This window comes from Xiphias gladius, chromosome 4, assembly GCF_016859285.1.
Source record: "Xiphias gladius isolate SHS-SW01 ecotype Sanya breed wild chromosome 4, ASM1685928v1, whole genome shotgun sequence".
NCBI classification, from domain to species: domain Eukaryota; kingdom Metazoa; phylum Chordata; class Actinopteri; order Istiophoriformes; family Xiphiidae; genus Xiphias; species Xiphias gladius.
The window spans coordinates 14,465,142-14,609,320 of NC_053403.1; the positions used below are offsets into that span (position 1 = coordinate 14,465,142).

The 144,179-nt window shown below is 40.6% G+C and overlaps 5 protein-coding genes across 9 annotated transcripts; 4 read left to right on the top strand and 1 right to left on the bottom strand.

Moving 5' to 3' along the window:
- Positions 1-1,177: 1,177 nt before the first annotated feature.
- Positions 1,178-21,428, bottom strand: ppp1r14c (protein phosphatase 1, regulatory (inhibitor) subunit 14C). Its single transcript, XM_040124490.1, has 4 exons — positions 21,108-21,428; positions 4,623-4,706; positions 3,581-3,613; positions 1,178-2,164 (listed from the first exon to the last, which is right to left on the bottom strand). The coding sequence occupies exons 1-4, from the start codon at positions 21,339-21,341 to the stop codon at positions 2,090-2,092; spliced, it is 426 nt and encodes a 141-aa protein (XP_039980424.1). The 5' UTR covers positions 21,342-21,428; the 3' UTR covers positions 1,178-2,089.
- A 1,398-nt stretch (positions 21,429-22,826) lies between these two features.
- Positions 22,827-25,442, top strand: iyd (iodotyrosine deiodinase). The gene is made up of 5 exons (XM_040125636.1): positions 22,827-23,124; positions 24,200-24,397; positions 24,544-24,703; positions 24,920-25,076; positions 25,228-25,442. The coding sequence occupies exons 1-5, from the start codon at positions 22,941-22,943 to the stop codon at positions 25,408-25,410; spliced, it is 882 nt and encodes a 293-aa protein (XP_039981570.1). The 5' UTR covers positions 22,827-22,940; the 3' UTR covers positions 25,411-25,442.
- Positions 25,443-26,592: 1,150 nt separating this feature from the next.
- Positions 26,593-38,614, top strand: sec63 (SEC63 homolog, protein translocation regulator). Its single transcript, XM_040124932.1, has 20 exons — positions 26,593-26,905; positions 27,622-27,721; positions 29,230-29,344; positions 29,531-29,643; positions 29,785-29,846; positions 30,370-30,428; positions 30,654-30,704; positions 30,842-30,950; positions 31,288-31,382; positions 31,542-31,674; positions 32,539-32,631; positions 32,897-33,042; positions 33,128-33,275; positions 33,777-33,859; positions 34,040-34,108; positions 34,278-34,433; positions 34,534-34,722; positions 34,958-35,158; positions 36,236-36,340; positions 37,293-38,614. The coding sequence occupies exons 1-20, from the start codon at positions 26,782-26,784 to the stop codon at positions 37,428-37,430; spliced, it is 2,289 nt and encodes a 762-aa protein (XP_039980866.1). The 5' UTR covers positions 26,593-26,781; the 3' UTR covers positions 37,431-38,614.
- Positions 38,615-40,049: 1,435 nt separating this feature from the next.
- scml4 (Scm polycomb group protein like 4) lies at positions 40,050-59,290 on the top strand. Of its 5 annotated transcripts, none has more exons than XM_040124935.1 (7): positions 40,050-40,440; positions 46,487-46,760; positions 50,970-51,172; positions 52,524-52,653; positions 54,409-54,621; positions 57,044-57,189; positions 57,324-59,290. In XM_040124935.1, exons 1-7 carry the CDS (start codon positions 40,327-40,329, stop codon positions 57,447-57,449), a joined length of 1,206 nt encoding a protein of 401 aa, XP_039980869.1. In that variant the 5' UTR covers positions 40,050-40,326; the 3' UTR covers positions 57,450-59,290. The 5 variants fall into 5 exon arrangements, with proteins under 5 accessions (XP_039980869.1, XP_039980868.1, XP_039980871.1 ...); XM_040124933.1 differs by lacking the exon at positions 40,050-40,440 and adding an exon at positions 40,738-41,184; XM_040124938.1 differs by lacking the exon at positions 40,050-40,440 and adding an exon at positions 41,095-41,180.
- A 138-nt stretch (positions 59,291-59,428) lies between these two features.
- LOC120789131 (mitoregulin-like) lies at positions 59,429-60,367 on the top strand. Its single transcript, XM_040125646.1, has 2 exons — positions 59,429-59,707; positions 60,017-60,367. Exon 1 carries the CDS (start codon positions 59,534-59,536, stop codon positions 59,702-59,704), a length of 171 nt encoding a protein of 56 aa, XP_039981580.1. The 5' UTR covers positions 59,429-59,533; the 3' UTR covers positions 59,705-59,707; positions 60,017-60,367.
- Positions 60,368-144,179: the final 83,812 nt, after the last annotated feature.

Genomic DNA, 144,179 nt, shown 5'->3' on the forward strand with positions numbered 1-144,179 from the left:
TCCTCTTCCACTTTTCCTTCCTATTCACTGATCCAGAAAACACATGATCTTTTTAAACAAACCAACCGTTGCTAGCTGAGTGCGGTGACACCGACCCAGCCCCGTTCAGACCGAGGAGAGGAAATCCAAAGAGGACGCCACTTTAGACCGTATGCACTCCATCAATAAAGACATACTTACTTCTTTCAGACACATCTCTCTGGCATCAGTCGACAGTGAAAACACCTTCTATACAACCAAATCTGGGAAGAACATCAAAAACAGCACCATTTAAAAAATTTCCTGGATTCTCTCCAACGTGACAGTCACGTTGTTTCAACACAAAAAGTTCTACAAAGTCGAATATGGCAGCTAAGTCAAAAAATTTTTTTTTTGCTTGATTATAAGTTCATAATATCTATATTCTTTTACTCTTTATCAATTTTTTCTCTGTTGTTAGCATGCAAGACGGGTGCTTTGCAAGTGTTATGTTGAAATCAAACATTGCCCTGCTTTTATCTTTGGCAGCTGAGGGTATATGTGTGTATAATATCACATGGCAGGTTTAGCTCTGCTCCATTCCAGTTGGTTCACGATTGACTGCTCGGAAATGAAACTGGGCCCAACCCCATAGCAGAGTCATGATTGTACCAGAGCTTACAGGTTTTGAGTGAGTTGGCGCACATAAGGTCATTAACAACATTAAATAAATATATCTACCTCCTAAGCCTGGGATTATGCAATTACTACTTATTTTCTGCAACCTGGAAAAGTTTTAAACATCCTAAAATCCTGCGCCCACTCAAAGATGTTTCACAAACTTAACAAACAATCTCTATGGAAATGCTGTGTCACACTAATGCCTCCATGACGTATAACACTTAGGATGTAATACTCCCGGTTTTGGCACACCTTCCCTTGCAGGACCTGACAGGCTTAAGTGTCAAAGTTTCAAGTTGTCTTCAGGTTCTGACTCAACCGTATTTGCCTTTAGTTTGTCAGTAGTTAAGGTTCAGTGCTGAGTAAAAGGTGAACTGATCCTGAATGTCTTTAAAGGCAACATCAACCACTATTAGAGAGGCTAGTTAGCAGAGCTAAGTGAAGCCGGGTGGGAAGAAAAAAACTGAAATGTTTGAGCTTTGTGCTTAAACCTAAAGAAAACCAACTGATATGTATTCTAATGAGGGACAGCAATGAACAACACCGCATAACTTGATAAGTGAAAGGCTGCCAATCATACAGGCGTTGTAGTGTCATACAGAGAACTGCAACACCCATCAGGCCTTGCTGTGGTGAAAAATGTATAAGAACAGTGGGTAAAAAGCAAAACTCTTCACACTATTTTAGCCTTGTTTACTAAAATGTCCCCGCTCTTTCCAGAATTTGCACATCACAAAAGGACAGAATCGATGTATTGACGCCTTGTGCTTGAAAATTAAACTACAGATCTCGCTTACATTTGTAAGCACTGGCAGAGTAAGAATAAGGAGGTTGACTTTAAAAGTAGGACAAAAACAAAAACTGTTGAAGACCACATTTCAATCACGTGAACAATAAATGGCAACACACAGTACATCTTTAAAAAGAAGTAACAGCAAAACACCTCAGTAAAAAAGACAAAATCGTGAAGCACTTTGTTTACATAGTGCTACAGCTAATTTCACACCTACTGCAGTACAAACATTTTTTTTTTTTTAAACCACCACCCTTTTTGAGATTTATTGGTGTTTTAGTCTGTATGGCTGTTGGGATTACAGCATTGGTTTGAAAAGTTCTAACATGGCTCTTAAATGTGGAATCAGGCGGTATTCATGTTAAAGCACAGTTGCAGTTCTGGCACGTTGCCGGGTTTTGACATTTTCTTGCGGCTGTTTGCGATTATACCATGTTGGCTCTGTTTTTTCTCACGTACCTTTCAACAGTCAAATATTATAATACATCTTGTTGTGCTATATGCATGGGCTTTATGGTGCATGTTTGCAGGTTGCAGAAGAGTTACTAATGTTTTGATTGAAGTTATTCTATGTGATGACGGTCCATGTTGAGTGGGTTAAGCAGGTGGAGCTGAGATGATGTAGTTTATGTTCGATTGATGTTGACATGACAGCCATTATAGGCCCTTCTTGGTCGGCGCGCTGAGTTTTCTCATTCCCCTTATCCTGCCCAGCAACTCGCGGACAAAGTCCTGCAGGGGGGAAAGAAAAAACAAGTTAGACAGACAGCAGCACTTGCACACATGCATACACAGGCACACATACAGGTAAAACCTACGTCTTTCTTTAACGATGTAATATAAAATTAAGGTATCAGAGCAGATTATTAAATACTCTCAGTAAAGAAGAAGACCAAAATTAAAATCTTAAGATGTTTCAAATCTTAGATGTTTCAAATTTTTTATATTATTGTCTTGGCATTGGTATTGAGGAGGATAAAGACATTCCTCATCTTGAGTTTAAGCAAGAGATTGTGTAGTTGTCCATGATAGTGTGAGTGTGGTGGAGGACATGCTGGGATATAATCCCCCTCATTATACCAGGGTGACACTGCTCGTGACCTAATTACTTATGCCTCCCCCTCCCACTCACTCCCTCTGTACCTCTACTCCTTCTCTTTCCCCTATACTCGGGTCCATCTTTCTCCCTCCAGCTGTCTTTTCATATTGCATATCCCTCTGCATCCCTTTCTTCCCATCTCTACGAGGGCTTCAATCCTGTACATCCCTCCCCTCGTCCCCTCGTGTACTGTACATTTTTCTAACAGTGTTTTCATTCTTTCTTTCATTTTCCCTCCATCGCTGTCTGCTTTTGTCACATTCACCTTTTCCTCTCCATGTGTGTGAGTGTGGGCGTATAGGTGTGACATGTATCAGTGGCAGTCAACCTGGACGGACACTGCTGTAGCTTTGGATACCAGTGACCTTGTAGTGGTTGTCACAGGTTGACCCTAATGCCACACACACACACACACACACACACACACACACACACACACACACACACACACACACACACACACACACACACACACACGCACACGCACGCACGCAGAGACACACACAGATGACAGATGGGGAGTCCAGGCTGGACGACATTGCCGTATGTAGAGGTATTGTGATTGGTCTGTACAACCTATAATCACCAAAATAGCTTAACCCCACCTCACCCTAACACTTAACACCTTTACACATGCACCCATTCACACAGTCACAAACACGTACTAAACATAGTCAAGTCCCTTAGCAAGTAAACAGAGACAGTATGTGTATATGTCAAACATAGCACACCGTCAAACAGTGTCCTTTGTTTGTACGTGTGTGTAGAGTTTTAGGTCCTTTTAACCCTTTGTCATATTTGGGTCAGGGTGACAGTGGAAACAGAGAATGATTTGTGTGTGTGTGTGTGTGTGTGTGTGTGTGCGTGTGTGTGTGTATGTCATCAGACATTAAATAATCACACACTTACATCTGGGACATGATGGTTCAACTTACAGCACTCGATACAATGCAAATTGAATCGTGCATGAGAGCATCAATAATGTCTAGGTCACTGATATTGACCGTTTTATTGTTTGTATGGATGACAGACACGCTGATCATACTAACCTCTGTTGGTTTGTAGCAGTCTATTAGTGATTCCTGTCCAGAGAGGGAAAAACAGAGAGAGTTGTTGAGGGATTAGACATTTTCCAGCATTGTCTCCAATTCACTGCAGCTCCGGGACTTTTTTTTTTTTTTTGACAAGTAGTCAATGTAAAAATCTTTTGGGTCTGTTTTGTTGGTGGTTAGTGTATGGCTTTTGTATATGTCAAATGTAGATGGGAGATTGTCACTTTCCAGTATAGTTAGAATGGAAGAAAGTGCTTTGGTTGTCTAAAACTCGATTGCTACATTTCAGGCTTTGGTATCCTTCTGCCAGAATCAAACAACAAGACTCTCTTTGGATATATGATTGTTAGGAATTACACAGGGAAAAATCCAACATACAGTTTTAAAAAGGCAGCGATACCAATTTCTCCACTGGCGGGAGACCCAATCGACCAGCAATCAAGACTTTTGCTGGAAAACCTGCTGTCTAGCTTTTACGCTTCGTTTAGACAGAACAAGAAGCAAAATCTAGATACAGCAGCACTGCATACAAAATCAGTAAGAAGACGGGAGTTTGATAATATCTGTGCAGACTGTACATTGGATGTTTGGAGCGGATAAACACAAACTGCCAAAAAAGTCCAGCAGTCAAACTCGTGAGTAACACAACTTGATAATTTGCCTCACGTTCTGTCTGAACAAACTTTTAGTCTATTATTATTGTTTTCTCTACCAGTGGGTATAATCCACAGCTGAGGGGAACAACTGTTGTCTACAGGTTGTCAAAAGTCATTCTGGAAATAATGGAAATCATTGATCATAGTATGTACACTGGAAGAAATTGGGTACAACTAAAGGAAAGATCTGCTCAGTCATGAAATCCCATGGGTCTTGGTAGCACAGAATATTACAGCTTGATGATTTACAGTGCAACTCTTTCTTCTCACCTGTAAATCCCCTATACATTCACACTTATAATGGTGTTTGCAAAAAAATAGGTACAAAGACAGACAGACACACACACACACACACACACACACACACAGTCACAGGGGTATACCTGCAGTTTGCTGGCTCTCTCGTCATCACTGGTGACCTCCAACAGGTCATCGATGTCTATCTCCACCTCTGGCATCTCCTCCTCCTGGAACATAGAGAAACTCTTGGTTAGTGAGCTGCTGAATCAGAGGCACGTCAGGATGACAAGTACATGCAAAAGGAGAGGAGATAAACAGGAAATTAAAATGGAAAACTAAACAAAAACAGTGATACATACTATTTATTGTCATTTTGTAACACCCCTTTTTCTTTTTATGACACCAACCCCTCACCAAAACTAACCCCAATTACACACACTCTCTCACTTTCACTTTTCCACCTCTCAGCACGAATCCAAGTCTTCATTCAGAACACTGTTTCCACGTCTCTGCACCCCAAGCTCCAAACAGGCCAAACATATATTTGCCTCTTAGGAACAGACATCATATGGAAATGTCACTGTGTCGGGGCAGGGCTCATTTAGTGCCTCTGTGGTTAGAGGCTGTATTCAGCTCAAAACCGCTTCAAAGGTCCTGTGTTCCTCTGGTTCATTTTATTCTACCACAAGGCTTGTGCAGAGGAGGCGTGTTAGGGAGGGACAACCCTTCCCTCCCAGCCACCGCATGATGTATCTTCAAAACACTCCCTTCTGGGAATTAAAGCCAAAGAAACCATGTACTGTACAAGTGCAGCTTCTTCGTCCAAGTGGTGGCCTTTACCAACAGCTGAAGTGCTCGCTGACATCATACTGGATGATTGCAGCAAAATGGACTCCACTGCTGCTATCCCACCCCGGTATACCTTGGAAATATGTCCATATTGGACGATTCCATACTTCACGATTTAAGTCCAATGGCAACATTCAGTGCCAGTGCAGGGAGTACTATGTCCTTTATATAAGAAGGTGAAAAGTGAGGGTGTGAAGGTCGGGGGGGGTGGATGGGCAGGCTTGCAATTAATGTTTGGCTTTTTATTGACTGTAGACACAGTTTTTCCTATCATTAACTGATGATCTGATGATAAGTGTATGTGGGGTCTTGTGTTGCCAATTTATTGTGTCGTCTCTAATGGTGTCAAGCCACTGTACGCCGCATTATGCAACACAAAGTTAGGACCTATTCATTTTCTATGTGACACAAGTGAATTACCTCTCAAAGCATTATGGGACCGCAAGCAACCCGGGAGCGACATGTAAAAATGGAGGGATTTAAAGCTGAAAATGTTTTACTTGACTCAAATTAAATTGGCTCTGTAGTGATTTTCAAAAAAACTGACAAATGTTGCTTGTTGTATGCTGTCCAGCTTTCCAGGACCAGCCAGGATGCTACAATACTAAAACTAACTCTAGTTCTGGGTTGTGTGTGCGTGTGTATGTGTGTGTGCATACAGGAGGACTCCTGCTTTAGCCTGGAGCACGCGCTGGTATTCAGACACTGGAACAGGGAGGATGGAAGGGTGGTTTGATTTTAGCTCTCAGCATTAAAGCTCAGTCCCTGGGATTTCAGTGTTGCGTGGGTGGGCTGATGTGCACAGAATGGAATCAGCTCACAATTATACCTTTGAAATTACAATACCAAATGTGAGAGAAGTTGCAAGAGGCAAGCGCTGTGTGTTTGACAGCACGAATACAGAAGAATTACTGTACCTTAGAGCAATTGGAGTTTTTCATGTCCAGCAAATCATTAACTGTGAAGATGAATACAAAACAACGGGAAAGTGCAACACAGAGACCTAACCTCATAACTCTTGTTTACGCAGTAAAAAATTCCACTTGGCATCGGTGACACACATACCTGGCTCGCACGTATCTCATCCGCATTTGTTCACTCACACACTTAACACTCATACACACACGTACACACATGGCTAGCCCACCTTCATCCTTATCCCTGAGCCGTTAACAGGCATTTACTCAACCAGCATTTGAAGCATCTCGGTTTCTCTACAGAGGAGCCGAGCGTCCCCTTCGACCTCTTGCTCTGAAATCTCTCTCCGTGTCTTAGCGAGAGGGTCTCGCTCTGAAATCCCTTCTCATTAAGGAAACAGAAAAGAAAGTGGAGAAACGAGGGAATGTGGCAGAACATATCAAAGCCTGTCATCTATTAGTACTGGCGCGTGTGCGCTGTGGAACCAGAGGACTGGGGTTATTTTTTGCAAATGCAAAACATCAGAGGAGAGATGAGCTATTTCAAAATGAAGAAAGGAGGGATAAATGGATGAGGAGACAGAGAGAGAGAGATGGAGAGAGAAAGGAGACAGTTGTGTTAAACGCAGAAAAGGAAATGATGAAAATAACGCTGTTGCCATTTACAATTCTCTTACTAGAAATGTCATAGAAATGTGCAATTTTAGAAGAAAGTAAAGCGTATAATTTGCAAGAAAACTTTGGCTGGGCTAGCTCATGAGCTAGCATTAGCTTATTTACGCATTTTTTCCTAACCGTTCCCTCCTGTAATTTAAACCTTAATTTGATGCCCCAGCATCTTAGGAATTCAGTGTGTTATACCACATAAATAAGGAAGTAGCAAAATCTAATCATTATGGAGAAACAAAAGTAACTCCAGATGAACTTGTCCTGCTAAAAGGCAACTAGCCCAGCTTAGCAGAGTAGCAGTAACTGTCATCTCTGCTGCCTCTGACTATGGTGAAATTCACTTGATTTGATGTCTTTACACTAATAGAAAGTAGATATATGTATTAAACTAGCTCATTAGTTCAAATTGACCGGAAAGCTTAGGAATCAAGAACACTTTATGTTTGTACACACTTTGGTTTACCTGCTCCCTTTAGATTTTCCACAGTGCAGTATCTACATTTTTGTAGGTTTTATTCAATAATAAAAACTGAGGTTTCACAACTTAAATAGCAGGGCCTTTAAACCTGTTTTCCTCAACTTCACTGTTTATTGTAGTTATCGCTCTCTTGCAATATGTTGAAAACCACCATTTGGTTGGCTCCTTGGAAAAAGTGAAATGTCTGGACTATTGCATGGACATTTTTAAATCTCAAAAAGCTAACCAATGAGGTTAAGCATGTTGAATCATTTAACACAGCTGTTCTTGTCTTTAAAGGTCAACTTGTTGTTTATACCTGGCGGCAGCTAGCCTACCTGCAAGGTCTGAAATGTGAAAAGAGCAGAGATCATGGCTTCAGTCTGGAAAGGCAAAAACAAGAGATGAGACGTATAAAAATCAATAGTGAGTGGTGCCCTGCTTGCATACTGTGGTCTGCTGGTTTCCATACAGAGGGAAGCTTTAACCTAATAATAGAGATGAATAAGTGAATTAGAATGAGTAATAGTGCCTGTCAGGAGGGTGAATTTAACACACTGACCTAATTCTTAAGGGGGTTGAGGGCAAAGTACAATTCTATCTATCTATCTATCCATCTATCTATCTATCTATCTATCTAACGCTATCAGTCAGTCTGCCTAGTGTTCATGTTTGAGAGTGTGTGTGTTTGTGTGTCCCTGACTATTCCACTTGTCAGCAGGCTGTCCGTCACCCTCTGTCACTGTGATTGGTGATGACTAGGGCAAGCAAGGCATGGCCTGTGTGTGAAGCATGACTGCAGGCAATCACGGAGGACGTGCAAGTCTTCTCACACACACACACACACACACACACACACACACACACACACACACACACACACACACACACACACACACACACACACACACACACACACACACACACACACATGCCACCATCAGTCTTCTGCAGAGAAACGCTCACCACGGGGCCTTGTCTCTCTGTGGAGCTTATGAAAGTACCTAAGTGTGTTAAATATATTCCATGCAATGACAAGAATGGAAACACACTTACACACTCACACACTTGACATGCAGATAAACACTAAAGTTGCTGTTGTCCTGCTGGTGATTGAGAGCCTAAAATAGTCGAGGTCACACTCACTACCCTGGGGAAAATAATTTTCCATCTTGCCAACAGTGAAAGGATGACAAAATGACAGCGCAATGTCAGGAGACAGAAAGCAACAGCTAGACACACATAAACACACAGAAATACATTTAAAATAATGCAAAAACAAGATCTGATTTTGTGCTGATTTTCTAAGACAGTACATAGAGACACGGGTTAAAAACGCATCGATACAAATCATACAGAACCTCATCCTAAAAATATATATTTAATGGGAGATATAGCTAGGTATTCCTACGCCATGTGTAACAGCAGAAGATGTTTTTGTTGTTTTTAATATGATATCAATCAGCAAAAACAATGACAAAAAACAGATACAAATGAAACTTTATCATGCCTGACATCATGCAGATCTACAAGAGAACCACAAGGAGACAGAGGCTGTCAGTTGCAAACTACATACAAATTCTACCTGTGTTTTGTTCAGCATGTAGTACATTCACACTAGAAATACAACAAAGAAAATGCACCGAAAAAAATGCTAGCATGAAGACAAAAAAAATTATTTGGTGTTCGAGTGTGGTGTAGTGGCACACTACTGGCCTTCAGTGCAATGTGTTACAGAAATAAAGCGGCTACTCACAGGTGGGGCATGTGCAAGCAACCAGTTCAGAAATCACACACACGTAAAAAAAAAATGAGAAAGAAATGCTTGGAAAATCATTCTGTGATGTTGGTGAAGTCAAAAAATTTGAAATCTAACTGTGCATATTATTAGTATCATGTTAGTAAAGTTAGTGTGATCTTCTGTGGACTAAGTGCCAAAATAGAATCCCGTTAAAATTAGTGTTTAGTTTACTCTGTTTATAGTGGAGAATATTTGTGTGTGTTTGAAGCATAGAAGCAGCAATTGTTGCAGATGAGAGCAAATTTGTGTGTTTGCATATGCAGAAGAAAGACATAGTGATGAAAACAGGAAAAGAGAGTTTGTGTGTGTATTATGTGTAGAGGATACTGTGTGCAAGAGAGAAAACAAGGAGCAAAGTGTTTGTTGTGATGAAGGCAACTTTGTATAGCATATGAATGCGAGCCAGCAAGCAAAAGAGAGTCTGAGGGAGAAACAGAGAGTGAGACAGGCAGCCAGTGTGTTTGTTGTGTGCAGAAAAATTGTGTGCATGCGTGTCAGACTTGTCTTCACCAACAGTTGAGTAGCCGGCAGCGTTTTCAGTCTGGTTTGTCTATGATGAGGTGAATCAAAGCTAATGTAAGTGGCCCGACCCTGTGACTCACCACAAACTCTATTCAGACTCTGTTCAAACACTCAGCATGAACGAAGAGTCAAACTCCCTGTGACAGGGAATCACTTCACTCGGCCAAGTGATTCATTATTATTCCTACTCATAGCCTACTAATATGACCCAAAACCACCAGATATATTGAACAGTGCTTAGACTTCCTGAAGAGAGAATTGCAAAAGGTTTTCACTGAGGCCAGATACACAGAAAGATAACAATGTTAAGTAGGTTTATTATTAAAAAAAGAAAAAAGGGAAAAAAAAGATTGATTTACAGTTGATCTACAGTTGATGATTTGATAATGGTTGGGTAGCTAGCTGCTTGCTTGTGCTTGAAATACCACAGTAAAACTTTGTTTCACCTTAGAAATAAAGTCTGCGCGAGGGGAGACCGTCGACGGACGCATCGCTATAACCGGGAAGTTAGGGCCACACGACTGACAGGCTAATTTTTTGGTAGCTTTGCTAGCCGGTCTATTTGTCCTGTAAGAAGTTCATCCAAGAATTAGCACACAACACAATTCTCCCTGAAAAATTAGCACAGCTGTACAGCAAAGGAAAAATTCAAATGTAATCAAAGCGAAAATGTTGAGATGTAAAAACTACGTGCGAAACACCACAGACCTCTAGAAAGCCAATGTCCCCCAGACAGTTGATGAGTTTTAAAAACCTATCTGTATTACAGGTATACTAGCACTGAATTTTCCCTCAAATTCTTTAATGTGTGGTTCTGTTGCCCAGCGAAAGACTTCAACCTTGTAGAAATATCAGATAATGAGGAGGAAAATAAATCATTAAAAGAGATGCATAAGACAACATTATCAAACCCACAGCTACTGTGGTCTATATAAGATAACACTGATAGCGTGCCTAGCTGGCAGTAAACATGCTAGCAGATTATCTTGCCAATGGTTGTGCTAGCTCAGGTACCTCTTCGGTCACGTGACCCTTGCCTGAAATGTTCCAAGGATGGCACAAAATCAAAATAACTATAGTCTATAGTCTGATCCAGTTGCAAAGAAAAGTTAACTGGTAAATAAGATATTAACACCTATGCTTCTATAAACACAACTCTGTATGCATAGTTATAAAATGGTAGGACAGGAAGAAAGCAAGGAGAATTTTAATGGTAAGGAGATTCTAAAACGTTCAAACAGTACTGTAAACAAAGAAACATTAAAAAGTAAGCTATGAAAGAGAAAAAGAAAAGAAAGCAAAGATTTAATAAGTCAAACGGCGAAATAACAAGGGATGTGTGTTAAATTAGGGACCGTGAAGAGATGAGCGTTACAGAGAGGTAAAAAAGACTGCAAAAGGGAAGCGAAAAGAAAAGAAGAGACGTAGGCTATGTATGAGAGCAGTAATTAGAATACATAAGAGGAAAAAATAAAGATACTGGGAGATGGGGAGCGCACAGATAAGTGGGTCACTGTGATGATGAGGCAAAGGGGAAGGAAGAGGAGGATTGTGCAACACAGTTAAACCTCACAGCTCAGCTTTCTTCCTCTCTCCGCGCTGCCATGCTGTGTCACATCAAAGCGAGGGGGAGCTCGAGGCTGGATGAATTTATCTTATGAGACCAAGCGAGGTGAGAGAGAGAGAAACTACCGCATGACAAAGAGTATATGGTGAGAATAGAAAACAAAAGATGGGAAGCCTGGAGGATCAAGGTGAATAAGAGGACAAAGCATGCGAAAAAAACCAAAAACAAAAAATTTGGGACAGTAATGACAGATGGTGCTATGGTAAAAACAAGAGTTTCTAAAGCCTCCTCAATCCCCTGCCTTCCAGCAACCCCCCGTTGCCCCTCCAGCAGTGCAATTTGCTAAAACCATACAGCACAGGTGAAGTGACTTCACCTGATAAAGTGCGCTTCTGCAGCAAAAGCCCGTTCTCACGCTGATTCAGCTGTCCTCTAGAGGACACTGTATATCAGTGAGGGGGACTGGTAGAAAAAGAGGGTCGGAGCAAGGAATGAATTCACAAAGGAAAATTTCAGTTTAAAATAAAAATGATTATACATGATGAATTTTTGAATCTAATTGGGATTTAAATGAATCATTCATTCACTCCCTCATTGCTCACTCCTCATCTGGATAAGTAAGGTCGCCTCTTCTGGGGGGATAACCATGAACTCTAAGCCAGAGACAAGACTGCAAAAGTTTAATGGCAGTCCCAACGTAGATACCTATGGCGTAGTTTTAAATTTACAGCTAGGCACTGGATTTCCTGTATTATACATTACATGTTAAACCTTATTGTGCTTTAATTATTTTCCCCACAGTAACTGTGTTTACATCCTTTTATGTACTCGGTGATATAGAGTGACAGCTAACTCTGCAGTTAAGCAGCAAGTATGCTTCCTCAGCAGTGCTTTTTGGATGGTCGAATAGCTTCGGAAACTTCCACACCTTTCTGACGCTGAGGGGCTGCGCCAAATTCACACCCACTTTATGCCGTGACTGGCCAGCTGTGCAGAGGTGAGAAAGAAAGACTACAAACACTTGATTTCCAGCATGGTGGAGATGGATTTGCCAGACATAGGAGAAGTAGACGATTACTGAGTCTTTCTTCAGCTTGCTTAATGTTGCATTCATGACCAATCACAGTTCTTGCAGTCTCCGTGTGGTATCTCTGTAGCCTCTGACATGTAGTTTCGTTTTCAGGCGGCGCATGTCAGCGACGGCATAGCTATGGTCGTATGAGGATTGAAAGTGATAGGATAAAACAACAGCCCCAAACAGCTCACACACCTATAGCAGCTGCTGACGTGCACGTGCTTGTATTGCTATAAAAAGACAAAATACTTGAAATCACCTCATCCTCTTTTGGTTAAAATCCTATATTAAAGCCCAGATTACGTATTATTGTGGACCGTCAACCATTAAAATGCCAGCATCTGTCTTTTGACTCTATTTCAAAGCTTTGTTGTTCAGGGGCGCATGATTCATTTGACTGTATTTACAAGGCAGACAGTTTCTCCCTCAGGCTGATGTATTGACAGCTTGGGCCCATTTGGACTTTTGCCCTCAGTGCAAAGCTATGCCTCCAGCAAAACTGGATTTAAAGCATCAATAGCATCAGGGTCACAAGCAGCCAGCCAGTCAGAATGCATAACTAGCTAGTTGGATTTATTCAACTTAACTGGTTGGATTTAATCAAATTCAGAGGCAATTAGAAAACCCTCAGTTTTGAAGACACAGAGTATAATCAGTGCTGTAGCAGCAATAAAACAAAGCAGACCAAAAATAAGATAAGATGTAAAAAAAAGTGCTTTCTTACTGATTGGATCCATGGCTTCCAAATTTGCAAAGCCATTCAGCATGTGCAAAGGTAGACACATCAAGTAAACAACAAACCCCTGTATGAACACACCCCACTGACATTGAAAGTCAAAACAATGATCTTCCCCTCACTCCGCCTTTCACTCATCTCATTCTCTCTCAGACACCCGTGAATGACGACAGTGTTTCACATCTTTCCGCAGCACCAACCGTAGAGTGAGTCAGTGTTCAGTAGCCAGCCAGTTTATAAACTGTGCCGGCCCGCTGACAATGAAACCAGTGATTAACTGGATCATCTCGGGATGGGAGGAGATGTCATAGGAAGACAAAAAAGTTAGTGTGTGAGTGTGAAAAGTCAACATCTCTTCCTTTCACAGCCTCAGTGGCTTTCCCTGTCTTAACCGCTGGTCGAACACTTTGCAGCTGCTTCTCGTTTTTTTATCAATCTAATAATTTTGCGGCTGATATCCCATATAAAATAAGTCTGAAAGCTAAATTAACAAAAAAAAAATCTAAATTATTCAACTGGGAAGCATGTCATTTCACTGTGATTGTGAATTACACTTGCCATTTTAGGATCTTTTTTCCTTTACCGCTATGTCTTGGGACTTGAGGGCCATATTTGTAAGACCTATAATTCAAGTTATGAACCTGCAGATATTTTATTCTTCCCAGATCTTTTTATTTTTTGCCTTATCCATCTTTATTTTCTCCAGCAGGCCAACTGATATGCCTCCCCAGGGCTGGCAGTAATATCTAAAACAACTATGACAGCATTGTACTATCACAGCTAAGCCTATAAACACAGCATACAGAGTTGATAGAGTGGTAAACCACAAAGGATGAGGTGGAAAGTGAAGAGGAAAGAAGTGAAAGACCGAGGCTGATAGCAAGAACAAAAAAAAGTGCTTCACATCTTTCATTTCAACATTTTATCATTTTATCATTAATACTTTTGTTTTCTGAACATTACTTTCTCACCGTTTATCTCTTTAATTACTTGACTCTCGCACGTTATCACATTATCAATGTAGCAATTAAGCCTATTTAAATTGTTACTCTCATTGGAATCACTCATCATGTGATTAGCATTGTTAACTACAGACAAAAAAATGTCGAACGTACATGTATCTGAAAGCCACATGACTGACAGTAGAACAAATGCCGGAGAGAAAATCAAAGAGAAAGAGGCGGAGGAGGACAAAAAGCAGGTGGGTGGGTGTCCCGATGGCTCAGAGGCTGAGATGAGAGAGGGGACAAAAATTGTGGAGAGTGACAGTGGGGATGGAAAATGTAGAGTGATGACAAAAAGGAGAACAAACACATTGTAACCTTTGCCCCCCGGTTTTGCTTCTGCGATAAGACATTTGACACCTTTCTGCTGCGTGTGTTCGTAACTGCTTCAGCAGCTGGTGGCCGCCTGCCTCGCGAAAAGGCCCTCCAGTCAACACCTATGATTTGTTTAGCAGCAGACGCTTGTGTATGCAGGTGCTATCGACACGTGCTCGGACACAGATGCCACAGAAGCAAGTATCTATTTTTGTCTGTGCAAGTTTAGTGGCAGATAGATAAACGTCTGTGCTCCTAAGCACAGACAACAAACACAACAATGACCTTCCCCGCCAGATCCATAAACACATCAGGGTCACTCCTTAAAACAAACATCCAAATTGACTGGCGCAATCTCCTAATGGTTGGACCTGTCAGCCTAGCTAATGGTTGTCGTTCTGGAACCTATTTTATATGTGCATGCATTTTTCTTCCTCTTTTTCTCTTTTTTTCCCACACCTTCTCTCCTGTCTTTTGTTCTCCCTTACAGTCTTCCCTGCTTCCTCTTTTTGTATCATTTGGACCTGCACGGATTTTAAAACACGTTTCGAAAGCAACCATCTTAAAAAATAATCAGGCAATCAAGCTTGGCCCCACTTCCTGTCATCAGTCAGAGTGAGATGTCTTCAATCGATCGAATCCATCAGCTGTCAGAGGCGATAGATTTATTGGTTTGGACGGGCCAGCCAAGTGAGAAATAACGAAGACACCTCCTACATATATACCTGCAGCATGACCTAGATCATAAAAAATTTTTTTCATATGTATATGCCTAACAGTATATCTAGTAACCCCAATGGTAACATGATGCTTCTGTCTTTGTGTGTCAGTACATGTGTGTTTATCCCTGGCATGCTATTCCTAAACCTATTGAACGTCGCTAATGACTTGGCTTGAATTGCGCTGTTCACTCCTCCTCTGCTACCCCATGAGGTTCACACGATACGCGGACCTCATGGGGTAGCAGAGGAGAGAGAGTACATGATTCCCGGCAAGAAAAACATGAAAGGTGAGCAAGGGGAAAGGTTATTGACAAGGTCACAAGAGAAAAAGGCGAGAGGAGGGGATAATGATACAGACAGAGAGAGACGAAGATGCTCATTTTTTCTACTTAGAAGTCAGTGTTGATGCTTAGGGGGGCGGAATTCAGCAACAAAACCCATCTTCCTTTGTCCACAACACACTCACGAACACAGAAACACCGCCTTGAGACCGACCCTCCTACACAAAACCTTGTTGAGAAATAACCAACCCCCCCTTATTGTGGTGATGATTATCCAGAGAGAAGGAGAGCACCAGACAGAAGATTATTATCCACGTATTATCCACGAGAAGATGCTCCTAATGATCTCCTACTTCCCCTTGCTCCATTTGGTCCAAATATGCACACTGACCTGTATATATGCATGCGTGTGCTCCGACCGCTCACCACCCCATATCTGCCAAACAGCCGCAGAATATCATCAACCCAAAAAAGGATGCATGGCCGTATACACACATCCGTACACACCCATAGACACAGACATAAATTTCCACACACACACGTACGGGCGCACACGCACACTTGGCCTGTGGGCAGAGTGTATCTGCGCTTGTACACATGAATAAGCTTTATTGAGTGGGGTCTCTATTGGGGCTGAGCCATGGAAAAGTAGGGCATTACAGTCCCTCTTTCCCCTTATTCTGCAGCTTGCACCCCAAGAACACACACATAAAACTGCAGAGTCTGCGAGCCACCGTCAGATTTACCACTCTATCAATCTCTGTCGTTCTGTTATTCTCTCTCACACACACAAAGTAGAGGCCTTTTCCTTAATAGCGTTCATTGATTGTGTTGAGGTGCCCTCAGACAGACAGATTCATCACCGTGCTGACACATTCCGCCGTTCAACCACCTCGACATGACCTCGGCATTAACCTGCGCTCCAGTACAGTCTAGAGCAGTCTCTCACAGTGCGAGGGAGTGAGTGGGTTAGTGGGTTTCCATTTCCAGAGGTAGTGAAGAAGGTGTGCAGGGGAGGTAGAAAGACCAGACAAGTTTACATGCCAGTATTCCCATAGAAATACAAAAGCTTGAATTAAAAGTGCTAATTGAGAAAAGGAGCTTTGGATCAGATTTTTCCAATGCTGCAAAATGTTGTCAAGTTTTTCAAAATTACATGGTTAAAACATGGACGGATTGTGAGAAAATGGGCACCGGGGCACAAACAGGTAAAAGGTAATAGGACACCCAGAGTGAAAGAGAGTGAACGTGCTTGCATTGTTTGTAGTTATTTTGTGTCTGTTTATGGTAATTTTTGCATTTCTTTGTTTTTGTTTTGGGTCCTTTTGAGGTCGTCTTATGCCTTATCTCTGGTCATTTGCATCTTGTTTCAGTTGTTTTTTGTCTCTTTTTGGTCATTTTGTGTCTTTTCATGTCTCTTTTTTGATGATTTGTTTCTCATTTTGGTCATTTAGTGTCTCTTTGTGGTCATCTTGCGTCTCTTTTCGGTCATTTTGTGTCTTTTAACAGAGCTCTGTGACTCATACCTCATACCATACCTCATACGGAGGCTTTGGCACAGAGGCCCCCTGATTGGTAATCCACCCATGGATCATAAGCTATTTGTCTACACATCTTTCAGATAACTCAGACCAGAAGCATAAAGGATTTCTTTGTTTTTTTTTTTGTTTTTGTAGATGGTAGATGGATTTATTTATGCAAAAATGTCACTTTAATTTTAATTGGGGCATAGAAAAAAATAAAATGCTTTCCATCCAAAAGTAAGTGAGGAAAAGTAAATTTACTGAAGGGAGAAGTCCTCCAACAACTTCTTTATAATGTGAGCAATGGCTTTTTCGGATACCAACATACCAGAAAAACGACAAGGAGACAATAACATACTGTATTCTTAGCCTCCACTGTATTAAAAGCTGTAGTGGGAGCCTTGGGTCCTTGGCTCTCTCTCCACTTCCCACTTTCTCTTCAAGTCACCACTCCTCTCTGTCGTCTGAACAGCGAAATGAACAGAGGCAACATTTCCCAGGAGAGCAGAGAGGAATCCATCTCTGACAGAACTCACCTTTTGTTATCCTATAGCCCAGAGAGAGAGAGAGACAGAGACCTTTTTGTTTTTAAATATCTTGTTTGTTTTAAGGTTAAAGGAACAGTTTGATAACTCGGGTAATACGCTATTTGTTTTCTTGCATACAGTCAGAGGAGAAGACTGACACCACCCTCATATCTGTATTCTAAATATGAAGCTACAGCTAGGAGAAGGGTTAGCTTAGCTTAGCGCAAAGACAGGGGAAACAGCTAGCCTGGGTCTGGCAAGCATGTAATTTTCGCATAAAACCACAAATGGCCATTTTTTGCTCTTAGGTTTTTCTACAGATTAAACAAACAATAGACTGAGCCAGGCTAGCCGTTGCTAGCTGCTGGCTGTAGAATCATATTTAACATGAAGACATTTGAGTGGTATCAGTCTTCTCATCTACCACTGTGCAAGAAAGGGGATAAACATATTTCCCAAAATGTTGAACATCAAGTTTTCTCACTTTCACTACGTAGCTAAATACGGTTTTTGATTCAGTAGGCCTCTTTTAAATTGGTTTCTTGTATTGTGTGCTAACTCCTTAAGTCTTTTCTTTTTCTGGATTTTAATGTCTCTACACCTGAGACATTTTTTTGGACACAAGAAAATATCCCAGAAATTCTCACTAACATGTTATAGGAAATCAAAATCCAATTTTATCTGAGTTAACCCTTTCTCCACTCTGTTACTTTCAGCATCATCACGCTACCGCCACCCCCACACATGCAGACACTCTATGGTGTTCTCCAGTATCAGGTTTTCTTATGAAATGGATACAGAGGCTGACCTTAAAGCCAGGCCAGTGCAGCCAAATCAGCTCTCTCTACCTCGCTCTGTCTCACACACACACACACACACACACACACACACACACACACACACACACACACACACACACACACACACACACACACACACACACACATACACAAAATACACACCTGTGTCTAGGTCTTAGGTCTTAACATAGAGTTTGTAGCAGGCATGAGGGGAGCGTGACTTCCAGTTTACAGTCATATGACCAAATATCATCAGTAAAGCAGTGCACGGATGAAAGAAAAAACCTTAACAATGCGCCATAGTGACAAGATAATGTTGTCCTCGTTTCATTACCTGCTGTCCTCTGAAATCCTGCCAGCTTCCATGTCTTTCTACTGCCAGTCAACGCTGTGCTTATTCCAGCATCCAGCATGACATCAGACTGGCAATAACACCACAGAGCCAGGGGATTATCATGTGATGTTATCCCATTCGCTGTGTGAAAGGCATAATATGAGGAGGTGTCACACTGCTGGGAATATCTATACTGAAATGTGGACTGCAGAACTCCCAGCCGCTAAATTGAAGTCAAGAAGGAAGGGATGTCGGCAGAAAAGAGAGTGAAGTAATTTTCCACAGTGACGCTGTGAAATAACCGATTGATTTCTGCACATCCAGAAATCACAGCAGGGAATGCGTCGTGTGATCTGCAGAGTGCGTTTGACTATTCATCTAAATACCCATTTGCATTAAACAAATCACAGGCTGAAATACAAAGCCGCACAGCCATTGGAAGGGAAAGGCAAATGTTGCATGGCCGGGATGTGACTGTCTGAGATCAACGCTGGGCTGCTGCACTCCAACCCTCATCGAAACATCAAACAGACCAGTCGATCCGTGTGTGGGGAGGCATCACACGGCTTGTAGACCAAGCGCACCTGCTGACAACAGACTGAGATGCAGCCAAGAGCTCTGCCAGGCTTTGAAATGTAAACCAGTCCACTCTCAGACAGGCGATACAGCTCTTCTCAACTTGAGTGAGAACCACAGCGGGGCTATGAAGAGAGGAGGAAGCTTGCAAACAGAGTTATAGAGCTGCAAAAAAGTAAAACCTCTATTTGCCTTCAGTATGAGGGAGAAATCTTTGCGTTGCAATGCTCTGTCAGCAGAGGGACAAACTACTGAGACAGACAATAATGCTTTCATGTTGACATTTCCCTCCTGCACATGCGCAGACATTGCAATCCATCTTTGTGATAGTCTGAAATGCAGCATGTTACGTAAATGAACAACCCTATGCACACCACTCTGTAGGTGAAGGTTTCACACACACACACACACACACACACACACACACACACACACACACACACACACACACACACACAACTGCTTGTTTATATCTGAATAAAACACATCCCCAAGTACAGCATAGTCTGGCAGGTTCATGTGTGCACGCACGTGATGATGCACGCTCACACCGCCTGTTTCATCTCCGATGGCTGAGTCTGAGGTGACAGACATACTGTACGCCTCCGGTGTGTATGTGTGCATATATGTATGCCTGTGCAGACCCTCTGCTGTAAGGAAGGGGGTCAGAGCCAGAGGAGGTGATTGGTGGCTGCTCAGGAGAGTCACAGCTCAGCACATCCCTAACCCACTGCCCTTCTTTCCCTCTTCTCCAGTCCACCACCTCCCCCACACTTGGCTCTGGCAGCATAGTGTGTGTGGCAACGGGCACGCACACGCACACACACACACACACACACACACATTCACTCCCACATCACCTATAGAATCTCCCTCTTCCTGCATCCCCGTCTCTCTCTCCTTCTCTCCCAACGCACATATGCAGACCTGCACGCACACAACCCCCCTCCCTCTTTAAATGTTAGACAATGATCCTCGTGAACGTGAAAATAATTGGGCTGTCAATATCGTCTGGCGACAAATCATCCCTCGAAAGGTGAAAGGGGTTTAAAAGGTCAGAAATCTGACAGAGAAACGATGGCGGAATCAATTCCAGTGTACGTTGTCCCTCTTAACACAACCACAGGGAAAAACCGAAACACTATTGTGGGCTCTTGCGGTTTAACATGCCTTTTTGCTCTCGATATAGAAATGAATGGCAGGCACAGGGAATAAAATAACCCCTTTGGGGGGGGGGGGCATTTTCTCAATCTAAACAAACTAAATTTGAATTGGGAAATGGACACGTTTTTAGTAGGAGACAGAGGCTACTGGTGCGTAAAAGGCGCAACCGTGCGGTTTCTCTCGCTCTCGACCTCGCAGAACCGGCCGTCCCCCTCTCTCCCTTCACGGCAGAGCGGGTGACAGAGAGAGAGAGAGAGAGGAGACAATACATCGTGTCAGAGTCAGAGTGTCCAGCAAAGAGCCACATTAATTAAACCAGGCAGCTTTGTGTCGCTGAGCCTCTCCTGCTATTCTCCCCTCAGTCATAAACCAGCAGGTATCAATGTGGCAGAGGGAAAGGAGACACCAATAAACCTAAGGGCCCGGGCTATTTAGTGGAGGATGCCAGGGTCCATTGTAAATATGGGTGCATTCTGAGCCTGTCTTTGCAGAGGACATCTAAGAGATCATCTAAAATCACAGATGAGAGGAGATGAGCCGCAGTTCTACACGGTCCAGACAATGCAGCTCAAGGCGTACAGCATGCCAAACAAGGGAGGAATCATATACCATATATTAGATTAAGTGAGTCTAAATTTTATATAAGGTTATATTTGAGTCACAAGCCCACAAAAGTGCAAAAGCAGGTATTCAGGACCAGCGATTCCCCACCTGCTTCCCGGTTTTGAAGGTGTCCGTGACAAGTGCGCACACTAACCGTGCGTGAGTTAAGATATCTGCTCCACTCACCTCACAGTCATACAACTCGCTGAGCTGCTCAATGATCCACTCCTCCAGGACCAGTCTTTTCCGCAGCTCTTTCCTGTCGTACTTGACCGTCACTTTGCCCTGTTTCTTCTGCACCGGGTCGTCGCCGGTGATGGGGCCGGACCCCACGCAGCCCACGCCGGGCGCAGCCTGGAAGAAGACGCGGCCGCCGGCGGTGGGCAGCGGGGCACTAGTCTCGGTGCTGGCGGCCGACATTGCGGGATTTGTGAGGGCTTATTATTGCAGAGAATGCGTGAATGAGCGAGGGCACTGCGGTGGTTGAGGGGGACGGCGCGCTGCACGGCAGACAGGAGAATGGTGAGGAGCTTTTAAACAGCTGCTATTTAAAGCGCAGCGCCGGAGGCAGCCGAGAAGGCGGAGCGAACACTGCAAGAAATGAGCATCTCGGGCGCTTGTCCCGTCTTAAAATTCCAGTCACTTTTCCCACCTCACAGAGAAAACCCTTTTTTTTCTGTAGAGTGGAATGAAATTACTAGTGTCCGGCGGTGCGTTTAATAAGGCGACTTTCAAGTAATAACGGCAAAAACAACGACAGAAGATGACCATGATCACTCTTGCTAAAATGGCAGAGAACTGAGGGAAATTCTGCAATGATTTTTAACGGAAAACTCTCAAAATGAAACTGAGAGATGCCACCAGCGGGCACTAAAGCTTGTTTTACAAAAGGAGAAGATTCTGAAAGGGTGATATAATCATTTGTTAAGGTGGCCTTTTTCCCTTTCTTTTTCTTCTCTTTTTGCAGTGTATCAGCTAAATTCCCTCAATGGTGCCAGTCTGTGCACCATTGAGGGAACAAGCAGATGCCTCGGGAGAAGGGCTTTCCCAATCCTAGGCGTGCTCCTCTGCCCTCCGCTGTCTTTATTTTTTTATTTGAAATATTTCCATCGAGTATTTGCGTCTTTTTGTGGGATGTGGCGTACAGGTGTGTAGGAAAAGGCTGATATGCCAGGGTTGGATATGCACACGTGAAACTGGATCACCAATATCTATTTATATGCGGAGTATGTCTGAACCCAAACACTCCAGTCAGGCATTGGAAGAGTCTGGTGCGCCCCCTGCTGGTTATATGGAGAAGATTTTTTTTTCATAATGTAGTATAATATAATATAATGTAACAATAATGTTGATCATTTGGATAAATTACATTACAAATAGAATTCTGGTATTATTTCACTGTACTAATTGAAAAACAATAAATGCTGCAATTTGGTATTGGATGACCATAAATTTCAAGATGATAAAAAAAAAAATCCAAAATCATCAAAATCGTCCACCTTTAATGACTGTACTGCAGGTGTCCTAAAGTCCAACGTTGCACAGCTGGTCCCATATGGGTAACACCTGTCAGCAGCTGAGTTTAAGCTTCATGCTAAACTTACTCTTTAAAGTTAAGCTTGTTCAACAGAAATAAAAATAATAGATATTAATAAAAGATCTGCTTGTCGATGTGACAATTGGAGCTCGTAAGAAATACCGAGACGGCAGAGCAAATTGCCAGAACGTGGCAAAAAATGTTGAGTACAACAGAAGTTTAAAGAGAAAATTTACAGCAAATTCCTGAACTAACTCAAAGTGAACCTTAGACTTAGGCCTTATTGTGCTGGTCACCTCATGTCATATACCACCTTGACCAGCATCAGGGCCGCAAGCTGATTGGACACTTCCCACAAAGTTAGCTCTGACTCAGCGTCTGTGGTCCCTCCCTAAATAACAGGACTAGTCTGCTGGCATCTCGTTGGACCCCTTCTTCACCCCGCTGAGCGATCGAGTGAGCGTATCCTCTTCTCAGCTCTCATGGCTCTGCTGTCCGTCCTCACGCCCGTTCTGATTGTGGTCCTGTGCCTGGTGATAGGCTCTATTCTGCTGAGGGCCCGGGAGACCGAGACCACCTCGACCCCTCCGGCGTCGAAAGCGGGTTTCAGACCCGGGGTGGACCAGGACCTAGGGGACGATACGGACATTCCAGCAAGAGAGGACGGTAAGAAATGAACAGGATTTTTTTTCTTTTTTCTGACTTGCAGAGCTGAACTTAATTTCCACCCCCCTCGCAGCCACGAGCCATAAAGAAACCAATGATATATAGTCCACAACAATCTCAACTCAGTAAACAATGTGCAATGTAAACTGGAACAACGTAGAAAACCCTTGATCATCACCTGAACTCAATGTTTTTCAAAGAGAAAAATACCTTGTGTGTTTTCCTTTTTATGAGTCAAATCTATAATTTTTTGATATTTCCAAATTTGTTTGTGTTTAATCAAACTAATTAAAAAAAAAAAAAAGTTTCTGGTGCTGTAGGCAAATTACAATGATTTTGACTGTAGATCTGCAACAATTAGTCCATTAATCGATTAGTTGATAGACAGAAAACTAATTGGCAACTACATTGGTAATCAATTAATCGCCTCAGTTGTTTTTCAACAACTGAGCTGTTTTTCAAACGTTCTGGTTCCAGCTCCTCGAGCGTGACAGTTTGCTGTTTTTCTTTGTCATATGTGACAGTAAAGACATTACAGAGGCCTGAAGGGACAGAAATTGTGAAAGCAATTTTTTTCACTTTTTTTTTTTTTTTTAAACATTTCATAGACTAAACGATTAATCAATCAATTGAAAAGAAAAAAGCGCAAATTAATCGGTGATTAAAATAATCATTAGTTGCGGCTCTAGACTCTTGCAGTCTCCCAAGGTAACAGTGTAGATAATCAATGTACACAAAACCATCAAAAGGGTCACACAGCTCAACAGCTACAACAAAAAGAAATGTGCTTGGAAACCTGCCATATAATAATTGTGCTATATAGTCAAATCAGTCAAATATTTAGTGGGAGAATTAACTGTTGTATTTCAAATCACTGTTTATATCACCTGGCACAGTGGAGTACAGTCTTTCATATTGTGATGTGAACATTTTCCCTCATCAAAGATGACTTTAACTCTCCACAACTAATCCAAGAGCACTGTCTTTGCAGATGCCCTTATTAACACCTAACAGTTTTGAATTTTCATATCAGAAGCTGCTCATTGGTCCCACTATTTGACTATCATCATTTTAGAGGATGGCGATTGGGTGGACGGCAATGAGGAGGAGGAGGTTCCACATGTGCCATACTCCCCACCACGTTACCCCAAGGAGACAATGTTGGAGAGATCCAAGGATTTCTACACTCTGATGGACCAGCGGAGGTCTGTCCGATTCATCAGCCCGGAGCCGGTCCCACGGGAAGTCATTGATAATGTCATCCGCACTGCAGGCATGTTTAAATGGACCACTGTAAATATGCTATAAACAGAGTTGGCCAGAGTTGATATTTGAAGGTCAAAACCAAAAACTCTACTGTTAATTCTTTTAATTCTTTTCTGTGTGTACCCCCCCCCAACCTCTTTTTCCTCTGGGCAGGTACGGCCCCTAGTGGAGCACACACAGAGCCCTGGACGTTTGTCGTGGTGTCAGACACAGAGATGAAGCACCGGATCAGACTGATAGTAGAGGAGGAGGAGGAGATGAACTACCGTCAGAGGATGGGGGACAAGTGGGTCCATGATTTGGCCAAATTAAAGTGAGCAACAACACTTACTCCACACATTCCTATCCCTATACCTGTGCTTTAACAAGTAACTGTTACTGCACTGACAGAAATCAATTGCCAACCCATTATCCTAAATTTTGGCCATGCATAAAATATGATTATTAGTCATAAGGACCAATCTTAAGTTTAACAATGTCTTCTAATTTCACATATCTCCTCTTTCTCACAACTTCTTTTCTCCTGCAGGACGAACTGGATTAAGGAGTACTTGGATGTTGCGCCATACCTGGTCCTTATCTTCAAACAGACCTATGGGAATCTGCCAAACAGCAAGAAAAAGACACACTACTACAATGAAATCAGTGTCTCCATATCCTGTGGAATCCTGTTGGCTGCATTACAGGTAAAGGACTAAATCACACATAGAAGTATAGACCAATCCATCCCTGTTTTCTTGGTTATAAATGCAGCTCAAATAAGAGCATACATTTAGGCATGCAACATGTCTGGTAAAGGGACTGAATATCTTTTGTTTTTGTCCATTTGCTTATCAGAATGTGGGTCTTGTTACCGTCACAACGACTCCCCTCAACTGCGGCCCCCAGCTCAGGTTGCTCCTCAAACGGCCAGCCAATGAGAAGCTGCTGATGCTACTTCCTGTCGGTTACCCTGGTTCTGACGCCACCGTGCCTGATTTGAAACGCAAGCCTCTTGACAAAATTATGGTGCACATATGACAGAGTCAAATCTGCAGAGAAAATAAAATTCAAAAAAGCAAAATACTTTTTTCTTCATCATCTTCTCTGGCAACTCATTTACTTAATATGATTTAATAATGCGATGTTTTTATTTTGCTTTGAGTCTTGCAAACAGGATAAGCATCGTCGTTGTTTAACAATCGCCTAATGTATAGTACAGAAGGAACATAGCGCTAAATGCCATTGCAACCGTGTTCAAGACCTTAACTCATCAGCTAGACAACCAAAAGTGGATGACATCAATGTCTTCACAGACTTCAAAATAAACCCCCTCACTGACAAGCATAGTTTAATATGCCGTTACTTCTATTTTGAAGGCAAAATAGCTCCATCCCTAGTGGACAGTTAAGGGGAAAATAAACAGCCAATCATAAGGAGTTTCTCCAGGTCGAACTACCTATTCAATGCAAACACTAAACATTTATTAAAGGTAATTCCTTTTCAAAGGTATTTCTTTTGTAATTACTTATCATAATAACATACTTTACAGTCTTTATTCGCTCCTAATTGTGATAGTCTTAACACACCCTTAAGGTTTACAGTCAGGTGTAAAAACCTTGTAAATCATTACATGTGGTGTAATCTCACTGAGAGTGCTAGATAAAGCCCCACAGGTACAAGTGTTAATTCAGTCCAACAAGCCCAATGCACAGATATTTGAAGGTCAACCGCATGGACTCTGACAAAAAAAACAAAGAAACTGGCTCGAAAGAAACTGATATCTAGATGATATCCAGCTCTGCTGCAAAAAATATAACACAGTCTCTTTTCAGTTGTTTGCCTTGACATTGCTTGTGTAATTTGTTTTTATGAAACACCTGAGCTTAATAGATTATTAACCCATCATTCAGTCCGTCAAACTTTTTATTTAATGGCCTTGGACATTAAATGAGCCCTGAAAAAAGCAACGCCCTTCCTTTTGCAATATAAAGTAATCATGCAGGTATTTTTGTGGGACCTCTTAGCTAGAACCGCCATCTCCTTACACCTCAAAATGGTGGCAGTGGGTTTTCATAAGTGCGAGATTTTTAGATTTTGACCGTGTGATCCTTCACTGAAGTCATCCGGTGTCTTTTCGCCGCTGAAGAAGCCTCCCACGCACAGCGCCTCCGTCTATCTTCATCGCCACCTCTCGGGGTCAGTAACGCTCGGGAAAAAGCGCTGAATCACCTACCGAAGAAGAAGAAGAAAGGCCACATTGCGCAGGCGTACACCACGTACACCGATGATCAGCGCTGTCTTGGCTGGATGCTAGCTGGCTAGCTGACGGTCTGTCCAGACACACACATTGGGCTAGAAGGGGGGAAGCGCGGCGGTGGAGAAGAAGGGCGACCCAAGCGCCGCTACGAAATGGCCGGGCAACAGTTCCAGTACGATGACAGCGGCAATACCTTTTTCTATTTCCTAACATCTTTCGTCGGACTCATTGTGATCCCAGCCACATATTACCTCTGGCCCCGGGATCAGAATGCTGGTAAGGCCCGATGTCTGAGCTCTGAGCTAACTTAGCTAACTCACTAACTAACCTCAGCCGGGGCAACGTGAGGTGTTCAGACAGCGTTTTGGCTCGTACAGGCTCACCGGATTGGCAGTCTGTGAATCTGACTGGCTTGCCTCCTAGATGCAGAGGCTGTACAACCTAGCCAAACGATGCAGTAACTTCATGTTAGCTAGTCCACGTCTGTTTCAGTGTCCAGAGCTTAGCTACCCATCCTGCTTCACTAACTACCAGCCCATGAGCTATCCATCTGTCCTAACTGCACCTATGAAGCCAGCGTTGCCTGCTTCTGTGGGTAAACATGAAGCTAAGTGCTGGGCTAGTTCAGCTAAAGCGTCAACATCGCAGGTTCTCAAGCTCGTCTTTCTGCCTTTATTGACCTTACCCTGACAAATCCTTATCTTGATACAGCTGTCTGTTTGTCAACAACACAGCATATCTAACACGTTTTACGTAGCATACTGACAAACTTTTACTTTGCTGGTCTATAGGGAATAGCTAAATGACAGGTCACCATAGAGGGCTTGGCTTAAGATGCTGGTAACAGTTAATATATTAATATCACGATATAAGACTAAATATTGCATGGAAGTAAGGTTATCCATTATCCCTGTGGCATTAACAGTGTTCACTTTGGCCGGTTTGACAGTACTAATGTGTCAATAATCTCTTTCTGCCCATTGTCTTTCCAGAACAACTGCGTCTGAAGAGCCTGAGGAGGGTCCATGGCAGGTGCCTGTGGTACCGGCTCAGGCTGATGAAGTCACAGCAGAGCATCGTCCCGACGCTAAAGTGAGTCTCAGTTAATTGGATTTGGTTTTGTAGTTTTATGATGCACAAAAATTCAGGGGGGTTATTGCTTGTCAACACACAGCTTGTGGGTAATGGGATGATTTACCAGGCTTCCCTTTCCCTGAAATTCTTCCATAGCACCTGGTAACATCTCTGACAGCGGATCACACTCTTCTTATTTAAAGTTGCCCTGAGATACTTTAAGTTGATAAGACTCCTGAATTATTTACTGTTTATAGTTATTTGTGGAACCATGTTAGTGTGTTACACCTAAGTGCAGCTTCAGATGGGTTACTTCCAAGCAAATGGCTTGACATATGATTGGCCTTAACTTGCAAGGCCGTATAGTAACAGGTTGGCTCCCTTCTCCTTTGCTGGCAAATGTCAGATCTCCTCTGTTGTTTGGGTGTGACTTGCTTTAGCTGTTTGCTCAGTCATCCTCCCGTCACCGGAGCTGTTCCTGATAGCTTACAGCTTCACTCCGCGTGTGTTTCCAGCTGGACGGGGACGTTGTCACTGTGGTGTGAAGATGAGACATACGCCACGCTGTCCATAGCATAGACAACCCGAGCTTACGTACATGCATGTGCGGAAGTATGTACTTGTGCCAAAAGTGAAGTATGCGTGTCACTTTTGGCCAAAGTTTGGCTCATGTTGTTTTCATGTGTAAACCTCTCAGGGACGTTTGCTGCTCGGGTAAACATTGTGTTGCGCTGTTTAAAATTTCTCTTAACATGACCCTGTTATCTCAGTGTTGTTTATTCATGCTGTGTTTGGGGGTTAATGGAAAGATGGGAGTTGGAGTGCTGTTCGCCGTCTTGCTCTGCCTGTCTTCTCTCACTCATTTGCCTCCTCGTCACAGTGCGTCTGTCTGAATATCCTCTCTTTGTTCTCTGTCTGCCCTCTCATCTGTTTAGCTTCATACCTCCATTTTCCACCCTTGTTCTATCACTAGACCTACATCCAGTTTTTTTTTCTCAAATTCATAAATTCTTCATTTGCATGGTTGCATTTGTGACAGAAGCTGGCTGAAGTGTCCAACATGTTTATTCAGTGGCATGAATAGAAAGAGATTTTCTTTAACCATTCTGTCAAAATCTTAGTATCTGTTTCCTCTTTGCAACTGTATCAAAACGATGTTGTTGATTATGGGAATCCATCGTGTATTTTTCTGGTTGAACTACTCAGACAACTCTGAGGCTAGTGAGCGGTTGTCATGGCAACAGATGTTGCAGAGCTGGCCATTGGGTTTTGCCATTGTCATGGAAACAAGTTCAACTTCCATGCATAAATACTAAACGACATTAATGTCAGATCCTGTCCTGCCTCTTCTGTTTATATACAGTAGACTAGGATGAGCTTTCTGTAGTGTTTTGAAATTACAATCAAATTACAACCTCATGTTTGTAGCTTTAATAACTGTAAGCCACAGTTTGAAAATGAGAACACAGTCATTTGTGTGTAACATTTTTTTTTTTTTTTCCCTGTTCATGTGTTTCCATTTTTAGGAAAGCAGCCTTGTTATTTGGGTGGGCTGTGTTCCTGCTGCTAGCCTACAAGGTGTCCAAGCTGGATAGAGAGTACCAGGAGTACAATCCTTATGAAGTCCTCAACTTGGACCCGGTAAACACACACAAAACATAAACTCAGCTGTATTCTACTGAAAAACTAAAGTCCCAAAAGTTTATGAACTTTTATCTTGTCTGCTCAAGATATTAGATCTATCAACTTTGATGACTACAAAAAAGATGGACTTGACTATGTCTGTTATGTATGGTGTATATAGTTTAATTATATTTCTGTCTCCAGGGTGCATCTCTGTCAGAAATCAAGAAGCAGTACCGTGTACTGTCACTCAAGTACCACCCTGACAAAGGTGGTGATGAGGCCACATTCATGAGAATTGCCAAAGCCTATGCTGCGTAAGTGTCAGTCAGGTCTTGACTTCATAATCCAGACAGCGAAAACTGCATCTGAATTCAATAATGAAAGTAATCACCTGCTGCAGCCTGTCATTTAGTTTCGATTGACTCATTTACTTATGTCGACTTGTTTCCCCACAGTCTGACCAATGAACAGTCGCGACAGAACTGGCAAATGTACGGTAACCCAGATGGTCCAGGAGGTAAATTAAGATACTCTCAATCTCACAGTAGGCTTTAGTATTTTTACGTGTTGACACACCTTCTGTGCTTCATGCCAGTGAGTCAACCTCTTATGAATGAGTTTCACAGTGGAAGATGAATTGAATCACAGAGGCCCATTCATTCCACTGAGAGCTGACACCCAACGCCTGTGATGAAAAAGCGTCTCCCACCTAATAATGGGAGACACTTTAATAATGTCTTCATGCAGATTTTGGTGGCTTCTGAGAACTGATTGCGTGGTTTTAAACTCTGTAGATCAGAAGAGTAATTGTTGAACATTATCAGGAGTTTTTCATTCTTTTAAAGATGCTACTTTTTAATGAATGTAAACGGGGAAAACAATCTTTCTGGCTCCCATGGTCTTAGTTGACATGCAGTTGGACATTGTCAGTGATGCTGAAATCTTCACGCAGCCCAGTGCTGTTGCAGGGAAATTTTACTGCTGTATGTAAACATGATTTTGCCATTTTGGTCCATTGCCTCTTATGTCTCCCTTTTTAGCTACCAGCTTTGGTATTGCCCTGCCTGCCTGGATTGTTGACCAGAAGAACTCCATGCTGGTATATTTTCATTGATTATGTCAATGTAGTTTTAACTGATAAACTTGCCTTGATTTGCTTGTGTTTTTCGTATGTGAGGAGCAGAGGGCCATCCGTTCAATCACCCAAAGAGGTTATTGATGCATTGGCTCTCTGCTACAATGTTATCCAGGATCACTGTGCATACTGTTGCAGGTCTTATTTAAAACGTGATTTGGTCCGATGGTTTTTTCTTTACCTTTGCAGGTGCTGTTGGTGTATGGACTAGCCTTCATGGTCATCCTTCCTGTTGTTGTGGTAAGTCGTCAACATGATTTAAAGTCAGTTTTTGTACAAAATAGAAAGTTTCCAATAGTGGCCTTTTCTTCTTCTTATACTATGGATGTTTCACTTTCATTTCTTCTGTCCTGCGTGTTTTTCCTTCTATACCTTAGGGCACATGGTGGTACCGCTCCATCCGCTACAGTGGAGACCAGATCCTCATCAACACTACCCAGCTCTTCATGCATTTCATGTACAAGACGCCAAACATGAACATGAAGCGTGAGTTTCTCCTTCACACTGCATGGTCACTTGTAATGTACAAGACTTTAACTGTGATGTACCCACAAATAATCTTTACCAAGGAAGCTTGAAATACAGTGAGTGTTCATGTAGTTAATATAGTCTTGGGTTGGGAGACAGTTATGATGAGCAGTAGATTCAGCTGTCACCGCTGTGGCTGTTTTCAGAGAGGTCCCTTTCAGATATGATATAATTCTTATATCTTAAGATTGGCGGAAAGCGCGACATCCACTTTACACATGACACATTTATGAATCTTTAATTTCTTGTCATCTTTTTTGACAAGTTTTTATTTTTGGCTAAATATGACCTCCAGGCTTGGCCATGGTGTTAACGGCAGCATTCGAGTTTGACCCTCGCAGCAATAAAGAAGCAACCATACGGCCAACAGACAACATCGAAGTGCCACAGGTAATAACAAGCATCAACGCAACGTGCTTTGGCTTGTGGGTCAGCATCTGTGTGTGTGGAAGAGATGGATTGTTGAGAATCAAACGGGAAATCCTCTAAGAACTGCAGAGTAACCTCAAGTGTGTGTGTCATAAACAACCTTTCCCGTTTCTCTTGCAGTTGATCCGTGAATTAGGAAATATCAACGTGAAGAAGAAGGAGCCTCCGTTCTGTTACCCTTACAGTTTAAAGGCCAGGGTCTTAGTGCTTTCCCACCTGGCACGTATGGACGTATCAGAGGAGTTAGAGGAAGGTAGGAGACTGAAAAATTGAAATTTCCATTTGTACTTGTCTAAAGACTTGATGCAAAGGATTTGTTACTAGCTGAACAGATGTTACATTTTCTTTAAAACTACTCTGAGAAGAATGTTAAATAAAGTTTAAATCGAGGTTTTGCCTTTTATCGCTTGCCTTTATGTCAGTTAAAACACTGTTGTATTTTATATGTTTGCATAATCACAGGGAGTTAGCATGTATAGCTCCATCTCAGACTTTTCTAAAGCAACCGAAATGGTCAGGAACGGGCTGTTTAGATTTCCAAAAATGGGAAATAAAACCGTTGCACAAGCTTTTTGGAGTAAAGATGCAAAGTCACAACATTTCATCATGATTACACAACTGTACCGTTTGTATGTTGTATGTAACAGCCCTACGCAGATGTAATGTACATGCTCGACTATCACAAGCTGTCTGGAGTAGTTTTGTTTTGCTGTTTAAAAAAAAAAAAAAAAAGAGACGCTGGAGAAGGGTGACTGAGATGAGCACTAGTTAGCGCACTATGTGGGATGTGAACACATGGCCTTTACCAGGATTTTGATTTAGAGAGGAGTGAGTAAATAAGGGAAAAACTCGTCACTCAAATTTTAATTTGCACCATCATGAAACCATCATCATTATGACTATAAATTATATTAGGAGAATGCGTTCAAATCTTTCACTTAAAAAGTCGAGACAAATCCACGTGACTTGTCCAAAATTGTTATTTGGACAATAATCCAAAATTATCTGCATGATAGTGCTATCTTTGTAAAGATATCGCTTTACCTAAGAAACATGATACAGGATGACAGAGGCATGTTATTCCGAACATTGTATGCATGTATGTTTCCATTCCCAGATCAGAGGTTTGTGGTGAGGAAGAGTCCAGCTCTTCTGCAGGAGATGATCAACGTGGGCTGTCAGCTCACCATGATGGCCAACAGCAGAGGAGGTACACACAGAGTATAGTTTGTCTGGTGGTAAATAAACATGGCCTATATGTGAATATGTAAAAGCAGAGGAAGCTGTGCATCTATATAACCACAGTAAACCCTGTTTGTAGTCTCTGTTCCCTCACTTCATCTGTCACTGGCTCTTGGATGACAAAATCTATATTTCAGTAGTTGGCTTTGTTGTTGTTTTATAGTCAAAATTGTAATGCCTTGATATAGTTTTCATGACTGCATATATGTGCACACTGCCATGCCTCTGTCCAGGTTTCCATGCACCTCGACTGGTGACCATAGAGAATTGTATGAAGCTGACCCAGATGACAGTGCAGGGCCTGCAGGAGTCAAAGTCACCGCTTCTGCAGCTGCCCCACTTTGAGGAGGAGCACCTCCGCTACTGCATCTCCAAGAAGGTGCCTGCCACGTGTCTGCATGTGCACACACGCATTGTACTTGAGCGAGTTGGCGAAAATATATGACTTGTCCTCTCCTCTTCAGTATAAAGTTCGGAGCCTTCAGGATCTGGTGAGTCTCAAGGACTCCGACAGGCGCAGCATGTTGCGTTTCTTGGGGGAGGAGAAGTATGATGAGGTCATGGCTGTTCTGGGCAGCTTCCCTCACATCACCATGGATACCAAACTGCAGGGTCAGTCCTAAAATACACACACACAAACACACTTTGTTTGGCCACCTTTGGCTTAAAACACTTCCATAAGCAGCCAGTGAAATTGTTGCGTCTTAGTTTTTGTCACTTCAGCTGAAGGGACTTCACTGTAGTACAATCTTTGTTATAGTACATGTCGATAGACTACTGCTACTGATTAACTACGGAGTATAGTGAAGCTAGCATCGACACGTGGAGAAAGATATAGGACATGAAGTAAACGTTACTGACTCGGGAAATATACTCTCGCGGTCTTTCGAGCAATGCTTAAGCAATAACTGATCACAAACTCTTGAAACTATGATGGGGTTCAAGCATAACCTGACTTCAGGTTCAATTTTAACTCCGGTGTCAGACAAACCAATGGAACGTGGCTGTGAACTCTGATGTTTAACTTTGTTAAACTGCCAATATGTTATATTTATAGATTTTGTACTTGCTTATGCTCAGACATTTCAAATTCTTTTTATTCTCTCTCTGCAGTCCTTGATGACGAGGACAGCAATAACATCACAGCAGGCTCTATTGTCACAGTAACTGTCACTTTAACCAGAAAACGGATGGCGGTAAGGAATGATTGCATTAGGTTAAGCACTTACATAATTTGGCAACTTTTGTAAATCCGCTTGATTTCTGTTGTTGCTGCCTTGTACATGCATTTCCTTGGATGACCACTAGAGTATACTGTTGACTGTATGCCTGGTAGAAAAGCATGAATTCACTCTCTCTGTGTAATGTGTGTGCAGGACATGTTTGAAAAAGAGCAGGAGTCAACGCCGTGTCCAGGAGAGGAGGCTGCTGCTACAGAGGAAGCAGTAAGAATAACACACAAACACACACACACACACACACAGAGCTCATGTGAAATCAGACTCATTTATAAGTTTGGGTCAGATTTAGCCATGATTAAAAGTTTAATGATTCAAGAAATCCTGTAGTGTTCACCAAGCCTTTTGTTCTTGTTTTTTTTGTGTGTGTGTAAAGCAAGGAGACTCGAGTAAAGCCAAACCCAAAGTGTGGCAGAACAAGAGTAAAGGGGCTAAGAAGACAGCCAAGTCCAAGAAGAAAAAATTAACCAAAAAGAAGGCCACTCCTGCACCTGCAAAAACCAAGCAGGCCAATGGCAACGTGGCAGGAAATGTACGTGTCCGGCACCAGCTGACTTGGATTAATTGTCATATATTTACAAAAACTACGCTGCCTAAATCGTAAATTCTTGTTATCACTGCTGATGTCGCAGGAAGTTGTAGCAGCAACATCAACATCAGCATCAGCAGCAGCAGTAAAGGAGGAAGAGGACGAGGCCTCGGACAAGGGCAGCGAGTCCGACGAGGGCGAAGCCAATAAGGACTCTCCCAGCGAGAGGGACGAAGACAGCGACAAGCAAAGCGACACAGAGGTGGATGAGATGGCTGGCGACGATGAAGAGGTCAGGGAACTTTATTTGGCTGCATATGTTGGTATCAGACTTCAGCAATATAATAAAGAATCATGCTGCGAGGCCATGATACTCACTCTTAGGATATGCTGTGATAAAAAGAGTCAGCAGCACAGTACTTCTTCCAAATGCATCGTTACTTACAGAAGCCATTCACGTATCTTAAGCTTAATGAATGTAAAGGAAACACTGCCTACATCCTCCACTGTCTACATCTCCCCGTCAGGAGTGGGAGGCGTTGCAGCAGAGCATCCAGCGGCGAGAGCGGGCCCTGCTCGAGACCAAGTCGAAGGTGACTCATCCCGTCTACAGCCTCTACTTCCCCGAGGAGAAGCAGGAGTGGTGGTGGCTCTACATCGCCGACCGCCGAGATCAGACCCTCGTCTCCATGCCCTACCACGTCTGCACACTAAAAGACACAGAAGAGGTGAGCTTGTGTGTGTGTGTGTGTGTGTGTGTGTGGGTGTGCGCGTGTTCATATGCACCCTAGCCTCTCACACATCCTGTTGCTAGGCAACCTTTTGCACTTGTGTCATTATTCCCTGACAGAGGAGTGTGAGTGTGTGTGTGTGTGTGTATATGTGTGAGTGTTTACTTTGCTCAGTTTGCACCTCTGATGCCGCTGCTCTCCAGCAACAATAAGGATTGACAGCAAGGTAAACGCCTAATGAAGCCTGCGTAGGTCTGCGTGACCAGCTGTTCCTGCTCTCAAGGAATGCAATAGCAAGAGGTGACCCACCCATGCACAACAGTTCACCGTCTAGCAATCAATTACCCTGTCACTTCAACAATTCCTTCCGTTGTTTGTGTTGTGAGACTGCTCATACGCTGTGTGTTTGACAGATGTGTTTTTGTGGAGGGCAGAAAGGCTGCTCTCATCAACAAGACAGGGTAGTAAATTGCCGTTGCGTTCATGGATCATTCTCCGCTCACACGCTGAATAATAATTAGCCTCCTTGTGCTGATAATTAGATGTTAGTCATTGTAAGACATAGTAATCACAGCTTGGGGTAATGCTGGTCTAATATTTACAGTTGAACCCCATCATCATGCGGTGGGTCATTTGTGATTACCTACCGCACTGCGTCCCTCTGCAGCTAGATGATTATTCATCATCAGTAACAGCGGTTTCTCTTTTTGTAATATTTAGCAGTGTGGAGTGTGTGTGTGTGTGTATGTGTCCTTTGACAGGTTTGCCTCCTTCTGGTGCTTCTAATAGTGTGTCTGTTTTTGATGAATATAAGAAGGTGGACCTTGTTAAATGCTGACGACAGCCACCTTATTTCTTTACATGGTGACAATTGCAAACAGTAACATTTGCACCTGCTTTAATGTAACACTGTGCTCAATACATCAAGCAATCATGCCCAGCTATGACTGCACCTTGAGTGCTTCTTCGGGTAGTTTTTAAAAGGTGTGTGTGTGTGTGTGTGTGTGTGTGTGTGTGTGTGTGTGTGTGTGTGTGTGTGTGTGTGTGTGTGTGTGTGTGTGTGTTCTTTCCCAGGTGGAGCTGAAGTTTCCAGCTCCCTCCAAAACGGGCAACTACCAATATTCTGTCATCCTCCGCTCTGATTCCTACCTGGGACTGGACCAGATCAAACCACTCAAGGTGACAAGAAAGCTGTCTGTGTGTGTACGTTGGTGTGTGTTGGTGTGCGAGATTTCATGGGGAATTCCCACTGCTGGCTAGAGTAGTTTGCTGAGCCATTTCTTGAGCCAAATCTGTATAAATTGCCCTGGATATAATGGTTCTTTTCCTGCCAAAACAGCTGAGACAATAGACCCACCAGCCACCGCCAACATGTTGCAGAAGCTAGCTGAACAATGGTGGTAATTGCTGCCAAGGTGTTGGATATAAGAGGATCTCTTACAAGGCAAACCAAATAATGAATTGAACTGGGTTTTTTTGTTTTGTTTTTTTTTTTAAAATTCTATTACACGTTAGACATTTACATAGAGTGCACTTGAAGGCATGATGTTGCTGCCATTGGTTAAGAATCAGTCAGTTTTGGGAGCTAATCGTGAATTACCTTAAAATTCAGTATCTTTTTAAAGCTATTTAAAAACATCTAAACTTTGAAAAAAGTACACAAAATTTCTCTAAGTCTTAAAACTTGTTTTTTTAAGTTGTGGAAGCATATATATATATATATTTTTAAGTAGTTCTTAAATTGCTGTTTGAAGAGGAAAAAAGTCATGTCAAGCCGATGTAGATTCTTAAAAATCATCATAGGTAAGAACTGGAGATAGACGTTTTTTGCAATAGCAACAGATTTCTGTTTGAAATAGGAATTGAATCAGTAATATTTAATTTAGACAAGCCATCTAGGGTACATTGTCTCTGTTGTGCTTTCATTTTGCAGCTGAGAATTTAACTTCTATCCAGTGTGAATTTAAAAAGAAGCCTTGCAGCTTCTTCTGTAAAACAATTCAGAAAGGTCATTCTTACTGGAAGTAAAACACTGCATCTTACATCAGAAACTTGTTGTTGCACTGACCTTTAGTGAGGTAAAAATTTCAGGTCTGGTGGACTACTTTGTGTGTCCCTTGTGTTTTCCTAGTTGGAGGTCCACGAGGCCAAGGCCATGCTGGACAACCACCCACAGTGGGACATCCCCGACACGGAGGAGGAGGATGAGGAGCAGGAGGACAGCGACGGCATTGAGGAGAGTGAAGACGACGACGAGGACAACGACTGAACGCAGACGCACGCACACAAACACACACACTCAGCCTTCTCCCATGGACTGGCCACCCACCCACCCACCCCTGACCCCACAACAGCACTCAAGAGCAGCGAACGAGGAGCAGCGATGCCCTGCCCACCACACACACACACACACACACACACACACACACGCACACACACAGAAACACACTGAATCATAGGGGACAATTTATACACACCTAGCCCCCCTCCTCTTCCTCGTCCATTTGACCCTTACGATGACATGGACTGTGACCCCGCTCCCTCTGTTTCCCCTTTTCTACAGAGACTTGTTCCTTCACTTTCCGTTGCTGGCGGAAGAGAATTCTGTGAATACTTAACCAGGCCCGTGTGTGTGCGTGTGTGTGCGTGCGTGTGTGCGTGCGTGTGTGTGCGTGTGTGTGCGTGCGTGTGTGTGTGTCTCTGTATGCTGTGGGTTTGTGACCTTGTATGTGTTTGTACAGGTATGAAAGATTGACACACTGTGGACTGGAGGACCTATTATCTGGGCTCTTTTCTTGAGGGGATGTATAACAGCTAATTAGTTTGCAAAATTAACAGAAAAACACATGACCTCCGTACAGAAATAATGACTTTGCTCTCGCTCCTAATTTTTAAAATCACTCAGCACCAATGTTTTCATCACCAATGATACTTTCTATTGTACACTTAAACTGCAGAAGTGTGAGCTTTAGCTGTATACGTCGGGGAACACATCTGAGTCAACCATCGGGACGTTTGCTCCTTCTTTCAGCGCACAGGAGCACAGTTAATGCTCATCAGTTTTTGTTTCTTTTTTGTATGTGGTTTTTTTCTTCTTTTTTTTTTTCTCCCCCAGCTGTCACACCCACCAGTCGCCTGTATGTACGTGTACTTCCTGTTTGTTGAAGGGGATGTCTACAGATATACTGGTCTCCAGTCAGTTCTGTTAATGATGCCTGGTCTGCCCCTGGGATCCACATCAAACTGCATTTTGGTAGAAAGCAGGTGGCCCTTGAAATGAATTATGACCTCAAGTGTAATGAGGGAAAACGGCAAACTTGCAGTGTTAAGATTTCTTTCTTCTTCTTCATATACTACATAAAAGGTGTGAGTTTTCAGTCTTTTTAAGGGGCTGAGATACTGATATAGATATACAGATATATATGTACTTGTGGCTTTTCAGAGAAGTGACTTCCTTCCTCTTTTTTTTTTTTTTTTGTACAATTGTAGCACATTCCAGTGTATACTCATTGTCCAAAAAGGCCTTATGAATACAACTGAAATACCACAACATACAAGTCTTTGGGTGCTATGCACCAGTGGTTCTTGGGAGAGCAAAAAAAAAAAAAATTTTTAGGTTTTTTTTTTTTTTTTTTTTTTGGTGTTTGTTAAAATCAACAGTGTTTTTCCTTTGTTTCAGTTTAGAATTAGTCTCTTCATAGTAACCTATAGCTCCCAAGTCTTGGGATACATATCACTGATCTTGCCATGACAAAGCCTCTAATGAGTACAGTTTTGTCTGCTGAAAGCGGGTTAGCAGTCAAGCATGGCATGTGACGGGCGCTGTGTTAAAGGGATTGGATTATGAGGTCCCTGACACACACACACACACACACACAAACACACACACAGCACTCATGATCTAAAAACCTGTTGAAAATAACTTGTAGTGTAAGCATATTCTGTCCAGCACCTTTTCTCTTAAGTCATTGAAGCAGAACAAGCTTAGTTTTGAAATAACTGCCATTTCAGATGGCTTTTTTCCCCCAACAAATCTCCTGGAGGGTTTCCTTTTTTTTTTTTTTTTTCCTTTTTTCTGTCTCTGGAATAAACAGTTCTGGCTAAACGAGAGACCCCCCCCCCCCTTTCATTTAAATTTAGTTTTAGTTTTTGTCTCAGTTAAGCTGTAGTTGTAACAAATGTAACATACTGTAGGTCTTTGTCTTGTTTTCTTCCATTCTAACCTTTGTTTTTACATCTGTTAGACTCATGAGTGGAAAAAAAAAAGAAAATCAGAGCTTCCTTGTATGGCTCTGTTGGCTCTCACTGTATGTTGATGACCTGACAGTTCAGTTTTTAAGACATAAAAAAATCTTTCACCAAAAATATCCTGTATGTTCCAGTGTGTAATGTTAGTGTGGGAGGGATAAAGGTTGAATATCCGTGGGCGCGCTCTCCCTACACCACATACACTCACTCACTCACACCAACCAACCGACAAGCGCACTATACCCTCCTGTAATTGTGTTCAAAGCAGGTGTATGCTAACAGGTAATATTGTACTCTGAGTATTTATCGCTCTGCAATAGAATGTAGCATCAGTGATTTACGCTGTGTGGAAAATAAAAACTGCAGTGAGGTTAAATACGACACCACGTCTCCCATGACAGACCTCGTCTAAGAGACTGGCCGGCAGGCCGTCTCAGTTTGGACAAACTACCCAATGACTATCTATCTGCCACTTTTGTTTACAAAGGAACTGTCATTGTAAATGGAAAAATATATTATTTGTATTTAAAATCATTTCAAATAAAATCTTTTAAATTAGATGGTTTCATTTTTTTCCCCCCCATGTACTTGTAGGAGGCTGATTACAGACAGGCTCATTACTATCAGACTGTCAGGCGTGTGAGACCCCAGAGAGGATATGCGTCTTGCTACATCTGTTTTGAAAGCAGTTATTTGTAAATATGAAACTCAATTTACTTTGAAGTCCTGCCCTATTCATTGCAATGTCAACTGGCCCTGTAGTAAGACGTTACAGGTTTCATATTTAAAATTAGATTTGTTTTCACTTGTTGTGCAGCTGATGTGCAGATACTGATACACACCAGTGAAGTTAGGGCTCCAGAAGAGCCGGCTTCAGTGCATGGCCCTTCTTTTTTTGGGGGGGATTTTATGTGCTAATGTGTTTGGGAACTTGCACCACTAAGGCACATATCAGCTCCAACCTTGGCCCTGCGTTTTCACCCAATCTCGCGCTGTGGGACTTCCGTGCCGATGAGCGTTGCAAATTTCGGGTAAGTTTACTCAAGATGACCGGATGACAGGGCAAATTTCTCACCGAGATAATATCTGCACCGTTCCGAGATAGGCTAAACGTTTGTGCAATTTTTAGGCTGACGGAGCAAGGAGGCATGACAGTGGAAATTAGCACGTGTTAGCATCGAAAGGATACAAATGGAGGAGAAATATATGTAAACATGAAGAAATATGAGGCACAACAAATGTTAGGGCGGAATGCAGAAAGTATCAGACCGAGTTTCGTTGTTCTATCCGCTTTGAGCTCAAACGCCCACACCACGCCTGTCAAAAGGGGGTTGAACCTCTTCAGTTTGAGTGCTCCCGTTTTATTTACCGTGCCGCCGCTCCCTCTCCTTCCACCACACCAGTGCAGGTACATGCGACGCAACTTGAAAGAGCCGGATAGGAATATTATCCACACCGTCAGCGCCCCCACCCCCTATCACCGGTTCAGTCACGCGTGGCCCGCCCAACTTTCGCCCTTGAGGACGTTTCCAACTCCTGCCGAAAATCCCCGGGCGGCGCTGAGGAGGGCGAGGCTGCGGCTTCGCTTCCCGCCCGCACTTCTCCCGACTCAGCCCCGCGCGGCGCCCGCCCGCCCGCTGCCGTGCAGCATCCGCACGGGGGGTGGGTGGAACCCGGTACTGATCCAGGCCGAGAGTCCCCCCCGGTGTTTCCGCTCACACGAGCCGGCCGCGGAGGAATGGATTCCCGCCGTTGAGTCGACCCCACCGAGGCAGGTAAAGACACGAAGTTAAAGGCGTCCCTTATCTGTACGCGTGAGTCGAAATGATTAGCTGCAGTCCGTCAATATAGCACTGTGTTGTGTGTACTAGTCTAACCTACAACAAGGTCACGATAAACTCACTTCAGTCTCTATACAAGTCTGTAGAATAGATGCCATATGCTGTTTGTTAATGTCACTGGGTGTTTCTGTTGGAGTACTAAATATACTCTCCTAGGAGCATAAAATACAAGGTCATTTTAAACTCTTTTTATGAAATCTCCACGTGCATCTTGTGATATTGCCAGGGTGATATTTGTTGCCAGGGCGGATTCAAAATGCATTATTTTCTCATGACACACCAAAAAAGTTGATTGCAGTGGGCCACGGGCCACTGATAAATTCTTATTTTCCCAGCGACCGTTGTGCAGACAAAAACAAACTGTGTTTTGAAGATAATAACAGAGAGGGCCCTTTTGGGGAAGGTGCACCCAAGGGAGTTGGACCTCTCTGTTGGTCTATTTCTAGTGCATCTACGGCAGCTTTACTAGCAACAGAAGTCAACACAGATATCTCTTCTCTTTTCTTCTCTTCTCGTCCATGGGCCTAATTTTATGCTGTACATTTGACTATGCTGACAGTTATCTGTTCAACCTCCACCAACCGGGCATAATTTGCTTAAGTGTACAATGCAAGCATGCGATGATGGTGGTGGTCTGTGTCTGTGTGCGTGTTGCTGGAATAACTGATGAATATTGGGAAAGCTTCCAAAAAGTACAGAACACTACGCAACAGCTATCACTCTGCTTTCATATCAGTGGGAACATCTTGGTCTTGTCTTTGGCCTTTGGCTTGAAGCCAGGGCAGAGGAGGTCATTGGATTCAGAATATCCTTGCAGAAAAACAAAGGTTAAAGTAAAAGGTTTGTACTTCGTAGAACAGCTGCGTTTCGACACAAAGAAAGAGCAAAGGCTAAGGGCGTAAGTTCAACAGACTCATAAACAACAAACAATAAACACAGTAGGATTAAGCGTGATTTTTTTTTTTCTCTCTCTCTCCATTTTATTTCCCTTTTTATAAAAATATTTTCGCCTCGGGATAAAAAATGCTGCATGACAGTGCAGACACCAGAGCTAAAACCAAGGCCTGAGACCACTGTTAATGTCAGGGGCAGAGTTTGTGGTCCACCGCTGTCTTTTTAGCCACTGTCATCACAGGACAGTTCAGACAGTCCAGCACACGTCTGCATCAGTGAAAGTAACAAATTAAAGGTATTAAGCCAGAAAGTCTAACTAACCAAATGTTTATCTATTGACTTAATTACTTATTTTTCCTCTTTTTATTGGAGTACTGTACTTTTTTGGAAAGACAAGACATACAGAGTAGCTACAGTTGCTGCTATGACACAGCCACAAGGACATTCCACAGTTTGTTTCTAGCCTCTATCCCCTTGTCAGGCGACGTTGGATAAAACTTTCCAATAAAGAGAAGATGGTGACCACCGAATTGCAGGGGGAAATGGTTACAGGGTGGCACATTATTGCTCCTTTCAGCGTGACTATATAAAACGAAGTGAAGAGGCTTTCACACCAAACACACGAGTACGGCATTGTGCAGACAGAGGTCAGTGTTCACAATGAGAAAGCTGCGACACCTCTCCAAAACAGCTGTGCAATTGAAAGTGGAATGCTAGATGATTTTCTGCAGGTTTTGTGCCTGAAAGTGTACTTTGACCCCCAAATATGCTCTACGAAGTGTTTGCAAAGGCATACAAGGATGGATAATTTGATTTTGTGCAAGCCAAATAAAAAGGAGAAATGATTAGGTAGTCCAAAAAATAAATAAATAATTAGTCAGCAACTAGCTTAATGTTGATAATCATTTAAGAGATGTTGTTTTAAGAGAATATACCAAAGATTTACAGTTTCCAGCTTCTCAAATGTGAATTTTAGTCTGGTTATTTTAGTCTTCTGTGACTGTAAATTGAATATCTTTTGCCGTGGGCATTTTTCACCCTTTTCACACATTTCACAGACCAAACTGTGTGATTAATCAACAATGAAAATAATTTCATTCTTGCATGCCTAAACCCAGTAATTATATAACTGTACACTGTGGTCAAACCAGGACTTGATGGCAAAGACTCACATACGAGCACACTGTGGATACCATGTTTGGAAAGGTACTCTCTCAATTTACACATTCCACATTCTGATTTAAATGAAGCTCATAGCAGCCTGCAGACAAATGATAAGGCTGTGTTTTTGATATTAAGACCTCATGTGATATCATCATGTGATAAGTTGGAAGCAACTTGCCACATGATTTATGTCTCCATCTATCAATATTATTTACAATTTACATTTCTGGTGTGAAAGCTTAGTAAATGTAGTCTTTTCACCTTTAAGCAGACGTAAGTCTGGTTACATATACCCAACCGTGGTCTGACTTGCCTTCCCAGAACAGATGTAATATGAGACCAGACAAGATGTTAAACCTGTAAAGAACATGTAGAATGTGGAATGACTAGGTGACTAAAGTCACACCCTTCAACAGGAAAACAGAAGCCATAAGAATGAGTTTCTTTCAAGCCCTTCAGGTGCTTTCTCATTCACTACTGTGTATTCCACAGTTTATGGGAATAAACAACAGCTGTGTGTGCGTGTGTGCGCGTGTGTGTCAGTGCGTGTTTGATTTTGTTAAAGAAATCTCTCCAGCAGCTACACTCCTGGCGGGGCTCCAAACCACAAGTGTTTTGGTAAAATGGCAAGATAAAGTAGTTTTCTGCTCTCATGGGACCCAGAGCCTTTAGATAGAAACAACAAGCATTCCCCGTGTGTGTGTGTGTGTGTGTGTGTGTGTGTGTGTGTGTGTGTGTGTGTGTGTGTGTGTGTGTGTGTGTGTGTGTGTGTGTGTGTGTGTGTATCTGCGAATGTGTATGTGTGTTGGATGGGTTGCACTCTGTTTCATCAAATCTAACTTTTATCATTCCGGCTGTTTCATGGTGTTACAGATAGCTGCTGTGTGCATGTGTATGAGGAACCATCTTTTTTCATGTTTTTTCAGCATCACTGCTTGATCTTTCTTATTTTTTGGTAAATATGAAATATTGGGGTTGAGGGCAGACTTTTTCATCTCCAACCTGATCGAAGCTGACAGTTCAACACTGAAAAATGTTTTCTCTGCTCTTTACTCCTTCCTCTTATTGCCCCATTTTATCCTGTGTTCTTTTCTTATATCCCTCCTTTGATTTTTATGCCAACAAACGAAAAGCACTGGAGTGAATTTTTGTCTGTGTTTTTTTCACTCTCTGAAAGATAGTTCCTGAAACATTCAAATATATTAAATCTGCATCTAATATAAACAGCAAATAATTTGAATATCCCTCCCTTGTTTTTTTCTCTCACAATTTCCTTGTCATTTCTTCCTATCCATCTCTCAACCATGCTCGTAGTGTGGCTGTGGCGATGCTAACATTGGTCTGTCGGTCGGTAGGTCAGTTGGTCTACCACTTCTTTCCAGACTAAAATAGCCCAACAACTATTTCTCAGTTTTCCATTAAAGTTTGTAAAAACATTCATGATCCCCAGATGATGAATCCTTATTCTGTTGGTGACCATCTAACTTTCCCCTATTGCCTCCATCAGGTTTTTGTTCTTTGGTGAAATGTTTCAGCAGCTTTAGGATGTGTTGCCCTGAAATTTGGTACATGGTCCCCAAAGGATGAATTCTAATGACTTTGGTTATCCATTAACTTTTCAACTGGTGCCACCAACAGGTGAAGTTTTTACTCATCCAGTGTATTCTCAGCTTCTTCCATATGGATTGATACAACATATCGTTTTGTCCAGTACTTCGGTTTATGACAGAAGACCTGCAAAACGAATGGTATCATCAGCTTTAGCTTTACTTTGTGTTTATTGCTTTTTAGCAAATGCTAGCATGATAGCAAAATAAAATAAGATGGTTAACATGGTAAATGTTATACCCGCTTAACATCAACATGGTAACAGCTCAAAGCAGTGCTGTACATAAGTCCAGCCTCACAAAGTTGCTAGTAGTATGGCTTTAGTTATCAGTGATTTATGTTGACATTAATATCGTAGCGAAACACCCTCAGTGGTATAAAGACTTAGTACAGGATATATGTAAAATGTTTGGATATACAAGGGAAGACAAGATTTTTACAAGAACTATAGACAACAAATAGTTTATTCTTTTTGTTGATGTATCTTTTCTGTTGCTCATACGTTCAACTGAAGGAAACTGCCCTGCTCTCTAACCTAGCCTCACTGTTGCATTACTTGAAGAAGACCCAGATTAATTACAGTGTGTTTATTTAGGAAACACAGTTACGCCATAGTATCTGGTTTCGTTTTAAATAAATTCATTTTGTCAGAAGAGTAATGATGTTTTATGATACTATGGCAATCCTCCCTTCCTTGTCAACTAGTAAATGCTGATAATTCATAAAGCTTTGGGATGAAGAACTCTTTGTTTAAACCATAGGTTGTTTTTAATGATTGTCATTTTTGCGATGAGACAGAATGCTTTAGAGCTCCTGCTAAATCTCTAATGGTGGAACCCAAATTTTTAAACTTCAAGTAGGCAAAATGAGCTATAAAATTGCAAGAATTATTTACCCTGAAGGTTGTAAATACAGTAAAGCCCTTTGTAAACTCAACGGAACATCCACCAAACAGGAAATAAGATCTGCTTGTAGAATAGGGTAACAGGGTGATAATGCGAACATTTCCATCAGCTCTAACAAGTTTCACAGCTTCCTTCTTTCTTGTCTTCACCCGCCTTTGTTCCATCCAGTACAGAGGAGCTTTATATAAAGCTTAGTTAGTTAAAGTTAATCAGTAAATCCAGCGCCCTGGAGACCAAATTGCATTCACTTTACAGCACAATAGACACATTGTCCCCAATACTTTTATCATTAGTAAAGCCGTATTCTCCCATTAGCCTCCAGTTTATTTCTTTGACCTCTGAACATACAGTGGTGTAATTACACAACCCCCTCCCCCAATTTCTTTTTGTCTTTTAATGCTCCTTCCACTCTCCCTGTCTTTTTCTTCCATTCTTTCTTCCCCCCTTTCTCTTCTGTCTGCCCGCTTTCTAACATTTTCACATTCATTTTACCGTTGAAAGACCTGAAATTAATTTCTAGAAGATGTGATTAATGTTGAGAAATGGAATAATGGTGTACTTTGTTATAAGTGTAAGGTGATGTATAGAATTCAGATTCATTTAAAAAAAACTGTGTATACCCCTTCCATGTGACAGCAGGCCTATTTTTTTTTCTTTCTCTCCAGTGTGATGTATCTCACCCTACGCTGGCGGGTTGCAAGGGCATGAGACTGCAAAGAGGGCAGGATTTCAGCGCTGTCTCCCACCTGGACCTGGCCCCTCTTCCACTGCCTGTTGCCTGGTTGCCCGGTGTCCTCAGCAAGGGTGTACGTTTGCGTCTGCGTCTGGATCGCCGTGATAACCGAGGGCGAGGCTGCTGGCACCTGGTTGACTTGGACGCGGAGTCAGAGCCAGCTGGGCGGAGACTAAGGAGCCACGACCCTGACACCTGCGCACAAAGTAAGAATTGATTCTAAAAAAGTGAATCTCAGCACTTTATTTTGAAGGCGATTTGCCCAGACTGCTAGAATGTATTTTTTGAGAGTTTTTTTTTTATTAATTGTTTTTTGCTCTTATTTATTGCAGTTATGTGTTTAGTAATCCTTTACTTAAATTAAAGTAGCAATATCACATTGCGTATTACTTGTAAAACAAACTTTAAAGTATCAAAGGTTAAAGTAGTCGTTATGGTGATAGAATGGCCTCTGTCATATTTATATTATTACACATTAATGGATCTTAAGTTATTATCAGAAAAATATAGGCTGTTTATGGTCAGATTATGGGGTCATTTTTATATTATTATATATTATTATTATTAAATATTATACATTATTGAATCATTATCACTGGTGTATTAAAGTGAATTAAAGGGTAGTTTTATCTAGAGCAATACATCTTTTTTTATTTTCTATGGTAAATCCAAATCTGTAAAGTAACTAAAGTAGTAACTACAGTTTTTAGATAAATGTAGTGGATTAAAAAGTACAAAGCAGCAGAAAATGGAAATACTAAAGTAAAATACATTTACCTCAAAACTGAAAATTAAAGTACAGCACTTAAAGTGCTGAAACTGTTTAACAGGGGCAGTAAAGTGTTTAATGGAGCTACTGAAGAAGCCCAATTTCAAATGTGTGCAGCCTGTTTAAACTTGTAGACTTGTCTGTAGAAGAGGGCATTAAAGTATTCTTGGATGTGATATATCAAATTTCCCCATTTTTCCCCCCGAAATAAAGCTGATGAAAAGAGCATTACTCTTCAGCTTCCATTTCTTTTGGAGTGTGTTGGGTTATGAAAGGTCTCAGAGGAGATAAGGGGAGGCAGTATGTGTGAGTGCATGTGTGTGTGAGCGTGTGTGTGTCTGTGTGAGCGTGCCTATTTAATACACACACTGCTGTTAATGCGTTTATTTATTCCCACCTCATCACATGACTCTGGCGCAGGATCCGATTCCACTGTCTGTTACCATGGTGACGCCCTGCCTGAGCTGTAAATAAATTCAGGGGGGGTGTAGCATTGTTACATTGATTAGCGAACACACACACGCACACACACGCACACACACGCGCACACACATACACACATGCAAACACACACATAGACTCACTAATCTATCCTGCAAGCAGGAGAGGCTATATAGTTTCTTGGTAAAATGCTGTCGTTTTATGCATGCATTTTGATGTGTGTGTGTGTGACAGTGTTTAGACTATTTGTTTATGTGTGTAGGTGTGCAGTTTAGAGAGGCATTAGCATAATGCACTTCATTGCAGTTTCCCCTCTGCTTAAGTGAAAACAGATACAAATCTCCATCCCCTGAAGCTAGTGATTAAGTTATGCTAATCATTGCTGATCATTGCCGTGCTATTGTGGCTCCAGAAGCTTTCAGATGCCGTCCTCTAACATTCGGCTGACAAAAGGAGACAATATCCCTAAGTCAGAAAATAAAATTGGGCATAGGGGTACACTGATCGCTTAACTGCTTAATTAGCCATAAACAAATTAGGCTGTGCTCCCAAATGTATTGTGTTAGGGTGCGGTGCATTGGTGCAAAGCTTTCCCCTCGCCTGCAAAAAATGGTGTTGCCTCATATTGTCAGTTAGTAGTAATGCCCCCCCCCCCACCACACACACACCCTCATATCCAATTCTTTTTAAGTAAAAGATGATTATCTGTTCTCTCTCAGTCTTGTCTCCGTCTGTAATGTGATGCACTGTAATGGGACAGTCCTGATTGAGGAGGGACATCAGGATTAATCTCGCTGTGTAATTACTTTTATGATTTATTGGTCCCTTCCTTTACACACACACACACACACACACACACACACACACACACACACACACACACACATATATATATATATTTACACACACATAGGCCTCGTACTATCACGGTCACTGCAGATTAAGTTTGTGAATGTGTACCAGCACTCTGTATGATAGCCTGATTGTCCTGACCTTGCTGTTTATTGTCTCTTTTTTATTATCATGTACAGGCTTCTGGCAATGAAACAATTCAGTTTGCCTGGCCCGTCACATTCAGTGTTAAAACATCTTGTGAGCGACCGCTTTACAGCCGACTTCTGACAAATCTCTTTACACGCTGGCAGCGGCTGTGCGTTCGAGCGAGGGCACGCAGGCGTTTGATCCTCCCTTTGAAAGGTTAACCTGATTTTGATTGAGTGTTAAAACCCGCAAATGCAGCTTAGAATGTGAATGGGCATAGCAACCTGAGCGTAACTAATCAATATGTGGTGGCGAGGGGTAAAGCCCAAATTGTACTCTACACTTGTAGCCTATAAGAGCAAATAAGCACTCTGGAGCCTGCCTTTTCTTTTAATACCTGCACCTCAGCAGGGAAATCACATACAACCTTGCCTTTGGCTAGTCTTTTTTTCTTTCCATGTGGGTTTTTTTCATTACAGATAAAAACAAAAAAATCGCATACATGAGCTGACACAAAGACAGAGGACTTCTATAAATATAAAGAAGGCGGTGAGCTTTGACAGCAATATGATCTTTTTATCACGAACAAAAGAGGCAGAGTAATCCTGAAGGGCTTCTGCTTGAACCTTTTGACATTTACAAAAAAATTGATCTCTCTACCTGTAGAAGAAAAGTTCAAGCATTTAAGAATATTGAAAAGATGTAATATATTCAGATTTTGGTACAATGTTATTTTTTTTTTTTGGACAGGACTCATTAAGACAACATGCTTCCTGTGCTGAAATTTGAATTTCTTCCAAAATGATTTCAGTACAGATTACAGTTTGTAACTCGAACGCTTGTAGCACAAAACACTGCACAGCTTGAATCCCTTGTCACTCGCTCTAAGCTTTTTTTTTGAAGACAGACAAGAAAAATCCTGAGCTGCGGCAACTGTAATTACATTACAGTCCCACACAGCCACACACACACGTAGCGCCGCTTTGAGCTCAGCACGTCTGTCGGCTGCCACGGGATGTTAGAGGCGTGTTGCTATGACGACTGAAAGGGGACACAGAGGAAGGGGGTTATTGTAGAAGGGGAGGAGGGGGTTGTTTTGGGGGAAGGTGGTCGGAGATTGAGGAACACAGAGAGAGAGAGAGAGAGAGAGAGAGAGAGAGAGAGAGGCATGCAGAGTTGCCGGTGTCTTGAAAGTGTGTAGCAGCAGAGAACAGTACAGGCAGACTGTTGGAGATCCATCAGGGGAATACCCAGAAACCTGCTGCTGGAGTGAAGCATCACACAGACAGTGATTAACCAGGAGGCTGTGTGCATGGTAGGCAATGTTCAGTATGATAAATTTATGCTCATCTTGAGGCTTCTTCTATGTGATATGGTCTGAGGATGAGAAAGAGGATGGAAGGGATCATGCATATTCACGTGTTCTGTCTGTCTCCGTTCCTGTTTCTTCTCTTTCTGCAATGACCAAGTATTTGTCATCAAAGGAAGGGGATTTTATTCTATAATAGTTGCCAGTCTGTCTGTACTTAAGTCAAGACAGATGTGTATGTTATTTGGATAACAGAAATTAAAAAAAAAATAAAAAAAAATAGGTATATGACAGCCAATTGGCACAACATCAACCTCTGTAAAAGCAAGGGCCATGTCAGGTAAGGGATTGTGTTGCATGAATTAAATGACGGAGAGATCGATTGAAAGAGGGATATATTGTGAAAGTCATAGCCATGTGGATGAATGGTGCCTAGACAAACACTGGAAACCACTGCTCTGTGTGTGTTTGTATGAATGTGGACTTGATTGATTGTTTGATTGTGTGGGTGTTGTGGGTATACTGGCTTTGCTTTCACTTCCTCTGTCTGTGTGTATGTGCGTGTGTGTGTGGCTTTGTCTCTCTCTCTCTCTCTCTCTCTCTATGTCAGTGCAGTAATGATATTTATTGCAATCTTTGCAGCTGGGGAGGGGGAGGGGTGTGGTAGAGTAAAAAGCTGTATGTTGCTTTGTTTCTATTTCCTATAGTTTCTCTGTGTGTGTGTGTGTGTGTGTGTGTGTGTGTGTGTGTGTGTGTGTGTGTGTGTGTGTGTGTGAGTGAGTGTGTGTGGAGGGGGTAGTCTCACATGTACATCTTCAAGTTTCCGCTCAGTTTGGAGCTGAGGCAGTGGTGCGTGCAGTTCAAAGCTGCCACTTCCTGTTACTTTCAATTTAATAATCTTTCTGCCTCTGTCAGGTCTGATGAGTACCCTGTCTGTCGGCTCCGAAATGCAGACACCAGCTCTTGGCCAACAGTTTATAGCGGGGCCCCAGGGTAAGGTACCTGGAAGAAAGAGAGGACGCCCTCCCATCCGTAAGCTAGAGTTCCAGACTCACTATGTAGAGCCTCTGTCGCCCCTCAAGGTCCCGAAGAAGAGAGGAAGGAAACCTGGCTTTAAGGTTGGTCACTGATTGTTTTATTTTCATTTTTATCCTTGAAATGACTATTTCTTTGCCACGAGAGTGAAACAATGTATACACAGGCTGCGTAGTGAAAGCAGCAAGAGCTTCAGTCTTCAGTCTGTATCTACACAGGATACATTCAGGCACAGTGTTGAGTGTAGGTCACCCGCGTTTTGGCAGCGCTCTGGGCCCAATCGATGTAGTTACACATGTAAAATGGAATAGACTTGAAGCCTACGATTATGCTTTGCAATATGACTCGAGCCTACACACGTAAAGCGCAAGACCTGTTACTCAGCCTGTGTAGACAGGCTATTGCCAGCGCATTAAAGGCACCTTGTGTGTTTTTTTTGGTAAACAAACAGTTACTGTATATTTTCATTTTTGTTTTCCTCTCAAAACTCCTCCGAAACTGCACTGTGTTTCTTTTTAGCCAAACAGAACTTGTTGAAAGCATGTTTCCTTCCCCATAAAGCATTCACGAGGCTGATTTATGAATATTTGAAAACTTGCATTGTTTATATCCATACGTACATCAGCTTGCAGTTTTCTTCCTCTTTCCCTCCTTTTGCTGGCGCATTAATAGGCTCGTTGGTACGCTACTTTTACTAACAGCTGATCAGGGATATAGTGTTAAACTGTCAGCATGAAAGTGTATGTTGCGTGCATGTGCATTTTAGTGCCCATGCTCATAGAGCCCAAGATAAATACAAAACAAGGACCTGCATATCAGAGCATTGCTCTATAGCACCACTAGTGGTAAAAGCTCCACAGCATACCTTTAATTATTGGTTTATTTAAGACTAGTATTATTACGACTATTACTGGTATTGAGACTGCTAATACTAAAAGTGTTATTGGTATTACTTTTTTAAATGGTAATGTATTGATATTGGCACCAGTATTGTTATTGGTCCTATTAGCGGTATTGCTTTAGATTATGTTTTAGCATTTTGCCTATATTGGACAGCTTACAGTGTAGCTAGAGACATGAAATATGGGGGCGAGAGAGGGATATAATATGCAACCAAGGTCCAGAATCGAATGGGGAAGTGGCTATTGGAATTGGCTCTGGTAGTGGTATCTACGGTATTATTAGTATTGCACTGATATTTGATATTTGCTATGGAAGTACTCTTAATAGTGGAATTGGTTTTACTACCATGACTGCCAGTGCCTTTTTGAGACCCTTCATTTTGCTTTAAACCCCGATCTTTCTAGTGGATGAAAGGATATATAGATATTTTAGCCTCAGCTATATTTACTAACGTAGCACGTTCTAGTGTACCCACAAGCTATACAGGAAAACCATTGATTCGTGTATGTACGCATGTGTGTGTGTCTGTAGCTGAAGCCCAGAATGGTGATGTCCCCACTGGCCAACTCTCCTCCCAGCAGCACACCAGAACCTGAGATGGGCTCGATCCCACAGGACGCTGCTATCGTCCCCCACTCTGCCACGCCACAGGTCCTAACAGGTAACACCACAAAAAGACACACACAGTCATTGTAACCTTTATAACCGTTTCTATCTAGTAAAATTGTCATAGATGATAATAGGTCTGCACAGAGGGATATGCTGTTAAAAAGCAAGGGGTTGATTTAAGTTACATGGTCTAATGTTTTTTTAAACTGGATTCCTAGTATGAGGGAAGTGGTCTTAATATTTTTACACTCACAGCTTGACTTTGTGGTATGTAATGTACTCTCCCTTCCTCTCTTTCGTTTTTTAATGTGACTTTAATTCAGCAATAAATACACTCTTCAGCCTTTACAAACGTCAGTGCAGTGTCTCTCTTATTCGTTCTCTAAATACACCAATCACTTGTTCTCTGTGAGGAGATATGCTTTAGATGTAAAACACTGACTCTTATGCATGTCTGCATGTTGAATCAAAAACAGCACCAGTGTCTGAGGGTTTAATGTGTGTGTTTACATGCTTTAAAATGAGAAATACATGCGTTCAAACATAACCCAAAATACCATCTTTCATTTTCTCTTTCAGTCTTAATGTTAGCTTTCCTCTCCTGCTTTGCCCCTGGAGAAAGTCAGACATTTTTTTAATCTTTCACCTAAATAAATAAATAAATAAATAAATACATTCAATACAGCCATCCTTTCTGTCTTGCTCTCTTTTTTTAAAATTTTTTCCGGCTCAGTCTGTCCCGCTCTGAATAAGCAAATATTTAAAGATTGCCTTTAGTGTATTTGAGGTGGGAATGGGAATCTCATGTGTCAAGGACCAGGGGTTTGCTCTTTGTTCTTGCAAATCATGAAAAGTGTTTGATGTCACACTGTAGACATACAGAAGCAAAGCGTGCGCACGCACACATGTGCACACACTAAAACCAGTTTGCTCCCTGTGGAGCAACCCAGACACATATGTAAATCGTTTCTCTGGTGAAATGGAGATGCATTTTAAAATTGTCCTTGTACTTTAGAAATACGATTTGGGATTCTGTCTAAGCTTTGTACTTTGACAGAATACTGACAATTTTGTTGTAACATATTATTTTGTCACATTAATTTATTTGATTTATAATTATATTTTGTTATAATTTACAGTATTTACATGGTTTATTTAAGAATATTTGAGATGTTAGGATGTAAAGATGTAAGAAAACTGCTTACTCTTAGATGTAACGGAATGAAGATTTGTTTAAATTTTAAAATTGACAGTAAGCATATCTGTATCTTGGGTATTAAAATATAAAGCATTTACTGTATAATATGAAGGCAGTTCTGTACAGTTCTTGCTGTATCTTTGTGTGTCAGTATATAAGCCTACAAAATCACATGCGCAGATTTTATCACCTAATTAATTTTTCAGGAGACAATAAAATATATTTGACCTTTATGTAGCACAATTTAGAGGGAATTAAGAATAATCTCAGGTGGTGGGGGTTGGGGGGGTTGCAATGTATTTATTACTGAGTATTTAAAGGGCATGAAAAATGTAACTGCTTTCTAATGTAGCAGGTAAGTCAGCAGACATTATATTGGTCTGAAAGCTAGAGGAGGCTAGCGGAAAAGTCACCAGAGTCATTAGGGTACATCCTCTGAGGAACATGTACAAAATTTTGTGCCAGTCCATCTAGTAAATGTTGATTATATTTCACAGGATAAGTGGAACCTTTGACCTGCTGACAGACTGACACTGCCATACTAGAGAGACAATATTTTCCACCTGGTTTTGGCTTTAATGATGCCACTTCCTGCCATTCCTCCTTCAGCAGAGACACCAATGCCTGATGACTTCTTATGTGACCCACCAGTGGACTCCAAACGCTACGCTGTAGATCCCAGCGACTCCGCCTTCAACGTCATGACATCACAGTACCCAACAAAGCACTCTTATGGTTATCGTGGAAGCAGTTGCTCTACTCCAATGGGCATGTGCAGACAAGCATCGAGCCCGGGAAGCTTCCAGGATGGCAACAGAAATGGTGAGGCTGTGTCACATGTACTTTTGCCAACAATACAGTTGCACAATTGTTGTTAAATAATCCAGACCACACATGCTGTTACAGTAAATAAAGACATTAGAAGTACGCATCTATTTTGTCCATCACTGCAGTGTTGCATGTGTGTTTAAACTGGAGCAGAAGTCCAATCGGTCAGGCTGAGTAAAACCGTGTGCATCGCCCTTAATCTTGGAAACCCCTAAAAAGATTGATGCACTCCTGAGTTCTCTGTTGACCATGACCAAAATTTAATTTTGAAACATTTTGAACAATAACTGTGGGAACTCTTCGTAGAATCCTGGTATACTGTACAGTCCTGGCTGAAATTATTGGCACCCCTGAATTTTAAGCATATAGTTTATCTTCGGAAATAATTGCAAATTAATCTCTTTGTATCATCAGAATATTGAATCAAACTGAAAAACAACGATATAAATGCTTTCATGTAGTAAAATAAAAAATACAGACATAAAATGTACGCTTGACAAAATTATTGGCAACCTTCTGATGAATATAAATTCATTCCTCAAACAAAATAAAAAAAAAACAAAAAAAATAAGACTCACCTCTGCTTAATTTTCAGAGTTCACATGAGCTGAATTAAACAATGAAAGATGGTTTTACTGCATAAGAAGGGGCTACCTGTTTCTGGTTACTTTTTCACAATAGTGAAGACGAGAGCTGTCTGAGAGCATCAGAAACGCTATTATCAAAAAACAGAACAATTACAAGGATCTATAAATCCTTGTATCAACAGTTCGTAACGTTATCAGGAAGTTCCACGGTCATACAACTGTGCATAAAAGCATAAAAGACGCTTCCAGGAGGTGGTGCTAAGAAGACACTCAATGAGAGAAGTCTGCGAAGCGTGGTGCGGATTGTGGAAGAAACGCCACGCAAGACATCCAAAGAGCTTCAGGCTGAACTGGAGCAATCTTGAGCAGTGGTTTCAGCCTGTACCATACACAAAAAGGCACAACTCATGTTTGCAAAAACTATCATAGAGAAGCCACTTTCTGGGATAATGTTCTATTGACAGATGAAACCAAAGCAGAGCTCTTTATGAATACAGTGCATAAGTTTGTTTGTAGGCGATGCAATGAGGCCCATAAGGAAAAGAACACCCTACCTAAATTAATACATGGTGGAGGCTCTATCATGCTGCGGTGCTGCTTTGCTCCCTCTAGTACTGGAGGCGTTGAATGTATCAAAGGATTGAGGAAATCAGAAGATTACCAAGGCATTTTAGAGCAAAATGTGTTACCCAGTTTCAGAAAAACTAGATTTGAGGCCAAGGTCTTGGGTCTTTCAGCGGGACAATGACCCAAAGTACACATCCCACAGCACAAAAGAGGGGTTGAAAGGAAAACATGGACTGTTTTAAACTGGCCAGCAATGAGTCCTGACCTAGATCCCATGAAAACCTTTGGAGAGAGCTGGAATCTGCCATTGCAAAAAGTACTCCTGCAAACTTAAATGAGCTCTAATGCATAGCAGTGGAAGAGGTGCAGAAAACTCCCAGCAGACAGGTGCGAGAAGCTTCTAGATGGCTACAAGAAACATTTAGAGGCTGTCATTGTTGCCAGAGGTTCTGCAGACAAATATTAGTGAAGGGTGCCAATAATTGTGTCTGGGGTACATTTTGTGTTTGTATTATTTCACTATTGTGTTACTGTTTTGTTTTTTTTATTTTCCTTTGTTCAGTAATCTTGAACATTTTATTAAAATATTTTGATTATACAAAATTGGTTAATTTGTATTTATTTCTGAAGCAATTCTAAATTGTGTACTTAAAATTCAGGGGTGCCAATACTTTCAACCAGGACGTATATTGTTTAATATTGCTGCCACAGAAAATGGACCAAGGATAAATGTAAAAGTTATGTAATTAGCTAGAAATCTGCAGACGCACTGTGACTTTATTGAATCCCTTTGTTTGCATGAGCAGCATACACCTATGCTACCACTCTCCAGGTGACTGGAATCTCCGTGGGTTGCCTAGCAACCTCAAAGTAAAGAGAAAATGCCAGGAAGTCACTGATCCCAGCCCAGAAATAGTCACGTAATTAACACACAGTTAAACCACAAATTGTCGTTTTTACACCATGGTTTTTGAAAAAAATAAACAAACAAGAAAACGTGTTAATTAGTGAGCTTTAGAGGTTCTGGTAGGAGCATTTTGTTACCTTTTGTAACAGCTGTGTCCAGCTGTTTCCAGTCTTTGTACAAAGCTAAGCTAACCATTTCCCAGCTGTAGCTTCATATTAAACAGACAGACATGAGAGTTGTATTGATCTTCTCATCTAACTCTCTGCAAGAAAGCAAATAAAGTCATTTGGATCCTCATAACGCTAAGTATTTGAGCATAAGATCTTCACTCTGCCTGTCTTCCTGTGCTACATAGGTTACAGCCCAATGCCAGACTCCGGAGAGTGCAAGCGTCCTGCTGGTAAGGACCCATCTAGTTGGGGTGTGGAAGAGGTGGTTTGGTTTATCAAAGATGCTGACCCCCAAGCCCTGGGACCTCATGCTGACGCCTTCAGGAAGCATGTGAGTCCAGACTACTTAATATTGTAGCCCAGCACCATTGACTGATAGTGTACTACAAAACGCAGAGTAAACCACACAAACAGGTGAAATATGTGTTATATTGTAGATTCTATCAGTAACGTGTTTTTTTTCAGGAAATAGATGGAGACGCTCTGCTCCTGCTGAAAAGTGAGATGATGATGAAGTACCTGGGACTGAAGCTGGGGCCTGCGCTCAAACTCTGTTACCACATCGACAGGCTTAAACAGAATCGGTTGTGATCTTCTGCAGAGGAGTCAAACCCCTGATGACCGTTCACTAAAACTGAACCGGTGCTGAATCTCTCAGACTTTCTCAACCATCAGCAATAGATCACGAGCGCCTTTGGATTTGGTTTGCTTACTTAATGGCTTTTACTGCGTCTGCACCACATTTTGTCGACAAATTGGACATGTTGACTGTACATATTAAGACTATTTACAACTGAAGCTATTATTTCATTTTCATCTTTGTTTACTGGATATCTGAATGGCTTTAGATTGTAAATAGTTTGGCTCCACACAGATGGCAGCTACTGTATATTGAAATGTGACCTGTCATAACTTAACTATATCTGACTTTCAGCAGCATGAATTGGTGCAGATCTTAATCATGGGCACTGTATCAACACCTCTTAAGACCTACCAAGACAGGGATCCTTACAAACGTGTATGGTGCTTTACCTCAGTATCATATTTAAACTTAAAGAAGTCTTGATGCTGTCTTTTAAGATTCTAAACTGACGATAAGGTTTATACAGGTAACTCAGACTCTTCATTAAGTTGATTTTGAAATCTTTTGACTGTGAAGAGAAGCTAGTGCAAGCTACTATTTTCAAAAATGTCCCAGAGAATCAAAACAAAGCTGCACTATTACTGTGCCATTTTGGGGCACAGCTATCAAGCCTAAAAGATTTGTCAGCTGGTATGGTAGAGGTTTATCTAAGTCCGTGATCCTTAGATCCATTCTTGAGTAGATCCAGACAGCATTAAGCTGGATGTGTCTTAAGAGGAATTATCCTTCGCAATAAGTGACAAATCTGACGTGAAAGTGAAACAAAGCAATTTGAACATTTTGAACACAACCCACAGCTCAGTGCTAAGTGAATAGACGGCGAAGCCATAAGCTATTTCCCTTAGCAGAGGTGCAAAAGATCACATTGCGTTTTTTAACATGACAGGAAAGGAAAGGAGACACAGACAGACACTTGGGGCTTTTAACCATGTTCACATTAAATGTATATCATGTTACACTCGCTGGTTTTAAAATGACGACGGTGAGTTGCAGGCCACTTTGCAACCTTCCTAGTAGATAACCCATACGACTTGGTGCTCCCTGAAACCATTACTGCCACTACAGCCACAACACTTAATCGCTCTTCTCATACACTTCATGACTATCTCTGTGTGACTTCCAGATAAGGCTACGGTTTATATTCTTCTCATGCAATACCTCTTCAGTCATTTTTGAATATGAATTCCTCGAAGTCCTGTTTTGTTGTGCCAAATGATTAAGCAGTATTTTATCTCCAAACTGTAAAAAGTGAAAAACTGGTGGGTAAAACGTCTGCAGCATTAATAATAACAATTTTTGAAGCCGCCAGATACAGTTCTGGTCATTTAAAATTGTACAAACAACTTGTAAACACATTAATGATCAATCTCATGCAGTATATGACCTGTGTTTAAACAATACTTTTTTTAACCTTCTGTACAGTACACATTATTGTTTTGCTTACATTTGTTGAAGTCTTTGTGCCACAAACAGACTATGTGATGTACAGCATGTATGTCTATGTATGAATTCTTCCTGTATTTCACAACTGTCTTCAGCCCTAGTGAGCTATGGGCTGTATTGAACTTTCACTTTTTATTTTGCAGAATAACTTAAACTGATGACTGGAATTCAGTGATTTGCAAGAAATTAGGGAAGTGCATCGCACAGGAGCTGTTTCCCCAGACTGAAAATTTTTCACGTTTTCCATAAGTTTTTATCACACCTGTGACCCATATAAAAATAAATTTTGACTCCCTATTGACCCTCCTTCCTTTTTACTTCAATGTTTTTTTATAAAGCACATTTTTCCAAGACAAAATAAACTTGTTTTTAAATGAACTCTGGCTACAATAGATTATGTATCTTCTGTCAATGTAAAAAGGTGCAAAATGGTGAAAAAAAATGGTTTTCGGGACCTTTATTTCAAAGACCGCGAGATTAACGTGGCTGTAGTATCGCGTGAGTACAAACCATTCACTTCCTGTATGAGTGTGGCTAATGTTTTCATGCGGCTTACACAAATGTGTGCATCTGTCAGCCAGAGGTGAACATGGCAGACGTCTCGGAGAGGACGCTACAAGTCGCCGTCGTGGTCTCTTTCGCCGCCGGCTTCCTGGCGGGCTGGCAGGCCAACCGAATGAGGAGGAAGTTTCTGGACTGGAGGAAGAAGCGGCTGCAAGACAAACTGTCAGAAACACAGAAGAAGCTGGACTTGGCGTGAACGGTAAAGTCAAACTTGTCGAGCTAAATTGGGAAATGAGTGTAACTGAGGCCTGCGATCCGTCGGCCAGTCTGTAGCTCCATTAGTTGAGGGGAAAAGTCAGATACTGGTCAGTAAGTTCTACTCTGGACATAAACGTTGGCCAAACTACCTGCGAGCTTCTTTTTTTTTTTTTCTCCTTCTGAAGCACAGATCTGTCTGTATAAGAGAACCTGTTTCAGGTCAACTCTGAGCGCTGTAAACAGAATCCCCCCCAGCCGACATTTCCATTATGAACTGCGTCTGATCGTGTTACTGTGCTTTACTTGCCAGATTTGGGGCTCTCCGAGTGGGATGAATGCTGGAGCTGCTTGTTCCTGGATGTGCCACAGTCTGCCGCGGTGGAGAAGGACCCCCCCACCCCCCCCATCATGACCTCACGGTGTCCTGCACTACCTGCATTTTCCTACCACACCTTTTGAATCAAAAGTCGACTTGATATTTACTGTGGCTCATGGATGTACAACCATTACTGACACACACACAGCGGCTTCTTGTCTGCCTTCAGACACTAATATATAAGAACATGGGAACCCCGTCTTCAGTGGTTATCTGTCTCAGTTTGTCTTGGTCTGACTGTGTTTCATATCTGGTCAAATAAATTATTGTGTTTTTTCATGTTTATCTTACCATGTCGTTTTTTGTTTTTTCCTTTTGGAAAGCCAGTGTTCCACATTGAGGTCACAGTTTTCAGATTTAAAGGCTCTCTTCTGTGTTGGCTCTTGTGTCCGCTGAATTTTTCCTCAAACTACTACATACTGCCCACAGTGGCAATGCCCAAAGAGTTTAAAATGTATGGAATCTGGTAAAGGATATTATTCATGTCCAGAACTCGTAGAGATGCTGGTTTGGTTACCTAAAAGTCTTGACGCTTATCCTCATCATTGCATTTTCTGAATTGCAGAGTGCCCTGCCCTGCTCCAAGGATGTTTGTGCACCATAAATACAGTACATTTACCTTGAATGGCTGCCAGTTCAGTATGGTTATTAGTATCAAAGCCTATATTTGATAGTTTCAGACTTCACAGATTTTGCTTTGAGTGAGGGCGCCATCTGCTGGTTGAGAATGAGCAAAGCACATTAACTGGGGTGTCTGTCAGACACCGATATCAATAGCTGTATTGGACATTAGACACGGCAGTATAGCAGTATCAGTATCGTTTTTGTGATTGGTTTAAATATTATATTATATCACCCAAACAAGTCCTGTCAAGTGAAATGTTCTAAGAGAGCCTACGGTATGTTTTTTTTTTTGAAAAAGCCCTGCAACTATGGAGCATCATCAGCCTAATAAATGCTATATTTGATGAAATGATATCCACTCAAAGTCCAATCACTAGCTTTTATTTGGGGAGTTTTTCCAGCCACGCCTGACTGAGATGCTGCTGCTGATCATTTTTCTCAAACCCCCATGTTAAACCACTGTTTCCAGTGTCAAGGATGAACTTTTCTTGCTGAGTAATGTAAGTGTGATTTGAACCTAATTTATAGTATGGGTGTATAAGTTCTTGCATACATATTCACACCGTGGATGTTTATATAGCTTGATGTTCATGATTTTTATTGGCTTGAATGTGTACACATACACTGCTTGCCTATAGGTGGTGCTAGTGCACTTTAATACTTTTTGCACACTTAAACAAGTTTTTGCCTACAGCATTTTAGTCAGTGGCTCTGAAATTAGATCTCGTGAGTGGATCTCTCTTTTTCAGCATCACGGGTCTAGCAGACCTATTACTACTTCTCAACAAGCTTTTGACAAGACCTTGAGAAGTCCCTTTTCCCGTAGCACTCCATCAGCGGCTTGATGAGAGATCCGGTGGAGAGGGTTCTGGAGAGGGATCAGGAGAAGTTAGGATGACAGATAAATACAAAGTCTGTACTGAGCTTCACTTTGTCCTAGAATTTGTATGTCTCAATGTATTTAATTTTTAAGTGAACAGAACAAAGTTAAAAACAGCCATATGCTGGCATTTCTGTCAGTGCTCAAAAAACTACAAAAGTAATTTTTCCTTTGTGGACATAGGTATAAATAGATCAAATACTCAACCGATTATTGCTACAATTTGTAATCTAGTCACATTATCCATGGATTATCATGCAAGAAATGTTCCCAGGCGTTTTTCTGTTTCATTGACTTTCTCTCTAAATTCGCTTGAATGACAGCCTAATTTTTAGAGGGATGACAGACCGCAGGAATTAAAAAGTGTGAGAGAGTGCGTTGACATATGAAGGGGAAAATCAGTGTCATGGGAGGAGAAGTATGTGGCTGTTTGTGTTTTGGTTGGTATTCTAGAAGGGGTGTTATCGTTCCTCAGTGTCTAATGCTGCGGCTAAATTGTGATGAATAGCTTGCTGGACTGCGCTGTGTGTGCGTGCGACTGTGTAGCCGGCGACTGTTTATTTTTGCAACAAGCTGTGCGTGATCGTGTGCAACGGCAGTGCTGGTGCGTATAGCTGAGAACTATTTTCAAAGCGGACGAGAGGGATAGTGACAAGAGGAGATTATGTGCAAGAGAGGCAAAAAGAGTGAGAGAGAGAGAGTTCACATTGACTGCTTTGATTGATCTGATTTCCCTAATTGGCACGTAGACCTCAGAGCCTATGTCCTTTGCCTATATTGAGCGTGCTCAGTGAGTGTCATGTTTAATAAGCTTCCTGATTGGCTTTCTGGTTGTGTGATTGTGCCCTCTGGCTATTGGGTGACTTCAAAATGCGGAGAGGAGAGAAGAGGATCAAGAAGGGAAAACGAGTTAAGAGGAGAAAAGGAGACTAGATTTACACAGCATAAGATATAACGAAAGGCCTCCGCTACTAGTAATTGTACTTTCAGAAAAAACAAGACTAGATTCTCCAGCCTTGTTAGTGGCTCCGTGAGGCTGTACACAAGCACAGCGCCTTGCTACCACGCCAAACCGTCTTAGATTGGCGTGTTAGCATGCTAATATATGCTAATTAGCACTAAATACAAATTGCAGCCAAGGCTGATGGGAATGTAGCAGGTATTTGGTTATAAACCAAAGTGTTGGACAATTTAAAATTTTGACCTGATGACGCTGCTAGATAAAAAGTTAAGGCATGACCAAAGCACAGTTAAACTTGATGGGAACATGAATGTGGGTATCAAATGTCATGGTGATCCACCAAATAGTTGTTGAGACCTTTCACTAACAACCACAAATGTCGACCTCATGGCTGACCGCCTGGCAGACTGAGATTGCAATCCATAGAGCCAGTTTGGTTAAAAACACCACGGACATTTTCATGCTCAATCAAAAAATGTTACATGAAGAAGACAATGCTGTTTATAGTGCTACATTCACGCAATGTTGGCAGAAAAGTAAGAACAGGGAAAACGCGTTATATCAGCTTGGGAATGTTCACGCATTATTCTAAGGTGAGCAGCCCAATGGTGCTAATCTTGTAGCCACGCCAGATAGCAGCCCAGACTGGCTATGATTGTTTTGTTATGTGCTTCTAGGGGTTAGTTACCAAGTGAAACCAGATACAAATAAACAGTGTATATCTTCTATAAAATGAGCCGATTTGGAACTACACGTTGGAGGCTGAGGCGAATGGTTTTTCTCACTTGGCTGATTGTAATTAGGGTTTAAATGATATGGCATGAAGGCAGGATAACACACAACAGTAATAACAGAAGCTTTTACCTGTCAGTGTAGGAAAGGAACAGGTGTTACCAATAACATTAACAAAGGACTTTGAAAGCAAAGCAGCTAATTTGAATCCAACCATCATGAATTTTATTATTTACACCTGTGCTTTTCCTACTGTGACGTGTTAAAATGTCTTCAGTGAAAAAGCCCATATGGACACACAATTCAGTGTATCAAACATTCAGCTAAAGGCTGGCTTACATGTTCGTGCAAAATATTCTTTTCTATCAGTCGATATGCAGCTACACCAGAAAGAGTGTGCATTCAGACCGATCAGCCACAAAATTAAAACCAGTTACCGGTTCTAATGTTGTACCTGATCGGTGTATATGTAATAGGGTGGAAAAACAGGCCTCGATCTAATGCTTTTCATACTCATACAATATATATATCATATGAGTATACACAAATGTGGATATACACAGACACACACACACAGAAAGACTTACACATAAGCTCACACACACCTGAGCTTACTAGCCTGAGCTTCAATCCAATACACCTCTCACATGACTGAGTGTTCACATGTTAATGGATGACTAGGACCATGTCATGGATAAATACTGAGACTGTGGATTGGAGTAATATTATTGCAAAGGTTTCCATTTAAACAGTGATGTGATTATGTCTTGCTTTACTTGATCGGGGCTAATTTTGTGACATCCTTTCCAGATGCAGAGAGATTTCAACAACGTATCAATCTTACAACCACTGAAAGAAGTGTGTTCACCCTACTAAGTAATCAATCTCTAATGTTATTGTTCAAAGTAGACGACTCATTTAGTTATGTATTGCATGTTGTCTGGCAGACGTTTTTGTCTAAAGAGACTTGCATTTTCCCCATAGACATATACACCGGGAGCAAGTTGGAATTCAGTGTCTTGCTAAAGGACACTTTGACATGGGGATCAGCTGCCCCCATGCTTTATAGATCAGTAACATGCTGTAATATACAGTAATATACTGTATAGAAAAGTATATACAAATCTAGATATTGGTACCACTTTCTCTTTGACTTTTAAATCTCAAATGAAACGGTTTTTGGCCATTTCATCAACAAGCTGTTGACATGATGACTTGTTAGCAAACAGTTGCCCATTTACACATTCTACAGACACAAAGTAGCATTAGCACTCATTTGGAGTTGTGTTTCTAAAATTTCTAAAAGATCAATAGAGCTTAAGGAGAATGTATTTTTCTCTGTGGGTTTGTCACTACAAGCAACTCTTTTCATATAACACATAATCATTTCATCAAATATTACTATAAAAAATATTGATTAGTGCTGCTTTAAGTAATCTCTGATAAAGGGTGATTATGTAGCAGTTTGGTTGCTCTGATCATAGTTGATCATAGTTTGGTTCAGGTGTTTTCCCGCCTACAGTGTGATTCACATCAAACTTATTTTTTTCAGATGAGCAGGATCATTTGCTTTCCTGTCAACCTGCTGTTTTATTAGTGTGTTAGGTGGTGTAATGGGAAGAGTGTGGTGGTGGTGGTAGCACTTCAGGGTTAGAGCATTATTTCCCACTGGGAGCGCCCACACTAAATGGATGCACTCAAGATGCTCTGTATAAAAGCACCAAATGAATGACAGATGTAGCATTAAGCTTTATACAGAGCCCCATTCACATCCTTTCATCTCCCTTTTTTTTTAGTATACTTCTACAATCTGGGCACACTCAGGGGAGTGTTTGTTGTTTACGCTCCTCAGTTATGACGTAAAAACACTGTGAGAGATACATACTTTTACTGTTTTTTGAAGAATTTTAAAGCAGAACCAGTAGTACCCCAAAAGTATTTTACAAAGTATATTTCTGAGTTGTATCACACACTTCTTAAAATTTAGATGAAAAACTGCAGTATGACCCTTGAATTTTACTGTCTTAACAATGAACCAAGGTCACCAACTGTCCTAGACTTTTTACATATAAGTCTCAGATTAGTTGGATGAATTTCAATAAGAGTCCAAACCTTTTCTGTCAAATGCTTGGATCTTGGTTATATTTAAATCTGAGCATAAACATACTCATCTATGTAAGCCATTAAGCACTGCTTTCTTAAAATGCAGACTGAGGAAAGCAGACCAGACAGTAAAAAAAAAAGCTGACTTCTATGAATTCTTGAGAAAGACTGGAGAGCCACTTGAAGGACAAACAGTTTTGAATTTCACTTCGGAAGGACCGTGTAAATATAAACTGGCAAAAAGACCAAGTTTTGTTCATTCGGGGACTACTTTTGAAAGCACTAGAAGAATAAAAAAAAACAACGCTAAAGGTCAATATCCAAACTGGCGGCCCTAAGGCTGCAATGCTCGTTTCACACCAGACAATTAAACTGCCAGATGGATAAAAATGGAGGCTTGTTCAATTTCTTGGTGAGAGTTAGATGAGATGATCGATGTCTCACTTATGTCTTTACAGTAAATTTGAAGCTACAGCCAGCAGCCGGTTAGCTTAGCTTGGCACAGGAGTCTCGGTATCACCATTAGGTTGGCAAGCTACAAGGGGAGACTCCTGTAAGACCATGATGCATAATTTTTAAAGGCCACATTCCATTAATTTATGGAATAGTCAGTAAAATTAAGACACAGTCTTTTTTCGTAACGATACATGCAAATCTGATATGAGGACAGGTGGACCGCAACAGGCAATTTCCTTATTTAAACACAGCTGGCCAGAGACATAAACAATCTGAGTGTGGTTTCCAACTTTGGTTTAATTCAAATTAATTTAGTAAGATCTACATACACAGTCACTACCAAAGGAAAATCAATTTGGCGTGTTCAGTATTGATTCTTCATCACGTTACACCTTTTTGCACATTTGACAATTACTAGTTTTTTGAGAAAGCTGCATTTTGACACGGGCAATAATGTTAGATTAATTACTGTAGTCCTGAATTTAAGAAAAAGAAAATGCATATGTACAGAATATGTTAAGGCTTAGTTTGTGTTTTCCCTCATAAACATGACACACACACACACACACACACACACACACACACACACACACACACACACACACACACACACATGCACACACTGTTTCACCAAGGGTAATGTGCACACACAAAGTCAGCTCATCGGTGGAAACTGCTTATTCCAGTTGATGGAGTGTATAATTCCAACATTGGAATAATAATGATGGCATTGTAATTCAGATGGATAGAGTGGAAATTAGATTCTGGGGCTTTTTGCATATTGTCATTATTGAGTTCTGCATCATTCTCTTCGTGAAAGTGAAATGAATTGAGAGATAGGATGGGTTTACGTGTCTAACTTGCTGAAGTGACCCACAAGTTTCACCTAGCAGCAATTTAGTCTAAAGTGCATCTTAATTATGTCCCAAAATGAAACAGTAGCACACACACACACACACACACACACACACACACACACACACACACGACACACACACACACACACACACACACACATACACGACACACAGAGCCACCCTGTTGGTATGCAACCTGAAAGTAAATGGCTACAATCACATTAAACACCCGGGCAATTACAGCGAGAACAAACAACATTTCTATACAGCATTTCTCATAATGCCACCATGAAGTGCCCTAATTGTGCTCCATTTGCTGCAGAAAATAATGTATGTCACTCTTGTCTGGCTTCACACAGGCACCCAAATAGATAATCAAAGAGCTGAATGTCCCTTTCTCTCTTGCATTCAGAACTGTCAAGTGTCGTTATATGAATACTGAGCACCTTAATGTCATCTAAGGCCTTATAAGAGCGGAGTAGGATGCTCCTTCCTGCATTTTACTCTTCTGCTTTCTTTCACCTGAGGCTGTGGGAAAGCCTTTCCTAGCGTTGATCAGTGTTGTGTTATGATTATTATTACTTAAGGGAGTCTGCAGCCTTTTTTATTTTCATTTAGAAACAGGGATGGAGACCTAAAAGAAAATGTTCCTGTGAACATGTAATCTCAGCCTTCCAGGGCCGGAAAGCTTTCTAGTGATTTAAGTATTTATTAACCATGTCACCATTCTCAAGCCACATACACCAACATTAAAAACGGTAATTGGTTTTAATGTTGTGGCTCATTGGTGTATAACATCTAAGCGGGCTGGGCTACATATCACTGCGTTCCTAAACTTTATAACCTCTGACTTTATGATTTTCATACATTAACTTCATCTAAAAAACTTACATTTTCTTCTATGGGCAATGAGAATTGTCCATGCTTGAGCTCAAACCCATGAATGGGAAAGTGATCTCAGACTTTTGGACCCCACTGTGTGTATATGGATATATTATTGTATTAGTTTCACTAGGGGCAGTAGACAAGCGCTACTGTCAAAGCATGCCAAATATGCTATTAAGAATTGGAAAGTTTGGACCTACTTTCAAGTTGGCTGATCAAGGAAAAGCAAGGAAAAGGAGGGTCTGTTTGGCTCCTAAATATTGTGCCATATTTAAGATACATAGGTATTACTGGACAGCGGCAAATATTACACTCTCAGAAAGTGCAGGTCATCTACTTTAGCAGTGGCCTTCCAGAGAAGAATATTCCATTCGCTAATGATTGAATGAAGCCTTCGATTTACTAGTGCTTTTTGTACCAAATAGTGTTCCAGGAGAGACTGTCCTCCCAAGAAAAATGACACAAGTCGTTTCAGGAAGTGGCCAAAAAGAACATTTATGTTCTTACAAGATCACCTTCCAGCAGCCGTAGGAATTATGACAGGAACAAAGTAAGAAATCAGGCAATGTAGTTATAGAGCGACGATCACAACAGAAAACGTGTCAGTGCCTGGACCAATAATGTATTTTGTCATTTAATTTGGATGATTTGTTATCCAGTATCAATTGGATATCAATTTTATAACAAATGCCGGACACCCATATAGTTGCACCTTCTCACCCTATCCCTGCACTGTACAGTTCATGCCTTATGTAATAACCATGAAAATTCTTTCTTGACCTTTGGGAAGAATGTGTAAGAACGAGTTAAATAAGCTCAAAGGCGAACTAACTACCAAAATAAACACAATCGGGGCAGGAATTGTGAAAGGAGCTTTCAAATGCATCTCACAGTCTGAAGAAAACCTAGCAAGTTGACCTTTTTTTATTATTTTTTTATGAATGCCTTATCTTGTTGACTCCACAGTATTAGTCAACCATTGTGATAGTCCAGTTGGAAGTGGGATTTCATCAGATCAGACTTAATTTCAGCCACCATAAGTCCAAAGCTGATTTTTCACAAACCACCGTAAAAATGCTTAGTCATTGACAGGCCAAATATGTTATCACTATATAGGTCTGAGTGTGATACAAGGCATGGTCCAAAATAGGTCATTGTGCTCTGTAATTGAATTGTGATGTTCACTGTTGTATTGTGGACTGAACAAACACATCTCCAATGTTCATTCACAAAGTCCGCCTCCCACATAGCAAACGTTAAGATGAGATGCTTTGTGTTGTGTTCCATTCATTGTACACCTTTGGAATTGCTGTCTTCGAAAAACCCAGCAGGTCTACAGTATTGCGTATGGCCCCTCCATCATGCCTTTTTCAAATTCTGTTAGATCATGCTACCACTCTTGGTAATCCGTTCACAAAAAAAGAAACTTCAGTCGTAACTGCATAAGTATCGACAAGTGAATTAATGGGAGGCTTGGTCCCAGTTTTCCTGCAGTGGCAGGGTCTGGTTTTCTAGTCTGTGTGCTAGCGGAAATGATAGATCAAAACCTTGTTCACACTGAATAATTCTAACACAGAACAAAACTGGTTGCTACATTTGCAAATGTTGTAATAAATAAATTAGTTTGGCCTTCTCTTGGGTTTTTATAGAACTTTAGTAAGAAGAGATTTGTTAGTCACTAAACTTGAGATAAAATCTGCCCAAATCATTTCTCACTAAAATTCTAGCAACTATGGTGATGCTATAGGTATCGGGTATTGGGTATTAAGTAGTGGCTGTTGTGTTAAAAAAAAAAAAAAAACATATAGGGTACCTGCAAATACTTAAAAATAAATGAAAAAAAAAAGTGGTAATAAAAACTGGTTTAAAAAGATTAAAAATCATTTTGTTACACAATCCACATTTCTAACAGATGCACAACATTACCATTGCTCTCTAATTTCCTTTAATTTCATTTTTTATATTTACCCTCCACATCCCAATGTCTTGTTTTGTCTTGCCACTTGCTTTTGTCACTTTTTATTTGGGTTAGCGGTGCATATAGAGGGGGAAAATAGAATTAATAAACCTCTGGGTAAATAAATGGATTTTGGCATTCACCTCCTTCTTTCTCTTGCTCTCTGTTTCAACGCAGTGCTAACAGTTTAATCAGCCGTTCATTTAATGATTTCATCAACCTTTAGAAAGGTATTTTCCTTTACCAAACCGCTTCTCGTGGTAAGCCCTCTGATGGCCCTGATCATAATAAAATAAAGCACTTTCAGTTCTGCTTAATAGGGAATTAGGCAAAAACGACTTTAAGCAAGGATACATTTGAGAGAGTGACAAATAATGCCAATCTAATGTATCCCTTCTTTGGATACCTGGCCCACCAAATATGTTTCCTTAATTCAGGCATTTTGTAAAGCTAAAACACACTCAACTTGGACCCGATTTTGGAGAGATAAAAGGTTGACTATAATCAGCCTTGCACATTTATCCTCCAATTTGACAGACTTGCAGTTTAATCAAATGTGTAATCGCACTCAGACATTATTGTGTTTGCCAGGGGGATGAACACACTTTGCACCCACTCTGGCTTTTGTAACAGATGCACAAGTCAGAACTCTTAATGGTGTTTTGAAAAATGTCTGATAGTTGCCATCACAGCTCTATTGCTGGATGATGAACACAGAAGCCAAAAGTTGATAATGCCTCCCTACATTGGCAGGAAGCAATGCAGAAACCCACTCATTTCATCTTTTGGCCCTCTTTCCTTTACCTTTGATCTTACATTTCTGACCCCACAATCAAGTTCTGCTGCAGCACTTACAGCTGTAGACAAAGAAGGAAAAGAGAAAGTGGTAAGCTTTTTTTCGGAAAAACGTAGACACATGCACACAGAGGCGCATATACGACTACTGTGCACACACAGTCTATATCATCTGCAGAACATCTGCTTGCCATCAAATGTGGCATCAAAGGCTGCTTGTTACTTGGATTGCATTAGCTTCCTGATGTTTCAGCTTTGATATGGCACAGCATTACTTCAGCGAGTGACACATGCTCCTGCTACAGTGCCTGAAAGTCTGCAAGCCTCAGTCCTTCATGTCCCAACAATACAAATGTCTTTCTCGCTGTCTGAATGATCAAATGAAGACAGATGATATGCCCGAGCTCCTGCAAACATATTCTCTCATGAAAAGTCCCTCAAGTTAAGGCTGTATCACTGCGCTCAATATTGCAGGCTATTAAGAGTTTGTCCTGAATTTCGTAAGAGAGCAGGTGAGCTTAGGCATGCTTATCAATACTGTCACTTGAGCAACAGACATTTTGTTTGTCTTCTCACTCAAGGATTTTAAAGGTGTTAGAGTGAGATAAGTGGAGCTGTCTCTTCATGTTGAGCACATCAGTAATCTGTTGCCGTTCTCTTCTAGTCACTAATATCTAAATTAATTTAGTGGTTATATATTTTGTATGACATTAGCAAGTGATACCACTTTCATTATGCCAAATGGCAGCATGGGCCCATTAGATTCTGATAGGTCTTTCATAATGTACAGTATATGCACATAGATAATAAACAGGTGCTCAGGCTTTTTGTGTGCATCTGTGTGATTAATTTTTTCAGTTACCTTTATGTTTTTAGTGTCTGGGGGAAATGGAAGTGCTCTAGTGATTCCAAAAAAGTGCTAGTCTCTGAGGAAGGAACCCGTTTCTCCAGATGGTCGTGTTTTAAAATTATGATCAAAGAGTTAGGGACAGGTAAAGAGTCTCAGTTTCTGCAGAGGCGGAATCAACTTAAATACCTGCACACATATGTTGACTTGAAGCATGTCAAATACCTTAAGATATTTCCTTGATTGAAATTGGTTTTAATGTCTTTAATTTTGATGTGGGCCATGATTTTAATGGCACATACTTGAGAGCCTCTTTGTGTATATTTCCATATACATATACCATAGTCATGTACGTTGATGTATGTGATGCAATCAATATGAGAGCCAGTTCACTGATTCTGGAGGTTTAAGGGCTCCCATAAAAGTTTTATTGAAACTGTACTCACTTCAATTCTTTCACAGCCAAAAACATCTTGGGTGTGAGTTAAACCTTTATGCAGCTTGGACACCTAAAAAGTGATGGAGGTTCTATTTTAGAAACTGTTCAGAGCCAGGCTTGTTATTTTCCCATTTCCAGTCTTAATGCTAACTCAAGCTAACCAGCTGCTAGCATTATCTTCCCATATAGAAATGAGAGTTGTGTCTATATCTAATTCTGGGCAGAAAAAGCAAATAAGCATGATTATATTTAGGGTTAAATAGGAGGAAAAACTATTTTACTTAGTACCATTGTGGTATTTGCAACTTAATCAATTTAATCCACCATTGGCTTGTTTTTGTCTTTTCTTGCAATGCTTCTTAATGTTGATTTGAGCTCTGAGTTGGTGGATGACTTAGTGAAAAGGCTAATCACAAATAGCATCATTCACTGAGCATGTATTTAGAGGAAATGTCATATCTTGGATATCACGCACAAACATCCTGACATACACACACAGAGATGTGCAATGTGAGCAAATTAAATACCAGCACCCACTGGGATTTCGCTGGAGAGCGCTGTGCGGAGTTATGCGTGGTAATTACATGGCTCAATGTGCCCTTTATCGTATGTTCACTTTTACATTTCTATTTCAATATTGACATGAGCATATAGGCCGACCCTGCCGCATTCAGATTGGTTTGCTCTGAAGCTGCCAAACCGGGATTTAGCAGGATGTCTCCACTCTAATATGTGATCCCTCCATTAGCTGTCACACTCAGGCTGTTTACTCTGTCACACCACTGCCACCAGCGTGCGGCATGTATGTATGTGTATGGAGGCAAGAAAGTCAGGAAGCGTTAGCAGTGATAATGTGGGATATAAGTTTGTCTGACTCATACTTATTTATTTCTTTTTGTCCCTGCATCCACCTGAATAGCCTTTAACTGTTCCAGTCATTTCTGCAGTTTCTGATGGACATAGTATGTAAATCTATTGTAAAAGAAATCTATTTTGAATGATAAAATTGTTATATTTAAATGGTTTTTATTCCCTGGCCCATCATCACACAGTGCCAAACAATAGTCTTACTATTTGAATAGTTGGAGTATTTTATTCCTAAAAAAGCCAATATTTCAATAGGCTTTTTTCAACTTTCCACAAAACAAACTGTACTGATGAGGCAGAACAAAATATTCACCAAGACACAGCGGACTATTCTTCTCCCTGGAGGTGGGGGGTGCCGCCTGCAACATCAAGCACCGGAGCAGCACCCACAATAGACAGACAAAGGCGAAAATGATGAATGCACCGGAGAAGTGGAGTTCTAATGTTCCCCCAGTATGCAGTTTGCTTGCCTAATTAATTTGCTTTGGTTCAGGCACTTTGCCGAAATGCAGTTAGATAGAGAGAGAGAGAGAGAGAGAGAGAGAGAGAGAGAGAGAGAGAGAGAGAGAGGCTACTGTCTTGGCTTTCTTGTCTGTTTTTGAATGTTAGGGCATGTGTGTCTCTGTGTGACTGTGTTTGTACTTTGCGAGTCCAAAGTGTTTTCTTTCTGGTCCAATAATTCACTGACAATAAAATACATGGATTCATTGATAAATCATTTTGCAGACTTTGGTCCAGACTTTAGTTGGTTTTATTGAAGAAAAAAAGCACACACAAGCTACTCCTCAGTGACTGCTTCCTTTTGAATTTATTCGGTTGGATTCTTTGTGAGAACGTGCTCATCGTTTCTGTTTGATCGAAACAGGTTCAGGATCTGATTTTTCTCTTTAAAGAAAATGACTGTAAGAGAATATCCATGGCCAGGCTAAACTGAATTAAAACCAAATGATGCCAAAAACAAACATAAACTTTACTAATTGTTACTCTGCAGGTACACAGTGTGAGTCACTTTTTAACTTTCATTTAATTAGGCTGTAAAATTAGGAATTTTAGGCAACACAACGGTTGTTTGGCATTTTTATAAACATCATTAATTGTAGCCCATTTGGTTATGAATGGGTGTTGAATACTATACTGAATCAAAGCTATAAACCATCTACAGCATATATGCATGTGGCTCTCACAGTAGAGCAAGGACGTTTGAACCAAAGTACTATAAAAAAAATCAGTTGCAGAACATGCGATCAGCAGAAGTGAGAACTAAATGAAGACTTCACCGATATGCATTAAATGCAACCTAATAATGAAGCCACAATATTCTAGCCAGCCATCATTTTAGAGCAGCACTGACCAAAATGAGCTGAATCTCAAGTCCAAACTGAGTCTTGCCAGTACAACACACCTGTGTATGAAACCTGTTTATTTAATAGCAGAGAAAATCATCTCAATTACCATTCTTACAAGCAGAATTGCCCTCAATTATAATATGTAATGGCTTAATATTAGAAGGTAGCACGGTATGCAGTTTTTTTTTGTCTGTATAACATTGTCGAAAACATTGTTTTACCCTTATTGTCAGGAAAAACTCAACTCCTACTACCTATTTTGAATTATGCCAAATTTTTTTTTATCATATCACCGCAGTCTCTCATCTTAAACCTTTGAATGGTTATGTATAACAGTTTGTGCTGATTGAGACTCTTAATTGGCTATCGTCAGATGCCCCAATATTAATTACCAAATTTATTTTGAAGTAAGTCTGTACAGAAATAGGTAAAAGAGCATTCTTTTTAAAGGTGTGCTTTGATAGGTCTTTGAGAGGGCACAGCAGATTTTAACTTAAGGCTCGGTCACAATACATTTCCGGCATACAAATATTTGCTCCGTCTCCCAGTCACATCTACTGAAGCCTAACTGATGGACAAATTCAAGAATGTGTATCCTGTTTTGCTGCTTTCTCAAGCATTTTAAATGTGAAACTTTTTTTGAACACACCAACAAGAAATGGTTTTTAAAACAGTCTCTGTTTGCAACTGCATTAGTACACGTGAATAACAATGAAAAATTTGAACAGGTTTCTCTGCAAGTCGATTTTTTCCCCCCTTTTTTTACTGAATTAAAATGAATGCAAACCAACAGCAACCTGGAAGCAAAGAAGTCAATCTAAAAATTTGTTTTGAAAAATGTTTGGCAGTAATATAAAGTAAGTATTTTTAATTACAGTGTAAAACAAAATTTAGTACACCGCTGGGCAATATCACTAAAATGTTAAATGATTTCAAAAAATTGTATTATTAGTAAGTTGAAGAGTAGAATATTTGATCTTATGTGTAATTAAAGTCTGGGCCTGGTTTGCGTCTAATGCAACATGGCTCCACATGGTACGGATCTGCCAGAACAAGTAAGAAATCAGACTGTGAAACTTCACAGAAATGGGTGAGGGTACAAGAGCATCAGTGGGCTATTGAACATGAGGCAAAACAAATTGGCATCAGTGGTTAGGAGGTATAGGAAGAGCCATACTACCAATAATAACGGCGCATTGGCAATCTGCAAAAAATGACACCATGCACAATTCTCTATTTACGCAACCTTGCATTGAAAAACAAACAGGTAAGTGCTTCTGAATTTCTGTGGAAATTGGTGTTTCAGTGACTGATCAGACATTGTGAAGGACATTGCATAAAGTCGACCTCTACAGAAAGCATCCAAGAAGAAAACAATTGCTCACAAAACGGCATAAAATTGAAAGATTAAACTTTGCCAAAGAACACGAAGAGCTGACGGCATAGTGCCACTACGAATGCAAGTTTGTATACCCAAATACTGAATGAAAAGGATGACTCCCAGGAATTTTCCAACATGAGAGTGATCCCAAGCACTCTACAAAAATCACCAGAGTTTTTAAAGAAGAAAAAAAAAGAAAACTATGATTTGGCTACGTATATCGCCTGACTCAAATCCAATATAACGCCTTTGGGGTATTTTATTAGTATTTATATATATCAATATATATATATATATATATATATATATATATATATATATATAAATAATATGGAGTATTTTAATATTTCAAAAATATTAAAGTATAAAATAATAAAAGAATGCAATCTCACTGAGGGGTGTACTGACTTTCCTAATGTTGACCTTTCATTATAGTTTATTTAGTCAAACATTTCTGTTATTCATTTTATTTGGCTTCATTTTTCACAGGCTTTGGCTAAAAATAAGAATAAAACTATATTAAATGGACAGGATTTGTAATGAATTAACATTTTAGTGATATGGACCACTCAGTTTTGTTGCATCCTGCAACCCCAATAAACATCAAAACATCCAGTATATTGTTTGAACAACACCTTGTCCCGAGTCCTGTTCATTCTCCCTTCCTCCCTCTGTTTTATTCTCTCCCTCCTGCCCCCTCCCAGTGAACTGCACTGGCTATTGATTCTCCCGCAGGGGATGATTAGCCCTAACCTGTGTCAGAGCACCAAGTCAGGGTGGTGATAATGCCTTCACTCAATGTACAATAACAACTCAGGTTCCCCAGGAGCAAGTGCTAGCTGCTCTGCGCATGCTAGCATGCTAATTTTCAGAGACTTGTGATAAATGCATGCTGTCATTCCCACTGAACTAAGTCAGCCTCTCAGCAGTGCTGCAGCAAGGCAGATCCGATAAGATACAGCAAACAATTAGGAGGCAATGGGATTGTTTACGCAGTTCTTTTATGTACTGTACAGGCCACTGTACGCACACACATTTACACACACTTTTCTTTCAGCCCAGTTGCAATAAACACAACACAAACATCACGTTCCTACAAACACAATCCTTAACAGCGAACATGCCTCTGACACCTCGTTAGTCTTCATGTACCCACATGAGAGACCCGCTCAGACCCAAAATTTCAGCCCTGGACCAACGTCTCCCAATTTATGAGCCGAAGCGCAGCCAAGACTTATCTAAACCGAATCACAAAGCCAATCTTTTAATGTCAGATTTCTCTCCCTTTCTCTCTCCTTCCCTCCATAACTTTTAACTCATACACACCACGTACACAAACAAAAGCTGCAGGGCAGACTTATCACAATCTAGAAATGCATTCAGTGTAACAGTGCAATTCAGGCAGTGTCTCTTCTTCTGCTGTATCTGCCTATCCATCATGATGAAGAGACTAGCCAAAGTGCAAATACAAAGACATAAAGAGTGGTCATGCAGCTCTCACCAAACATTAGTTAGCCAGGCATCGCACACACACATACAAGATGTTTAAACCTCTCTGCACTGATAAAGCACACTCCTAAACAATTATAATGGTGAACAAGTGGGCAAGTACTCAGTAAGTCAAAAGGGACTTACCACTTAACCTTGATGTGAGAAAGCACGTTGACAAAAGGCAAGTCGAGAAATGCCAAATCTTCACCGCCCTTATATAAATTCACAGTAAAATAACATGGAAAACTGACAAATGCCAAATGGGCAAGTGTTAAAAGTCACGGTTTTTACATTTAGTATATTACTCTCAATAGTCTCCGCGAATAACAATCCAGCACACAGTCAGCAGTCAGGACAAGGAAGTAGAAGAGATTTGCTGCAGACCAATGAAATCTTACATTTATGGCAATATGTCTTTCCAGAAACAATGTGCTGGTTACTCTACATAATCCACAGATCTCACAAAAATAGTCCATAGACAATGAAATATAGTTTTATAGAGAAAGTCATTCAACACTTTATTTCAAAAGACCCATATTTTTCAGCTAATTTCCAATTAATTTCCTAAAAATGAGCTAGTATTAATCTGTAAATTACAAGGATATTTCCATAACAGACCTATCTAATTTGGTAATTATTAAGCACCCGCTCATTTTATTTGAGGTTGTAAGAACAAAACAGGAAATTCTGTAGTAAGGTAAGTGAAAAATAGTTAAAAAACAGACAGGAATATCCATCAGGGTTTAGAAAGACAGTCATATCATAAATAAACACCAGTGGCCCAGTTCCATTGGCAGCCATACATGCCCCTGCCGTAACAGTGCCTCCACCATGTTTGACAGATGATGTTTTATGCTTTGGATCATGAGCCGTTCCTTTCCTTCTCCATACTCTTCTCTTCCCATCGTTCTAATTAAAGTTAATCTTGCACCAGAACTGGACGGGCTTTTTTAGAGGGTTTCTGGTCTAATCTGGCCTTTCTGTTCTTGAGTGTGACTAGTGGTTTGCACCTTGTGGTAAACCCTCAGTATTTACATTCATGAAGGCGTCTCTAGATTGTACTTTGACAATGATACGCCTTCCTCCTCGAGAGTGTTCTTGACCTGGCTAGATGTTGTGAAGGGTTTTTCTTCAACAAGGAAAGAATTCTGCGATCATCCACTTTAGTTGTCTTCCGTGGTCTCCCCGGCCTTTTGCTGAGCTTGCCAGTACATTCCTTCTTTTTAAGAATGTACCAAATTATTAAAGTTCCCATGAAAAGCTACAAAATGAAAATTCAACACTTGGAATCAACTCCAGACCATTTATCTGCTTAATTTGTCATGAAATAACAAGGGAACAGGCCGCTACTGTCCATGAAACTGATTTCACTCAGTTGTCCAATTACTTTTGAGCTTCTGAAAATGAGGGACTATGTATAAAAATGGCTGTAATTTCTAAATGGTTAATGCAGTATTTTTGTTAAACCCCTTGATTTAAAGCTGAAAGTTGACACTTCAGTCACATCCTGATGGCTTTGTTTCAAATCCAATGTGGTGGTGTACAGAGACAAAATGAGGAAAATCGTGTCACTGTCCAAATACTCATGTCCCCGACTGTATATTCAAATCTTACAGTATAGTTTAAGACACAGTTAGCAGAAAGGACCAGAATCTGGCATGAATAAGTCAAAAAAAACCCTCACTCTCTGTCAGTTACTTGAGGTGAGGTATCCTCACAGTTCTTTATACTGCTGCCACCTTTTTATGTGCCTCTGCCTCACTCTTATGGAACAGTCTCCTTGACTACCTATGAGTCAACGGGTGAGAAATTGAAGGAAAAATGTGAATAAATGAATGCAGATGCTTCCATACAGGGCACAGAGGTCAGCGACTGGTTTGATGCTGCCTACGCAGTTACAGATCTCAACTGAGCTGAACACCTATGGGAGATTATGGACCAAAGTGATACACAGTGCTCTCTGACAACATCATTAAAGCTCAAATTGAGGAAATGTCTTTGAGAAGAATGTCCTTCATCTGTTCAGTAAACATTCAGAGATTTGGAAAATCAATGATGAGGAGCTCTTGCAGCTCATGGTGGCCCCCACCTTATGAGACCTCTTTATGTTTTTTTTTTCTTTTGTCAACCATTTGTATGAAAGTTATTTAAATGAATCTCAGCAGCTCCGAGCCACCAGCGCCAGCAAAAAACAGGGTTTCCTTATTTATGGAATCTGGACAAATGTGCTACATGCAGTGCACTGAAGCTGTAGTGTAATGGGCAAATGCAGGGTGTGCGTTTCTACACAAAGACATACAGCACAAAGAGGATCTGTTGGCAGTGCTGGCACTCGGCGTCAAAATGAGACCGCAAAGGAAAAGAGGGAGGGAAGCTTTTGAGAGGAATTTGTGATCTTCTTGCTCTTACAAAACATCCCAAATACCCACGCAATCACACACAGACAACAGCATGTATGAGGGCTTTATTTGCCCATGCTGAACGCCGCTTAAACACACACACACACTCAAACTGAGGCGAAAGCACACCTCTTTCCCAGCCTCTGTCTGTCTCACACGCATAAACACATGTATACAGAGTACGGATACACATGCCCCTAATCAGCGATCCTCTCATGGAATGGCTCCCGCAACTGAAATGAGACAAAGAGGAAGAGGAGGTGGAGGAGGGGAATAAAAGGAGATTTACAAGGCCTGTTCCAGCACCAGTCAGCAACTTCATTCTCTCCAGCCTCAGTGATACTCTACAGCAGTGACACACGCGCGCACCCACACGCGCGCACACACACACACACGCACACACACGCACACACACACACACACACACACACGCACTCTTTATCTTTCTCTATCACAAACACATACACTTTAAATTCTTCTTCTCAGATGTAGAGAAAGAATCTGCATGTTGGCTCCATGTTTCTGTCGGAAATGACTTTTACCAGTGTCTATATTACACGTGAGGACATGAGGATATGTTTAGAGAAACATCTGCAGTAGGATGGTGCAGAGAAATTATACCAAGTGATTTTCTGATGCTTACTCATTATTCAAATGTGCAAGCTGAGGGTGGATACACAATGTGGGCACAGCAACAATTACATCTCTTGATCCGTGGCAAACTAGTTTGTCTATTTTTTCTGAATGTTGACCTTTACCACTACACTCACAGTACAAAACAACAACAGTAGATATTTACATTCACTGCATTGCAGATTGTCCTCCAGCTGCAATAAACAGATGTTAATAAAGAATTTCTCTTTCATTAATTTAGAAACTTTGCCGTATGACATGAGGAGCTAGGCGTTTTCCTCCACAGACAAGTCAAACAGTTCTCATTTATCTTACAGATACACAGAACTGATAAATAAAAATTGCTTTTATTTCTCCACAGCCATTTTTTTTTTATCTCTGTGGCCAAGCGTGTGCTTCTGTCTGATCTTTGTGGCTCTCAGAGATACAGGGATCAGATGGTTTGAGATTTTTTTGTGTCTGAGCTTCACTTCAGTTTTCCAGTGATGGGATTACCACAGTCCCTTCTGAAATGAAAGATTGAATCGCTTTCTTTGAAATGAGTTTGCATGGCACTTTCTTAAAAGGTTCAAGACATAATTCTGGAGACATTCATGAATAAATAGTAACATTTATAGTAACATCTCTATATGCAATATTTACTGTATGTAACACTCCTGGTGTCAAAATAAAAGTCCTTTGGACAAATGTAATAAGTGATTCAAACTGTATAGCAGAATGCAGTGAAAATATTTGCTATACAAGTTAAATAACAACTTATCCCTGGATCTTGCAGGTTGAAACATTGCTGGGCTAAATAACAAAGTTTTTTTAAGACCTCACGACTGTCCTGTTGTATCTACAGCGTGTGTGCCTCAAGAGAAAAGAAGCAATAACTTTTCTGATAGTGTGTATATATTCATAGATCTTACAAGATACTGTAACGCTTTTTAGGAGACACAATACTTAAGTGTACTCCAAGTGGGTGGGCAATAGCTTTACTTGGTTTCTGAACGTAATTTAACCAGCATCTCATGGAGATTTAATCTTGTTATGGTGGCTGAGGCTGGCTGTCAAGAATTATTCTTAGATATGATAATCACTGCGGGCTCACACTGAAAGTTTATATGTAAAAAAAAAAAAAAAAAAAAAGAAGAGATTTAAATCCTCATGAGAAATGGTCCAAGCTCAGGGTATTCCTTCAGAAAAATAAAGATGTCACAAAGAAATAAAATATGCTGTACACTGCTCACAGACACTGAGAAACATTTCAGTGTCTGACTGAAGTCTAAGAAATGGTCTGTCATGTATTTGAATGACAGATATGTGCACTCAAAGTGGTTTTGGTTTTAGTATTAGTACTAGATGATATGAAGCTGTTTTGAATTAACAAGTTAAAACTACATTTATACTTCTGCATTAAGGAGTTATGTGGTGCCTCGTAAAGCGCCCTCTCAAAAATGTAACTACATGTGGTCTACAGCATTCAAATGGAAGGCTTTTTTCTGTATGGGCTGCACAGTACTTGGTATTGAAACCCTGCCAAGTTCATCATTATTTAGTCCAGAGTGTTATTTAGTCCAGAGTAAATATAGCTCAGATCCTCTCCCGCTGGCTTTCCATCGCTGGCTTTTTCCCCTCTCTCCAACTGATTTGGCCTGTAGTTGTTGCAGGTCTGCGCGAGTGAAAAGAGGCTCGCCTCGCCAATAAAGCAATCATTAGAAGCAGATTGAGTTTGTGCTTGTGTACTGACAGCACATTGGATGGGGTGAATGAGGAGGAGGAGAAGAGTGAGGGAGAGATTCGATATATTGATGCCGTTGAATCTGTCTCAACCAATTTAAGAGATAGGAAACACTTATATTATTTTTTTTTAAAGACATACACAGAGAAGTTAATGTATCTTATTTTAAAGCACACACATGCTCATATATAATCACAGATGAACACAATTCTCAAGTAAATAAATTTTTTCTCCAGCCAGTTATAATTAAAACAAAACAGCGTCAGATAGTGAGAAGACTTGGCAGCAGAAAACATTTCCCCCTCGGTCAGTAGCCTCTTCAACTCCGCCCATCCTTCTTTCTGTCTCCGTCTCAGCTGCGAGTCCCCGGACCAAGACTTGGTCAGTGCCCATAGTTAAAGGACAGCAGAGCAGACAGCGAGAAAGGAAAATAGGGGGTGTCAAGAGAAATTTGGCAAGGTTAGAGAATGAATGTGTTTGTATGGGTGCTTTTTTTTTGCTGCTGCTGTCTATTGAAACATAATGGCCGGAACAAATTTGTAGCAAGACACAACATATTGCTTTAGTGAAAGATTCTTCACTTCCTAACTGTGTGCTAACTGCTAAACTCAAACTGATCTAAAACCTTGGAGTGTAAATATGGAACTAGAATAGCAATTGTTCTAAACTGTTAAGTCTGTAACTATAAAGTTGTTCTGTTACTATCCAGTAAAACATTACTTCTTGTCTTCAATAGTCATCAGAACTTCCCAGCTTGTTAATGTACTATGAAAAAGAGACATAGCTAAGGTTTTTCGAAATTATGAGATCATGGGTCAAAATACCCCACAAACCTGCTACCAGTTATTAATTTATTTTTAGTTAACTGTTCAGTTTTTTATTCTCTTTTTATTTACTTTTTTGGTCTAAGACAAATTAAAACATATTTACTGTGGAAAATACTGGAATTGGCCTATAATATACCCACCATTTATACATTTTTTGTACAATGTAAACTCAATCCCAGGTTGCTAAAAGCCAAAAAATTTCAAAAGAACAAGATTTTTTTTTTATTTTTAATTTTTGCCTTTACTTGACAGTCCAGACCAAGACAGGAGACAAGTGCAGTGTGAGAGGGGTATGACATGCAACAAAGGTACCCCGGCCAGGAATCGAACAGTGGATGTTGTAGTTACGTATGTGGTATGCATCTTAACCATTAGACCACCAGACACCCCGAGCAAGCAAGCTCAACTTTGTCACACAGTATAAAGTACATAATAAAAAGTTGCGCTGGAAAATGTTTCATACAGACAATAGCTGTATTTCTTGCAAATGATCTTCCGCCTTTTTGTTGGAAATTAATGCTTATAACTGTGGCTGGTAAATTCTGGTTGACTTTTATTTTGTCCCTCAGGTAGACTCCCTATCTCATCTCTGGGCATCCTTCTCTGGTTTTTTAATTCCAACAAAAGCATACTATACAGGGCTGAAAGTGTATTCCATATGGGTATGTAACTGTGTAAAGTGTGTATCTCTACGACTTGCGTTGCCATGATGCAACATAGCATGTCTCAGTCAATGATATGTATCCAATATCAGTGTTTGGACCTGTGCCATTTCTCTCTACCACCTCTTTTTCATGTTCCATTAAATGTGAATCCAATTTTACACTTGTGTACAACTATCTCACGCACATGAATAATGTCTTCCCTCAAAGTAAGTAATATATATATTTATGGGTGTAATGGGTTTTAGAGAGAACATGTACAGTGCACAACAGCAATCCTCAGTGGAGAAATATTTTTGACTGTTCGTTTATTACCTTTATGATTCGTACTGTCCGTTCTGCAGTGTGAGCAGGAAAACTAGGCACATCTGCTCGTTTTGGAATTCACTCGCCGACGTAAAGCACTGCTAGCCTATGGGCATTCTGCTTTATCTCTTATTGTCATGATTGCGGGGGACTCGGCGACGCATGCCACGTTTATTGTCATGGATTCCATGGATGATGTATCCAGTTCAGATTGTAAACGATTCGCAGAGCACAAAGGGGAAGGAGAGCAAAAAGACAGAAATCTGTAATTTCATTCTTACACGATCTTTTTTCATTTTTTTACTGTTTTTCCATTACATTTCTTTTATATCAGTATTGTGTAACAATCCCTGGCACAATAATACACATAGCAGCTACAAAGCACTCTATTCAGAATGATGTATTATCCTAGGTAATATGGTTATGGTAGAAGACATCTGGCTACATTGATACAGATCTACAAGACCATGTGGCGAACAGCACCATTCACTTACCACCTAATCTAAAAATGCTGGCTGAGAGTGTGCATTTGTCAGTGGTTTTATCAAATAGGCACGTTCCCTCACCAATATTTCACTGAGATACACCAATGACACCAACAGCAGGCTCCGTTAATACATCCCAGAAACAGCCGCCACTTCAGTAATCACATACACTGCCCTACACTGTGACTTATAGCTTGTTCAGACAAAACTCAATAATTTCTAGAGTCACTATTGGTCTCGACAACAGGCTAATTGGATGGCTGACCCTGCTGATTGAAAAAGCCCACTCAGCTGTTTGAAAACTAAAATCTATCGGGAAACACAAAGCTTAACTAAGAGCTGTCAGCTGTCAGTAATTTACAGATGGGTGACGAATTAAAGGAAAAACTTGGTAGGCTGTTGTTCCATCATAAACCCTCAGAACAGACCCAAGGCTCCCGGCCATAGATTATCAGTTTCTGTAAGTTTACTGAATTGCTGTAACACCGTTCATCCAAAAAAAATTAACTTATTTGAGCACTGTGTAACATGTAAGTGCTGGTCAAAAATGAACAAATTACTCTTTTCTACTGGGATTTTTTTGGGAGTTTACATTGGTATGTACTGCCTCCGGGAAATAGCCGTATGCCCGCGCTCTGTGTCCGAGAAAAAAAATTCTCTTTCTCCCTCCTAACTGCCTTTTATATGTTACCAAATTTCCATATGTCATCAATATAAATTAAAACATTACAACCTTAAATAGTGTTAAACTTGAGTACTGTGCGACAAACTTTTGCTTTAAGCAGCACATGTAGCTACTGACACATGTTTTCCCCTCAGGGCTACCGTAGCTGTGTGCGCTTGCTGCTGAGACTGTTCAGCACTACAGACTCGTACAAACCTGTTTACTTGATTCGACTCGGCTGCTGCTGATACCAGCTCTTGTGCGTACTTGCTGCCCTCTGCACTTTCCGTAAATGCCCAACTGCTTATTTCTGCTTCCGTCAGTACTGCAAAAATACACACTTATCATCAACACAATTATAGCAGTAAATTAAGTAAAAACACTTCGTTCATTTCATAAATTATTAGCTTTATATAGCCCACCACTTAATATTTTTGAGAGGATAATGAAGCAAATTGTTTTATTTCCACTCGATACTGACACATCATGTTATTGTGTCACAATATCTCGTGGCCTGAAAAGTTGTGCAACACTCAATACTCGAAATACTCGAAATACTCGAAATACATCACACATTTAGAGGTCTGCACCCAGTGTATACCGAGCGAAAAGAACAGTCAAACATCCCGGCACTATTACATGCAAAAGATTCCCAATTTTCAGATCATTTTCATACTCAACAAACTATCAATGAGCTCTTTGTTGTCTGGTGATAGGGTTTCATTCACACCATGCACGGACAATTAAAGGGTCACTTCAGCAATTTAGTATTATATTGCACTACCATAAAGTTGGCTTTTCTTATGACATGAGTATAGATCATGCCTCCAAAAACTCCAAACACTGTATCCTACATTTTCCATAATGTGACTCAGTAGTTTCTTTTGTTAGACGCTCCCTGTGTGGTGAATGCTGATGACTTCAACTTCACAACCCGCAGTTTTTTAACTCGGGCTTTTCGCAAAAAAAAAAATCTGAGCCCAAGCTGAGTTGAAAAAAACAACCCTGATGACATCGTCAGGGTTGTTTTCTCACTTCCATAAATGCAGAAAACACTATGAAACTGTTTAGAAAGGCTGAATGATTCTGTTCCAGATGAGTAAACTGAAATTGATGTGTAAAATAAGTGGAGTCCCCCTTTAAATAGAGGGGAGAGGACATCAGGAAACAAGTGACCATTTAACCGACATAATGGCAAAAAAACTCTCCAGCATCTGAAAACATTACATAACTAACAGGCGGATGCTTTTAACATGCAAACAAACCAATATAGCTGCAGACATTACCAACCTTATCTGCCAACCTCAGCTTCCAGGTTGATAACTCACCTGTACACAAGAGCACCCGGTCTTCAGCGCCTTAGTGAGTTTCTTCACAACAACTCATTAGCTCCCATCAAGCCTTAATCTACCAATTTAGATGATTCTGAAATGGTGCTATCCCATCAAACAATATTGTAGCTTTCAGAGCCTGCTGTTTCAGCTTTACTGCAGACTCGGTGGTGATAAGAAATTCCTTTCATATAGCTTGTCTACTTTCATTGTCTTGTGTCCTTTCATTGTAGTGTGAGCTCCAGAAGATATACTGTCTACTACAGTTCTGACCACAACAACAGCAAGTCTGGCTTTAACGTGGTGCTCACTATTTCCACTAGGATTATCCACTTTTTGCCCAAAATATAACTCTGTCTACTCTCATGCTCACCCTGACGGGAGTTTATTTAGAATATGCAGCCTATAAAAACGGCTGTAAAAACTACACGTTTCTTGCCTGTTTTAACATTAATAACAGCCCTAAACTGATATTTCATGTCTGATATGATATTTGTCCTGATTGGTCTCAGATTCATGCAAATGATAGCAATTTTTAAAAGGGAAATTTGAAAGAACTCAAATATGGCATATTCTCCACTGATGTGACGAGAACTGATCTGCAGGGGAAAAGGCATTTGTGCACAAGTCAACTGTCTGACATCTGTTCTTTTCAGCGTGTTGGCTGGTGAATAGTGTTGCTGCAAGGCTTTATGCTGCTTCCTCCATCTGGAAAAATACCAGAGTCTCACACATCTCAACTGATGGCACCATTGCACTCACCAGTTTTTATAACAAGGTATCAGCAGTTGTTCTCTGGCCTTCCTCCATGGCCTTGATGTTCAGTTGGTTGGCAGAGATGCTTGTGCAGTGAAGTTTTACTGAATTCAAACTACTGTGTAATATTTTTTCCAATCTTTATAGTGGGGGTTTGGGAGTTGGTTAAATATTTTTTATTTAGATTATTTGCAATTTACTTATATGTGAATTTTAGACATATCACTGCAGGTATGCATGTGCTTTTACTACAGACTGTCTCCCCACACATCACAAATCCCCCTTTAACTCACTGAACAGGGAATATCATAGCAATTTTTTTTCAATACGTTTCTTCTTTTCCATACTTTCTCAGGTCATGCAATAACCCAGCTTTGCTTGAGAGACAAGCTCAGCGCATCCGGCTGCCTCTCTATACCTGCTGGTCTATTTTTTGTCATGGCCATCTTTCTTATCTTGAACATATTTTTCTGCATCAAGTTTGCTGTATGCAAAGCCTCAAGCTTCCCCAGTCTTTATTGAATCTGTCCTGCAATATTACTGTGTCTGACTGTGCCAACAAGTTTTTCTATACACTTTGATGAGTCTTAAGATTGTGTGAGCTTGTTTTTCAAAGCTGCAACACACTGCAGCACCATCTTTTTTTCTTTTATAGTACTGTGGGATTTGTTTTCACATCTCTGGAAAAGCTTCCTAGCCATTTCCCCCCTGAGAAACTCATGTATTTGCTCAGCATGACATTCATTGTAGCCAGACAAGTCATCAAATCATTAAATTTCTTCGGTAAGTTCTGGATTCAAGATGCAACAGTAGTCACATTGTGTGCACCTGCTGGATTGGTTGGAGGCACAGGTATCCCTCCTGGCTTTTTCCACCTACACTACTATCAAATCAGTTTGATGGCCTGATGATTACTTACTTCTAGTGCCATAGAGAAAGCATGTGGGGATTTTTTGCACCCTGCTATGATGCGTACTACACTCTGTTGTAGTGAAGCACATTTGATTATGCTGAACACATCCTCTGACCACATTTTTTATGATGTTTGGAACTTGAAAAGCCTCCTGCAAATGTTATTTGGAATCACATTGAATGTATTAGCAGGGTCCAAAAAACACTTTTCCCTTGCTGGGCTGAATAATTTGATGCAAAATTATGCCAGTGTACACCAAGCAGCAAGAAAAATCTGATATCTTAGCCTTTTTTTCTCTCAATTAATACATATCTTTTTACAACACCATAAATATTACCCTTTACATGAAAGAGTTGGGAAAAACTTTCTGATATCTGAAAACAGTTTTGGTTTGAAGCACATTCTCATCTATACCAGGATTTGGGAATAAACTGTTTCCTCCCTGCTAGCTTTTACAGTTCGTAGTCAGGAGTAGCTGGGTGTTAGGGCTTTACACTCTGTCTTGGTACACCTTAACATATTGTTTGCCTTTTTCCACTTTTAAGGAATGATTTTGGCGTGGGAGTGTCCGGTGTTCTGTAACTCTAAATGGTTTATGTCTAGGAAAAGCCCTCCTGCCACCCTGTCTCACAGTGAACTCTCTTTCCTACTGCATCTCTGGCCCTGTTCATACCTGGCAAGAACATGCTCTTTTGTGATCCGATCACAGGTGGACAGCTCTAAGTAAAGATGTGAATGCACCCATGATGCATTTAGGACCCATTGAGATCCAGTCAGTCAGACCACATTCGGAGGTGGTCTGGGCTGCATATGGCCACAGTCTTTTAGCAGTGTGTACGCGAACGTGTTCTGGGCCACATTTAAGGATCGGCTACTCAACTGATGTCCTCTGTGTAAGCAGATGTTTGTGCTCATTCGCAAACAAGTACAAGTCATACAAATTGTGTAAGCTGGCTTTGTCCATGAAGTCTGAAAATTTGGAAAAGCCCATAGAGTTATGTGACGAGTGCATCAAACATCTTGGGCGATTTGGTTTGTCTGGAACACGCCAAAGAATAGACCCAGATTTACTGTTTTGATTTCTCGTTCTTCTTTTAATTTCCAGCAAGGTAGGCACAGGAAGTGTAATACTGCCTCCTTAAGTTAAAAAGAAAAACACATTTGGTCTTTGCAAATGGAATTGATGTACATGTTTATTTGCATAGACGCATGTGGAGACACATCCTGATGCCAGGTGTGAACTGATGTACTTAGAGCTTCCCAAAACGCATGTTAATGTCAGATATGAACAGGGCATCTCTACACATTTTTAAGTGGTCGTCTAGTCCCTTTCACTTATCTTTCTTTGCCTAAATGAATGTTAAATAATCCTTGTAGAATGCTATCATATCTTAAAAGCAATGAATACAACCACATAGCTTGTGAGAGAAAGTTTTTATATTGGACAACAATGAATGTACTTTTTTTGCATCCAGTCTGCTGAGAAAAAAATAATAACATTTAATAATAAAAGTACAAAGTAGATCAATTAAAAAAAAGTGTGAAAGTTGCATTTTGATCATTACTTTCTTTACCTTTAAGGAGGTTAAAGAATGTCATTGTTACTTTAATTTAAAGCTCTAGCAATGTATGAATACCCACAAACTGTAAATCAGTTCAACACCTTGGTATTCACAGACAGTCTCTTCATTACTGGCTTATGATGTTGAATGCTTGTATATTTATATATATTTAAATATAGTAGCTCCAGCAGATACACACACACACACAGTCTGTGTTCACAAAGCTTTATAGAAATGTGACTCACTGTTGCAGTACGCCATACTGATTTTTTATGATTTCTCTTAATGAATCTTTATCATTCACAAAGGAGAGCTATAAAGAGAAGCATAAAACTTAAAAATGGATTTGAAATTTTGTACAAAAGGGGCTGCAACTCAATATTATAAGGGTGTGCCTTATGTTTTATGCAAATAATGTAACTTTTCCAAAAATTCTAAATACTAAACAATAATCTTCTTTTTGGCAATTATCTGTTGGCATGTGTACTTTTGAGCCTCGTCAGTTTTTGAGTGTGTGTGTGTCAGCATTTTCTTGCAACCTGTGCACAAAGCAGCAGGCGATTTTCAACAACTGGCACCAGTTGAAGCCAGAGGGCAGCCATCCCGCTGGCCCTCCATTGCTCTGCACAAGCAAAACAAAAAGGCCACGACCATCAGCACACACAAATACACACATACACTGCTTGTTTTAGCTGGGCATTGCCAGTTGTATATGTACAATTACTAAAGCTGCCAGACGGAGTGGAGCTAGATTGGATCTATACCAGCTGTCAGACTGACAGTTACCCCCAACAGAGAGATCACCAACAGACTGGGCGGGTGCTCCTGCACTCTCTTGCCTTCTCTTGATCGGTGCTGCCCAAAACTTTTTTCACTTCCTCTCTGTACTGCTGTTGTTTTCCTCTGCCCACAGGCCCTGACACACCACACTGAACCCAAAGACCTAGCACAAAAAAAACACGATCAACCACTTTGTGTCGCCTCACATATTTTGTTAAAATTTGAACACACCTCTAAGAATGCAGCCCACAGTCAGTTTACCACTCTACCTTGTGAAAGCACAAGTATATACAGTAGCTAGTAAGTAGTATGCAGTCACAAAACAAAAAAACATTGAGAGAAAACAAACAGAACAAACTATCCTACCGTTGTTTCAACATTGTGACATCACATGTGACATCACATTTCACATTGTGATATCGGCTGCCGTTCAACAATGGTGAACGGCAGCCGATAGGGGCCAGTAAGGCTCAAAGAGGGAAAATGGTGCTGAATTGTGCCAAAAGTGCTGCATACACTGGCAAACGATAGCCAGTCTTCACCTGACTGTCAGCTTGATGCGCCAAGGTACCGTGTCCTTTTATACCATGTTTTGTATTTAACTCCTTACTTTCTCTCCTCCTCCCTGATCTCAGTGCTTTCTTGTTGTCCATCACCATTATTTAAATTGACCAATTCACCAAGATGGCTTATATTTTTAATAACATGCAGCCCTTTCTGAGTATCTGTTTGCAGACCTGATATCCTTAACTTGGCTTAGCCTCGTATCTGTGTTATCCTTGCTTTCACCCATATACTTTCTTCACCCTTACCCCCACCTTTGTTCTTCTCGCTCTCTCAGTTGCTGGGGTCAATAGACCAGGTCTTTCCCGTAGCCCCTACACACTCATGTCAATCTAGTTAATGTTAACTCAGGTGATGGAGATGTGCTAGGAGGAGAAATTGATTATTCTCCTTCTCTCGCCTCTCCTGGCTCTCTCAATCTTTCATGAACCAACAAATGCGTAATAGAACCAAACCAGTGTGGGAGAGTTTCAATGAGACAGAAACAGACAACCAGAAGTGAACAAATTTATCAGGTGCACTATGTGTTCTCAACTCGTGTTTATTGGACAAACTACCTTCAATGTAAGTTATACAATGTAACCATGTGAGAATGTGACTGCAGTATATCTTACTGAAACCAAAATCAGAACCTGTCTGCAAAATATAACCCTCACTCAGGCAAAAAAACTTACTCATGGAAAAACATATTTGGAGCAAGCTTGAATTCAGTGACAGCTGTGATCTCTTATAGCTCTGATATACATATATATGTGTCACTACTAAAAAGGATAAATAATATATAGAAATGAGCTGCATTTCATGGGTTCAGACCCATGACAGTCAGAATGCATTCAAAAACTAAATTGTAAAAGTTGTTGTTGGGCAGCGGGTGTCAGAGTTCCCACCAGCATATTAATTCACCATGCTGGAAGGGTTTTCAAATCCGTTTGCAATGCTCAATGGGATTAGTGAGCTATGATGGGAAAACATGGTATTTGCTGTAGAGGTGCTCGGTATGTTTAAGAACAAATCTTTAACACCGAAACACTGAACAAATAAATAGCTTATTACTAGTGGATCTCCCCTCACTGGTGACTGAGAGCATATTCGTCAACTCAGCCACGATACACACCATAGTACTTACTCGTTAGGGCTTTTTAGACCGCAAAAGCCACAGAAAGCTGTGTGAAGCGTGAACCTGCAACATACTAAGGGTACCACTGAACTGAAGACAGTTAGACTCGGCACTGAATGTCACAGCAGTATAAACAGTGATGTGTTCACTTACTGACATACGTTATGAAATGCATTTGAAAAGTGATGCGATCGCTTAGCTTAGAAAAAGAGTGATCAAATTACATATAGTCACTGACTACAAATCTTTACACTAGAAAACAATAGCAGCAATGTTAAGTATAAGTAATATTTGAAGCCAAAATTTGGGGGCTATTTCTGATAAAATCTAGATTACCTTTTGACTACAGTGTGAGAGATTTTGGTGTTGACCACGGTGCACCAAATCGCTCTGAGAGAGGAGTAGGGAGGGTGTTGAATTTACAGGAAGTTGTATATCCCCGTGTGTGTGTGTGTGTGTGTGTGTGTGTGTGTGTCTGTTTTAGTGCCTTAAGCCCCATGGCTAGTGCACTAATCTTACCAGTGCTTCCCTCAGCTTTTCTCATGGACCACGGACAGTGCAGGAATAGGTGATGAGCTTACAATGCGGAAGCCACAGGAAACGTTCATTTGTAATCTAACAGGAGCATTGTTGTGGAACTTCTCCTGACTGACAATATTGCACCGAAAAGTGATTTTGTTCTGCAGTTCTGAGATTAGATAGTTTGTCTGCATGGATAGCAGAGGAGGAGCGGTGTATAAAACTGGAATTCAGGATTTTTCGTGCTCGGATACGTCCATTTGAAATGTATTGCCAGCAATATGTGTCTGTGTGAAGGAGAAGAAGCGACCGATGGTGAGAGACAGAGATAGGGGAAAGAGAGAGGCTGCACTGGTGCGTGGCAGGCGGGTTATTACAATAATGAGGATGGATGTGTTTATCATGAGTTGTGTATCCCATTCCAATCCTTCTCTCCCTCTCTTCCTCTCTCCAACCCTTCTTTCCCTCTCTGGCTCACTTGAGTAGCTCCATCTGCATCTTACATCTGGCGGACCGGGACCTTATCTTGACGCCCCTACCATGCTGTTACAGTTTCTCTCAAGAGGAAAGTGTGTTTGGGTGTTTGCTTATGTGTCATCCTCCTCTGCCTCCACCGCCCAAAGCCAACCCTCCACCTCTGTGGTAAGGCCAGGTGCAGCTCTGGGAGGGAGTAATGGGGTGTGGAATTTGAGTGGGAGAAAAAGAGCCACTCCACGATTCAGCTCTTTCTCTGACGGGGCCCCTGGCGATAAGCCTTTATTGCCGCTCCCTCTCCATTCTGAAAATCTCCTCTGTTCTCCTGCTGTTTTTAGCCTCCCTCGTCTAAGAGGCCGAGGTAAAGGAAATCCAATTTTCAGGGCACCTTCTCTCACGCATCCATGTACACATCCATCCATTTGTCCTTTACCTTTTGAGTTCCAGGCTGCTAGATTTCCTCCACAGGTCACTTGATCTGTAGAGGATTAGGACATTTGAGTCACAATAACAGACCCAGATCTAGCCCTTTTAAATGATTGGAGTTGTTAAAAGGTCCCGGACTTTTAATTCTGAGTATGCTGAAACTTCTCTTCTGGAAAAATAGAAGGAAGTGAAGGAAGAAATATAAAACCAGTAATGTAAAAAGTACCAAAACGCATCTTCTGAAATACTGTTTCTGACAAAAGTATCAAACTCCCAGATATGCTTTCAGTTGGTGAGATCAAAAGAGTCAATCTGCCAAGCATCTGAATCAGAAACACTCTAACTTTGCCCTGGATGCACCCTGCAGATTTAATGATGGCTTGGTTGTTTTGAAAAGTTGCTGTTGAACTAAATTGAATGGAGCTTGGTTGGGCCGACTGACTGCTTTGCAATAGAAGGAGGAGAGGGATAGTCTGATCCATAAAGTCACATACTATCACTTCAACGCTCCCAATTAAATCATGTAATCTGCCAAATCTGGTTGAATAAAGCGACACTAAATCAACGTGATCATTGGGTCAACAGATCAATACTGTGCAAATCCTCCTTGCAAACACCCTGTCACTCACATTCTCCGTCCCTCTCTTTATTCATCTCTGTTTCCCTCACACAGACAAACTTTTTCCTCCTTCTCTTTTGCATTCACTCTATCTTTACCCCTCTACCCTTTCTTAGCAGATCAATTCAGTCAGCTTCATTGGTTCGAAAATAAACATTTGCTTAACGGCACACAAATAACAGTGAAAGCATGGTTTCTAATGAGCAATTGATCCTCAGTTTTGTCCCTCTTTCTTTGACCTTTTTGTCCTCCTTCTATACACAAATGGCATCCGATAGTTGTGTGCTGCATTGTTGCTCTCACTAAACATCTGACACCTCACAATCATTGTGACTGACCGACTGATGGCAGTCAGTGTCATAGAAAAGTTCATAGTAAAACTGTGCTCCTCTCAACTTTTTTTCCCTTCGGTTTGTTTTTTCAGGACAAAACATGATAGCTATGGGTTGTCTGTGTCATGTGAGTGTTACTGGAGTGAGTGTACATGTGTGTTTTCTGCGTTATTTTCCCAGAGATGGCCTCTTCATTCCTGGAAATGAGAGCGACCAACCAAAGCAGGCACTGAAGTGCTAATCAGTGTCTTTGTGATTGGCTTTGGGTAATGAGAAAATTGCTGTGCTTGCCTGATGAGTCAGGAACTGACATGCCCTTGAATGAGCTTTAAATATAAGTAAATGTGGTTTGTGTTTATGTGCAGTGCAAAAATACCAATTTTAACAGTATTTTAAATTCTTTGCAGTATTTGAATTATAATTCTGAAGCAAGTAGATAATCTCCTAAGCAGATGAGACCCATTTCAATACAGTTACTTTGAGGGTTTTCTTATGACTGACTTTAAAGTGGTAATATTTTGCAATCATGAGGATAATTATACATATTCCATGTTAATTCACAATTACAGATTATATTTAAATAGCAGTTTTTCCCTGTGTGAAATTTTTGTGTAATTTTTCTAAAGTTTGAAAAATAATGAAAATAATGTGTAGGTGCAAGTCTAAAGGAACAGGAGTCTGATTCTGCAGCCATGCTAGCGGCTCTGTGAGGCTATAGCCTACTCAGTCACAGCAGTGCTTTGAGCTAAATGTTAAATTCAGCATGCTAACATGCTCACAGTGAAAATGCTAACACGTTGATGCTAATCAGGTGTAAAGTTTATCCCGATCACGATCTTGGTTTAGCATTTTAGCATGCTAACATTTTCAGATTAGCACTGAACACAAAGTACAGCTGAGGCTGATGGGAATGAGATTAGTTTTTTGGTAAATATTTAGTCCCAAACTAAAGTATTGGAGAAAATCTGACCAGATGATGACAGTCATTTCAATTTCTCCTTAAAGGACCACGAATTACCTGCTGGTGGCCCTAGATTATAAAGTCAGGGAATCACCAAAATCATTAAGATTCATCCTCTGGGCACCATAAGTGTCCGCACAGAATCCCATAGCAATCCATAAGATCTTTGTTAAGATATTTAAATTTGTCCAAAGTGGTGGACTGACTGTCCATCCCTACAGCAATGCCGCTAGCATAACTAAAAATAAGTTCTATAATATTTCTAGTCTGGCTCTTTATAAACCCCTATATCTAACAGGGCAGACAGGCCCGGTAAGGAGCTGATGTCCAAATACACAGAGTGACACAAACATTTTAGATCATCTATATACTGAATCCAGGTATCTACAGTATCTGATATTTTTATCAGTGAACTTTTTCTTCCTCTGCACTACCAACATACCTCTCATGATGAGTGACTGGTAGCATTCTCGCTTAGTGTGCTGCATCCTGCATGTACCCACTTTCCCACGTCCATGGCTTTCTTTCACCTGCTGGATGTAGCAGGTATATCCAGGGCAATTTTAGTAATGTTGAACTACTGTCAAATCATTGGTGATGCGACACACACAGGAACAATCGAGGATATCAAAGGGATACTGTTTATTCTCGGTATGTTCTGAATATAGTATAGAATAATAACTAAATATAATATAGGCTACAGTGAGTAGAGTACAGCAGCTTAGCTATTTAAAAATCTCTTCAGGATGCCCCTTCTTGCAATGTGATATTGCAGTGATAGAGACGATTCTCTCTGACCAATCAGTAGTCTTCAGTGTTTCCATGTCACCTTTCGGTATCGCATCAGCTGTAGAGTTGAGTCGAGTTGAGCCGATGCCATGCAGTGGAAAAGGCCTATAAGTCACTCAAACCAGTTTAAGAGCGCTTCATATGACTGGACAGCAGGTGTCATGGCTGACAAAGAAGGTTGCTCCCCTCAGGGCCATGACAACTGATGCAAGATAAAACAGCTGCAAGAAAGCCATACACAGCGAAAGTGGGCACATGCAGGATGCAGCGCAATAGGCAGGATGAGTGAACGCCAGTCACTCATCATGAAAGGTTTGTTGATAGTGCAGATGAAGAAAAAGCTCACCGACAAAAATATGACTCACTGTATATACTAAGATTCCTTTTACAGATGATCTAAAATGTTTGTGTCACTACAAATGTTTATGTATCTGGACATCTTAAAGGGCCTGTCTGCTGTGTAACAGCTGTCAGTCAACATACTTTAGGTGCAATGAAAGCGGGCTGAGGTCTTAGCAAGTGTAAAATAAATGCGGAGCAGAGCTGTGGACTTGAGACTTGGGCCCGAGTCTGACCTAAGTCACACAAAGACTTGAAACTTGGATTTGTCATGGAGGACTTGAATGTGAGCATGAGACTTGACTTTTCCTAAATGACTTAAGACTATGACATGAAAGACTTGCTTCTTGACTTAAACTGCCCTGAAGGAAAAGTGACAGACTTTAGACCAGATTTGGATTTGTTCTAAAGGTCTTAAGACGTCACCTGAAACAGTTTGACCTTGAGATTTGACCTTGACTTGTCATGAAAAGCTAGAGACTTGATTTTGATTTAACTTGAACTAGCACTACAGAATTTAAGACCTAATTCAGAAGACTTGAAACTTGACTTGATCTGGCTCTAAAGGACTTGAGACTGGACCAGACTGGACCAGAAAGATTTATTCTATAGAGGACTCAAGAGTTGAACTGACAGACTTGAGACTTGACTTGGATTTGTCCTAAATAAATTGGGACTAGAGCTAACAGACTTGGGACATGATGTGGAATTGTTCTATGAGAACTTAACTGTGTGTGTACACAGAAAGTGCTTCAGTCCCATTTTTCAGTCATTCGTCTCGTGTACATTTGACGGAACAGATTCGCTTGTATTTTAATCAGTCAAGCTGTCATGCCACACGCCTGTAAACATGACCCAAAGTGTATTATTATGCTTCAAATCCATTATCAGTTTTTCGCAATTTCACACAATAACTACAGTGATTGGGTGTTGGGCTCTGAGTGCCTCCAAAATGTGGGTGACCTACAACCTAATACTGGGTGTTTTCATGCTGCGCCCTCTGTATAGACACAGTATGAGACTTGAGCTGAAAGGCTTGAGATGTAAACTTCACTCGAAATTACATGAGACTTGATGTTGCCCCCAGCAATCTCAAAAACATATCTGATGCAAAGCTAGTATACAATACACACATATACTACACAGGAGGCTGGTTTGACTGTTGAGGCACTTTTACAGAGACATAATGTACTGTTAGTAATAATAACCAGCCATCACTGTAACTAATGGTAAGGGTTTCACATCTGTCACCTCTGTTAGAGAGTGAAAATGAAGCCGGAGTGAGAGAGAATGGGAGAGAAAGAAGATTTGATTCCAGTCTGAGTGAGGGCTAACAGAAAATTGTTTTTGAGCCGCTCTAATAGAAAGAAGAATAGAGAAATATTGATCATACTGGTTGCTGAAAAATCTCTTCTTACTCTGCCATCCTCATGCTCTCATCCCCCTCACCCTGCCTTTCTCACCCATCTTTCCCTCATCTTCATCATGGTGTGTCTGTGTGTGTGTGTGTGTGTATATTTTTCCATCTCTGACAGATAACAATAACTGTGTAGGTCAGGTATTGCTGGGGAGTGGACGATTTCATTTCATTCCGGATGAGCTGAAGCAGAATTCTGGTAAAAAAAAACCAAGACATTCTTAAGGCCTCTGGTCGATGGCACAGTATTTTGGGAGGGAAATTGATTTATATATTTTTAACCAGACAGTGTTGAAAAAACATTATGTATCAGATTTTGGGCAAGGACAGCCACTGATGTACCCTGTCATTAACCATCCCAGTGCTTGAGTGTGTGTGTGCATCTGTGTGTGTGTGTGTGACAGTAAATGGAGAGTAATAGCCCGCCCTGTTGATAACTGCCCTAGCTGTCGCAGGATGATGACAGATGAAGCCTCGTGTCCCCTGATGATGATGAGGACACTAATGCATTCATAGTCCGTTTCCCTCGCACTGGTCCCTGCGTGACGGAATGAAGGAGCAGGGACGGGGATGGGAGGCGCGTGCGTGCGTGTGTATGTGTTTGTGTGTGTGTGTGTGTGTGTGTGTGTGTGTGTGTGTGGCCGCGACTGAAACAGCGAGGGGAAGAAGGAGAGAAGGAGAGATCAATAACAGCCAAACATTAGATTATTAATGACATCCTCTGGTCACGCTCTTTCTCCTCTTCTTTCCCTCCCTGTCCAACTTTCAGTCCATCTTTCTTTACATTTTAGAGCTTGGTTTCTCAGCCCAAATTCCTCTCTCTTGATTTTTCCTCAGTAGGGAGGGATTAGTGGTCATTAGCTCTGGGGAACTCTGATATAATGAGGCTCATCTTCTCCCACATGAAGGACAGTTTAATAGAGAGTGAGAGCTGCTTCGTCTGCCCAAGGGTGAGCACATTAACCCCGACTCACATTCAGCCTTATGGATGCCCCAGAGGCACCTGGACGCTGGTACACAAACACATACATGCCCACACGTATACACACAAGGTCACATGTTGCAGGGTAAGTTATGCACACACCACATCTGGAAGGCACACTGAGGGAAGAGCATTCATAATGGAAATGAATAAAATTGAGACAATATCTATTCCAGCAAGATCCCACGTGTGTAAAAAGACATTAATGCACACACACACACAGAGTAGCAGGGCTTTTTTTTTTTAGATGGAAAACAATTTACAGAATTTACAGATTACACAAACACACATGAACATCGACACACCAGCAACCACCCCTCAGTCATACGCCCTTCCACTTTTGACTGTGAAATATGTTTCTCGATATTTTCACCATGTCTCCCTTCAATTCATTCTTTTGCTGTCTGAGCCAGATCTGTAGGTGTGTGTCGGAAGTCTTTTCAGTGGCGCCCATGCTTCCGGCTGAGAGCTCTATCTCCTGTGAGAGTTACCTCTCTGAACACGGCAGATAAGGCCTCCTCAATGCCACAGCCTCCACCATAAGCCAGCAAACACACACACACACACACACACACACACACACACACACACACACACACACACACACACACACACACACACACACACACACACACACACTGACGTAGACACACTTATAGAGACCTGCGCAACACCCACATGCATATTCAGAACACATAGGAAAGAGCTGATGACACGCACAGCTGGATGCTTATAAACTGTAGACTGTATAAACAGGTGCTTAAACACACACGTACACATAGCCACGGGTTTGAAACACACAAACACAACTTTAAATTAAAGGAATACATGCAGAAACATCCACTCCCACTGCTGTGCTCCAGCTTGCATCAACATGAGCATTTATAGCCTTATCCCACTGCAAACACGATACAGGTTTCACTCATTCAGTCTGGAAACCAGTAGCAGGGTGCAAGAGAAACCAGCAATACCAGATGGTAACTATGTGTGTTTGTGTGTGTGTTTGTGCAAATGTGTTTGACTTTGAAATGTAAATGGTGTGAGAGGATGTGCTGCCAGGTACAAAGACAGAGCGCGTGGTGGGGGAAGTGTGCCCGATATTACTGTGTGCGATGAGCCACTTAAGTGGTCTCTGTACAAGCAGATGAACATTTGCAGCTGGTAAAGACACGGGCAGCTTTAGATTAAAGGAGCATTACAAACACCCAAGGGCAAAGCGGCTTTTTTTCCCTACACTGTTGAGTGCTGTACCCCGCGCGGGGTCACTGCTCGCCTGGAATCAAGGCTGGAGATACCAGTCAGATTTCGGTGTCAGGCTTTCACAAGCTGCGGGATGTATTTTTGGTGTATATGCCTCGCAGGGCCATGGCTTCATCTCAGTATGAGCCAAGGGGATTGAAACATCCAACTCTGTATTACTGGAGGGGATTGAATCATTCCTCTAAGTTGTGTGAAAGTTGTGTTAGGTGGTGGTGAGGTGAACATAACTTCCAGTTCAGTGGAACCTGCTGTAACCAAAACTAGACTCTGCCAATTTGCTTTGCTGAATACAATTCTGAAAACATGTAATCGCTGCCTGGAGTATGTATTATATGGATTGTGGTTTAGGTACATTAATTCTGGAGACTGAGGTTTGTGTCCCACATGTTGTTGCTATGTTTAGGTTACTAAGGGAAATATATAAAAAAAAAAGTCAAATCTTTAAAAGTCTAGTTACTGGCAAATGTTTCAATATTTAATTAGGACCATTGATTAGCTTTACATCAGGCTGAAAATCAGTGTCCATGGCCTCCTCTGGCTTCCTTGCACCTTAAACCACACCCAACAGTGATGTCACAGTGTAGTGACACACCCTGGGGTACATCACTGCATCACTGATTCCTCAGACTTAAGTCTTTAAATGTTAATCATGCTTTGTCAGAAGTGGATGACAGTCTGCAGATATGGTCAAAATGAACATTTCTTCATTATGTGAGTAAAAAAAAAACATGACAAATTTGTTGCATACTGCATGAATGTAAAGAGGATTAAAAAGAGTTTGTGCTAACATAGTTATTATTGCTAAGGTGCTAATTGTGTAATTTTGCGGATGTTGCTTAAAATTAGCATGCTGTGTAAAAAAAAAAAAAAAAAAAAAAAAAGCTAAGTAGTAAATAAAATGTTTTGTAAAATATGACATTACTCAAACCCAAATATGTTACTTGAACGTAAGTTATACAATGTCTTAAAACAGCCATGCACTCCAAAAGACGCACACACACGTGGTTACGAAGCAAAAAACACCCTTTGCAGTACCTACCGGCAGTGACAAACGAGCTTAGAAATATGAAAATGCATGACATCTCATTTCAAATCCTTCATGTAAGGCATATACAAGACAGAGAGGGATACAAGTGTTCATGTTTCAATTCATAGTCAAGCAGAATTTGTTCATTTACATATAGCATGCACTTAGATGAATAATGGAATGTAGCAGACGCCCTGAAGGAAATGAATGTTTTATGTTTACTGTATCTTATTAATTTTCCCTTTTGCTGAACATACTTTCCTTGCCTGGGCCATGCTGACTGAATCATTTTTAAGAAAAGGACAGAAAGAAAAACATCTTTGTCTCTGACTACTCTCTTATTACCAATGTGCACACAACAACTACACACAACAGAGAGTTAAAGTACACATCTACAAGTCTCTTACATGTCATCTGTGCATCAGGCCTCAACAGTGTTGTTAAGGAACAGTTGTGTGAACTGGAAAGAAAAGAGTTTGTTGTCTTTTCTTTTGCTTTCTTAGAGCTGACCTTGTACCATTATGTTGCTTCTTAGCCTGCTGTGTGTCCTGGATCGTGCCCTTAGATGTATGTGTTGCTCGGATCAGTACTGTCAGATGGGGGGGGGGTTGCTTCCAGTCACAGAGAACCATCAGTGCACACATGCAAGCACATGCAGACCAACGCCAACCACACCTCTCTGATTAGCTGCATTAACAGACATATGCACATTATATCCAGTATATCTTGAATGATGATTTTCTCTGCCTTTTCACTTTTGCAGGATGACCTCCACTAATTTTCAAATATAAACAAAGTAGCTCTCACAGCGTGGCGCCATACTGTTAATATACTTAAAGGCCTTCTGTACCTTTGATGAAAGTTGCATTTTGACAGGGTTTCAGAGAAAATGTTATGCCTCTGCTGTCAAAAGTGTTGTCTGCCAACTGCGCCATCTGGAACACCAAGCAAAAGACTGTCAGTGGGCAGTACAGGCAAAAAAATTACACTTTTATAGTAACAAGATATGCAGACAGTGTGTCCAGAGATGATGCAGGGGATAAAATTCTTCTCAGGGACTCTTGCTGGCCTAAGATACACTCCGGCTTCTTATCCCTTCTCCCGCAGTCTGGAATTAGTTTCACAGCGTAATAAAACTCAATTTTACTGCAACAGTTACAGGGCTTTACAAGTCATTAAGTCTCATATTCAACCTTAAAATTTTTTTTGCTTCAAAACTCAAAAAGTTCTGCAACTAGAGTGAGATAGTTCCTCATGTTTCCAGTGTGGTTGAAACTTCAGGAAATATCACACAACAAGGCAGGAAAAGGTAATTTACTTTACTAGTATCATGATGAGAAATGACTCTTGAAGAAACAACTTGAAAGAAGCCCATATGTGAAGTACTAAAATTAGCTCAGTCTGTTGGCAGATATTTATACCTCTATGAAATGTAAAATTTAATGAGTAATTTCTAGATTAAATGACTTGCTCTAATAGATCTTTTACAGCATATGGAATAGATTGTATTCTACGTAACAAAGCAGAAGTAACAGAGGCAGTGAGGCTGTCTCTATCAAAGGTGCAACATTTACCATTACAGTTATTTTACACTAAGTGTGTAACAGAGCAATGAAAATCCAGACTTTCTGTCATCAGTTTCTGCTGCAAAGAAAAATGCTTGTGCACAGTAGATTTGATGTAAAGTGAGAAGAAACTGCTGGAGGAAGGTCCCTTCAGTGTACTCACATATTTCTGTTTGGAGTCTAACTATGATCCATGCACTGCTATTTATTTTGCTATAAATCTCAAAATATCCATATACCTTACTTTCAGGGAAGAGAGAAGTAGGCATTAACAGTGAACATGCCTCACCTATAGCTTTCTTGTATTTTTTTCTGTGTTGTTCCAGACTCATACACTTAATGGTTTTGGCCCAGTAAACTGAAACTGCATTGATATTCAAACCCACTATCTTTCCTTTTCTCTCTGCTCTCTAAATAGGTTACCTCTCGGGCATTCAGACACAGGGGAAAACTGACTTCCCCATGAGTGTTTCCTCCTCCCATCTTAACTGCAAAGACAGACCAGTGTTTGTGAGAGAGTAAGTAAAATGGGGGGGGGTATTGTCTGGAAGTAGGTCAAAATGGCCGTAACTGCAACTGTTTTGGCCAGAGACAAGGAGAGAGGGATGGACCATAGGCTGGACTCAATTCAAAATTTGGACTTGATGGGGAGGTAGAGGCGGATGAGTACGGACAGAAATGGGACCCCAGAAAAAGATGTTATGGCACACCTGTCACCACTGATGAGATAATATATATATATATATATATATATAGAAATAAAGTAAGTAAGTCAGTCATGACATGAGAGAGAAAGAACCAAGATGACAAGTCAAAGAATTAGATGTATTTCAATACATTTCCCGCTTTTCATTTTCTGTTCAGTGAAATCTTTAGATGATATAAGCCATTTCCCCCTCTGTTTTTGTTTTTTCTGTCTCTTTGGAGAAAGTGTTGACGCCTACAGAGGTCCCTCAAACTAAGTCCATACTTTTCCATTCTCACAAAAACCCTCTCCAAAGCCATTCGCGCTGCTGTGGCTGGAGATAAGAGCCAAGACAGAACCTTTTGATTAATAAGACTGTGGGACTTTCACTCTATTTTTGTGTGTTTGAGTCTGTGGGCTGCATTTGAGCGTTTACAGTATGCAAGCAGCTCTATGTGCAGTGGTGGTAACTAATTACGTACATGTACTCAAGTTCTGCACATTTCAGAGGAAAATATTGTAGTTTTTACTCCACTATATTAATTTGGCAGCTATAGTTACTAGTTATTTTTTATATAATGGATTTTACATAATCCAGATCTATTTCTTGTCTCGGTAACCGTTCCAAAAAAGCAGTTTCTAGTTGGGACCCCTTTGTCATGTGTCAGTTGTCTGTGAGTTGTTAGCAGCTCCATGCACCAAAGACTGACTAAACTAAGGATTAGTGAGTAATCCAATAAATTAATACAAATCTGTGTAGCTGAACATTTTTTCTTCTTTCTTATTCTGTTAATCATCTCATGATTTCTCAGATTTATATTGTGACCTTTGGAAAGGACCCAGGCCCCAGGCTGGGAAAACCAGGACCAAACTCTGTAACAGCATTTAAAGTAGTTAAAATTACACCAGCAATTGCCAGGGAAATAATACTTATGCATTGATGCAGCAGTACCAACAACTTATATTGTAATATACTGTAAATGTATATTACTATGTTAGTGACAGGGGCCAATTCTCTGTAGAATGAGTACTTTTACTTTTGATACCTCAAGAATCAAAGATAATACTTATACCAGTACTTTTACTTACTTTTACTCAAACCTGCAACAACTTATTTTTTTGGTCACTGGAGAGCAGCTGAAACAAGTTGTGTACACAACATCATCACCTTTTTAAGTTGATATGGTAAACTTGTTAGCAAACGGTTGCTTATTTACACATACAGCAGTACGGAGCAACATTGAAATATCTGGGTCTTTGGCTGCTAAATTCTCCACTATGTTCACCAGGTAGTCGCTAACTGTGTCTGTCTATAATTTAGTGCTAAGTAGGTAGTGTACAGGATATTCAGAGATTTTTTTTTGCTGAAAACAGCTGCCTCCTGTGCTATGAGAGGGATGATAGTAAACCAAAACAGTAAAGTTGTGGGCCAGAAAAACTGGAAAGCTGAAAGGTGCTATAAAGGGAACTACAGATTCAGGTAACAATTTTCTGCAGGTTCATCATTATGTGCAACCCCTTTCACATTGTCATTTGATATGCTGTTATTATGAAAATATTGATTATAGCTGCTTTAAGTAGATTGTTCTTATAATACTCCTGTACTTTTACTAAACTAGGATTTTGATTGCTGGATTTCTAATGGGATATTTTCACATTTTACATATTATTTTACATGACTTTTCTAAGTAAAGGATCTCAGCACTATTCCCACCACAGTCCGTATGCATTGGCGTGCTGGGGCACAAATGAAGAACACTGAGAGGTGAGGGTGAATGAGGGGAGCAAGAGCAATAAAGACAGGCCTAACTCGGAGATTTAGGGCTGCAGCCTTACATTTTCAACAAACACAGAATTAAAAACATTCTCTTTCAAGTTCAGTCAAACACTCAAGAAACTCTAGGGGTAGAATCTTTGTCACAAATTCTTTTCCTTTACCTGAGTTTACTGAATAAAACTTTCAGTTCATGCAAACTCCAAAGTCTGTTGAACAGCGGCTTCAACTGTTCAAAGGGCCTCAACGAGTCCCCAGTATGGCAGGGCTGCAGGGTGAAATAGCTCTTCTCCTTTACTACCTTGGTCTGTGCGGGCAGAAACACACTTTACTCAAATCCTGATTAGTGGAGTGTTCTCCAGGCACAATAGCATGGTGAGATGATACAAGCTGTGCACAAGACTCACTCTAAATTAAAATTATTTCAAATTAGACCGATAGCCTTTTGCGCGCCGCAAGATTGCAGGCTGCCCCCTTTGACTGGTAATTTTCTTCTATTCTTCCACAGGCACAAAGTGGCTCCGTTATAGGGAGTGATTGTTTTTCAACAGATTCAATCAGTTTGTGTATGTGTTCGCGCTCGTCTGACTGTGTGTTCATTTATCATCTATAATCATCCTAATAAATTCATAGCAAAGTGGCCTGGGAACTTGGCTGCTCTGAAAATAACCCTGATTACTGTGAGTGTGTATCAGTGGGATATAAAGGGTTATTTAACATGTGACACATGACTCCTATGTATAGGCAAGCTACAGTCGTACACACTCAAATCCCTCTCTCCCACACGAATTCCCACCCACATGCAGCCACTCTCACCCGTTTCCTATTCCAGCTCAAATATTGCACTGCTTTGCAGCTTTACTCCTTCTGTAGCCACAATATGGTGCCATTACCTCCACTAATTTGCAGCTGCTTAGCCAAACATATGCACACACACACACACATACAAACACACTCAATCTCATACTTCAGTATGGCCTTGTCTGTATGGGCGGTGTGAAAAAACTTCAGCAAAGCCTGCTGTAGGAGCAAAAGCTTGAAGAAAATATCTCTCTCTTTCTGCCTGCCTTATTGATCTCAATTCCAGTCTGTCTGCTCGTCTTTGTGTTTGTTGTTGCCTTCTCTCTTCGACATCCCCTTTTTTCCTCATGTCCACAGGCCGTAAACTCTTTGTGTGTTACGTGTTTACCAAATTTAAGATGCATCACATGTTTTTAGTGCCTGTGCGTGTATGAGCAGCCTTGTAAAACTGTTTGTGTGTCTCTATTTCGTGCTTTTTTTGGATGTCCCCTGCGGTGTGCTACGTGTGCAGGTTAAAGAGAGGACATGTGAATATCAGATTAGTTGCAGGTGGCAACACACAAACACACACATACACACACATACACACACACACACACACACACACACACACACACACACACACACACACACACACACACACACACACACAGAGTCACTCACGCAAACACAGCCTCAGACAAACACAGACACACACATATACGTTGCTCAGACTTTGATGGCCCAAGGCAGGGACATGTTATTTCTTATATGTGTGAGTGACTAGAGGGTGTGAGGAGGACAAGAACAAGTTGCAAAAGGAAGAGAAGAGAAGAAGAAGGAGAAGAAGAAGAAGAAGAAGAAGAAGAAGAAGAAGAAGAAGAAGAAGAGTGAGAGGCAGTAGTTGTCTTCTGGCTGTAAGAAACAGGAAGGGAGGGAGAGGTAGAGCGCAGAGATGGCGATGGGCTCAAAGTTGTAGCTAATTAAGGCTCTAATAAAAAAAAAGAAAAGCCCTGGACAGAGCGCTGAGGAAGATGTTATTAAATCATAGCCAGTGGTGAGGGAGAGCGTAAAAACATTATTGCGCACATTCAAAGCACTGCCCAGGGCCTGTTGGCTAGAGTTAGATTTAAAAAGTAACTAATATGAAAAATTAATTAGGGCTCTTGCATCGTTGGAGGGGTGTCTCTCTCTCTCTGTCTTCCTGAAAAAGGAAACCAGAAGCAAACCTCCAGGTGACCCAGCTGACAAGCAGAGAGCGCCCAGAAATAATGGACTAGAAATAATGGATTCTGCCAGAATTTAAACAGGAAAATTTCAAAATGATGTATCAAAGGAAGGAACCTTGACATACAAGAATAATATATGAATTTATAAATGTGTAGAAATCAGAATGGCAAACACAAAGTCTGTATCACAGTTTTCATATATGCTCACACAATTAATATACAAAATACAAACAGAATTTTTAAGTTCCAATTTTGATTTGGTTTGGTTTATTGACAGCATTGTAAAACATTTATAAAACAAAACATATCAGATTTGGCAGAGAATGATAAAGTATTGGTATAATTTCCATGAAAACAGGTATTCAATGTCTGACATTGTAAAATAGGAACTAAAAAACTAGAAATGTGAGTCATATGAACAATCACATGATCCAAGAGGACTGAGGTGATTGCAAAGCAAGACCTGAGTATTCTGAAATGTTTATATTCTGTAATTACCTCTCTGTATAGTAGTTTTCATTCTTAGTTACCTCCACATGCCTTGTGATACAGCTTGGCTGTAATTTTATCTTTACTCCGATTCCCTAACATCTAGCATAAAAGTTGCATGAAGAAATAAATTATTCCCCCCTGACAAATATAAACTTTCTTTTACTTTCATCCAAGGGTCAAATAAATTGGATCATTTGAGATAGAGTAGAAATCCATCCATTTAGGTTGACCATGAAGAAACAGAGGTGATTAGGTGATAGTCAAATCCAACAGAGTATATTCAATTATTTAATACATCAGCAGTTCATAATTTATTGATTGTTTTATGAGGGGAGAGATGAAATGAAAGAAAATCATAGCTTTGAAAAATCAAATGACCTACATTTTATTTACTATATTTGTGGGTATTAACTTGCTAAATGGCTTTTTACCTACTTTTTCACTTTCAAAATACTTAATCTACAGTATATGAATATAAAATAGATTCCTGTGGCTTTCACTGTTTGAGGCTATCTTGGCAAAAGCAAAACAATTATTTGGAAATGACAATGATGGCAAATAGAATATTTTTTCGGTCTTCCTGTTTAAGACATAATCTTAAAGGCTTGTGAGTCAATAGGTGTCAAAGTCACCTCTCGGAGTCAAAGGAGCAGACGTGGGATCCATGAGTGCTCACTATTAGGGGAACAAAAGAACAAAGCGCAGGAGGGAATAATAGCTTTCTATTGTGTTGGAGAGAGAGGAAAAAGAAAAAAGTCTTTCCACTCCCTCTCTCATCTCTGGGTCTTAGCAGCACAGAGGCTGATGATCCAAAGAGCTGCTCCAGTATGCTGGGATAAGCCGTGCCACTCGGTTCTGTCACCATAACACCAGAGAGGACGGGTGGAGGGGGAGGAGAACTCAGGGAGGGGGAGACAGAGCAGCAGAGACAGGCCGAAGGTGGTGCAAGAGCAATAAAGACCGGGCTAACACTCATCAGAAATCACAGTTTTTCTGTCCAGGAAGCCTGCACACTGATTACTTGTTGGTGATTCACCCCCAGTAGGTTCTCAGGGTGTTATTCGTGATGGTATAAAAATGGAAAACCTCTCGCATCTGCATTACTGTTTCTTATTTTCTCCCTTTTCATAAAAGGCATTCAAAGGGTGTTTCTTTTTTTACACCTTGTGTAAATCTCACCACTGGCTTGCTAACTGAATTATCCAAGCATAGCTGCAAGGCATGCTTTGGTGGTTTAAAATCTGATGGAAAAACAGCACTGCCTAGTGAAATGTAATTTTAAACTTAAATATAAAATGTTAAAGTATCCCCAATCACATAGAGATCTTTTACATCTTTGAAATGGGATGGACTGTGATTCACAGATGAGACAACACTTAACCCATTCGTCTCTACTGTGCCCCTTATACCACTGCCATGTGGCGCTGTAAGTAACTCATATTGTTCCTTTCAGGATGACTTATTTTCGAAAATCTAGACAAGCAATTTCCATTCATTTGTTGCATAGGTGAGTAGCAGTTGGAGCAATTTTAAGGTCTGGATGGGCATGAAACCCCCCAGGTTGAATCATCAGTACTAAAGTTGAACAGTTGTGCAAGAAAATGTTGTTCTTTGATAAAAAGCCAAAGGTAAAAGCAGGAAGCCAGGATTTTTAAAATAGTCCCCCAATGCAGCCCCTTCCTCATCAGAAAATTCTGATAAGACACCAAAAAGAAAGCTTCTATTTTTTCAGGTATTTGGATGATTTTTTTATGCATTCAACTAATCACTTATATCTTCTGAAATCTACCATCACATACAGTAGGTGTACACTACTATGACTGATATTCTGGTGGAGAAATAGTAAATCATTGTTGTAATTATTACTTTAGTTGGCTTAAAGATAGTCAAACTAAATAACACATCTAAATATATAGGAATCACCCAATTAAATACCAACCATGTATAAGTATTTAACTGCTAAAAAAACCCTTGGCTGCTAAAACTCTCACACAAATTTAGCAACTATGCGGCTGTGCTTTTGTTCCAAACTTCAATGACAAAGTGTTTTGAATTTTTTACATTGTAATTTGTGCCCCTGACTGGCTTCTTCTCCATAGAAATATCAGCTGAGGCTTGTGGGTATTGTAGTATTTGAGTTATTTGCCAAACTGAAAAAGAAAAAACACGGGATTTTTTTTAAATGAAGTTGAAATAATTTAACTGATGTCTCTAACATAAACAAACAAAACTCTTAAATTAAAAAGGAGACCTTCTATTTTGAGGAATGTTGAAAATATTAACAGAAAACTTCCAAATGGGAATATATTGTGGAAAACGTTACACTTACAAAACCAGCACCTCCTCCCAATTTTATAATTTATAATGCACGTACAGTAAAATGACGGTGGTAATAGAATCAGTAGTCCAATCCATCCCCTCCTCCCCCATCACCCCCTATGTGACCAAATAAAATATCATACAGAGAAGGCCTTAGGAAAAATCTTCCCAAAGGAAGCTGGTACTCTGTATCTCTCTTTCATTTATCCTCTCATCACTCCTGAGAGTATTCTCATTAATCAATTGCATCATGTCGGAGTGCTAACAACGCTAATAGGAGCTGATGATCAATCCTAATTGGTCTCTTCAGAGCGCCTGTTCGCTGTTTGAGAATGTGACTGTTAGCTGGTGCCTCAGAACCCTAATGAGCTATTCATCTAGTGTCACCGCACCCAAAGGTCAGCCTCCTCATATATCACACCAGCTTCCCAGAAACAAACACACAGATATACACTCACACAAAATATAAAATGAGCAATCGCACAGACAATGGCATTGACATCTGCATAAAACACGTCTCGTCCAGTAATAGGTGGATTTTCAAGTAAATGAAAGTTCACATGCACACACACATGCATATTGGAATGCCTCACGTCTTCCCATGTCTGCACACGAGCCATCTTAATGGTGCTGAAGTCAAATATTTTACGGAGGAGAGTGTTATCTGTATTAACCATGACAGTCAAAGATGTTCTGGCCACACTGTGTACTGATAAAAGAGATGAGAGAGAGAGAAAAGTCTGACTGACTGTACAAACAAACACATTCATTTGTATGTGTTATAGTGAATTTGTGCAAATGTTGAACATTCAAACTGAACAACTCTTTGCTTAATGTAAACAGTAACTGGTTAATGTGGGCGGAAAATGCTAATTGCAGTGGCAAAACGCTAATCTCGCCTGTGCTATATGCACAGAGCACAGTGATGGCATTAACATGTTACATACACACTGTACAGTCAACCCCATCCATAAACATCACACACAAACACACCCACATGCACAAAATGACAGAAAGGGGAAAACTTTGCGGAACCAGTGAGCAATCAGTGCACCAGGTCCACCATAAGAGAAAAAATAACATCAAAGATGGAACCTGCTGATATAGGAAAGGGAACACAGTCACGTGTATATGTCTAGACTCTGTGTGTGCGTGTCTGTGTGTGTGTGTGTGTGTGTGTGTGTGTGTGTGTGTGTGTGTGTGTGTGTGTGTGTGTGTCAGCTGCTTCCCACAGGCTGAGGGCGAAGCTGCTTGTAGACGCCAACTGTATGTCTGTAGTTCAGTTTTTCCAGTTGGATGGTTAGAATAAGGATTTGGTTTAAGGGAAAGCTGTTCCAAGATCTGTGTCCATGAAGGAAGAAATCCTCCATCTGACTTAAACCCCCCCAGCACTCACTCACACACACACACACACACACACACACACACACACACACACACACACACACACACACACACACACACACACACACACACACACACACACACACACGTACAGTTCTCAGTTAATGTAATGCTTCAGTAGGATGAGAATCAGGCGCTGAGGGCATGACCGGCAAACAGGCTGCAGGTTTTCTTTTACTGCAGAGAGGGGAGGGAAGGAGACAGAAAGAAATATTACCTGACACAGAGAGAAGGAAGGTGATGGCATACGTGTGACACCATTCCTCATCTCTCTCTGTCTCTGCCCCCTCGTCTTTCTAATCCTCATTTTAATTTTCATCATCCTGGATGTAGCAGCCACCTCTGTAACCCCTTTCTCACTTATCTTCCTTCTGCCCCCCCCCCCCTTCCCCTCTCTCCCCATCTTCCAATTTCTATGTTTCTATGTTATCATCATTATGTCCTCTATCTCCTCATCTACAACACCCAGCCCCCATTACCTGTCTCTCCTTGGCTGTCTGTGTTTGAGGTTGTGGCAGTGAGAGGGACTTTCCACTAAATAGGTTCAACAAGGAGTTGCTTGTGAATATGTGTGCCCTGCCTCTACTATGCAGATGGTACAGCTGTGTGTGTGTGTGTGTGTGTGTGTGTGTGCATAAAACAGACAGAATAAGGGGAAAACAGAAAGAGCACTTCTAAGCATTCCTGTGCAAGAACTTAACTAACTTGGTAATAAATCCAGGAAGCCTCATGTTAAGCGGTTACTGTAAACACACAGTCATGCATGGGAAGCTAGGCTGGGGAAAGCGGGCTTTACAGTTATTATTTTGATATATGTGTGAGCAAGCTCAAAAGCACATACATATGCAGCACACCTATAAGCACCACCACGTACACATGACCCCGGGCAAGAGCTTTTTTTTCCTTTCTTCTGTCCTCTGGTTATCAATATCTACAGTGCACACACCATCGCTGAGCTAGCATTCCCCTCATTCTTTCAATTTACTGTGTGATTAGTGTACAATGTGTACAGCTCAGGGCTTTGTTCTCTATGATGGGTCTATCAGGAGAGTGTAAATCAAATACAAACAGATTAGAAGTAATTCATAAAAGAGACAAAACATTTACAGATATTAAATGAAAAACAATAAAAAAAAATGAATACTTTGTCATAATAAAAGTGTATTTTTCAAATAGCAGACAGTGACACAAAAGCCAGCAGTAATGTGGTTATATACAGTGCAGCTCTCTTTTTTCACTAAATCTCTCTGATGATTATTATTCATCTGTTATGTGCCGCCACCTCCTGCTTTTCTTTCCTTCTGCCTCATCCTTTACTTTGCTGTATCATATATCCTTTGCCAGGTTTATTCTCACTTGCTTTGGCAATGCATTTTACATAAGATCATAATACACTTTACAATTTGCAGAGAGGCTTCAAGTTTCCATATCACACTTTTTTATAGTTCCATACTCAGGGCTGGCTCTATCTTTTCAGGGGCCCTATGCAAAATCTTGTTTGTGGGGCCCCCTCTCCCTATTTCAAGCACTCATGAGTACAAACCAAATCTCCAATGTATTTCATATACATAGAAATGAGAACAAATGCTTTTTTTTCTAGAAAAATAACACAACCCACCTCAGATTACAAAACTTTCTGCCAATAATGTTTTGATAAATTACCTAACATCAGCTATGTTAGCATTATCAGATATTCCCCACTCAACCTACACTCCATGAATACTAACCTAATCTAAAACACATTATTCTACCTTTACATATAGTATATATGTAAATATAACAAAATACTTATTTATTACAAAGGTTTTGCAGTCAAGTTTACATGGTAGATTTACACATTAGTAGAGTCTTTACTAGCTAAGACTCCCTCAATTTAATGGTGCAAAGCAATTTAATAAATCACTTGTTCGAAAATAACTAGAAAAGCTTTGGAATTACTTCACACACATTTTTGTACTGGATTTACTGAACAGCTGATGCAACCCAATTCAGCTCTTTTAAAAACAGACTCAATTTTACCAAATGTCACAATAGCTTGTTTACGTCATGTTAGTGTTTGAATTGAATAATGCTTCAAAATTCCTGTTTGCATTATATAACCCTTAGTTTGAGTTCTCTTTTTTTAACTTTATTTAACCTTCACATGCATTTAAGATGAGCCTTAAACAAATTCACACCACCTGCCCCGTCCAACCATATGGAGGACAGAATCAAAATTAAAACAGAAAATGGGAAATTTTAAGAGAAAATCGTAAATAACCTATGTAATATAACCATGCAATATGATAACGTTATATTGTGCTACTCAGGATAATCAGGCCATAATTAAACGTTAAATTTGCTTGTGGGGGTTAAATGTCTTGCTTAAGGGCACCACAGTGTCAGTAATGATGGGACAGTGCTGCTCTTTCACTGCTCCTGGTACCAGAAACAGAAAGACAGGCCACTCTCAGTACAAAAATTAAATTAGGCTACACAGTTTCATTGATCCAAGTAATAAGAAAAAAAAAAAAAAGTAAATGCCAGTGTTGAGCCTCACTTCGATTACATCTGTATCCATGACTGAGACTGAAACTTCTGTCTAGACTTTGGAGACAGTGGATGACAAAAACAATCACCACAAAGTCCACTCAGTAGCTGGTCTTGCACATTCGATCGGATCTCCTCAGCAGATGGAGTTTGCCCAGTTGTCATAGAAATGTACATGTTAAATTTGATCTTATTGCCAATTTTGTCTTTTTTTAATTGCACCGTTCACTTTAACAAAGAGATTTAAATGAACAGGGCAATTTCATCTGCTGAGGAAGATCATTTGATACGTATGAAAGCTCCACAAGAATGACCTCATGGATCTATGTCTTTGATGCCATAATGCCCTACGACATAGACTCTGAGTTGCTTTCTTAGGACCACAACATGGTCACAACTGTTGATTTCTTCTTCTACACATCACTATCAGGGATACAGTTTGCCAAGGGAAGTAGTTTTATTTTTATTTGAAAGATATTTACATAACATAATTACAGCTAAAACAATTAGTCAGTCATTGTAATATTTGATTTTAGTCATTGTGAGGCTCCACTGCATTTCTTTGTCTTATGTAACAGCAAATTGAATTGCTTTGTGTTTCAATGCTTGGCCAGAAAAATGTTTTTTTTTTTTCCATTTCAGAGAGATTTTGAGAATTAAAAATTGAGAATTAACTTATTTCAATTAATTTCAATTCAGCTGTTTCTGGCTATATCCTTGTCACACAAATTTGTCCCCAGAGGAAGTTTACTTGTCACCATGACATTTTATATCAGTACATAAAAACATAAAGAGAAGGACAGAGGTAACTTCACTTGAGGCTATGAGGTGACTTCAGCATGGATTACGGTATGGAGGAAATGGAGTCAGAGGTATCTGTTCATGCATTTAAATGACACAAAATTATTCTTGCTCTTGCAACATTATTCAGATTTTAAAATTAGTATGAATTGAATTCGTTTGAGGTTATTCCAAGGGGTCAAAGTGGGCTGGAACCATCCGGAACGGCGTTCTGGCACCTTCAATTAATAAGTAAATAAATCTGAGTATTGAAACAGAGAGCAAGAGATGAGTAGACGCATACAAAAAGGAGAGAAGCGCCTCCTCGCAGATCATCAAACAAAGGTGATGATCCTTTTAACTTCTTTGTTGCAGAAGAAGTGACGCCTTGCTTATCCAGGTACACATAAATAGATTTACGTTGTAAATTCATGAGATTAATATAAAGATCAGCGCTATGTGTCATTTGAAAAAAGAGCAGAGGAGCAGAATTGCATGCTGAACGGCATCTAGAAATGTGCTTCTGGTGTTAACAGCCAGGCTATTGCTCGGATGAGAGTCAGACTGGCCAGTGGGCATACCGGGACAAATCCCTTTGGGCTGTCTTATCGGTGAGCAGATGGACTGTCAAAAAACCCAAACAGTTTATACCGGCCCTGCCTCTCTTTACTGGCATTCTCTGTGCTGTGTGCCTGTCAATCAGGGTGTGCATGAGAGCGTGTAGCCTGCGTACAAGTTTCAATCCTCCCTTCATTTCCACGGGTTTGGGCCTGTTTATTCTGACTGAGGTGTTTATATGGAGCTTTTTTATTCTGTTTTGAGCTTTTAAACTGATCATAATCAGAATATTATGCTCTTTGTAAACTTACCTATTGTCTCTACAGGGAACAGACCAATTAGAGCATGTATATCCTAGCTATTGCTGTATGCAAGAGTTTCTCCTTCAGAATCAACATTGCCTCTGCAATAATTTCAAGGTAATAGTAAAAGAGGTTTGTCAGTGTCATTGAAAGTAAACACATCTCAAGTCAAACCAATTGGGGAACAACATGGCCTCAGAAGAAAAGCATAAATTCCCCCCTCCCTGAATCTTCTGTGGTGTGTCCTTCTCTGTTCATGTGTGCGTTCTGCAGGTGACCGAGTTTCCTTTGCTTTCTTCAAACATGTAACTCCGGTCTGTTTTTTTTTTTTTCCAATCTAAAATTCAGTGTATTTTCTCAACTTTAAATGCAGGACATGATAAGACAGCCTGCACAAACAGAATATTTAGACAATTTTCTTACAAATTCATACAACTGAGACCAAGTGTAACCTTGTTGTTTGATTTTTTATAATCTCTAAATATAAATTACAAACACATTTTTTCAAGCTATTTTGACAGTAATCCATTTTGATGAGCTAGTTTTTTGTAGTTCGTCACAATATATATTGAAAACATTATTTCCTACACATACACCATATATAAAACTCATTACCACACAATCCTCCCTCAGGATTTACACTGTTTCTCTCCATCTTGGCTACTTTAATTATTGTTTATTTTCCTGCTGGTCATTTCATGGATATTGTTATTTCCCGACATGTGTTTCATGCTGTCAATTAGATTCCGTTATCCAGTGCAGTTTTGTCTTTGTCTGTCATCTTGAATTTCCCTCTTGTCTTGTTTGTTTTCAGAGGAGATGTTTTCAAGGGCCTCGCCCACCCCCACCCAGCTTCTTTTTTTTTTTATCACATGTGTAGACTATTGATCTCTCCCTTCTGTTTTTATCATATTTTATGATGTTTTATTTTCTTTGTCACATAGTGACAATAAATGTAAAAGCTCTTCTTTCTGTCTTGCTGTTGTGTGGACGTTGATATACTGTATTACCATTCATGGCTATTTCAATGTCCATTTTCTAATAGTTTCTGTTAGGCTCTTACAATCCTCTTCTGAACTGTCAGTGATTTTTGTCAAATGGCGGAACGACAAATTTAAGCACACTTCAACTGTTACACAAAAAATTTCCCAAACGATGAAGCCGGTATGTCACTCGGACAAACAGAGCTGCCTCTTCTTTCTCAACTCATTCTCCCTCCCTCTGTGATCTCCTATTTGTGTTCCTTGGTGTGTAAGTAACGAATGAATGGGCCTTATGCTCACTCACTTATAATTATGTCTAGTAGCTGCAGCATCCCCTGCCCTATAAAACGCAGTGTGTTCTGCATATGCAACGCTTGTGTGAGAAACAGCAATTCCTGTTTGTGACCAACTGTCAAACATTAATAAAAACTACTATTAGAGCCCAAGGTAAAACATCTACAATGCACTGATTATGAGTAGGTACCTGTGCTTATGTGTGTGTGTCTACCTGTGTGCATTTGTGTGTGCATCGTGTGTGTGTGGGTGTGCAGAATCTGAGGGATATCAGCCCTTGATCCCTAAGCTTTCAGTCAGCCTTCATAAATGAAACCAAGATTCTATTTACATGAGGAAATGGGAAGATCTGCTATCTCTGCTGCTTTGCTGTTTGTGAGCACACACATTCACAAACACGCATACATATACACATAAACGACCACATAAAAAGCCACCAAAAGAAGTGAAAATCCTCAGGTGAGGGGTAACGTACAGACAGCTCAACAGATTCTAGTCAATTATTTGATGAAAAAAAAATTATGGGCAAAGAATCCAATAACTATAGACCAGAGGATTTTCATTCTGTTATGTGTGTGTGCCTGTGAATGTGACTATAATTGGGTTTTGATTGAAACCCCTCTAACCCAAACAAAATGGGTCGCAGTTTAAAAAAGATCAAGTGTGTGGGGTGGAAAGCATCGAGAGCACACATTTATAAACCAACAGGAGAGACTCAGGACATAAAAATAACAATTTGGAAAGTTAAATATGATAAAAACATTGTCATCTAAAGCTGTAAAAATTCCGCCAATAAAAGATGAAATTTTCAAAAGGTCAAAATGGGAACTGAATGCAAAAGTATGGTCAGAATCGACTGAGTCATTAGCTGATGGAGTGGCAATGACAACAAAGCATTGAGAAAGCTACAATTAAATGAGCTGAGACATTAGCTGTGTCAAGACTAATGAAAACCACTATTAATACAAGGCCAAAATTGCCTGTATCATTAGCCGATGTATGACTAATGTGTAAGCAGTATTAATTCAGCACCAAAATTAACCAGGGTGACACGGGGGTCAGTGATGAAACCGTATTTAATAAAGGGGTATGGCGGTAGGGCTGATAACAATGAAATACTTACCTGAGATCTAACATGGAGTCATGGATCCCTGAATTGAATTATTCAACTTTGGGTGTATAGTTTGTAGAATTATGCACCAGGACAACCACTCACCCACTCAAGGTCTTCCTAAGACTAAAGGACTGGGTGGCTGATTTGGTTGTATGAAACCAGTACTTTTAAGTTTGTGTTGCATGTGCCAGCATGCATGCATGTAAGGAAAAGTGAGGCAAAATGTTCTGCTCACCAGGGTTGTCTGTAATTTGCCTGTTCTAAATGACAGACTCTAAACATAAGTCCTCTTCCTCACACACAGGTGACATGGGAATTAAGAGAAAAGGCAAAACAGATACTTGTGATTGGGCGTGATTACTGCCAACCCACCTGACATAGCAGGGCCTTGCTGCTGGGAAGGTCAAACACATTTAAATGCAAATGGCTGCCATTGCCAACAAGTAAAACTTTCAAGTTTAATTACACCTTTTGCCTTGGCTTTCTTACGAGTGACGACCTCTCCTTGTATGGAGAGATTAGACTGTCCCTCATTGAGGGCCGTTTTGTCTGTGTGCCTGTTCTCCTTCAGGCTCTCAGTGCCTGTGTGTCACGCTCTGCTCAAATGGATCAACACAGCTCATGAGCCAAGATTTCCTTTCACATATGATCTCAAAAACTGAAAATGTACTCTCTTACTTTATATGATCAAGCACCATATAAGGATTCATCCCAAGCAACAAATTGGCAACCTTGCAACGTAATGATGAGAGTTGCAGTCAATAAATGTTTTCCATGAGGAGACGCAAAATTGGAAGACATCAGACTGTAGACATGAAGGTTTACATTTGTTTAAATTTATTATTCAGAAGACATTGTCAGAGAGGTCTGACCATAATCTTTATATACAGTCTATGGGTCTGACATACAGTACATGCGTTTTTGACCTGTACATTATATAATTATTGCATTCCATAAATACCACAATGACAGTTAATTGTACACCTACAAACATAGGAATCTGCACTATAAAGCCATCTGCTCAGATCATACAATCTCCACTGTTGCACATACACACAGTCAAACATTCTACACCACAACCACTACACCACACATTATCTCCTGGGATATTAGAAAGAAGCAGAGGGGCCGTACAGAGCTGAACTTGCTGTCAGTTGGGAGCATCAGTAATGAAATTGCATATGCATACAGTAGCATAGGCCACAGACTGGCTGAACTGACAGCACAACAGCAAGGCACATGACAGGCACCACACAGCAAAGAAATATCACAGAGACGAGAGAAGAAAATACAATGCTGAAAGAGAGAGGAAGGGGGGTGGAGGGCAATATAAAAGATGTAGGATGTGGAGAGGGAGGGAGAAAGTCACTGGGAGACAAAAGCATCCCTGCACAGAAATTCTGAGAGACGCGTTTAATCTCACACAGGTAAAGCAAAAACTAAACAAACAGCCACAAAGCAAGGTATTAAACATACCAGATGCAGCCAGGCTCATACAATCCCTTACATATGCACGCTCAAATGTAGTGGTGGAGGAAGTATTCAGATCATTTACTTAAGCAAAAGTGCCAATGCAGCAATGTAAAATTACTCCAAGTAAAAGTCGTGCATGAAAAATCCTATTTAAGTAAAAGTACACAAGTATTGGCAGCAAATTACACTATTGGTTTGGTCCCTCTGACTGATATATTATTATATATGACACCATTAGATAATTGATACTGAAGATTCAGTGTGTAAGCAGCGTGTTATTGTTATAGCTGCTGGTGGTGGAGCTAGTTTGAACTACCTTTTATACCTTTTCATATACAGGGACACCAGATAAATCTGAGGGGTTGTGAAATGATTAATGGGAAAGGAAAGAAGAAAAAGCAATGTTCTGAAACAAGTCACATTTCAGGTTTTGGACTTTTTCTCTAATCTTTTATTTTTAGTGAGATATTGGCTCATTTGAATATTTATTGAAATGAAACCATGTGAGAAGTTTAGAAGGACAATCACTATTTGGTTGAGCTGTTAACAACTCATAGACATCTGAGATGTGACCCCAACTACACACTGATTTTTTGTAAGACCTCGGAGGCCAAAAACGTTGGAAACCACTGGTTTTAAATTTTAACAATGTGTCACATTTTAAAAGCTTGTTATATTATCCATTGTGTAAAATCTTTATCTTTAAAGTAACTAATAGCTAAAGCTGTCAAATTAATTCAGTATAAAGTACAGTATTTCCCTCTGAAATGTAGTGGATTGGAAGTATAAAGTAGCATAAAATGGAAATACTCAAGTCAATTACAAGTTCCACAAAATTGTACTTTAGTACAGTACTTGAGTGAATGTGCTTAGTTACTTTCCACTGCGGCTGAACTGTAAAAATATTCATGAGGTATGTGCAGAAAAACACTTCCAAGGATCCATCTTGGACTTACATAAAACATTTCTACAAAGCAGCCACACTGAAAGGTGAATAGAAAACTGTCCCACAGCATTCATCACAAGTTTTCATTGCACATGACAGCTTGTGTGTGAAGTGGAGCCTACAGGCAGAGACCACAGTATGAGACAAAAGAACACAAGTCTGAAATTTTCAGTAGGTCTTCATGACTGTGTTTGTTATAGGAACAGTTAAACATTAAGCCAGGTCCTCAGAGATACAACAGATTTAAAGAAAAAATCCAATATTGAAGAAGCTCCCCAAAAAATGTAAGCTGAGTCAGTGTTACAAATCTGTCCACTTGTCTGAAAACAAATGAAAGTTCAAGTTAGAGAATGTATTGATTATTTCATGCAATTTTAAATATCTTGACTCAACAAAATTTAAAAAAAAGAGAAACTTGCAGAATCATCCAAAGTAAACAAGAGAGTAGTAGACTACTATTATACAAAATGTTAGCATAAGACCAGCAATGGGAAAGGAATAAGTCTTTATTTACTGTGGCTAGTAACGGCAGTGTGGATGTGCTTAATCAAACCAAACATATAAAAGTAACCTTTGCTGCCTTCACCCTTTGGTCAGGCCAAAACATTAAAATACTTAGAGGAGAACCGGTTTTGGATCTTTTTCCTTTTTTGACAAGCAAACGGTGAGCACTTCACTAGTTGGCCTGGCCAAGAACTTTAAGCCAAGAGGTTTCATGGCATAGAGCTCAGATCTCTGAATGATGACTGTGCACAGTACTTTGTACTGTATATGAAAAATATTTGTATTTGTAAATACAGGTAATTTTCAGGACCAACTTGATGTCATAAATAATGATGGCAAATTGTTCCTTTCAAACAGAAGATGAGCCAGAATTGGAAGTAATTGGTTATTTTGAATTTTAATGTCAAGAACAAGTCAAATTACTGCATTTCATGTACTGCATTCATGGAGAAGTTCAAAACTGTTTTCTACAAAATTGCTCTCAAGCGGGTTTGTTTCTACCTCACCCTTCAATGGTGGTTGTGCTTCTGTTACTCAAATATACAGGAATATTGGTATTGCTATCTACCTTCTCAATTCATTTGAATTAGTTAATAAAAAAACCAACCGTTGTCATTTACAAACCATTCAAATGAAAATTTCTGAGTGTCCTGGTTTAAGATGCTGGCGATATAATTGCATCGTTGCCAATCTGACTCCAGTCAGGGACTTCTTTTGGCTTTCCATCGCACATTTCTCGTCCTTCATTTACTGTTCAATTAAAGCAAAAAATACCGAAAATATAGCAAAGTATTACTCCTCTAAACTGTTTCTTTCTTTGCAACTAATAATCCTAGTTTATGACAACAAGCTGTAGCTGTTGGCGAATTTTGGAAATACTACAATAACGTGCACAGTGCGTTAATATTTCATTCACCGCACCAAAACTTTACCCACAGATATTTATTTAACCTCCAGCTGAACAAATAGTGATGGGTAATTCAGAATTTACAAAAAAAGTGTAATTGCAAATGTGGCATTCACTGATTGAATTCTGCTCCTTTCACACATTTAACAAAGGCACCTTCACACAGTGTGTGTGTGTGTGTGTTTGTGTGCGAGGGGAGGGAGGGGTTCTTAGAAAACTATAGAAAATTTGAAGGATACTGTATGACATTGCCAGTGAATTCTCTTTTAAAAGCATATTTAGAGAAAACAGAAATGGAGGGGAAATAGGTAATGGATGCAGGAAGCTGCTGAAGAAAGAAAGATACTGCAAGAGCGAGTGTGAAGCACCCCAAGCGGCAGAAAATGGCAGGCCTTTTTAGATTCAAAGCACACGGTATATCCTGAGATTATTGACTAGAATTGTCAGCAAGGGGAGAAAAAGCATTAACAGGCAAGAAGCAGGCAGGAGGAGAGAGAAAAGAGATAAGGAAATAGAAGAAGACTTGAAATAATGTATGGAGAAAGTGAGAATAGAGGGATACAAAAGGAGAAAGGTTGATGGGATAGAAAGAGAGTAAAACAAAGAGAGTTAGGTTAGTGAAGAGAGGTCACGAGAGAGGTGGAGTGGGCTGTACTCAGGTGGGATGAGAGGAGCAAAGGAGAACAAGAGAGAGGGAAGGGTGAAAGAGGAGAGGAAAATATTTGATTTTTAAGATCAAATGTAGGGAGTGGCCAAGGGCAGGAGGCGAACAGGAGGAAAAACCTCAATACTTCAGCCGGAGGACAATATTAGAGTCATATATGCTCACATGCACAGATACCTGTTAAGCCAGGGGAGGATGGCTTGGGAAATCAGAAGAGGCACTGAGCGATGCCATTGTGTGTGCATACGAGAGCATGTGCATGTGTTCATGTGTGTCTGCATTTAGCCTTCAGCATTTGAAAAGGCTATGTGAAGCCCAGGTGAGAGTGGGAAGTTGAACTCTTCAGGTCTGGAATAAAAAATCTATTCAGCCAGTCCATGTCTGACCTCCAACTGACTGACTTTTTGTTGCTGTGGTAATTTGGGGGCTTAATTATAGTTTGTTGGAACTATTGAATTTGTAGTAAATACATGAACAACAACACTAAAAATATAATTTAAAGTATCACATGCCTACTATTTTCTAAATAACACTTTCTATAATATTTCTTTTTAAAATAATACAGCATCTTTAGTGATAGAATATTCCAGCCAGAAGTCGACTTATACCAGCTCAGAGTGAAGCTCCTTTGCCTGCTGTGGAATTTTTGTGCTGGCTACTACTTCAAGGCAGGGCACTGGGGTCTGTGCCCCCTGCTGTTCCAGCTCTCTTTCACTATTTTCTGGATCCTCTCTACAAGGTCTTTTGATGATGAAATGATGCATTTTTTATCACATGTCAAATCTCGCCTGATGTGAGCAATGAGCGTGATCTTGCCCTGGTAATTCCAGTACATAAAAGGTTGAAGGGTGCTACTGTAACTGGAAGAAACAGAAACTGAATAAAGGAAATCTGATAGATTATTGTATGTACGTAAAACCTTTGTTAACTTTTGGGTGACTTCTTGGTAACACTAATGTAATTGTGGATGGGGCTCTACAGCTACATTCTCATTTTATTGGGGCTATGTTGTATCAGGCAGTAATGGCTCAACGTTTCATACACATGTACAAGACCTCCTCCTCAAGTTGTAGCACAGGTTTTTAAAAAGAGATTTCCTTTCTTAAATGTTCTCATTCTTCTTGCAATCTTATCTGACATTTTGGTTCTTCAATACATTTCTATAAAATACAGAAAGGAATATCCATTGCAATACATTGAATACATTGTAGAATATGTTGTTCGTGTCCAGAACACAGTTGAGTTCAATTCAGGTCCTGAGTTTTTAGAAAAAACTTATATTATTCTCTTTCTGTCTGTGGGTGTAAAGAGTGTGTCCTTTTTTAGCTGACTCTCTGTCCAGTTCCTCTTTTGACTTTCTAATTAGCAAAAACAAAGTGAAAAACAAAAGAACAACTGCACTAATTGCATTGGTGGCTGCTTGTAGCCCATTATGTAACCAAAACTGAATGTCCTCTCAAATCAGAGCAGGTTTACATTTTTTATTTCTATTCAATTATTTTCCCAAAACCAACCTCTGTGGAGGGGACTTTTGAAATATTTTTTCCTATTTTAGTGCTTCTCTTCCTCTCTGTATGGAGAACATACACCAGAGATAAGACAAAAGGTGAAGAACAGCAAAGCATTTGGAAATACCAATAATCACCTAAACAAAATAATACAGTGATTATAATGCCATTATCACCTATACAAAGAAAATTGTTGCGGAGAAAATCCAGCTGTCTGGTGGTGTGTTTAAGGAGTGATATTTGGTATCGCTGAATACCAGATTATTTATGAATAAACATTAGATTTTGTTCTGTTGTCAGGGTTGAGGGTGTGAAGGATCACAGATCCTCTGGACATCAGCTGAGGAGAGAACTTTTCAGGGATAGTTGCGATCTACGCTGTTGCTCGTTTGTTGTGTGATTCTGTGGTTCAGAGGGAGAAGAAAGGACAAAAGAAAAGCAAAGAGGATGTGAACAGAATCATTATCTGAGGAAGATCTTAAGTGTATTTAGATTGTGTTTGAGCCAAACCGAAACTAACCCCAGCCTCCCCCCAGGCACCATTGGCAATCCAAACCCCCTAAGCAGTATCAAAGGGCACCACAGAGCCAGTACAGCGGTAGCCCCTGTCTCAACATTACAGGAAGAGTCCCCTCTGCTGTTGGACAATATGAGAAACCTCCTGATCCAAATGGTTAACAAACAAAACTGGTTTGCTACCAGGCAGTCAGGATCGCCTTATAATTAAAACTGGACTGGCCAAACGTCTGAAAAAAGAAGAAAAAGAACACAGTCAGAGACCAAGAAATACCAAGACATTGACCATTTATAGCAAGTTTTAAGGGCTTGGTTCTTCGAGAGCACTCTCAAAGAATCTTAGTAGCAAAGATGAAGAAATAATCGCCTTTAACTAACATATATATAAAGAATTAATCTTAGTAAAATCAACAATACCAAAGGTTTTTGGTAATACTGTAAACTGCTCCACATATGAGGAATGGTTTGCCAACAGTTATGAGACAGAAATTTGTGCGAGTGAACTTATCATGTTAGCAGTGTTGAAAAACTTACCAAGAGGGAGTAACAGATGAACTCTACTGTGACACTTTCTGGGGGTGTGGGCCCTAATAATGAGGGGTTAGAGAGCAGCTTTTAAAGGCCGTGCTCTACCCCTTTATAAATATGACTGGACATTAATTGTCAGATGGTAGCAAAGCAGCTAATGAATGAGTCACTGGTAATTAAGCATGAATGAAGCAGCTGATGCTAAACAGTTAATGCAAATGCTACTTTAATGCTCTTGTAGCACAATAATGATTTTTGTTTCCCTTTGTAGATCCAAGTTTTTAAGTAGACAGTTTTGTGTTTGCATTCATAGTTAATGTTGTGAAAGAAAGCCTGTATTCTGTTGTAGTTCATCCCAGCTAATGCGAGAGGTTCACTCTGGCCAAATTTTGTATTAAGTGCATGGTGAACAGTGCAAATTCAAATTCCAAGTGTTTGGATGTAGGACATTTCATATGTGAACAAGAGTGGAACAACTGTGTATGAAAGACATGATGAAGATTGAGGGGCATGACCCAACACAGGTTTGGCTCCTAAATTTACTGCCTCTGCAGCTGTGAAAGAGGGCTTTTATTAGTGTGGGCCTCCTGACATATTACTGAGCCACTAGGGGGCTCTAGGGAAGAGACTGCATCTTAACCACCACAACTTTACCACAGTGAAACATAGGTAATTCCCCACCACAGCTCTGCCTTTAATTTATCTTTGTGTGTTTGTGTGAGTAGGAATGCGTGGGCTTGAACATATGTGCACTTGACCTGTATATATGTGTGTGTGTGTGTGTGTGTGTGTATGTGTGTGTGTGTGTGTGTGTGTGTGTGTGTGTGTGTGTGTGTGTGTGTGTGTGTGTGTGCGTGCGCGCAGTCTCTAGGCCCTACAATCAATCCATAACAAGAATGTTCTACCTTGCCCCTGATTTGAACCCCCTACATCATTCCTTATTGTCTTCCACTTCTCCTTTCACACACATGCACTGCACACACACTAATCAGGGCTAGGCAGCCATGTAAGAGCCAAAGGTCTGCAAGGTTGTTTGATAGCAGATTAGGTTGGCATGTCAGACAAGGGACCAGGCCACACAGGAGGTAGTCACATGCTGAATCTACACACACAAACACACACACACACACACACACACACACACACACACACACACACACACACACACACACACACACACACACACACACACACACACACACCGTCAGAGGGAGCAAAATATATGCAACTACATGGGCATACTCTGAAAGAAACTCACCGCACACACACCTTTTTTTAAGCCAGACCCTCAAGGTTAGCCCTGATGTTGCAATCTGGTAGCAACTCAGATGGTTGAATATGGCAATTAACAGAAAACAAATCAGAGTCTTAGATAAATAAGGCTCTGTTTTTGAGATTCAAGGTGTGGCAACTGACTTGGTAGTGGCATACAACTGCAGCACAGCTTGTACAGGGTTGAAATTTGGAGGAAAATATCAGCAAGTTTGGTAGTTGCGGACATCAGTCATGACCAATCTTATCATCGCTGCCTCTACTTCTCTGCAAAAGCTGTGCACTCTGCATTTCCTGATGAGAGCAGTCCCCCGCACAGCTGCCACAAAAGCTTCTCCCAAGAACTCAATGTCCTTGTGCAGGAGGTGCAGAATCGGGACAAGTAAATACACAGCACCTTAAATTAAATTAACTCGGGAGGAGATAACATTTTTGCTTACCCTGGTGTGGTGGTCCAAGGACAACTGTGGAACTGTTGGAAACACACTGGAAAAACAACATAGACATACATATATACAGTTTAGGTTGAGATTGGGACAACCACAAGCCATTCATGATTCCTATGATTCACACCACACAATCACACTCATATAAACAGTGAAAAAAAAGTTTTTTTATTTACAGTATATTATACTTATACTTTATATCAAACGGTTTTGTACACTTTAATCAAGAATGTTCATGTGCACATTTCTTTATAAATCCATGACAATAGCATGAACCACAGGGTTATTCTATAAATCATAGGCTGTGTGCTGTGATCCTTGGGCATGGGCTAATCAGGTGGGAAGCACAAAGTACACAAAAACTTGACGTCAAAATTGCCCTGCGGTGTCTGATAATGACAACCCCCCCATTGCATCTGTCTTAACAGTCAAATTCACAGCAAGTAAATAAAAAAACAACCATTTGGAGGTAAGAACATAGCTAATTCGTGCATCCAGTAAAAACACCACTCCACTAAAGTCCTGATGTGTGCCATCACAAAATGGCAATAAAGCCACAAATTGTAATTTAAATTCATGAACAATTATTCCTCTGTTACTCTTGGAATGATTTGCTGACTCAAACCTTTGACCTTTTGGAGCCATTTACACATTACAACCTTAAAATTAAACGTGTAGTTGATCATGATAATTGTTCAGAGTTTTTTTCATATGAAACATAATGTCCTGAGTGATGCATGTGTTATTTTTTACATCTAAACCACAAAAAAGTAATGTGTATTCTCCTGTTAGATGTTAAATTTTAACATCTAACAGTACTGGGCAATTTTCTATCAGAGCGTGAGATTTTACCATTGTTAAAAGAATGTAGGAAACACTGACAGAAGAAATGAAGTTGTCAAGCTCCAGAGGAATGTCAAACAAGTGATGAATGCCACAGTAAAGTGCACAATTGGACAGAGATAAATTTCTATTAGGCCCTGCCTGTATGTGATATTACATTGATTTTGCATAAATGAGCTCATACTTTTATGTTGCTGCAATTAGTCTGTATTAAGAATAACATAAGAAGTCGATTCTGGCTTGCTATTCATGGTACGGCAAGGATTTACGAAGATGGAATGAGTCCAGTTGGGGTCCTACACCAGACAACAACAGAGGTGGCGGCCAAAACGAGTTGAGCACAGCTTTCCCAAAGCCAGGTTCTTGCACGCCAACAACTTACATTACATCCCCAGAGTGGGAAACTCTGGAGATGGTCAGCGGCTCAGCTCATTCACCTCTGAAGGTGTGGTGGAGGTCCAGGGCATTCCATCTAAGGGAGCCTAGTTGACCTTAGCTCGTTCGATATTGTCTCTTCAAGGTCTATTTACAACTTTAGGTTATCTGAACCGGTGACATCATCATGAGGTCATCTGAGAGTCCAATAGCAGACAATGAACTGTGAGATCATCTGTGATGTCACAAAGCAAGCATAACAGCCTATCACAATCTCCGTTGCTATTATTGGAGAGGGCTGCTCAACTCTGCTACGATAGTGTCTGGGAGATGGTGTTGAAAATACCGTCACAGATATGTTCTTCCTTTTCTTGAAACCCCTTTTATGTACATGCCATAATTTGTCTGGATTCTGAACTGCCCTTGTGATGTAGTTCCGCCTTATTCTTCACATCAAGTAACATGTCAAAAACAGTTCATCGAGTCTTTCTCAAGAACAGCTCATCCAAAAAAATTTCACAGTAGACACTGTACTTCCTTTGGACTTCACAATACACCTGCAAAATCTGAAATGATTGGAATAAGCGGTTGTGGAGAAAATTGAAAAATCAGAAAGACTGTAACAAAGACGGACAGACAGACATTTCTCCAATAATAAGTAGAGGTTGAATGTTGTGTAAGGATTTACGAAGATGGAATGAGTCCAGTTGGGGTCCTACACCAGACAACAACAGAGGTGGCGGCCAAAACGAGTTGAGCACAGCTTTCCCAAAGCCAGGTTCTTGCACGCCAACAACTTACATTACATCCCCAGAGTGGGAAACTCTGGAGATGGTCAGCGGCTCAGCTCATTCACCTCTGAAGGTGTGGTGGAGGTCCAGGGCATTCCATCTAAGGGAGCGAGGTTGACCTTAGCTCGTTCGATATTGTCTCTTCAAGGTCTATTTACAACTTTAGGTTATCTGAACCGGTGACATCATCATGAGGTCATCTGAGAGTCCAATAGCAGACAATGAACTGTGAGATCATCTGTGATGTCACAAAGCAAGCATAACAGCCTATCACAATCTCCGTTGCTATTACTGGAGAGGGCTGCTCAACTCTGCTACGATAGTGTCTGGGAGATGGTGTTGAAAATACCGTCACAGTTATGTTCTTCCTTTTCTTGAAACCCCTGTTATGTACATGCCATAATTTGTCTGGATTCTGAACTGCCCTTGTGATGTAGTTCCGCCTTATTCTTTACATCAAGTAACATGTCAAAAACAGTTCATCGAGACTTTCTCAAGAACAGCTCATCCAAAAAATTTCACAGTAGACACTGTACTTCCTTTGGACTTCACAATACACCTGCAAAATCTGAAATGATTGGAATAAGCGGTTGTGGAGAAAATTGAAAAATCAGAAAGACTGTAACAAAGACGGACAGACAGACATTTCTCCAATAATAAGTAGAGGTTGAATGTTGTGTAAGGACTTACGAAGATGGAATGAGTCCAGTTGGGGTCCTACACCAGACAAAAACAGAGGTTTGCTGCCAGAACGAGTTGAGCACAGCTTTCCCAAAGCCAGGTTCTTGCACGCCAACAACTTACATTACATCCCCAGAGTGGGAAACTCTGGAGATGGTCAGCGGCTCAGCTCATTCACCTCTGAAGGTGTGGTGGAGGTCCAGGGCATTCCATCTAAGGGAGCCTAGTTGACCTTAGCTCGTTCGATATTGTCTCTTCAAGGTCTATTTACAACTTTAGGTTATCTGAACTGGTGACATCATCATGAGGTCATCTGAGAGTCCAATAGCAGACAATGAACTGTGAGATCATCTGTGATGTCACAAAGCAAGCATGACAGCCTATCAAAATCTCCGTTGCTATTGTTGGAGAGGGCTGCTCAACTCTGCTACGATAGTGTCTGGGAGATGGTGTTGAAAATACCGTCACAGATATGTTCTTCCTTTTCTTGAAACCCCTTTTATGTACATGCCATAATTTGTCTGGATTCTGAACTGCCCTTGTGATGTAGTTCCGCCTTATTCTTCACATCAAGTAACATGTCAAAAACAGATCATCGAGTCTTTCTCAAGAACAGCTCATCCAAAAAAATTTCACAGTAGACACTGTACTTCCTTTGGACTTCACAATACACCTGCAAAATCTGAAATGATTGGAATAAGCGGTTGTGGAGAAAATTGAAAAATCAGAAAGACTGTAACAAAGACGGACAGACAGACATTTCTCCAATAATAAGTAGAGGTTGAATGTTGTGTAAGGATTTACGAAGATGGAATGAGTCCAGTTGGGGTCCTACACCACACAAAAACAGAGGGGGGCCAAAAAAGAGTTGAGCACAGCTTTCCCAAAGCCAGGTTCTTGCGCAACAACACATTACATCCCCAGAGTGGGAAACTCGCAAACTACATTTACATCCCCAGAGGGGAAACTCTGGAAATGGTCAGCTCTCAGCTCATTCACCTCTGAAGGTGTGGTGGAGGTCCAGGGCATTCCATCTAGGGAGGGAGCCTAGTTGACCTTAGCTCGTTCGATATTGTCTCTCTTCAAGGTCTATTTACAACTTTAGGTTATCTGAACTGGTGACATCATCATGAGGTCATCTGAGAGTCCAATAGCAGACAATGAACTGTGAGATCATCTGTGATGTCACAAAAGCAAGCATAACAGCCTATCACAATCTCCGTTGCTATTGTTGGAGAGGGCTGCTCAACTCTGCTACGATAGTGTCTGGGAGATGGTGTTGAAAATACCGTCACAGATATGTTCTTCCTTTTCTTGAAACCCCTTTTATGTACATGCCATAATTTGTCTGGATTCTGAACTGCCCTTGTGATGTAGTTCCGCCTTATTCTTTACATCAAGTAACATGTCAAAAACAGTTCATCGAGACTTTCTCAAGAACAGCTCATCCAAAAAAATTTCACAGTAGACAACGTACTTCCTTTGGACTTCACAATACACCTGCAAAATCTGAAATGATTGGAATAAGCGGTTGTGGAGAAAATTGAAAAATCAGAAAGACTGTAACAAAGACGGACAGACAGACATTTCTCCAATAATAAGTAGAGGTTGAATGTTGTGTAAGGATTTACGAAGATGGAATGAGTCCAGTTGGGGTCCTACACCAGACAACAACAGAGGTGGCGGCCAAAACGAGTTGAGCACAGCTTTCCCAAAGCCAGGTTCTTGCACGCCAACAACTTACATTACATCCCCAGAGTGGGAAACTCTGGAGATGGTCAGCGGCTCAGCTCATTCACCTCTGAAGGTGTGGTGGAGGTCCAGGGCATTCCATCTAAGGGAGCCTAGTTGACCTTAGCTCGTTCGATATTGTCTCTTCAAGGTCTATTTACAACTTTAGGTTATCTGAACTGGTGACATCATCATGAGGTCATCTGAGAGTCCAATAGCAGACAATGAACTGTGAGATCATCTGTGATGTCACAAAGCAAGCATGACAGCCTATCAAAATCTCCGTTGCTATTGTTGGAGAGGGCTGCTCAACTCTGCTACGATAGTGTCTGGGAGATGGTGTTGAAAATACCGTCACAGATATGTTCTTCCTTTTCTTGAAACCCCTTTTATGTACATGCCATAATTTGTCTGGATTCTGAACTGCCCTTGTGATGTAGTTCCGCCTTATTCTTCACATCAAGTAACATGTCAAAAACAGATCATCGAGTCTTTCTCAAGAACAGCTCATCCAAAAAAATTTCACAGTAGACACTGTACTTCCTTTGGACTTCACAATACACCTGCAAAATCTGAAATGATTGGAATAAGCGGTTGTGGAGAAAATTGAAAAATCAGAAAGACTGTAACAAAGACGGACAGACAGACATTTCTCCAATAATAAGTAGAGGTTGAATGTTGTGTAAGGATTTACGAAGATGGAATGAGTCCAGTTGGGGTCCTACACCAGACAACAACAGAGGTGGCGGCCAAAACGAGTTGAGCACAGCTTTCCCAAAGCCAGGTTCTTGCACGCCAACAACTTACATTACATCCCCAGAGTGGGAAACTCTGGAGATGGTCAGCGGCTCAGCTCATTCACCTCTGAAGGTGTGGTGGAGGTCCAGGCATTCCATCTAAGGAGCCTAGTTGACCTTAGCTCGTTCGATATTGTCTCTTCAAGGTCTATTTACAACTTTAGGTTATCTGAACTGGTGACATCATCATGAGGTCATCTGAGAGTCCAATAGCAGACAATGAACTGTGAGATCATCTGTGATGTCACAAAGCAAGCATGACAGCCTATCAAAATCTCCGTTGCTATTGTTGGAGAGGGCTGCTCAACTCTGCTACGATAGTGTCTGGGAGATGGTGTTGAAAATACCGTCACAGATATGTTCTTCCTTTTCTTGAAACCCCTTTTATGTACATGCCATAATTTGTCTGGATTCTGAACTGCCCTTGTGATGTAGTTCCGCCTTATTCTTCACATCAAGTAACATGTCAAAAACAGATCATCGAGTCTTTCTCAAGAACAGCTCATCCAAAAAAATTTCACAGTAGACACTGTACTTCCTTTGGACTTCACAATACACCTGCAAAATCTGAAATGATTGGAATAAGCGGTTGTGGAGAAAATTGAAAAATCAGAAAGACTGTAACAAAGACGGACAGACAGACATTTCTCCAATAATAAGTAGAGGTTGAATGTTGTGTAAGGATTTACGAAGATGGAATGAGTCCAGTTGGGGTCCTACACCAGACAACAACAGAGGTGGCGGCCAAAACGAGTTGAGCACAGCTTTCCCAAAGCCAGGTTCTTGCACGCCAACAACTTACATTACATCCCCAGAGTGGGAAACTCTGGAGATGGTCAGCGGCTCAGCTCATTCACCTCTGAAGGTGTGGTGGAGGTCCAGGGCATTCCATCTAAGGGAGCCTAGTTGACCTTAGCTCGTTCGATATTGTCTCTTCAAGGTCTATTTACAACTTTAGGTTATCTGAACTGGTGACATCATCATGAGGTCATCTGAGAGTCCAATAGCAGACAATGAACTGTGAGATCATCTGTGATGTCACAAAGCAAGCATGACAGCCTATCAAAATCTCCGTTGCTATTGTTGGAGAGGGCTGCTCAACTCTGCTACGATAGTGTCTGGGAGATGGTGTTGAAAATACCGTCACAGTTATGTTCTTCCTTTTCTTGAAACCCCTTTATGTACATGCCATAATTTGTCTGGATTCTGAACTGCCCTTGTGATGTAGTTCCGCCTTATTCTTTACATCAAGTAACATGTCAAAAACAGTTCATCGAGACTTTCTCAAGAACAGCTCATCCAAAAAAATTTCACAGTAGACACTGTACTTCCTTTGGACTTCACAATACACCTGCAAAATCTGAAATGATTTGAATAAGCGGTTGTGGAGAAAATTGAAAAATCAGAAAGACTGTAACAAAGACGGACAGACAGACATTTCTCCAATAATAAGTAGAGGTTGAATGTTGTGTAAGGATTTACGAAGATGGAATGAGTCCAGTTGGGGTCCTACACCAGACAACAACAGAGGTGGCGGCCAAAACGAGTTGAGCACAGCTTTCCCAAAGCCAGGTTCTTGCACGCCAACAACTTACATTACATCCCCAGAGTGGGAAACTCTGGAGATGGTCAGCGGCTCAGCTCATTCACCTCTGAAGGTGTGGTGGAGGTCCAGGGCATTCCATCTAAGGGAGCCTAGTTGACCTTAGCTCGTTCGATATTGTCTCTTCAAGGTCTATTTACAACTTTAGGTTATCTGAACTGGTGACATCATCATGAGGTCATCTGAGAGTCCAATAGCAGACAATGAACTGTGAGATCATCTGTGATGTCACAAAGCAAGCATGACAGCCTATCAAAATCTCCGTTGCTATTGTTGGAGAGGGCTGCTCAACTCTGCTACGATAGTGTCTGGGAGATGGTGTTGAAAATACCGTCACAGATATGTTCTTCCTTTTCTTGAAACCCTTTTATGTACATGCCATAATTTGTCTGGATTCTGAACTGCCCTTGTGATGTAGTTCCGCCTTATTCTTTACATCAAGTAACATGTCAAAAACAGTTCATCGAGACTTTCTCAAGAACAGCTCATCCAAAAAATTTCACAGTAGACAACGTACTTCCTTTGGACTTCACAATACACCTGCAAAATCTGAAATGATTGGAATAAGCGGTTGTGGAGAAAATTGAAAAATCAGAAAGACTGTAACAAAGACGGACAGACAGACATTTCTCCAATAATAAGTAGAGGTTGAATGTTGTGTAAGGATTTACGAAGATGGAATGAGTCCAGTTGGGGTCCTACACCAGACAACAACAGAGGTGGCGGCCAAAACGAGTTGAGCACAGCTTTCCCAAGCCAGGTTCTTGCACGCCAACAACTTACACATTACATCCCCAGAGTGGGAAACTCTGGAGATGGTCAGCGGCTCAGCTCATTCACCTCTGAAGGTGTGGTGGAGGTCCAGGGCATTCCATCTAAGGGAGCCTAGTTGACCTTAGCTCGTTCGATATTGTCTCTTCAAGGTCTATTTACAACTTTAGGTTATCTGAACCGGTGACATCATCATGAGGTCATCTGAGAGTCCAATAGCAGACAATGAACTGTGAGATCATCTGTGATGTCACAAAGCAAGCATAACAGCCTATCACAATCTCCGTTGCTATTATTGGAGAGGGCTGCTCAACTCTGCTACGATAGTGTCTGGGAGATGGTGTTGAAAATACCGTCACAGTTATGTTCTTCCTTTTCTTGAAACCCCTGTTATGTACATGCCATAATTTGTCTGGATTCTGAACTGCCCTTGTGATGTAGTTCCGCCTTATTCTTTACATCAAGTAACATGTCAAAAACAGTTCATCGAGACTTTCTCAAGAACAGCTCATCCAAAAAATTTCACAGTAGACACTGTACTTCCTTTGGACTTCACAATACACCTGCAAAATCTGAAATGATTTGAATAAGCGGTTGTGGAGAAAATTGAAAAATCAGAAAGACTGTAACAAAGACGGACAGACAGACATTTCTCCAATAATAAGTAGAGGTTGAATGTTGTGTAAGGATTTACGAAGATGGAATGAGTCCAGTTGGGGTCCTACACCAGACAACAACAGAGGTGGCGGCCAAAACGAGTTGAGCACAGCTTTCCCAAAGCCAGGTTCTTGCACGCCAACAACTTACATTACATCCCCAGAGTGGGAAACTCTGGAGATGGTCAGCGGCTCAGCTCATTCACCTCTGAAGGTGTGGTGGAGGTCCAGGGCATTCCATCTAAGGGAGCCTAGTTGACCTTAGCTCGTTCGATATTGTCTCTTCAAGGTCTATTTACAACTTTAGGTTATCTGAACTGGTGACATCATCATGAGGTCATCTGAGAGTCCAATAGCAGACAATGAACTGTGAGATCATCTGTGATGTCACAAAGCAAGCATGACAGCCTATCAAAATCTCCGTTGCTATTGTTGGAGAGGGCTGCTCAACTCTGCTACGATAGTGTCTGGGAGATGGTGTTGAAAATACCGTCACAGATATGTTCTTCCTTTTCTTGAAACCCCTTTTATGTACATGCCATAATTTGTCTGGATTCTGAACTGCCCTTGTGATGTAGTTCCGCCTTATTCTTCACATCAAGTAACATGTCAAAAACAGATCATCGAGTCTTTCTCAAGAACAGCTCATCCAAAAAAATTTCACAGTAGACACTGTACTTCCTTTGGACTTCACAATACACCTGCAAAATCTGAAATGATTGGAATAAGCGGTTGTGGAGAAAATTGAAAAATCAGAAAGACTGTAACAAAGACGGACAGACAGACATTTCTCCAATAATAAGTAGAGGTTGAATGTTGTGTAAGGATTTACGAAGATGGAATGAGTCCAGTTGGGGTCCTACACCAGACAACAACAGAGGTGGCGGCCAAAACGAGTTGAGCACAGCTTTCCCAAAGCCAGGTTCTTGCACGCCAACAACTTACATTACATCCCCAGAGTGGGAAACTCTGGAGATGGTCAGCGGCTCAGCTCATTCACCTCTGAAGGTGTGGTGGAGGTCCAGGGCATTCCATCTAAGGGAGCGAGGTTGACCTTAGCTCGTTCGATATTGTCTCTTCAAGGTCTATTTACAACTTTAGGTTATCTGAACTGGTGACATCATCATGAGGTCATCTGAGAGTCCAATAGCAGACAATGAACTGTGAGATCATCTGTGATGTCACAAAGCAAGCATGACAGCCTATCAAAATCTCCGTTGCTATTGTTGGAGAGGGCTGCTCAACTCTGCTACGATAGTGTCTGGGAGATGGTGTTGAAAATACCGTCACAGATATGTTCTTCCTTTTCTTGAAACCCCTTTTATGTACATGCCATAATTTGTCTGGATTCTGAACTGCCCTTGTGATGTAGTTCCGCCTTATTCTTTACATCAAGTAACATGTCAAAAACAGTTCATCGAGACTTTCTCAAGAACAGCTCATCCAAAAAAATTTCACAGTAGACACTGTACTTCCTTTGGACTTCACAATACACCTGCAAAATCTGAAATGATTTGAATAAGCGGTTGTGGAGAAAATTGAAAAATCAGAAAGACTGTAACAAAGACGGACAGACAGACATTTCTCCAATAATAAGTAGAGGTTGAATGTTGTGTAAGGATTTACGAAGATGGAATGAGTCCAGTTGGGGTCCTACACCAGACAACAACAGAGGTGGCGGCCAAACGAGTTGAGCACAGCTTTCCCAAAGCCAGGTTCTTGCACGCCAACAACTTACATTACATCCCCAGAGTGGGAAACTCTGGAGATGGTCAGCGGCTCAGCTCATTCACCTCTGAAGGTGTGGTGGAGGTCCAGGGCATTCCATCTAAGGGAGCCTAGTTGACCTTAGCTCGTTCGATATTGTCTCTTCAAGGTCTATTTACAACTTTAGGTTATCTGAACTGGTGACATCATCATGAGGTCATCTGAGAGTCCAATAGCAGACAATGAACTGTGAGATCATCTGTGATGTCACAAAGCAAGCATAACAGCCTATCACAATCTCCGTTGCTATTATTGGAGAGGGCTGCTCAACTCTGCTACGATAGTGTCTGGGAGATGGTGTTGAAAATACCGTCACAGATATGTTCTTCCTTTTCTTGAAACCCTGTTATGTACATGCCATAATTTGTCTGGATTCTGAACTTCTCTTGGGATTTAGTTCCGCCTTGTTCTTCACATCAAGTATTATTGTCAAAAAGAGCTCATCGAGTCTTTCTCAAGAACAGCTCATCCAAAAAAATTTCACAGTAGACACTGTACTTCCTTTCAACTTCACAATACACTGCGGAACTACATCATAAGGGCAGTTCAGAATCCAGACAAATTATGGCATGTACTTAACAGGGTTTTAAGAAAAGGAAGAACTCAACTGTGACGGTATTTTCAACCCCATCTCCCAGATACTATCGGAGCACAGTTGAGCAGCCCGATTACATCCCAATAGTGTTTCCCACTCTGGGGATGTAATGTAAATATTTGGCGTGCAAGAACCTGGCTTTGAGAAAGCTGTGCTCAACTCGTTCTGGCAGCAAACCTCGGTTTTTGTGTGGTGTAGGACCCCAACTGGACTCATTCCATCTTCGTAAGTCCTTACACAACATTCAACCTCTAGTAATTATTGCAGAAATCTCTGTCTTTCCGTCTTTGTTACTGTCTTTCCGATTTTTCAATTTTCTCAGAACTCAACTACGACAGCAACTGTCTCCTAGATTATCAGAGTGGAGTAAAGAAACCTACTCCAGCAATAACAAAGGGTACCAACTGACCACACACAATGTAGCCTGGAAATGATTCCTAGCAATCATCCCCTACCAACAGGATATGACCATTTTTGGCTTCAGCTTTCAAAACTACTTATATTGTGCTATTAACCAGAGTCCTTCCAATTCCAGTGTTGAGCAAACAAAAACAACAAATGCATTTTGTGCCATATTTTCCAAACAGTCATCCTAGAATATATTTAAGAACAATTGCATCAGGATCAGGCAAATTGTGTCAGTTTTTCAAAGGTTTTACAAGCAAAATTTATTTATAGTGAGTATAACATATTTCTCTAAAAGGAGCAATTCTTCTTTCCAATCGATTCATTGTGGTCAAAGTTGAGACAGGACCCTAAAAAACATGTAGGAAAGCTAACCATTACGTTTCAATGGCTGTGACCATATTGGGCAGCCGTTACAGTGCACAAGAAAAAAAGCATTCATATAACATTTGTGTCCAAGAAAATAACTTCTGATTGACCTCTTTGATACTGCTCCCTCTCTCTCACACTCACATACACAACAAAGAGGCACACACACACACACACACACACACATAGAGTAGACACCGACACACATGGTTTAGTGGTGTTGCTGATGTTGGCACATTTGTGCTCTGGGACAGGAGCTGCTTTATTGGCACTGATTACCGCTTTATCCTTCCCTCGCAAACACCAGCCAAAATCACCCCGCATACCAATGGACTACACCAACCAGAGAGAGATAATGTAGGAGAAGAAAAGGAATGAAGAACAAATATGAGATTGAGAGATGAAAGGAAAAAGGGGAGAAAACGGAGAAAATTAGTAGGCCAGGCCAGTATTTAAAAAAAAAAGTGAGACAGAAGGCAAAAAAAAACAAAACGAAAAACCTTATGACAATACGTTTTATCTTATAAATTGATATTAATCTATCACAGAATAAATCAAGTCAATATTTCTGTCGGAGCCTAAAATGTTCCTGGTCGTAGATTCAGATTTAGAGCAATGGCTACAATTTGAATGGGTGGAAACAGGAAATCTATTTTGAAAGATAAATTATACAAATTTAAAAAAAATATTAACTCTTGTCAGTATAAATCCTTTAAATGTTTGTGGTCAGCGAGCTCATATCTTGTACTGATTTCTCTTACCTGATGAATCTCTCATGTTGTCCATGCATACAGTATCAACACTATGTCTTTTGCATTTTTGTCTTTTCTGTTAATGGTTTTTCTTTTTACCTTTTTTTGTTTGACATCTTTTTTACCTTGTTTATTCACATTGCCTTCTTTCTTTACATGTCTGACTTTTTACACCAAAATAAACGCAAATGGAATGTTTAGCTAACTTAGCTAACTTAGCTAACCAACTGTGCATTTTATTAGGAAGAAGGCCATCTGTTCTAAAAGCAGGACAATTGAGCTTGAAAGTAGAAAAAACAAAGGCTTTCACCTAATAAAAAAAAAATTGAGTTCATAAGGAATGAAAGGCACCCTTGCTCAATTCAGTACAATCAGGGGTTTTGCTACTACAACCTTACTTGTTCTTGTATTACCAGTAGCTTATGGTGGCTAATGTTAGCTATATTAGAAAACAAATTTACAGTTGCTATAACAGACATTATGGAATTAGTTCGCTTAATTGATGAATCTTCTCCCATTGTGCTACTGTTACTCTACAGAATATTTTAGTAATAATCATGATTAAGTAATTGTCATTTGTGACCATTGGCCACTGTTACATAGTTACATAGTCTCACTTTAAAGGACAGTATAGAGAGCCAAACAACACGTCCAGTCAGGCCAATGCAGTCTTTCACTGAGATTGTCTTTCTGAAAAAATGTAAGCATGTTCCTGGGGTTCTAAGACAAATTAGCATCCATCTTAAACACTTTCTGTAACAAACTGAAACAAACTGAATTTTGTGAGCACAGAAAAAAACTACAGCTCCCTGAAATTTTACCAGTATGGCAGCACAGGTGCTTACATCATTGTAACTTGATTTAGTCCGTAAAATTCACAAACATTCTCTTCCATGGACTCGCCTCTTTTGCTGAGCCACAACCCGTGAAGGTCAAGGGTTTGCAGGAAATGGTATTTGTTAAAGGCCACTGAAAAACAGAAATACTTAATCAACAACAATTTCAAATCATTTTTCAAAAACCTACCCCCCTTATCTAGACATATGAAGTGAACCACGTGAAATACTGTTGAAAAAGCCTCTGCTCCAAAGCTGGATTTTTATTTATTAGTGTAATTACATCACTACACTACAACTTAAGCTCTACATATGAGTGGCTTGGAAAAGCCTTATTTCTGGGATTGGGAGTTTGTGACTTATTAACAGTGTCCCCTATTCATAGTTTATCTAAATTTCATACTATGGAATTGTTTTGAGATAGGTATATCACTTCAGGTATTTAATTTCTCTTGACCAGCCTTACAAAAAGGGTATTAAATGCATTTAAAAGGCAGAGCAAAGAGAAAGAAAGAGAAATGGTCACGCTTGCAGCAGTTAATAAACCATGTTTGGTGAGCAGAATCTTACCTGATTTATGCCACTGCACAGTTTAGTGAGCTAAGACCTTCTGGCAACTCAGCACACTGGACATTCACACTATGATTTTGTCAACTACATCGGATCAAGCCAAACCATAACTCTCTTCTGACAGTTCAGTAGAGAAAGATAGTTATCAGAATGTCTGCCTTTCCCTGCGCACACACAGGTCTGTGAAAGGTACAGGTCTTTCAACTGTAGCAGCATTAAGTTATGGAGATGGAGAGGAGATGAATCTGCAGAAGTTAACAGTCACTGCCACATCTATGGGCTTCTGATGTGTCACATGAGTGCCCCCTAAATGAGTCACAGTGAGTCAAATGAGTCAAGGAGAGCTGATAAGACCTGCAGAAGACCTGCTTCTCTGTGGGAGACCAATGGAGTTGGAACAAATCACATCACACAAACACACATACAAAACCTGGCCATACATACACAAACACAAGACAGAAGTAGTGTTAGATGGAAGGATATGGGTGAAATATAAAAATATCATTGTAAAAACATGGGAAGATCCTGTCTGTCACAGTTGGTGAACACATCAAACATATTGCAAATACTTTATTTATTGAATTACTATTGAATGTTTCTGAAGAGAAAAGAAAAAATTGGAAATTAAATAATGCAAAAGTCTTGATAAAACTTTTAAACAAAGTATAATCTGAACAGATAACTAAACTTTCAATCCAACTTCTGATTCTGTTGTGCTTTGTATTTTTTTAAAAACGTAATTTCCTAAAAGTAAAACACAAAAATCACAAAGATATTCATCACTTTTTTTAGATGGAAATTGTTGCGCAAAGACAAACACAGTGCAACAGATGAAGTTTCTATGTATCACAATGGAAGAACTGGCTGTATTTGGAGAGGCATGGAGGGAGACTTTTGGAACTGCTGTTAGATAGACACGCTTCTGCCAATTCAATCCTTCATATTGGCAAAAGGAACGTTTCGTGACCAAACTATTCCAATTTCTTCCCCTGTTGAATAGAAAGATGTCTTGGGACAGCTTAACGCCATATGTGACTGCTTGCATGTGCACCGGGGTCTTTAAGCCAGTAACAGACTCGACTCTCTATTAAAGCTGTACTAGTCCAGAACAACAACTTTAGGCAAGCACTCCTGGTCTCTTTATGAATGTTCCAAAACAAGATATAAAACCTTTGCCTGTATCATTTATAGCAGTGTCCACCATCTCTAAATGTCTTTCTCTCCTTGTTTAGAAAAACAGATGACATTTACTATGACATGGCAAACATCTTCCATTCATGGCATAATTAATATGCTGGCGCAGCCTAATTGATTTCAAGTATTTGGGCCAGTGTTTAATCTCTTACAAAAATCAAAGCGAAGGGTGCTGGCAGAGAGAGTAGAAGAGATGCGATGGAAATAGACTTTAGCATATAGCTGTAACAGCATGAATACGGTTAAAAACAAAACAGGTCTACCTGAAAGAAACTGTCACACTGTACCGTACAGGTAGCAGGGTGGTTACATACCATAACGGTTACATAACGTAACGTAATGTGCCCTGCCCATGCATGAATGTGTGTATAGAGAATGTGTTCCTGAAAAAGAGGGGAAAAAACATTGTTGTCAGTGAAACTAAAGTGGTCACAGAAATTACTTTTACTTTTCATTCATTAATGCCATTAGAATAGTTCCAGTGTAGAGTTTATTCCAGAATTGCTTATTATACTGTTTAACCAAGCAAAAACGCTGAGCTCTACTGCTCTCCTTTCCCACTAAGATAAAAACGATGCTCAGTTCAATAAATAACACCCCAAGGGGAAAGTCTTGACTGCGATTATAGATATGATGATGATGTTGATGGCTACCATCTGCAGCACATAAGCAACCTACAATCACAGTCATAAACAAAAGACATGCTTGATGGTATAATTGCTTTTATAGATTGTTCTCCGACCAAAGGGGCTTCTGATTATTTTATATAATATACATGCCCTTAAAAGACAAACAAAATTATATTCTTTGGTGTGCAAATGTGTGATTATATAGATTAATTATCATCCGCTCAGTAATTAATAAAACTTTTCAGAATTCAAACACAGGCGAAATACTTGGTGACCAAAACACCTAGCCAGTTTAATCATGAAATACATATCCATTGGGGGGAATAAATTACAACAATATTCATTCAAATTATACTCTAAACTTGTGGCACTGCTATGAATAGTTGTCAGCGACAATGTCATGGTCGTGTCATGGTCAATATATACCATGACACGCACACAGAGGGGGTAATTGTTGAGTAAATTGTTGATGCAGCCGCAACCTTTATAGACAGAGGCTTGGCTTTTCTGCTACCTTTTCTGTTTGGTTCGGTACTTAATATATGATAGAACTGTTTCTTACACCGGCCAACAACTGTCCTGCAACCAGAAAAACACAGTACCCAAGCAGTAATTTAATTAAAGGTAACAAATATTCATTTCCATAAAATGATAATCAGTGTCTTCTTGGGAGAAACTTTGGTGATTGATCTTCTTTAGATTTTTCACTCTGACACAAGATTTTCAGAGTGAGAACACAGGGAGCACTGCCTCTAAAGAGAAAAAATACACTGCAGGAGATTTGAATAGTTATGACTGAAGGTGCAAGTGAACCTCATTTTCAGACTCAAACTTACCAAATATCAGTAACCACATCTCCTATGTCAACAGGCCATTGACTCAGGCTTGAGCTGTGCATAGTTGATGATAATGCTCAGTTTTTGTAAGATACTGCTCTGTAGCTGACCCTGCTCTCTGACCTCCCTGAAAAGGCGTAAACCAAAAGATTATTTCTCCTGTAGGGATAAATACAGTATCACAAAAAAAGCTCACTCTGTATTTTCTGCTAGCTCGGGGTTTTTTAATACAAGCAAGAAAGCTTTTAAAGCTTTGGTGATTTAGAAGATAGAATGTGAAAATACCACCAAAATACTGAGTGATATACAGTATGCAGGTGAATCAGGTCTTTAAAATATTGAAATGACATTTTTCTGTGTGATATCAGCTCTAACACTCAAAAAACAGGTACATGCATACAGCACAAAATCTCTCCTCACTCTTTATTTCTATACCCGACTCTAGCCACTCTACATATACACAAACACAAGCACAAGCACACAAACACGTCTTGTAACTCAAGGGTTTATGACTTGATGTCAAGCCTTTTATTCTCAAAAGACACACTCTTTATAGTGCACATATAAACTATACCAAAAGCTGTCTCACTCTCAGACTCCATAAAATAATGGTCAGTGGATGAGTGTGACTGTATGCAGGGGTACAACAGTACTACTCACAGTACAGTGCTGTATACAACAGACAGAGAAAGATAGATGAAGAGAAAGCCGACATACATGGATGGTGAAGTGTATTAGTGTATTAGTGTTCACACGTGAGTCAACATCAGACAGACACACTGATGTTGAATGAATACTTTTATGCATAAATTTGTGGACGGCTGAATGTGTATGTGTCAGTCTGTTTTATCTGCATGGTATGGCTCTGCAGCGTATATGATTTAGTTAGTAATTAGGGAATAGAGACATATCCAATTATTGGCGTTGTGAAATATCAGCCTTTGTCAGTAGTTATTCCAGTACTGTCTGCACCCTGCCTTATTATTACACCAGCTGCATATATGATTAGATGTGTGCATGCGTAAATGGGGGGGGGGGCTTCAGCGAAAGAAAGCGAGGGAGAGCAAGTACAGTATATTTGTGTGTTCAGGAAAGGCGTCGTCTACAAAGGAAACTCATTTCTGCTCATTGGAGATTATAGGTGGCAGGACCACATGCCCGTAGGACCTGCAGCCAAACCCATTGCTAGCAGTCCCATGACACCTTGTGTATGCATGTATGTGTGTGTAGGCCACCCTACTGCCCGTGGAGTGACAAAAAAAATCCATTTCATATGCTGTATATACAGTAATACTCACTCTCTGGCTGACTTTAAGTACATGGACACACACAAAGGTAGGCACTACATCATGAACAGTAAATTACACATCACACATAGATTACAAGGTGACCAGTCAGTTACCTGCACACCTGCTCTCTGATGATAGTGTAATCAACATAGAATGACATACCCATAGCTGCATGGATGACTGTTTGTGTTTTTCCTTTGTGTGTGTGTGTGTGTGTGTGTGTGTGTGTGTGTGTGTGTGTGTGTGTGTGTGTGTGTGTGTGTGTGTGTGTGTGTGTGTTCTGTGTGTGAGAGAGGGTGTTAAATCTGAAAAATCATACCTCACCTACTGAAAAAGCCACCTTCCACTCTGCCTGTAAACAGTGGAAACAAAGACCAGGGAATTTTCTATGTCAGCAACTGGAGATCTTATATCTCCAACCATCTGGGAGAGGAAAAAGATAAATACTTTCAGGAGCTCTCCCAATGCTGCCAGGAAAAAATAAAAATGAAAACATTTTATCCAATGTGTGCAGGTAGACAGACAAAACATTCATTCCGTAGAGAGG

Coding starts and splice junctions, on each gene's coding strand:
- LOC120789131 (XM_040125646.1), top strand. CDS start 59,534: ATGGCAGACGTCTCGGAGAGGACGCTACAAGTCGCCGTCGTGGTCTCT.
- scml4 (XM_040124933.1), top strand. CDS start 40,822: ATGCGACGCAACTTGAAAGAGCCGGATAGGAATATTATCCACACCGTC. Junction 46,761..50,969: donor CCCTGACACCTGCGCACAAA/GTAAGAATTGAT, acceptor TGCCTCTGTCAG/GTCTGATGAGTACCCTGTCT. Junction 51,173..52,523: donor GAAGGAAACCTGGCTTTAAG/GTTGGTCACTGA, acceptor GTGTGTCTGTAG/CTGAAGCCCAGAATGGTGAT.
- ppp1r14c (XM_040124490.1), bottom strand. CDS start 21,341: ATGTCGGCCGCCAGCACCGAGACTAGTGCCCCGCTGCCCACCGCCGGC. Junction 3,614..4,622: donor AGAGAGCCAGCAAACTGCAG/GTATACCCCTGT, acceptor CTCTCTGGACAG/GAATCACTAATAGACTGCTA. Junction 2,165..3,580: donor ACTGCTACAAACCAACAGAG/GTTAGTATGATC, acceptor TCCCCCCTGCAG/GACTTTGTCCGCGAGTTGCT.
- iyd (XM_040125636.1), top strand. CDS start 22,941: ATGGCTCTGCTGTCCGTCCTCACGCCCGTTCTGATTGTGGTCCTGTGC. Junction 24,704..24,919: donor CATGATTTGGCCAAATTAAA/GTGAGCAACAAC, acceptor TTTCTCCTGCAG/GACGAACTGGATTAAGGAGT. Junction 25,077..25,227: donor TCCTGTTGGCTGCATTACAG/GTAAAGGACTAA, acceptor TTTGCTTATCAG/AATGTGGGTCTTGTTACCGT.
- sec63 (XM_040124932.1), top strand. CDS start 26,782: ATGGCCGGGCAACAGTTCCAGTACGATGACAGCGGCAATACCTTTTTC. Junction 30,951..31,287: donor GCCAAACATGAACATGAAGC/GTGAGTTTCTCC, acceptor TATGACCTCCAG/GCTTGGCCATGGTGTTAACG. Junction 31,383..31,541: donor ACAACATCGAAGTGCCACAG/GTAATAACAAGC, acceptor TTTCTCTTGCAG/TTGATCCGTGAATTAGGAAA.